This window comes from Cottoperca gobio, chromosome 16, assembly GCF_900634415.1.
Source record: "Cottoperca gobio chromosome 16, fCotGob3.1, whole genome shotgun sequence".
Taxonomy (NCBI): domain Eukaryota; kingdom Metazoa; phylum Chordata; class Actinopteri; order Perciformes; family Bovichtidae; genus Cottoperca; species Cottoperca gobio.
The window spans coordinates 4078112-4191308 of NC_041370.1; the positions used below are offsets into that span (position 1 = coordinate 4078112).

At 42.5% G+C, this 113197-nt stretch overlaps 7 protein-coding genes across 10 annotated transcripts; 4 read left to right on the forward strand and 3 right to left on the reverse strand.

Moving 5' to 3' along the window:
* Nucleotides 1–4359: 4359 nt before the first annotated feature.
* Nucleotides 4360–7962, reverse strand: LOC115020985 (meprin A subunit beta-like). Its single transcript, XM_029451096.1, has 7 exons — nt 7838–7962; nt 7288–7523; nt 6601–6819; nt 5902–6069; nt 5434–5652; nt 4884–5333; nt 4360–4469 (listed from the first exon to the last, which is right to left on the reverse strand). The coding sequence occupies exons 1-7, from the start codon at nt 7960–7962 to the stop codon at nt 4360–4362; spliced, it is 1527 nt and encodes a 508-aa protein (XP_029306956.1).
* Nucleotides 7963–16605: 8643 nt separating this feature from the next.
* Nucleotides 16606–17916, reverse strand: LOC115021499 (apolipoprotein A-IV-like). The gene is made up of 4 exons (XM_029451993.1): nt 17895–17916; nt 17761–17812; nt 17492–17642; nt 16606–17367 (listed from the first exon to the last, which is right to left on the reverse strand). Exons 2-4 carry the CDS (start codon nt 17798–17800, stop codon nt 16791–16793), a joined length of 768 nt encoding a protein of 255 aa, XP_029307853.1. The 5' UTR covers nt 17801–17812; nt 17895–17916; the 3' UTR covers nt 16606–16790.
* Nucleotides 17917–20291: 2375 nt separating this feature from the next.
* Nucleotides 20292–21563, forward strand: LOC115021497 (apolipoprotein A-I-like). Its single transcript, XM_029451992.1, has 3 exons — nt 20292–20331; nt 20744–20879; nt 20990–21563. Exons 1-3 carry the CDS (start codon nt 20292–20294, stop codon nt 21561–21563), a joined length of 750 nt encoding a protein of 249 aa, XP_029307852.1.
* Nucleotides 21564–26006: 4443 nt separating this feature from the next.
* On the forward strand, nt 26007–28218 carry apoeb (apolipoprotein Eb). Its single transcript, XM_029452447.1, has 5 exons — nt 26007–26098; nt 26339–26404; nt 26497–26650; nt 26826–27113; nt 27201–28218. Exons 2-5 carry the CDS (start codon nt 26362–26364, stop codon nt 27544–27546), a joined length of 831 nt encoding a protein of 276 aa, XP_029308307.1. The 5' UTR covers nt 26007–26098; nt 26339–26361; the 3' UTR covers nt 27547–28218.
* Nucleotides 28219–42826: 14608 nt separating this feature from the next.
* On the forward strand, nt 42827–44158 carry apoc2 (apolipoprotein C-II). Of its 2 annotated transcripts, none has more exons than XM_029452032.1 (4): nt 42827–42902; nt 43181–43243; nt 43339–43498; nt 43579–44158. In XM_029452032.1, exons 2-4 carry the CDS (start codon nt 43195–43197, stop codon nt 43664–43666), a joined length of 297 nt encoding a protein of 98 aa, XP_029307892.1. In that variant the 5' UTR covers nt 42827–42902; nt 43181–43194; the 3' UTR covers nt 43667–44158. The 2 variants fall into 2 exon arrangements, with proteins under 2 accessions (XP_029307892.1, XP_029307893.1); XM_029452033.1 differs by lacking the exon at nt 42827–42902 and adding an exon at nt 42993–43011.
* Nucleotides 44159–45353: 1195 nt separating this feature from the next.
* LOC115021611 (trypsinogen-like protein 3) lies at nt 45354–49417 on the forward strand. Its single transcript, XM_029452145.1, has 6 exons — nt 45354–45398; nt 46676–46781; nt 46862–47003; nt 47195–47448; nt 48656–48792; nt 48941–49417. The coding sequence occupies exons 2-6, from the start codon at nt 46745–46747 to the stop codon at nt 49130–49132; spliced, it is 762 nt and encodes a 253-aa protein (XP_029308005.1). The 5' UTR covers nt 45354–45398; nt 46676–46744; the 3' UTR covers nt 49133–49417.
* Nucleotides 49418–62563: 13146 nt separating this feature from the next.
* bcam (basal cell adhesion molecule (Lutheran blood group)) lies at nt 62564–108582 on the reverse strand. Of its 3 annotated transcripts, XM_029451924.1 has the most exons (17): nt 108316–108582; nt 78336–78463; nt 77988–78201; nt 76119–76192; nt 75905–76001; nt 75623–75805; nt 74533–74654; nt 74246–74387; nt 73620–73735; nt 70442–70583; nt 69427–69551; nt 68599–68740; nt 68130–68153; nt 67502–67534; nt 65828–65969; nt 65546–65642; nt 62564–64514 (listed from the first exon to the last, which is right to left on the reverse strand). In XM_029451924.1, exons 1-17 carry the CDS (start codon nt 108377–108379, stop codon nt 64512–64514), a joined length of 1848 nt encoding a protein of 615 aa, XP_029307784.1. In that variant the 5' UTR covers nt 108380–108582; the 3' UTR covers nt 62564–64511. The 3 variants fall into 3 exon arrangements, with proteins under 3 accessions (XP_029307784.1, XP_029307785.1, XP_029307786.1); XM_029451925.1 differs by lacking the exon at nt 67502–67534; XM_029451926.1 differs by lacking the exons at nt 67502–67534; nt 68130–68153.
* Nucleotides 108583–113197: the final 4615 nt, after the last annotated feature.

Consider the following 113197-nt stretch of genomic DNA (forward strand, 5'->3'; position numbering starts at 1 on the left):
GTTTTGGGTGACACAACAAATTCATACATACGTACATAGTTATCATTTAATTATTTACCACAAAAATGCAAAACCCACCTCCAGGATATCATCGTTACCTAGGATAAAGCATGAAAAGGCGTTTTTGATTTTGTCAGTAGGAAATCAATAACTAATATTTAACTACTCTATAAAGTTGCAACACATTTGCTTAGACAAAACAATTTAATGATATGAAGATGTTGAACTTTACCCTTGTTTGCCTCTACAATGTCCTTGCTTTCACCGATTTCTACAAAAGTAGATGAGATGCTGCTTTATAAAGTTGATTAACATTGATTAATTATATAATTACGTAAATTAGTTTTATGAAATAAAATGTAAAATATGAAATACTTACCGATTAGGTTTAGTTCGACCTGTAAACCATCAAATTGGATAATATTAACATGTGTAGTGATGTAATTCTTAGATTTACAACATGATGTCCTGATCTTGGTTTTTGTGTTTCCTGTTTTATTTTAAAGCTCTCTTTTTGTTAACCCTCGTAAGGCTATCTGCATTTGGGTCCTCCCCTTACTCCACCGTGACACATGATTGTATTCTATCTACGTAAAATGTGCTGAAGTCCAAATTGCGATTAAAATCATTCATTTATTGAACTTTAAGTAATTACAGACTTTAGAAATCTGCAGCATGAAATACATCAGAATTTGAGAGAAAGTACAACAATGAATGAATTCTTACTGATTGTTGGGATAATACTGATGAAAGCCCGAAGGTCACGACGAGCAAAATGTAGCTTTTCATCCTTGAGTCTTGGACCAAGCTTCAAATATAACAGATTATATGAATAAGCATAACAAATTCAAAGATATACGACCTACAATAAAGTTACAATACATTCAATTCTTCCTTCAACTTAATCTGAAATGTTTAATGTGTATTTAGAGAGAATATAAAACGCTCACCTGGTGTTAATCTTCTGCCTGCCTGTTCCTTAATTGCGCATGAAATGCTGAAGTGTAAGGACTGTCTCAGGAAACAACACAGAACAGGTTTAAAACTCTTAATACAACTGTAGTTTAGCAACATTCCTGGCACGTACTTGAACAATTAACATTGATGTTGCATTACTGTCAAGATATAAAAAGTGCAAACAAAGGACGTTGTTAATTGCCCTGCCCTGCCCTGCCCTTCCATCTCACCATCTGTCTAGTGTGGAGTATCGTATTTATTTATACTCTGTTTCCAGAGTCTGATGTTCTGCGCCTGGGTCTCCCCTGGACATATACTAGCTATCCAGCTAAACACAATTGTAAAATTAGAAATTATTTACTTTGTCTATAATAGCTAGTTTCTGCTGTCCTCAAGTGGCCAAAAGAGAAATCTGTTAACCCTGGTTTAATCAGCACGTGACTAAATGACTCAGAACTGTGATTTCTGGGAATGAGTGAGAAAGATCATGCCCCATCTATTATTTTACATGGTTTGTATTACTTTTTGTATTATCTTGAAATAAGTCATGTTTTTTAATATTCTGTGAGTTTGTTTTCTCCACATACTTCCTGTACAATCCACAATCCACAAACAAAACCATGTTGTTGCATGCATTTAATTTATTTCTCAAGTATGCTATTGTTGTGAATCAAGAACCACTGTACACAAACATAAGGGCTCACCTTACCTTTTTATTGGCCAGTTATAAAAGCAGTCAAACATTGTTATTTGTTTTTATTTCTTCGAAGGAGTGCATCACTATAAGAAATCAATTTCCAGATTTACCCTCAAAAGACAATCCAAATACAGTGGAAATCGCTTTTATGGATCAAAAAGCTTGGAACACAATCATTACTATACAATCGCTGTTTATATAATTAGCTGGGTCTTTTCATACATTACAACATATGCAAAAAAATATTTATTTTCATGTTAGTCACTGATATCCTACAGTTTATTTTCAGAACTAGTTAATTCTTTTGAGTTTCACTGAAACCAATGCTAGCAGGTAGTTTATTAGCACGACTGAAGATGCTGTATTTGTAAACAGCACAATACTGTTTTTAGGCTTTAGCCTAATTCTAGTTTGAACGACAGTAAACTATGTTTTATAAACTACAGCTACTGTACTGTATTATAGTGTATTTATACACTGCACAGTGTTTGAAACATTATTACTGTATTTTGAAACGATCAATACAATTCAGTAAATAGCGAAGCTGTTCTTTTCATTGCTTTATATGTAATAAATGTCAATTAGATGGTAATCTGCATGAGAAATGAAGCAATAGAAAAAACAAAACCTAACAGACATGATCACTGTTAGAGATACTAACAAATATGTGGTCACGTCCAAACATCATCCCTAACAACTACCACCAATATACAGTATCTAATAATAGTTATTTACCCTGTTTATGTTTAAAAAGAGAAATCAACAGAAGAAATGTAATAAAAATTACTCTGCCAGTGGCACATGTCCTGGTCCCGTCATGTGCAGAGGTGAGATGTGAATGGGAGACGCTCATCAAGGTATCAAAAGCATCAATGCCAGCAGGAGGGTGAGGACAGGTGAACACACCAAAGCAGCAGAGAAGCCAAAAATGCTGAAGCCCGAAGAAAATAATGGATTAATTAAAAATAATTATTCATGACACATGCCTCATAGTGCTTAATGTCAACATTTTGCTTGATGTTAACATCCGTATAGTCGCCTCAACAGCCTCAAATTAAGCTTTTTGAGCTCGATGTTTTCACAGCTTAGTGTGAGTAAATCTGAATACCTGTCATCCGTTGATCTGGGAGTTTGACGGGTGGTGGGGAAGGTGGTGGGAGAGGGAGAGGTGGTGGGGGAGGGAGAGGTGGTGGGGAAGGTGGTGGGAGAGGGAGAGGTGGTGGGGGAGGGAGAGGTGGTGGGGAAGGTGGTGGAAGAGGTGGTGGGGGAGGTGGTGGGTAGGGTAGTGGGAGAGGTGGTGGTGAGGGTGGTGGGAGAGGTGGTGGGGAAGGTGATAGGTGGTGGGAGAGGTGGTGGGTAGGGTGGTGGGAGAGGTGGTGGTGAGGGTGGTAGGAGAGGTGGTGGGGAAGGTGATAGGAGAGGGAGAGGTGGTGGTAAGGGTGGTGGGAGAGGTGGTGAGGAAGGTGATAGGAGAGGGAGAGGTGGTGATGAGGGTGGTGGGAGAGGTTGGTGAGGAAGGTGATAGGAGAGGGAGAGGTGGTGATGAGGGTGGTGGGAGAGGTGGTGGGGAAGGTGATAGGAGAGGGAGAGGTGGTGGTAAGGGGTGGTGGGAGAGGTGGTGGGAGAGGGAGAGGTGGTAGTAAGGGTGGTGGGAGAGGTGGTGGGGAAGGTGATAGGAGAAGGAGAGGTGGGTGGTGAGGGTGGTGGGAGAGGTGGTGGGGAAGGTGATAGGAGAGGAAAGGTGGTGGTGAGGGAGGTGGGGAAGGTGATAGGAGAGGGAAAGGTGGTGGTGAGGGAGGTGGGGAAGGTGATTGGAGAGGGAGAGGTGGTGGTGAGGGTGGTGGGAGAGGTGGTGGGGAAGGATGTGGTGGGAGAGGTCGAGGGGAAGGTGGTGGTGAGAGTGGTGGGAGAGGTGGTGGTGAGAGTGGTGGGAGGAGAGGTGGTGTAAAGTACATACACAAAGTCTACATATGTACCGATATATATGTATATATGTAGCATCAAATTAAGTTTTTTAAAGCCGTTTAAAAGTGTAAATCTGAATACCTGTCATCTGTTGTTCTGGGAGTTTCACGGGTGGTGAGGACGGTGGTGGGAGAGGTGGTGAGGAAGGTGGTGGGAGATGGGGTGGGAGACGTGGTGGGGAAGGTGGTGGGAGACATGGTGGGAGACGTGGTGGGGGAGGTGGTGGGGAAGGTGGTGGGAGACATGGTGGGAGACGTGGTGGGGAAGGTGGTGGGAGACGTGGTGGGAGACGTGGTGGGAGACGTGGTGGGAGACGTGGTGGGGGAGGTGGTGGGAGATGTGGTGGGGGAGTTGGTGGGAGACGTGGTGGGGAAGGTGGTGGGAGACGTGGTAGGAGACGTGGTGGGAGACGTGGTGGGAGACGTGGTGGGGTAGGTGGTGGGAGAGGTGGTGGGAGACGTGGTGGGGGAGGTGGTGGGAGACGTGGTGGGGGAGGTGGTGGGGGAGGTGGTGGGAGACGTGGTGGGGGAGGTGGTGGGAGACGTGGTGGGGGAGGTGGTGGGAGACGTGGTGGGGGAGTTGGTGGGAGACGTGGTGGGGGACGTGGTGGGGGAGGTGTTGGGAGACGTGGTGGGGAAGGTGCTGTAAAATAAATAGTGTCATTTTAAAGACATATTGTATAAGTTTTGTTTTTAATTGAAAAGTTGTTGAAAATGTACTTAATTTGATAACTGAATGTCTTACCGTGATGAGCAGGGGCTTTCCTTCAGATCTCTAGGAGGATGTTTAATCTCCACTGGTCCCTTTTGAGGACATGGTAGAACACTTCCGTTAACGAGAGGCGTGAGATCTAGAAAATAATAAAGTTTCACTAATTATGGACAAGAAAGAACTTCAACTTAGATGCAATGTTTCAAAAAAGCTTGTGTTAGAATCCCAATCAGACAGTGAAGTAAAGCAGTAAAAACTTATTTCCGCCTGCCTTGGAAGCTGAAGACTAAAATTGCACTCCCTCCCTTCAGGAAGTCTCTGGTTTTCAATTGTTCCAAATCAGAAAAATAATTTCTTCCAATCAGAGGTCCGGCGAAGACGGTCTCATTATTCTCATCTACGTATGAAGTTCCAACCTTCGCAGGATCATCCCACACATAGCTACCTATTTATAGATAACATATAAATAATTAAAAGAAAATACTGTAAGTGTGCAGAAGTAGTGACTTTTCATTCAAGAGTTAATGATTTTTAAAAATAATTTTAAACTTACCATTGCTGTTTTTGGATAGGTCAGTGGTGATAGTCCTTAGCTTAGACATCTGCAACTGGATGTTGGAGTTCTGATCCAGCATTTTGAAGGTCACCTGCCTCTGTAGGCAAGGCCACTGCAGCTGGTCGTCAGATTTACCAGACAAGAGCTGCACAAACGCTCCGAAATATGTCTTGTACATTATAACCGCAACCGCGTAAGCATAGCCCCCTGTGGAGTATTGCCTAGGGCTGTATATAGTGGTTCCAAAACTACTCTTGCTCAAACGGTCTTTAAATTCATCAAGCTGTAAGGTTACATGTGGACATTCCAGCTCGGACAGATTGATGTCATCGATTGAGAAGCCGCCTGAAGAGTTTCCTGCTCCTTTACGAACCTCAAACTCCACCTGGAAGTGCTTGGTGGCATTCAGGGTAACATGATGGAGCTGCCAGAAAGATGTTGGTGCACCTGGAGGAAGAGTTTTGTGATTTCTTGAATATTAAAAGACACACTATGAGTCTTAAACAGCATTTAGAGCAGATGATACCAGATACTCAGAGAACATTACCAGTGATCTGTCCCATGAGGCGAAGGTTTCCCTTGAGGTCCTGTTCATTTTGAAACTCTCTGATCCAGATGTTGAGGTGGTCTAACGGGTTCCCACTGTGGTAATAGTAGAACTGGAGACACTGGATATGATGCTCCCTGTTGGTACTCATCATGTGGGTCTCCAGCCAGGCTGAGTCTCCCTCCTTACCTGATGCTGTGCTAGCGTGCATGAAGTAACCTACATCTTCACCTAGAATGTTCCAAAAGGAGTATGTTATGGAAGACCTTCAAATATAATATCTACATATAAGTTATATATAAGTTTAAGGTGATTAATGACCATCTTTTGTGTCATTCTTTTTTGTTATTTCTTATTCTTTGTGGGGGTTTATGCCTTTTATAAGATATCCAAACAGTTCAAAGATAACAAGACATACGTTGTGGTTCATGGTCAGCGCCATGTGGCTGCAAAACTTAAACTTCAAACTCTTACCATGTTCACCACTGCCATTGGGTAGACTGGTGTGGTCAGACTCAGGACCCCCTTGAACAGTTGTTTCCATTTCCCAGCCACGACCACTCTGTGAACAGCGAGTCATTTGACACATAGATCCATTAGAGAAGCTGCAGTGCATCTTGAATGCAATGGTTGAATCTGTATAGAATAAATAGCACAGGATTGAGAACTATTCATGACTTTAGGATATTAAATCAAAATGTGGCAGATTCTAAGTGTTTATTAAAGTCTATAGAATCATTTGGTGGTGAGTTATAGGTGCAATTCAACCAAAGGTTGTTTTTGTGTTGTAATTTATTTTAATCTTTAGATTAGTTAGCAGAGCTTGTATTGTAGAGAAACCATAGAGTTGCAAGATCGGATAATAGTCATATGAACGATCATTCATAGCTAATTGACTACTGTACTGACAAACAATCTCCATCTGTTGATCTAGAGCCAGATCAGAAAACGTACATATTGGTCACTGATAAACTTAGACTCTGAATGCTCTGAAGTAAAGTTCCTAAAAATGTTCCTGAAAAGGTTTGTGGGCTGGAAATAACATAATTACATCTCCAAGGAAACCTGGAAAAAGATGACTGTGATAATGCAAAAGAATATTTTTATAAAGGCATATTATGTTCACATGGTCCCGAAGGCTGGTCCCTTTAAGCCCCAAACACTTACTGCATTTGTAGAGGCTGTTCAGCTCCAGAACATCAATGTGACTCATTTCCAGTCTTTGACCAATAACATCCTGGTACTTTGGGTCTATGGTTACAATTGTTGACCCGTTGCCGTTGCTGAAAGCATTTCCGCTGTAGTGCATCACGGACATGTAGTCGTACCGGAATCCCTGAGTGGTGGTGGTTTTATTGTTACCTTTTACAAAATTTTTCTCCAAACCTAGACGACACATATAAAAGCCAAACATCAATCACTGCATAATGTATATATTAAAAAAAAATGGTCCAAGCGTAATTCACAAATCACTGATTAGACAATAAAATATTACTTAACTGATCAATTAATAGAGTCACACATGTCACATGGCCACATTGATCTCTTAAATGCCAAATAATGAAAGTTGACAATTGAAAAAGTAAATTGGGAAGCAACAAAAACACATAACATATTGTGAAACGTGTTGACAATTTAAACTAATTATTAAGAAATTAATAAGATTTTTTAGAATAATGTTATGTATTAATAAATTGTTTCATTAAAGCATTATTACGTATGTTTTTCCATCAATTTATTGACTCATTTATAAATACTTTTGATGATTCTGCCTGTAATTTTACAATTACAAAATGAATATGTTTATTTACTTATTGTCGGATTAATTTGCAACTCTCTCTAGGTCCTTCATACACCTTGGTATAACACATATAAAGAACAGGCGTGTTATAATGAAAGTCTTTTGCGAACCTGTTCGGATGTTCTCTGGAAAAATGGTCACATAACCATCTCTGTCGTATCTGGTGTGTTCATGGTAGAAGCCCAAAGCGTGGAGGAACTCATGTTCCACGGTTGAAATGCTATCACAGTTTTTCCCAATGGAGAGGTCCTGCCCGTTGGCAATTACTCGCCCAATAAATGAAAAACATCTAAAACGGGACAAAGCACTCATCAGTAACAGCTTGTCACATGTGTACCTTTATGTAACTGAACACATGCTTCATTTATCAAAGCAGACATATAGCAAGTTACAAATAAGTGCACAGCAACTGTGTGCTCGAGCAAGAAAATGTAAATGAATCAAACAACAATAAATCCTACAAGCTCATTTCAAACAGAAGCTGAATATGGTCAACCACATATCTGTGAAAGTCTGTTAAGTTACTTATTGTAGACAAAAGTAGCAAACGAGGAAGATGTGAGGAAAAGAAACATAAAGAAACAAGAAAAATACAAAACCTACCCGCTTAACTTTTGCACAGAAATGTAATATTTCTCAGAGTCCCTTGGTTTGAAGTCTATACATGACTTCAACCTGAACTGGTCGAAGGCTGTCAAGATGAGTCCTTTAGCGTTCATCTCTTCCATTGTTCATGGGGGTTGTGTAACAAGAAGGAACAAAGAAATGACAACGTAAAAGCAATGTATGCAACTTATAGATGAGGTATTCTTGCTTGTATACAATATTGGAATGCACAGCTCTCACATATTCCTTCTACATGCTCAGGTGGAGTGGGGTGAACTACTGCCTGGCCAATCATGTAACATATTTCACCAACTCCCTAACGTCTCCCATAGACAAATAATATTTATTATCATTATTATGGATGAAAGATTATATTTACCAAGGTCTTTGTCCAAAACATATGGGACTGGGGATGTCCACAGTCTGTTTACTTTAGTAGTGGCACTCCTTTGCGTGTTCGGTGTCTGAGTAGATTTACAAGAAATATTGTGGGTGACACCACGAATTCATACATACATCTTAATTTTTTTAATAAAAACTACAAAACTGCGAAACCCACCTCCAGGATATCGTCGTGTAATAAATCTAGGATAAAGCATGAAAAGGCGTTTTTGATTTTGTCAGTAGATAATCAATAACAATGATAATAATAATATTTAACGACTCTATGAAGCCGCAACAAAGATGCTTGGTTAAATATGAACAAAACAATCTTACCACAAAGTTCATTTAATGATATGAAGATGTTTAACTTTACCCTTGTTTGCCTCTGTAATGTCCTTGATGTCACTGATTACTACAAGAAAACAAAAAACAGATGAGATGCTGCTTTATAAAGTTGATTAACATTGTTATATATAGTTCTGTAAATTAGTTTTATGAGATAAAATATGAAATACTTACGTATTATGTTTTCTCCGACCTATAAACCATCAAATTGGATAATATCAACATGTGTAGTGATGTAATTCTCAGATTTACAACATGATTGTATTCTAGTAAAATATGAGTCCAAATTTCCATCGATATCATTAATTAATAAAAATGTTTTAATTCTTACTGATTTTCGGGGTAATGCTGATGAAAGCCCGAAGGTCACGACGAGCAAAATGTAGCTTTTCATCCTTGAGTCTTGGACCAAGCTTCAAATATGCAACAGAGATTAATAAAGTTACAATACATAAAAATGTTCCTTCAACTCAATCTGAAAATTCAGTTTGTTTGATGTGTATTTAAAGAGAATATAAAATGTTAACCTTGTGCCAGCCTGTCTGTTCCTTAACTGCACATGAGAAGCTCTGACTGAAACAGAAGAATTTTCAACATTTTAAGCGAGAGAAAAGTCTCAGGAAAAAACACAGAACAGGTTTAAAACTATTCATACAATTGTAGTCTTGCAACATTGCTTACATTCCTTCTGTGAAGTAAATTACTCCTGATTGTATTAATCCACACTGGAAAGACTATCATATGTATTTGTCTACCTCTATGAATGTATTTCTGCACTATTATGCATTTTCTGCACTGTATGTATTACAAACACAATACTGTATGTATTACAAACATATTGACTGTAAACACAATAGGAACACTTCCCCTTTAAGAGAACAGGTCAACAACCATCACTTCCTGACTCTGCTGACGGAGGAGCGTGATGGCGCCAACGGGGACCAATGAGGAGAAGGTCAACGCCTCCTCCATGTGTTAGATGCGATGCTTTACAACTCTTTGTACACACTTGAGCGGAGCCGTGAGACAGCAAGATGGGGGTCATTGAGCCATGCAGTCTGTGGAAACGGCGATGCGAATTGTGTCCTCAGCTGAGAGTATTTTCTATGTTTGACTTATCACGTTAATAAATATATCGATTAATCCTAACCTTAACCCCTAATCCTAACCCTAATTTTAACCCCTAACCCTAACCCTAACCTTAACCCCTAATCCTAGCACTCCAAATTGCCATGGGGTGGGCTGGCAAAAGATATGGCCCCAGGTTGACCGCAGAAACTGCAAACATAGTACATAACATGCTCAATATCACTGCACCCTCTATCACCCCCACTGTCGCCCCACCACCTCAGAGGCACGCCCCCCTTCCCACCATCACCGAGGAGGATTTTCCTCACCTCCCCGAACAGGCCCCTACCAGACTCTCCCTCTTCCAAGGTCCCCGTACTTCACTGTTAACTACCCCTGTCCCGACCCCTGACCCTAACCACAACCCTGGCCTTACCCCTAAGCCTAACCGGCTGTCCCTGGCCCGGGCCTCTCAACAAACATTGAGTAGGCCCGACCCTCCTTCCCCCTCCCACATCACACTCACCAGGGAATCTCTGCAGACCCAGAATTCTCTCTCCTGCCTCACAGCCCAGCTGCCCCTTACACCCACCCCCCCACCCCATAGGCCCAACTACTCCCCAAGTCCCCGGCCCTGTTCACCTGTCATTACACTTGACCTGAGGTCACCGTCTCCTCTCCTCCTCCCCTTCCTCCCCCTACCTCTCCTCTCCCTCCATTTCCACTTTTTTCCATCCCACCACAACCCACTCCCTCTCTTCCGGTCAAGTTCAAACCAACTTGTCACACTGCCAGACCACACCGGAAAGCACAGGACTGGACCAAGCCAGTCCTGATACTGGGGGATTCTAACATAGCCAGAATCCCACCTCACACTGACCCTAACATCCAATTGGACAGTTTTCCAGGGGCCAAAGTCTATCATCTCCTGGAACTCATCAAAAGAACAAAACCTACTGGCAGAACCGAGATTCTCATTTTCTCCGTAGGGATCAACAATATGGATCAGGACCCCAGGCAGATGACCACAAAACAACTCCGGGCACTCTTCAAGCAGGCTGCCATCACTTTTCCCCATGCCTCCATTTACTTCCCCCTTTTGAACTTTTCCCCTCAGCTCACACAAACACAGCAGCACAACCTCCGGTACATTAACCACATCATGGACCACCACTACACCACACTCCCCTTAATTCCGCACGACACATTTATTACTGAAACAAACAATATCCATTGGACCCCTAACACTGCACAACACATTTTTAGATCCTGGTTAGCAGAGTTAGGCTTAAATACACTCACATCCTACCTGCTACACCACTCAGACACATCCTTGTCGCCTGCCTGAGGCCCTGATCCCCCCCTGGAACCAATATTACCCAAGAACACATAGCATACATATACAACACCCATCCACAGATCTGTTGGCCAGTGCAAACAAATCACAACCCCGACCCCTCAACACTAACCCCAACCCGACCCTAACCCTAACCTTAACCCCTAATCCTACTACCTAACCTATCTAACCCTAACCTTAACCCCTAATTCTAACCCTAACCCTAACCATAACCTTAACCCCTAATCCTAACCTTAACCCCTAATCCTAACCCTAATTTTAACCCCTAACCCTAACCTTAACCCCTAATCCTAACCTTAATGCCTAATCCTAACCCCTGAACCTAACCCTATCCAACTAAACAAAATTGTGAAATGCAAAATTTGTATTGTCCAGTGAAGCGTCCCACGAACAACACTTTTGGTTCTGTATTTTCTAATTTCACATACAGACAAAACTGACAGAAGGTCTGCTACTTCAGCACCACGGACAGCACCAAGCATGCATTTTGGTCAACAGACATTGTACTTCTACAATGTTTAGTTATATATTTATAATTATATCTCAAATTTAAAATCATCAAATTTGGAGATACTGTACACGGTCTTTCCTGGACAGGAGGGGTATGGAAAAAGGGGTCTGAAAAGTAACTAAAGCTGTCAGACACATGTAGTGGACTAGAAAGTACTAGAGTAGCGGAGAAGTGTATAATTGCAAAAAATGGAAACACCCAAGAAAAGTAGAAGTATCTTAAATGTGTTCTCCTGAACTGGACAAAATGTCCTATTTGTATTTCAGACTATTACGTTTCCTGTTTTACACGCTGTCAGGAGACATAGGGGCTGTTTTGTAATACAGGCTTTTCCACATTATTTTGCAAGTGTCCTGTGATTGTGTACATTTTAATCTTTCAACATATTCTTTTCACTGCATTCTCTTCCTAGCAATGTTTGTGTTGTTGATGACAGCTTCATCTTTTACAGTTGGTTTAGGCATGTTCCCTTATCGTGTGTCTGCATCAGAGTCAGACAACATGTGATGAGGCAGCTCTGTTGTTTAGTGGATGACTTGACAAACCTATAATTCAAAAAGGTAATAAGTGTTTAATTTGAAAGTTATATTGCTACGTTTTTAGCTTGAGCTGGTATTTTGCAAAGATCATAACATTGTCAAGTTGCACGGAAATATGCAAAAAGTAAAGATATTTTTATATTTGATGTAATGCAGCTTCAAAACATCAGCATTATTTAGGTTAAGTGAAGAAGCAGATACATAAAATATCCAGTGGATGTAGTAAACTGTATTTCAAAGTTGCCTAAGAGACGATTTAAGGAGAAGCAATGCCCCCACAGCAGTATTTACACCAGGGGAGTCAAACATGAGGCCCGGGGGGCAGATACCTGTGACAACATGTGTTGTGCCTTTGTAGATACACTGTGATCTGTAAGTTGTAACTGATAAACTGAGGAATAATATTGTTGAAATTGCACCTTTCTTTCTTAAGAAATGTCAGGTTGTTCATAATGTTTTGTAAAAAGATTAAGTTTGAACATTTTCAGAATGTACGTGTACTTTTTTGCACTAAAATGAATTTGGAGTTGTGGTTATTTATAGGTTATTATGCTGTGATTTTACTGGTCCGGCCCACTCAAATTGTGCTGAATGTGGCCCCTGAACTAAAATGAGTTTGACACCCCTGGTTTACACCACCCCATTTCTATCGGCTTTATGTTCCAGACACCTGCACCTAAACGTGATTCTGTACCTGCTGTACCTCTCTCTGTTTAAGACCAACTTAAAACCTGTATGAACCCACCCCTTCACAAATATAACCTTAAAACAACATCACTCACACACACCTAATTGAGAGCAGTACCAGGGACGGTTGAATACTCATTATAATAATATAGTTTATTGCTCTTATACTGCTATTGGTACCGAGCACTTTTAGAGCCAATCACGTGAATATGGTGCATGGAAAGTGTTGAATCATACTTCTGGAGGTTCTCACGTAAGGCAATTAGGAAAGGTCCTCAGTCTTCCTTGTTTTGCTGTCACTCACATTTCAACACCCCTTTCAGTTGAAGCCACGCAGATCAGAGCCAACAGTCTGAAAGAGACAAAAGATCTGACAGGTGGTGGTGGTTTGCTGTTTTCCACGCTGTCACAAGATATACTTTAGAGTAGTAATACAAGCTTCCCCACATTCTTTAGTGAGTCTTCCACAGTCTTAGTCTGTCTGCATCACACCCAAGTCACCAAGTCAAGACTTAAAAAATCTATAAATAAAAATAGAAAAGAGTGTACATTCAATTAATGAATTAAACTTCACTGCCTCAGCTAATTCACCTTTATTTCTTTTTCAAAGCTACTGAGATGTGAAAGGAATGAAAGGAACGTCATGATATGTCATGATAAGTAAACCTGATTGTGTATCTGGGTTCATCATTCTTCTGCCTCATTTAATCTGTTTAAAGAGCAAATGTCAAGCTTTTGCTGTTTATTTCATTTGAAAGGCATCTATCAGCATCTTTGAATGCTAGTTAGACTTCAATGAGTTTAACGTACGTGTTCTAAGACTCATTTTGTACATTTATTACTGAAATCTGACCGTTTGACCACTTGATCAACATTATATAAAAAAAACATTCCTATATCTTTAGAATACTGTCGTGACATTGTTTCAGAAACTTCAAATTAAAAATGTCATTCATGCCTTGAAAATGGGAAACATTTTTCAATCAATAGTTTTTTTTAGAGCTATAAAGACCTGTAGTCGCATACTTCCACTTAAAGACCATAAAAACTTAGTACACGAACAACAATCACAGTAAAATAAAATACATCCGGATTCTGTAGGTAATATTTATTGAGAATTTTACAGTCAAAACTCAATTTATCTCCTTCATCAGGACTGTGCGGGAGTAGTTTGAAGTGTAAGCACATCTTGTGTTCATGCTGGACCATATAACTCATAGCAAGATGCGGTTGGATGATTTTAGTGTTCAAACGATGTCCTGCAGTATATTATTGTACCTTGTTGTTGGCCAGAGGTCACTCTTTGCCTGCTGGTCCTGTTCCTGCAGTTAAACTGTGTGACAAGATAGAAACAGCCATAAAATCATAAGAGTCTTTAAAAATTCATTTGAATGTTTCTCTCAGTCAAGAGCAGTGCGATAAGGGAGCTGAATGAATGATTAACATTACTATTAAATCATTGCCGTAAGCTTTATATCTATATCACAAGAGTTTAAGGCTCATATAATCATTTTCTTTGCTATCGAGATGAAACTAAATCCCAGTAAATAAAAAATGATCTTATAGCGATGTACAGCAAAAAAGTCTTAAAATGTTTGTTATAATATTAACACAATTAAGAAAATAATAACACAATAATATTCATATTCATAATAAAATAAAACATATTAATATTAATAATAATAATAATAATACCGTAATAATAATAATGCATATTTATCATTTTTCCTGGTTTCATATATATATATATATATATATATATATATATATATATATATGTTTTTTAGACAAAGCTGATCATCAATAAAGTACCATACAGCATATTTTCAACAAGGTGGTTGAAGTGAGCCTCGATGGGCACAAAACAGAACATTTCATTGCACATGCATTCAAGTCACGTGACTTGTTGAGAAATGCAGAAAGAACCAGCGGGTCACGTGCGCTGATTCTTTCTGCATTTCTCTTAATGACACGAAGCGCTTACACTGCTCTGTCACAGTTTCTCCACTGGGTGGCAGTGTATACTATTGTATTTTCGCAGGGAATACTTACCTCCCAGTGTTGCATGATGCATTACTGAGTATTCAAGTACTTAAGTAAAAGTAGTGACACCACACTATAGGAAACAGGCCCCTCAATTACAAGTACAAGTCCTGCATTCGAAATTTCGAAAAGCGAACTCAAAGTAAAAGTATTAATTTGTCAGAATTGGCCGGTGACCATACTGATCATATGTTTTGATCTGAAAAGTAACTATAGAAAATACATGAAGCAGAGTACAAGGTACAATATTTAGAAGTATGAAGTAACATAAAATGAAAATAATAACAAGGCTTCTGTCTCTAGGCTGCTCTGAAGTAGTTTGCAGTCAAATACAATTGCTCTCCAACAAATACTAACATCAAATATGTATTTGGCCCGACTCAGGCTGTTGATTGAAGGTGGAACATTTTGAGGGCAGTGTAAAGAAAACAAAGTTTAAACAGTTACATTTATTGCTTTTTTGTGAAGCAACTGTTCTGAAACACGACCAGCTGATAGTGGACAACAAAGCCTGACCTGAGGGCATTTACAATGACCCATCAGCAGCCATCTTTTCATCTCCACGGGCACCGATCTGCTTATCAAACCAGCAGCATCAGTCTAACAACAAACTCTTATCTGCACCAAAACATCTCTAAACCTCTGTGTGCCACCATGGTGATTAAGGCAAGATGTGTCTTGTTCAAATAAATGTGTGTGCGTCAAACAATACCTTCCTCCTCTCAATGGCCTGTGCCAGGAACAGACAGACATCAGTCTCGCTCCCTGCATTAGAAAGTGTCCGTTGGGACCCTAACGATGTCCTTTTGGCTGTTTTGACTGATAATGCCTGTGTTAATACTACTTCTGGGTGCCCACACAAATGCTAAGCAGATGTAAAACAGGCCGGAGCATGAACATGTGAGATCAGATTTGCATTTGTAAAGTCTCACAGAGCTTTGCGGTAGTTTGAATAGTTTATGTCTTCCTGAATGTGGCACTTTAACATTCTGCAATTACAATTAGGGCTGAGAGATTTTGTTAGGGTTCAAACTTTGACTTTTCCTATAAGTGGATTAATTATTACTCAAAACAAAAGTTATTCTCTGTCAAAACAAAGGTCTTCTCTCTTCAACCCCTGTTCCACAAGGGCGTTAAGCTTGTAATTTGTGATTTTACTTGCGATACCTCAAGATTGCTTTTTTTCCCAGTGTGTTTTGATGTAACCAGGAAACAAATATGCATGGTGTGTGTATGTGTTGTGTGTGCATGTGATTGTAAATGTAGTATTGTCACTGGACTCTGACCCTCCACGTTGGATGCTGGCACTGTCAATAGAGGGAGGAAAGTTTTGTGTTAATACATCAACAATGCAGAATGTGATTTTTAGAACAAACAACTAGATTAGATGAAATCAAATGGGATAAATCATTAAAGGACTTGTCTGGGTCTCTCTCACATCATGTTGGTCATCCACGTTTCTCACAGCCATTTCTCCGTTTAAGTCTTGACACCAGGAAGGTGCAGTTTCATGGCAAGCGCGGACAAGTACCCGAATAAGAACAACAGTCTGCCTCTGGATAAAGACGGAGTCAACACTGTGTCAGGAGCCGGGACGTGTTAAGACATGAGAGAAATACAAGTTGCCTTCTGGGAAATAACAGAACATGTCCCACTGTGGCTTGTGACCACGTTAGTCCCTCTATATGTTTATGTAGTATTCAGTCTTTGTCAGTGCTGTGTACCTTCAAGATGGCTTGTCAATACACAAAGTCAGCAAATACAAATGTATAGTTTCCAGATGCATGTATTTATTTTTGAATAACTTAGAGAGATTACAAAAAAGCTACGGTTTCAAACTTCAAGACACAAAATAAAAACATAGTATTTACATTTTCCACAAGTGCAGAGGTTTGCTTTGCAACTAGCAATAAATATTAGTTTAATTTGGTTTACAGTATATCTCATGCTTCAAACAGAGGTAGACCCAACAAGGCCAGCATCTTGATGAACGCTGGAGCAGGGGTGGACGCTGACTTAGTTGTCGTTGATAAAGGATTGGTAGAGGGACATGAGCTGGGCCTGGAGGTCCTGTGCGTAGGGGTCCAACGTTTCCCTCAGGTCCTCAGCGTAGGGAGCCACCATCTGTTTCACTATATTGGCTCTCTGACTCAGCTCAACCTGGACCTTCTCGGTCATGGGGGCCACGCTATCCTGGAAGTCCTGCAGGTGCTGGTCCACCTTCATTTTCAGGTCATCGGTGTAGGGCCCGAGCTGAGCCTGCAGATCCTTCACACTCTGCTCCAGGTTGATCTTCAGTTCCTCGCTCTTCTGCATCAGGGTGGCCCTCAGGCCCTCAGAGTCAAGGGATTCTGCGTAGGGTGCCAGCTCCTGTTTGAGCTGCTCCACTCTCTGCTGGATCTGGACCTTCATGTCCTCGGTGTAGGGCTCCAGCTTCCCCCTGACAGTGCTCAGCTCCAAGGTCAGCACAGTTCTCAGCTGGTCAGCCTCTGCGGTGATCTTGGTCATCAGGTCCTTGGCTGCAGGGGGGAGCTGCTCCTGCAGGGTCACTGCATACTTGCTGGCTATGTCAGTGCTGTCTGCCAGGCGGGCACTGGAAGACACACAAAGTAATGGTTCGACAATCAGGAGGTTTGTGTAATACCATACCAGTCTTAATCGCCATGCTCCACATGCACACTAATGGTCACCATGGTCCTGTGTGTCACACAACTTACTTGACTTCCTGTCCAAACTGTGATTTCCGGATCATCTGAAGAGTGTCATCAGCTGTTTCGGTGGCCTTGCCAATGTAGTCCCAGAAAGCATCAGTCAGCTCTTCTAGCCTTGGCTTTGGTGCATCGGCATAGAAGAGGTTGGCATGACAGCCTGTTGGATGGACACAAGAACAGCTTCAGAAAAGTGGCGATCTTCAGCCATTCAGTTCATTTGTATTGCTCTTAGTTGTTAAGTTGACTAAAAGGAAAACAAAAAGATTGCAACTTACCAGACAGCACTGCAACGGCTAGTACAACGAATACCTTCATGATTGGGTCTTGCTGAAAAACAGTTATGATCTGGTTAACTTTCAAGATGTTGCATTATGTCATGTCATGTTTGGAAAAGTAGTTTAATTCTCACCTGCTTTTGGCTTTTGTGTCTCTCAGAGTTGAGCGTGTTTGTGAATGAGGCAGGTGCTTCCTTGTATATATACTGAAGCCACATGACAGTTGTAGTGAAGAGCCCAAAGTCCAGAAGTCCCTTCCATGTTGTCACGATGGCTCTCTTCCTGATTCCACGGCTTCTCCAGGCTACTATCACATGAGCTGCTGAGGACACGCTGACACAATCCTTACAGTAAACAGAGGTTATGTGGCTTTTGGGACAATAAAACTATCTTACTTGACAAGAAATATTGCACTAGTTCTCCTCTGACCCCTCTCTAGAAAACATTTAGGAAATAGTAATTAACTATCCACGTCGTCCAGTGTTTACAGCATGCAGATAACTCTAGATAACCATGGTATGCTTCACTAGTGGACTTTGTATTAGGGTCAAGCAACGTGAATGAAATGTGCATTGTGAGGACAGAGGGGCAGCCAAAATATTCAAAGTCATTGTAATACCAATATTCATTAGTAATGCGGTTGAGGTGTTTTATGGTAGCATTAGATCAAAGTAAATCAGTCTTTTGAAAAATTGCTTTAACCTACACAATTTATCACTGAGAGGAATAATTGGAATAAGTAGTAAATTTACCAAAGTGCTCAAAACGCAATCTAAGTGCAAAGCAAATCTCTGTCTGTCCTCGAGAACCGTTCATCGGATCTACTTCACACTTTGTGGGTGAACGGCTGCGGTCCCAAGGACGTACAGTGTCAAAGTGGGGAAATTTGGACACACAACATATTCAATATGATTAAAGGTACTTTGGTTAAACAAGCAGACAGTGCTCTGTTGGCGTCAGGGCTCTGCGGACTGAGTCGAGCATGTCGTACATCCGCCGTGTATTTCATCGGTGTTTCTCAATGACTTGAGTGTGTGATGGAACTATGTCACGGCAGGTGTATTGCTGAGGACCCAAAGAAAGCGCAGTGTTAAGTGTGACCAGGGGGGGGGGGAACCTTTTTCCTATCAAGGGCCATTTCAATTTTTACAACATCCTTCGAGGACCATACTAATTACTGAACTCATAACTGCTAAATGTTTAAGACACAGCCCATTCATTTCACCTTTCTTTCATGCTGTACAAAAAAATTAATTATTTCATCCATGTATCTTTCTGTTTTATCTTTCCTTGTTTTTATGTTACGCTCTGGAGAGAGATGCTTGTTGGGCCAAACTCCGCCAAAGAGCGTTAACTTTATCCAAACGCACTCGTCCTTTCAACCTTGTAATGACGCTCAAGAGCCTTTTTCATCACCGCAAGCGCGTCCGTACAAACTAGGCACACTGGCCTTTTACTTCCATAAAGAAACAATCGTTCGTCCATAGCTGTTCACTGATGTCATGTCAATTTTTTTTGACATGACGTGTTGTGTTCAAGGACCATGACCTTGGCCAGGAAAAACAGTCAGTCGCCAGTTTATTCTCTTGCTGACTAGATTTGGATTCTTTTTTTGGAGTTGATTTTTTGCGTATATTTATGAATTACCTCGAGGGCCAGATCAAAAGCCGGAGGTTCCCCACCCATTGCCATAGACCAAGCATTTGGCCTGTTACGAATGTTTTTGTACGCTCACCGCACTACTTTTTAAACACCAAAAGTGCAACTAAGGTGTGAAACTGCAGCTACTTTGTCCTCCAGAAGCTGACGTTGTTTGAGTCTGCTAACCTTTGGACAAACTGACTCATAGCATGACACAGAAACAAGAACCATGAGATGCTGTGACGTTAGCTGGCAACATGTCAATCTAATAGTGACAATAAACCAATCACTGTTTATCTCATCAAAGCTGGACATCAGAGAAATTAGGAACAGGGGTTTCTCCTGTCTTGGCAGAGTGTTATCTGTGGCTACGCAAAGCTAACATCAAAGTGATTACAGACAGGCATGTGAGGACAAGGTCCATTTAAGGTTAAACTTAAGGACTTTGTCACTCTAACACACGACACACACATTTAGGTCATATAAATGTAAAAAGATTCTGTCTGGCAGATGATCACTGATATATTAAACTGTATAAAATTGAATATGTACTGTAGTGTGTATGTGCATTGGTGTAACAGTATGGATTTGTACATGTGTGCTGTGTGGATTCTCTGGCACAAGGTGTCAATGAGGATAGTAGGGTGAGGCAAGGTGACAGCAAGGCACTCGCTTCCTGGACTTTGGATCATTACAGTTTGGTTCGCTTTATAAGCCGTAGAACTTCACCAGTTGAACACAAGCGCTCCCGAGTGGATTTAAAGATACATCGTCCGCAAACTCAGGTAAGACGACAAAGAATTGTCTCAGAGTAGCAGCTGAGTTCTTCATTTCAGAAATACTTCTTGGTTAACAGGCTGTGCTAACCAGCTTTGTATCTCATTCCAGCCATGAAGTTCCTTGTTGTGCTCGTCCTAGCCGCGTTCACCGGTGAGTATGATGGCAAAATGTCACTGTTGTTTTATAGAGCGTGATATTTACCGGTATGCTCAAGATACAGAATAGCAAGGGTAAATATGCACTTGCATCTATTTTGCGCCGCTCTAGTCTTACGACTTTTACACTACAACCAACATTTTACTACATGTGAAATTTACCGATTCACACACACATTCATTGATCATTTAATATAATGCTCATTCACACACACTCACACATGCCTTCAGGATTTGAAGGTTCAGTATCGTACCCAAGGACACTTAGACATAAGGAACCAGGAATAGAAGCACCAATTTTCCAATTAGTGGACGACCCACTCTGCCTCCTGAGTCACAGCTGCGCACTAGTTTAAATGAAAACATTTCTAACTGTTCTTCAAACTCTTTTTGTGTCTATCCAACAGGCTGTAATGCTGATGCACCCAAGCCACAGCTGGATGTACTGACTGATTCCTTCTGGGATTATGTTGGCAAGGCCACCCAGACAGCTGATGACACCATCCAGATGATCAGGATGTCTCAGTTTGGACAGGATGTCAGGTAAGTCAGAACAGACCATTGTGACCATTGTAAATATATTTGATATGCTTATACTCCTTACTAGAATCAGAGATAAAGATAACACTTTATCTCAATTTCTCATTTTCTAGCGCCCGTCTGACAGAAAGTACCGATGTGGCCAACAAGTATGCCCTCAGCCTGCATGAGCAGCTTCCCCCTGGAGCCCAGGATCTGATCACCAAAGTCACCGCAGAAACCGAAGTGCTGAGAGAGCGTCTGAACCTGGAGCTGAGCACCGTCAGGGAAAAGCTGCAGCCCTATACCGATGACATGAAGGTCCAGATCCAGGAGAAAGTGGAGCAGCTCAAACAGGAGCTGGCTACCTACGAGTCCATGGAACCTGAAGCCCTGAGGGCCACCCTGATGCAGAAGACCGAGGACCTGAGGGCCAACTTGGACAAGAGTGTGAAGGATCTGCAGGCTCAGCTCGGGCCCTACACCGACGACCTGAAGGTGAAGTTGGACCAGCACCTGCAGGACTTCAAGGAGCGCGTGAAACCCGTCACCGAGCAGGTCCAGGGTGAGCTGTCTCAGAGAGCCCAGCAGGTGAAAGAATTGGCCACCCCCTACGTTGATGAGCTGAGGGAAAAGCTGGACCCCTACGCACAGGACCTCCAGGCCCGCCTCACCTCCCTCTACGAGTCCTTCACCAAAACCAACTAAGTCAACCTCCACCTCACGTGAAACAAACTGCATTGCTGATCCCAGGAGCACGCTGTTAACAAAATGACAACACAAGCTCTGCAGTTTTGAAAGTTGAAGATATCTGTAGAAAGTATATGATTGAGCTTAATAACAAATATTGAGTGTCACACTGTGTTCTCTTCTAATATCATGGGAATAAAGACAACGTTACATATACACATAAACTTGTGAGTCTGTTATCTTATTTACAGTCCTGGATGTCACTCGACATCAGTATATCTACTTCATATTCAAATTTAAACATGAATGAACACTGTGGTTAAATGTGGTGATAGAACATTAGAAGCCCTGTACATAATGATATGCTTTGATCATCTAAATCAGCTTCATACAAAACAATTACTACTTGACTGGATGAAACAGAATTAGTGCCACCTGGTGAACACATCGAGTCACTTCATCGTGTATATTCATGTGCTTAACTTTAACTTTTACACTGCAATGATTTCACTTTTGACAGTTATGAGGAAACAAGAAGCTTTTCTATATTAGCTCCACGTAAAAGTGGGGAATAAATCATTCCGTGTTTGTTCAGTGTCTGGTTGCATAATCCCCCCCCTTACTGTCACTCCCCCCTAAGATTCAGTTGTGGGTCTCGGAGAGGGCATGTTCAGGTTTGTCTCTGCAAGCTTGTTTTTTAGTTTTCCTTTTGTGCCTCCATCCCTCTGCCAGGTCGCTCCCACGCTGCCTTACCCCGTGGCAAACAACATTCCTCTGTTCTGCCCCCAGCTGTCACAGAGCACACTCAACATTAACCCTCCAAGCACACACACACACACACACACACACACACACACACACACACACACACACACACACACACACACACACACACACACACACACAGCTGCACTATAAATATATTTTAATCACTTGTGATGGGAAGACATTATGTTCGATGACTAAAGCGTACTAAAGTTGTGAAATAGGAAACTCATGGCCGTGCTTATAACAAAGTAACGTACTGTTGAATCAGTGTCACATTTCATTCTGATAAATATAATAATGTATGTAAGGAAGATTATTCGTTAAAACATGCAGTTTTTCATGTCACCGTATGAGAAAAGTGTGCATGGTCTTTCTTGCCAAGAGAGTTTGATAAGGATCGATAGCGCTCCTATCTGTGCAGTATACAGAAACATGTAGCCTGGCTCTAACGTAAAACCTTTTTACAGAAGGTTATATCTGGGACTATTTAATTAGCGTGTTTTAGAGGTGATGGTCGGCTGTAGCTTCATTTCAACACACAGGTGTGATGAGAGTGGGATCTTAATATCCACCAACAAACCTATTTCTTAAAAGTGTCAAGCTACTTCTTTAATTAGATGTCATTTACGCTGATTTGAAATAATACTGGGCCACATGTGTGCACATTAAGGAACATGTTTTTACAACCAAGCATCTCCTTCATGAGGATTTTGCCGTGTGTACCATACCCTGTTTCCCTGAGCACTGTAAGGGGATGTGACTCAAGATGCACAGATCAAACCTGCGGCTCTCCCATCAGCTGATAGCTCCCTGACTCAGAACTAGTGGAGGTCACACTGCAGCAAAAACACTCAATTGCGAACTTGAATGTCCAGTTCACCCATTTTTCAACCGCAGACAGTAACTGCAGTAACCTCGCTGACTCGTGTGAACATATGTTCAGAGGGGTGAGATCATCCAGCCTCAACCAAAAATCATGTGAGGTTAGTTTCGTTCATCTAAAGACGCCCTCTCACACACACATTGTCCTGGTTGTTGTGGAGCAAAAGGAGAAGAGCTAGATGTTTTACTGTATTACCTCATGGTTGTTCTTGAATCTCTCTGTTTCACTTCCCCATCTATCCCCTGGAGGTTCAGCAAAGGGAGGCACAGACTGCGGCCTTTGTTGGTACATATGTGTAGTTTGTCCACTGTGCTCCATCTTCGTCTGCATAACACACACACTAAAGATACAGTTCATGTCTGTTATCTCCGTACTGGAACTGCATCTTAGCAGCTCATGGAGGTGGATGTTTCACACAAGATTAAACATGTAAGCAAAACAAAACTGTGTGACAATGTTTTACGCACAACGGTGGGATTATATTACTGATCTTGATTTGTTTGTGTGTTTGAACTGGACTGGACTTGTTATCTAGCAGAACATTCCGTATCTTTCTGTGTGCGACACACCTCCGGCGGTGACACACACACACACACACTGCTCACTATTGTCGTTGAATATTAAGGTCAAAGGTTTGTTTTTTAAAAAGAAAAGTGACACCTCAACATTAACTGGAAATCTCATCACACTGTTTCATCTCATTGTTGATTGTTTACAATTGAATCAGAGAAAAGCTCATTTCCATCCATTACAAGAATGCTGAACTAATCATTTAGGTACAGTCTCCCCCCCCACTTAACACATAGTGGACGCCTTTATGTTATCACACACTAATGTTATCATGTTCTCACACTAATTACCTGACCAAGCCAACGAATTCAAACTTTGTTCCAGTGTAAAGTTGGGATTCTGTGAAAAATGACAACCAAGAGGCCAAGTCCTAAAGGGCAAAGGTCATTACACATGGGCAGTGATGAGGCAGAGCGACTAATGGCAGCAACAAATGTTATGTCATAGCCTAACTACTTAGTGTTTAATTTAAAATAAGCCCGTTTCCAGTTATCTTACTACACATTAATGAACATTTCTGTAAACGTGCAGCTGGACAGTTTCCACCTGCAGTCCCTCGGTGAGATGTTTCTTAAATCAGTGACGTAATTGTTCAAATACGCAGACACCATTAGAGACAGCGACTGCAACAAATGAAGTGTTCTCAGGACAGAAGCAGCAAAACATGAGCAAAGTAATACATCAACAATGTCCACTATTCAGTACGTGTAGCAAGCAACACAGATTACAGACAGTAAGAGCAACAATAAGCAAGAGGACATCATTTGCTTTCTACACCACATAATATCCACAAACGTAATCAACACAGGCTGAAAGTAAATCACGTAAATGTTTAGTCTACTGCTTAATATGCAGTTCATATAATCAGTATATAATAACTTTTACTCAGGGTTTGGCATTGACTTTACACGGTTGTGGGTTTGACCGTGTGATTAGGGAAGTCTGTGTTTGATTCCCTGTAAATGCAACAACACTCTTTGTCATAACAGGAAATTACAGGTTTGTCTGATGGACAAAAACATGCTCCAGGGCTCTTCACGGTTTCTGCTACTAAACACATTTGTTCTCAATAAGCTGAGGTAAACATTTTCTTTCTGCATCAGACATCCCCCTTTCCGCGTGCCAATTTCAAAACCCTGGAAATGTCTTGCCCTCTGTGGAAACCTACAACATTAAAACAGATATGATTTCAGTATGTTTCCAATATGATTCCTGTATTTACTTCCTTTGTTCAGTGTCCAGTTTGCAGGTAATAGTTGATTTCCTGTGTATTTTATTTCCTCTAATCCTTCTTTTGTAAAGTGGGCTTGCTGTACCGGAGTGTCCACCGAGCCCAAACATGCGCACATTGTAGCGCTGACACCTTATGTGCACTTCAGGCACGTCCTGGTAATGTGTAGCTCTACATAGAGCAGCAGTACAGTGCATAGAAAATGCAATTTGTTGCATCTACATACAAAAAAAGTCACTTGAAATGTTGGGATTGACATGCAAAGGTTACATATATGTTGGGGGCTGTGTGTCGGTAGGGGGAGGGGTAGCTGGGGTGTCAATGGTCAGCACTGACAGACCATTGAGATTGCAATGCATGTGTGAAAGCCTTATTTACATCCTGGCACTTGGAGGATTTATATTCAGATGAGACCACTTAGTGAGAATGTGGTCACTTAACACCGACACTCATAAAAATGTGTAACTTCAGTAAAAGTAGCCGTACAACAATATACACAGTCAAACTTAAGTAAGTAGTAAAAAATGAAATTAGCACCAATGTAAAAAAAAGAAATCAGTTTTCAATGATGGAATGTAACTTATTACATTTACTCAAGTTTCTATTTAAGTAGAATTAAATGTTGTGCTCTACACTCCAGTTACTAGTTACTTTACAGATTCATGTTTTACACAACATGTAATTGGCTTTAATTGTAATAGAGTATTTTACATTGTAGTGTGGCTGGATCTGACCTATGTCCACCTGAGTAAAGGAATACGTAATAAAGTATTATATAAAGTGATATATACAGAGAGATATGTTTTTATGGCATTGAACGTGAAGCTTTCAGCCCGTTGTTCTCGTGACAGACAGATTGCTCAATCAGCCCCTCAAACAATGCAAACCTTTGAGAACTTCGGACGCGGTGTTGGTGGCACGTTGCGTGGAGGTAACTAGGGATCTGTGCAGACAAATCATCATCACCACGTGAATGCGCGTGCGAGCAAATCCCCACCCCCACCGCGCGCAACACGCCCAGCAGCAGCAGCAGTGTCCTGCCACTGTATAAAAGCCCTCAGTCACCGTTCAGGGAGTACGGAGGAATCTCAACCCCCTCAGGTGAGTGAGAGGACGCTGCGATACATTTCATGTATTTCTGATCTTTTTAATGCTGTTAGCCCAAATTATGTGACTTTATTTATTTTAGTTTAAACTTTGTGACCTTTTTTTATTTTTTTAAAACAACAACATTTCCAGCTTGAATCCTAACGGAGGAGAATACACCTCATGGCACTGCTTCAACTGTAGTTATTATAATTATATTGTTGATTACTCAAGTGTTGCCCCTTTCATTCGTAGGTGTATCTGTCTATCCAACAACCATGAAGTCTGTAGCTCTGATCCTCGCTCTGGCAGTCATCACTGGTAAGTAGGATTAACCAACATCTGTTTTATTTTTTATTATTTGCTTAGATATTTGTATATTTATCTAAATGTTCCTTATGTGTCCCAAATAGTCTGCAATGCCCGTGTTGTGCTCCAGGCTGATGCCACCCCACAAAACTGGGAGCAAACTGTGGATCGTTTCTGGCAGTACGTCGCTGACCTGAACCAGAAAGCTGATGGAGTCGTGCAGGACATCAAGGTCTCCCAGCTCAGCAGGGAGCTAGAGTAAGTTTACAACAAGTCCACTTATACTTAGTTTCAGTAGCTCCAGTATTTCCTAGTTCATAGATTTCTCTGAGTCTCATTTCCAAACCTTACATCTCTCTAACCTCTCATCTTTGCATTATGCTCACAATCCTAATTTTTCCCTCATCTGACCATCCTGTTCTTCTGCTTCCAGCACTCTGATCAGCGACAGCATGGCAGAGCTGCAAACATACAGAGATGACATCCAGACCAAACTGTCTCCTTACACCGAAAGCTCCACCGGTCAGATGACTGAGGACCTGCAGCTCCTGGCCAACAGACTCCAGAAGGACATGCTGGATGCCAAGGAGCGCAGCACTGAGTATCTGGGTGAGCTGAAGACCATGGTGGAGCTGAACACCGATGACGTACGCACCCGCATCAGCAGCTACACCCACAAGCTGAAGAAGCGCCTGAACAAGGACGCTGAGGAGATCCGCAAGTAAGTGAGGTGGAGGGTTTCACATAAGTCTTTCTTGTCTTTGTAAATATGAAACCTAAATGTTTCCCTCTTCTTTCCCCACTCAAGCACTGTGTCCAACTACATGGGTGAGATCCAGTCCCGCACCTCCCAGAACCTGGAGACAGTGAAGGAGAATGTTGAGCCCTACGTCCAGCAGGCCAGTGACACCGCTAGCAAGAAGCTGACTGACATCTCCACCATTCTGAAGAGCCAGGCTGACATCTTGACCATGCAGATGGAGAGCCAGGCTGAGGGTATCAAGACCCAGCTGGAGGCCACCGCCAAGGAACTGCGCAGCTCCCTGGACAGCAAGATGGACGAGCTGAGCGAGATAATCTCCCCCTACGCCACCCAGATCCGTGAGCAGATTGAGAACATCATGGAAAAGGTCAAGGAGACTGCCTCTTCTTAATACCCTGACAAAGAGGGAGGAAAGCAGGGAGTTGAGAGTTACAGTTGATATCTTCACTTGGGTGCTCCATTGTTCAGGATGAGGGGGGTTGATGAGATGAAGGAAGGAGGATGAGGTCTTTGCAGAACAGTCAGCAGATAAACGTCTGTTTGTGCTCTTCTGCGGTCCCCCTTTCTTCTCTCATCAACTCCCCTGATCACTGAACATAAGCAATAACAACCTTTAATACACAAGCAGGAGACAATTATTTGCAATATGCTTCACTTTTCTACTCCTAACTGTTCTGTTCAAGGTTTTAAACATTTCGTTGTGCTTGGATTCCAGCCTGTATTATCCCATAATACACCAAAGTGTCTTTCATTTCAATAACTGCACTGAATTATGATGATCAAAAGATGGGGGGGGGGGGCACATACAGTTCAGATGTGTCTGCTCGTGTTTTCTAGATGTGAAGCACTAAAGATCCCGTCTGTATCGTCTGCATTCTTCTTGTGCTTCACAGAGGAGGTGAATGTAAAATGTCACAATGCATTTCTTACAATCAGTGAGTGCAATGCTGCCTGTGTGTTCTTTAGTCTGACTGTCCCTTGTGTGTCACATGCCCACCATGCTGCTCACTGTAAGTGCACCGTGTGCTGAACAGTGCTGAGTGAATAAAGAACCTAGAAAATATGCTTTGTCTCCATTGTTTGATTCTCTGATACAACATGAGAGAGGAAGCCATTATTTAACACAAGGTTCAGTAACTGAAGTGGATACATCACAATGCTCCTCCTGATCCACTACTGTGTATAGTCACAGCCTCCAGAGCAGTTTGATTGTAATGTTGAACATTGTAGATAAAGAATGAAAGACTCAGGAACAGTATGTGCTGAGATTATCACGCTGAGCAATTTGAATTTAACTATATTTACACATAAAATGTAGACATTAATAAGAAGCTGTTGGACCATCTGAGCACTTGCAACCACCTCCTGACACACACACACACATACACACACACACACACACACACATGCACACACATATTTTGCTGAATGTGAATCTAAAGTTCAAACTGAAGTAATGAATCTTAAAGATAAAAAATGTTTTATTATTTACTCTCTTCTTGTGTACTCCACCCCATTCCTCTCCCTTTCTCCAACTCCTCTGCTCATAGAGTCACCCCCCCCCCTACACACACACACACACATACCCCACTTAGTCCAGACTTGTTAAGATCTGATCCCAGATTGCTTTCTTTTGATCCAAGCAGGCACTTTAGAAACACGCTGTGATTGAATGCTCTTTACGGTAACTCTGTCATTTCTAGGTTTATCTTGGCTCTGATAAATAAAATACAAAGATTTATAGCTACGCATCAGTGCTTTTGTATACACAAATTTGCTCAGACATGCAATAAGAGATATGCACGCATACGAGTGATTAAGATGCATATCATTAAACTGCAATGTTTGTTGCACGTTGAGAATTAAGAAACATATAAAACAGAAACTGTACCAACTATAGTGGTTGCAAAGGTTGTAAATCTAATCAGCTTGATACACATCTGGACCCGAAAGAAGTTCACGATTGTCCTTAACTCAGATCATTCACCCTCTTCCAATAGAACAAAGAAAAAAGTTTATGCTCATGAAACTCAGCAGGATTTTTCCCTTTGAAGTGCAGAGCAGAGGCCACCAGAGGACACCATTTGTCCCTTGTTCAGCTCCTCTCCTCTGACCCCTCCTGCTTGAATCCATGCTGCACGAAGATGCAGCTGTGTTATCTTTATTTGAAAGATAAAGTAAACTACATTTGCCTCATGAAGAAACACAAACTCTGTGAGTCTCAAGAGCAGAACACACATGTTTCTGAGCTTCATTTGAGTAAGAGAGCTGCTTGTTGTTTGAGAATCTCTTGGAGGTGTTGCAATAAAGACAAAACAAATAGGAATTCATGAAGATTAAATAAATTGGCAACTTGAACATTTATGTAACACAACTGATGCTTGCAATGTGTCATAATAGTGATATTAAATGTGTACCACATGATATTCATGGATCTCATTCTCTGTTTAACTCTTTACTGTATCAGAAATAAAGGCAAAAACAATCTTTAAAAATAGTGGTTTGGAGTTGTATGTATATGTAATGTAATGTCTTTGAAACATTAGCTATTTCTTTTTTAATTCAAGCCTAATTTCTGTACAAAAGAACATCTTTGTGTTACAAGAAAACATGTTTACCATCTCTATCTGTGTGAAAGGTCATTGCATGTCAAGTGGCAGAATGACTAACATCATGACTAAGTGTTTGTCTCATATGATATCACTCCTTTCAGGAACCTGTGTTTGTTTAGAAGACACACAAGTGAAACTCCTTCATTAAACTGTCCATTGTTGAGAGGATAAGTCATGGATGGTAAAAACAGGAAAACCACAAACACCCTGCCAGTTCAGCACTTCTGCTCCGTCTGCTCCTATAGGGTGTCTGCACTTTGAGTACTGCCCTGCAACTTAAAAAAAAAAAAGTCCCAGCAAACTAGCAGGTGTTATCTCGCCTGTGACTGCAAGTAACCCTCAGAAAACACCACATGCAGAGATTCTACCTCCTATTACAACCCCCTCTTCTTCTTTCCATCATCTCCCTCCCCTTCAGAGCTGGCACACAGAATCAGTCACCACAGGAGCTCTTGGCCAAACACAAAAACAGTCTTTTTGTAAGCTTGTTATTGCAAATTGGGAGCACGCAAGACGTGCACTTTCACGCCCTATGCCTCCTACGATTATTCAAGAGAAGCTTATATGCACGCAAGCACAAGCTCATACATAAACCCACTGGCCACTTAATGACAAAAGATGGAGAATTAGTCTTTCAGAGGTAATGTGTGGGTGTGGAGGCATGTGAAGGCTCATTTAACCCAATTGTAGTCTATTCATCATAGTGAGAGCACCTTGTAGGCCAAGTCATCAGCAACAAATGGGCATTTGACCCTTTGCAGCAGACCACTTGATGTGAAAACAGATGTGTTAAGCTGTGATGGAGCCTTCACTCCATCAGACACAGACTTCCTGGCTCTAGCTCAGGTCACAGTAATGAGGGGTTACTGCAGTTCAACAGACTGTACTGTTTTCCTGTTGCATGCTAACTTACAAGAGGGAGCACAAAAGACTTTGTCTGAATCACTTCCCTTTCTGAGAAACGGAAGTTCTGGATAAAAGAGACATCAAACGTGACGTCTGCCCCATAACCTAATGCATTTAGAAATGGTCTTATGACATTCAATCAGCAGAGAAGGACAAAATAATATGGAGTGAATACACATTATAAACTAAGGGACAGTGCTGGAAAGTATTTCCATTCTATGCTAATTTACGCTTCTATTCCTATTATATCTCACGGGAAATATTGATCTTGTTATGCCACTACATTTATTTTACAGCAGTCACAAGTTGCTTTTATTATTAATATTTGACAAACCAAAAATAAGTTTGTCTCCTATGTAGGGGTTAGGAATCTTATTGTGTTATATTTGTACTAATACTTATGTTTTTGCTGTGAAGCACTTTGGGCTGCAATTAGTGTATAAAGCTTATTATTGTTATATTATTATTATATTTATGTCTTTTATTTAATTTTTTGTATTCATTAATCCGTTTTTGTACTCAAAATTGTATTTATATAATATATATTATTTTTTGTTATTAATGTTACTCTCAATACTACTACATTTGTTTTACTTCTATTTTTATTCTCTGTAATTTTGCAAAATCTATCGAGATGCATTGTATCCTACCCCCCCCCCAAAAAATGTTTAATGCAGGACTTTATTATTTTATTCTAAAGTAAAGGATCTGAAAATGTGGATTCATCCAAACTTTCTCTTTTTCAACACAACATCATTTCTGTCAAATGTTGTATTTGTACTATGTTGTTTATCCTGTACACACGACATCTATTACACGTCTGTCCGTCCTGGGAGAGGGATCCCTCCTCAGTCTCTCCCTGAGGTTTCTTACATTTCCTCTAATTATGGGGTTTCTTTTAGGAAGTTTTTCCTTGTGCGATGCGAGGGTCTAAGGACAGAGGGTGTAAGGACAGAGGGTCTAAGGACAGAGGGTGTAAGGACAGAGGGTGTAAGGACAGAGGGTCTAAGGACAGAGGGTCTGAGGACAGAGGGTCTAAGGACAGAGGGTCTGAGGACAGAGGGTCTAAGGACAGAGGGTGTAAGGACAGAGGGTCTAAGGACAGAGGGTGTAAGGACAGAGGGTCTGAGGACAGAGGGTCTAAGGACAGAGGGTCTGAGGACAGAGGGTCTAAGGACAGAGGGTCTAAGGACAGAGGGTGTCGTAACCTGTACAGTCTGTTTGCATCATTCTACACAGTCAAACCTGATCCTGAAGCTCTCCATTAGCTTGATATTAAAAGACCTTGATCAGCCATGACTGCCAATGTCAGTCTTTTCGACATGAGACCATGATTGGTACACAGTTCAGGTCCAAAGGAGCTTCCAAACAGCTCATGTCTACTCCTAATAATGCTATCAGTGCTGAACTATGTTGCTCCTGCATAATGCCTCACCTTATCTACTGACTCCATGCACTCTGATCACATCATCATTTCATTTTACACTAAATGTGCAATAGGGACACATATTTGAAATGAACATGAGCCATCTTCTGCTCGTCTTAATTCATTATAGAATCCATATATAGATCTTGACAGTGCACACCCCCTTCTTTGTAAATTATGTTGAGATATATGCACATGTGCTGAATATAACACAATCTTATGCAGTCAGGCAAATACCTTCGTAATAATCAGCCGATCTTTTATTGCAATTACATCGGTGCTGGTCAATAAACGGGGCAGTGATAGCGCAAGGTCTCCACGTGTACATGTTGACTGAAGTCTGGTGTTCTGCGTCACCCTCCAAAAACCGAGCGGGCTTATAAAGAGGAGACACATAGACGCTCAAACACATTTCATTTTTTCCCTCCTCTGAGACGAGCAACAGGTATGTTTGATATTTAAACTGCATCACTCTTAGAAATGAACGAATAGTGTTTATTAGCGTCTAAACTACTGGACACGCTAAAACAAAAATACTCAAGTATTGTATTTACCCAAAACTTATCAGGACTTATTTCTTAGTGTGTAAATGGCGACGCATGTGTGTTAGAAAGAGAAAATATGATAAAAACACAATTGAGAAAATTAAACTTCTTTTTAGTTTTAAATCATAAAAGTGTGACGAACGGACTTGGACGTAACGGGAGCTGTCCGGGAGCTGTGGTGCTGATGTGGCGCGCTACTTTTAAAGACACACTGGTTCCTTTCTGATCCTTGTGTCATGAACACGTCTTAACAGAACCTGTCTCTGTCCGTCCTTCCTCAGAAAGTCCCTGCCAAGATGAGACTGTATCTCGCAGTTGCCGTGCTGATGCTGGCTTTTGTCGCATACACAGGTGTGTCTCGTGTTAATTAAAATAAAAACGTCCCGTATTTTTAGTTCTTGTTCTCAACATGTTGTGTAACTTTGTCTGTGTCTGTCCGTCGCCCACATCTGCAGAGGCTCAGGCAGATACCATTGAGGAGAAGTTCGCTGTGTTCACCAGTCAGATGAAAGAGATGAGCAAGGGACTGGTAGAGAAGGCCAAGGCGACCTTCGAAGAAGTGCAAAACAGCGAATTCGTTGCCACTTCACAGTAAGTGCGCGCGCACCACCCACACACACACACACACACACACACACACACACACACACACACGCACACACACACACACACACACAGATATTTCGATGCACATTTGACTCTGTGTAAACGTTTTCTTTCTTCTATTCCCCCCAGGAACTGGTTCCAGGAGCACCTTGACAAATTGAAGGCCAATTTCAGTTAAATCAGCTGGTAAAATGGTCCCTGTATCCAGCATACACCCCCCTCCTCCACCTCCGCCACCACCTCTGACCACTGACTTCTTCACAGCAAAGAAATGTTTTTCATAATTTGAATTTGAATGTAATCTTTAGATATCAAAAAGTGCAATAAAGACATTCAAAAATAAAAATGTTTTTTTATATTTGCTAATTGTTCGCATCAGTATTTCTCAATGGAGTGAACTAATAAATGACTCGTTCAGGTCTATAACAGTATGGCCTCCATGTACTATAAAGCTCTGCAACTTATTCCCTTTTAACTCCTTTCAAATATATTACTTATTTGTCGAATATAAAAAACTTATATATGAGTTTAAATTATTTTCAAATGACCTTACTTAATTAATTTTAGAAAAAAAGTGTCAGTTTTCTTATAAAAGATTCACATTTTTTTTAAATGTTCAAATGGGGAAACTTTATGGAAGACAGTGTGATGAACACAGACAACTGACAGAATTATTTATTTATTTTAAATATAACAGGCAGAAGATTTCATTTAAATGAAGGCTAAAGTTATCATTTCTTTGCATTTTCTTTTTTTACATTGAACTCCTATTTTTAATAGATACATATTTACAAGATACATATGCTATCAAGAATTTTTTATTATTGAATTGGGGGGGGGGGGGGGGATTAAATCTAAATCGTTGGAATATTAACAGATTAAAAGAGGCCTTTTCTCGACTCAGACATAAACAGTTTCCACGTTTACAGTCCATCATTCAAACATGTCCCCTCCTGCAATCAGAGGACAATCAGTGTTATATGTGTGTGTGTGTGTGTGTGTGTGTGTGTGTGTGTGTGTGTGTGTGTGTGTGTGTGTGTGTGTGTGTGTGTGTTTCATTGCATTAAACAACAGATGATAATAAAGTCCCATTTGAATGAGATTTCTTTCTTACTACCTGAGCGCAGACCTGTCAGACATCACAGTCTTGTTAAAAACGAAGCGATGCTGTGAATGGATGTGGAAAATGTTCGTGGCTTTGCTTATTAGCTGTAACTAATTTCTTTGTAACATTCAATAAAATACTATCGATTCCTGAGCCAAAAAACAAGTTGACCTTTTATCGGTTTATTAAACTTCTTTCTGATCACAATGGGATTAAAAGAGCTTTGACCACTTCATTTAAAATAATGAATAATGAATTATTAATCTACACTAGGGTCAGTATCATATGAATGAGCATTCAAGCCGATCACCGAAGAGTTACCAGCAGCATCCGGTAGATAATACTTTATTTGTGTCAACAGTCGGTACCAAAGGGCAAGTGCCAACATGACTGCTTTTCTGGCATTTCACAACTCCTGGGCTAAAGTCACTGTTTATGCTGAGTTAATAATCCACCAGCTGTCCCAGTTCATTGAAATGAGTTACCGTGAAGAGAACAGAGTGACAGAGGTCAGCAGCTGGTGTGCAGAGGTCACATATTATGATCATATTGCATCAGCTGAGTGGGCAGAAATTTACTTTAAGTCACTTTCACTTCAATTAGTTTGAGATGTCAGGCAAACTGCTACTTCCTGGTTAGCCATTGTGCAGAGAATAAACTGTACGTGTTTAGAACAGTTATGATTCACTTCCTGATGTGACCAAACTAAAAGCAACTGGAGTTAAGATTAAAGATGTTAAACTGTGTCTGCGACCACTCCCTCTTAAAACCATCAAGATTTAAACAGTATTCAAACGTACTTCACACACTCTATATTTTGACCTTTAACACACTAAACAAAACACAATATCTATATTCTCGAATGTCTTTAAAATACGTTTTTAAATTGTGTATATTTTAATATAATATAATTGTTCTGATGCATAATGCTAGGTTGCAGTCATGTCACACACACACACGCACACACACACACACACACACACACACACACACACACACACACACGCACACACACACACACACACACACACACACACACACACACACACACACACACACACACACACGCGCACACACACACACACACACACACACACACACACACACACACACTACTATAGCACTATTGCAGATGTTTAAAACCTAACAATTAGATTGTTGAGACAGCTGTGGGATCAGTTTTTCAGTGTGACGTATTTATGAATCTCAACACAAGTGTTGGTTTTATTCTTATTCAGAACATGCAGCAAACACAGAGTCTGAGTGTTGAAAAGATGACATTGATTTGTGGTGGACTTTGCCCACAGAATTGTTTCGTCTGGCTGAAAATGTTTATCAGACACGGAGACTTTGACTGTCCTGTATACATATCAGTCCCCCGCCACTATCTGATCCAAAGGGCACTCGGACAGTTAGTGAACTCGGCTAATGTTGATCTTGAAAATATATCAAGAGTTCAGTATTGCACATCTAACATTAACAATGTAATACAAATAACATTTAACAGTGAAAAGAGAAACTTTGAACCAATGACAAGTAGCTCAACATCTAATCTACATCAAAAAGTTGTGTGAAAAGCTAAATGTAATCTCTCACAACAGTTTAAGAAACACTAGGATAGAAAGGAGTTAGTTGGGACGTGTTGCTTTGCTGCCTCTCATATATTCGTCAATAATCTGATGACAAAAACAGCACTATGAATGGTCATCCAATCTGGACAAGCTGCCACGGTCACGTAATACAAATAAAATGGTTCGATAACACTTCATGGATTCAACTTCTGTTGACCAGAGCGGGAGGAAAAGGTAAAGATACCCTTCGTCACTCATTTGCACATGTGTGTTGTGACTTTTATGGACAAATTTAGTTTTGAAATCAGGGATTTTATTTGATATTGTGATGATTTACATCAGGTTGTAGGTGTGACATTCAACTTTTAGCATCATAAAAATAACATCATGACAAATAATGACGGTTCTGTTTCTCACGGCAGATGCATGTGAAAGCGCTTGTTTACGGTCTCATCTTACTGATGCAAAGTATGACTTAAAAAAATTATTATTATAATTATTATAATGAACAAGTATTCCTTTCTGAGCTTGTCTTTCCTCACTGACCAACATCCTCCTCTGCAGCATGTGGACCACTTTTGGCCCAGACACCGGACCCAATACAACCGGACTCTCCAGGAATTCTGCAGAGGCTGGCGGAGAAGACAAGGTATCAGTATCATCATCATTAATGCGAGCACGCTGGCACGCTGTAACGTATCGCCAGTTTTCATAAGTGTTGAAATATTTCATTAGTGTGCACACCGATGAATGTGTGTGTCCACTTATCTGTGTACTTGTGCATCTCACAGGGAAGCCAAAACTAAAGTCCAGGATTTGGGGAGACCAGTACTGGGCTTTATTGGATCTTACTATGAAGACCACATCCAACCAGTGACTGACAGTTACATTGAATGGGCCTTCAACATAAGAAGCTCAGCGTGGGACAAGATCCAGACAACCATTGCCAACTACAACCCACTGAGCAACTAATCCAACTGATAAACCGCTTCAAAACTGAAGAAAAGTTGACAATAAATGAATTTTCTTACCACATGACATGTCTGCAATTCTTCCCACTCGATGCTGAACTGATGATTGATGATGTCGCTGATTATGTGAAATACAAAAAGAACCTATAATAAACCTCTGTAGTGCTTGTCCTGCAAGAATGGCAAAGAAAGACACGTGAATATTTAAAGAAAGCAATGCATTATGTCATCAGAAGGTACATTTTCCAACATACTATAAATGAGTTGATGATGATATACGATATGAAAAAGCATTATATTATATTAAATCATTATAAAGGGTAAAGGGTATATAGAGTTAGGGTTATGAGTGTGTCTCAGGGAATGAGGGTGAAAGTTGAACGCTCTGTGTGTTTAGACATGTCCTGGTTAATTGACCTGCTGACCATTTGACTCTGATCCACCTGTCAGCAGATGTCATAGAGTGATTCTGACTTGCTGTCAAAGAAATGTTGATTAGCACGAGTTAATCTACTCAAAAAAATATATTTTATCGCAGCAGAGTTGCTTTAAAAGTGTTTTGCCGTGCAGGTTGTGACGATTTGTACACCCATGCACCATGACATTTTGCAAACTCACCATTTATGCAGTATTATCAGCAGGGCTCCAAGTGCATCGCCACATGAACACAGATAAACTTACATTTGAGCAAAGTTGCATAACCGATATTTAAAGTGAATATCATGTACAATGGACTTTGCTTAGGTGAACATGTATCTGTGTGACTGTGCATGAGTGTGTGTGTGTGTGGGTGTGTGCGTGTGTGTGTGTGTGTGTGCGTGTGTGTGTGTGTGTGTGTGTGTGACGTTTGTTTGCAGTCTCCCCCTATATCATCCTGTCCAGATGTGAGCTACGAGTTACAGACAACTGGCTTTCAGAGAACACAGTCACTTCTGGGATCTGTACATCCAACACAACAGCAGGTAATGTCTCTCTTACTGCAGCAGATACTTCTGAATTTGTTTCACTAAAACGTTTATTTTGTGCAACATTTAGGTGATTTATTTTTGCATCCAGTGTTTGAAGTTTTACCAATGTGTTTATCGTGTCGTGAGGGTGATATGGAACATGTGGAGAGTTCAATTTGAAGTTTTTGTCTTCTTTTCTTTTGTTTCAGACATGAATGCAAAATACTCCTTGGCACTGATCCTTGCTCTGCAGGGTAAGACACAAACACCGATGCAAACTGAACAATTGCAGTGCATGGATTAGATTTGTAGCCAAAGCTTACCTACTGTGTGATTGTATATAAAGTAGTAGTATATCATACAAAACAAGAGCCATTTGAAGCAATTTACTTTAAATGTAAAGTGCTTCTCACTTTCTGCATGCCTTATTGTCAAAATGTTCAAATTGAACATGTTATTATTGCATTAACTGTCATTTAAAGGACCCGTTTGCATGTCTTGCTGCTACTCTGATATATCTGTCGTAGGAATGTGAAATAAAGACTGATTTTTAAATAACACATTGAATGGATACAATTACCAAAAGGGAGAAACCAATATATGCAAAGCTTTTCTCTGGTTCTTTGGTGATTCTTCCAAAGCAACAATGTACATGATGCTCTTTTGACTTATTCTCATCTAGTTGTTATTTTTCCAACACTGGTTCCATCATAACAATCCTACCATTCTGATTTCATTCCAGTCTCCATCAGCCTGTGTGAAGTTCAACCACCATCGGAGGATCTTGTTCGCAAGTATGAGGCTATGAAATCTGTGTTCATCCAGAGGCTGAAGAATGTTGCCCAAAAGATTCAGGACAGTGCCAGTTCCATGTTGGATTCTGTCGGTAACGATGACTATAGTCAGGTTGTGAAAGGCTACAGTGATGACTTTCTGGCCAAACCTGAGTACCAAGCCTTCGTCAAAGTTGCCAAGTGAGTGTTCACCTACAAATATGCTTCCTGTGAAGACCCTGTATGATTGACCTTAAAACTGACTTTAAAACTGTTCTCAACTGCTAATGTTAAGAACACGTCAAAGTGAAATGACACATAAAGCATAAGTTTATGCAGGTACTGAGCTCGTGGATGAATCTTCTTATTATGTAGATTTCTTTAAATAATCTGTCTTCCCTGATTTGTGCAGAGGCCTGTTAGTAGATGTGAATCCCGTGGTGGACAAAGCACGCTCTTCCGTGCTGGGAGTGTACGAACATTACCTGCGCCCCTACATCGGTACTCATCTGGACTCAAGCATCAACAGTGCAAAGGTCGTGCTGGACAAATACATGCCCGCCGAGTAAAGAAGACCAAGCCACCTGTCAGCAGCCTGTACAAGATGATAGATCATAGAAACAAACACACATTTAGGCTAAGAAGAGCAATGCACAATGCAAATACCATCTTTTGCCTCTTTTCAAATCAATATCTTTGCCGAATCATGCAGAGTTTAAAGCAGGGAGAACACCACCTATGCAAATTGTGCATGTACAGAATGTTGTGTTACGCTAACCAAAGTGTGTGATCGTGTATGTATATGTGTGAGTGTGTTCATTAAAATGAACTGGAAACTATTTGAAATGTGTTTCTTCATCAATAGATCCAAGGTTTACTTACACAGTTGATATCATAAAGCTTTATTTTGAATTGAATTTATTTGTATTCGATAGGGAGAATGCAATTTAACATAGTTCCAATACTGAGCATGAAACTGAGAGTTTATAGCTATTAGTCATTTTCAATTCTTGTCCCTAGTTTGTGGAATAAGTTATCATATCATATTCTTTTATGAGCAGAACATTTGTACTCTATAATCATAGCTGTGCATTTTATTTAAGTAAATAATAAAACAACATAGATGAAGATCATTTAATCAAACATTATGGAGCTGTTTGGTTTATAAGATCAGCTGCCACTTGAATACAATAACTGTAATGGTAAATTAATGTTTTGCATTGGTAAACACAGACACTACTGATAAAACATTAAGTGCATGTATAAATAAATCTTTACTCTAACCAGAGCTTTTGGAGCTCAGGCTCAGTTTGGGTTCAATAAGTCAAACTCTGTTCCCATAATGGTGAATGTCAGCAACCTGTATACTCCAATGATACAATTATTATTGTGTCTCACTGATCAAAGTACAAAACCACACAAGACTCCAAGAATGTTATTGACTTCAAATGAAAGGCGTAGAAGACAACTTTTCGGTGTTGCTACAATGAACTCAATGACTCATTTTTGAAAGATGGCCTCTCGTGCAGGATGAGCTAATTCTTAATTTCTGCCTCATTCTCAGGCATTCTGGAAATATCTTTAATTAAATATACAAAAATCCCAACTTTGATATTACAGAGTTCAAGACATGACACGACAGAACTGACAGAATATCAGTGTCGTTGTCTCTGCAAGCGTCGACAGTGTAAATCTGCAGCTTAATGTCGTCTGGGGTGTTGATGGCCGAGTGGTCTAGTGGTGTGGCTGCCACCATTGTGCCCCTGAGCAAGGCACTTGTAGCTCCTGTAGTAAATGACCTGTAATGTCTGTAGCAGAGGCATCACAGCTTTGAATGAGCTAGATTTAATTAGATCACAAACTGTTTGACTGTTTGAATCCCACTGCCGCCCACAGCTGTCCTCAAAGTGACAGAGTCGTCAGGTCAAAGGCGACATGACACGTGAGGCTGGATCACAGGTTTACTCAGGACAAGGTCACAGAGAAAATGAGTCACGACACCTAAAAACTTGAGTCTTTGTAATCATACACAATGAAGAAACCCATGTGGGAAGTTAATAAACTGATTGTTTAATCAGTATTACATAACAATTAGAGAACATTGTACTATACGTTGCTCCTGCATAAAAGACGGTCCATTGTACCAGTGCGCATGCGCAATCGGAACCAGATGTAATTGTAAACAAGCCCGATGTTCTTAATTCATAGAAAAGGAAATATAAACCTCCTGTAAACTATTGTGAAAGCCTGTGTTCTGTAGGGTTGAATAAATGTGGTGTTCATCCACAGTCCTGCGTCTGTAAACGGGAAAACAGTCCGAGCCACACAATACTATTCCAGCCAATCAGCAACAGGGGGCGTTCGTGTGCATTCCCAGAACAGAGTAAAGGCCAAAGACGTATAAAGAGAAATGCGTTGGGAACCTCTATTTATTTGTATTTGTTTAGGTGTTCCAATATCAACAATCTTTCTCCATAATCACTGACTCATGACTACAAATATTTACAAACCTCAAGGCTAAAAACACAAAGCAATAACGAAATAAATTGATGAAAAAAATAATGAATCTAAAATATATCCGTTTGGTTATAGCGTCAAACACAAATAATAACAATAATAACAATAATAACAATAATAACAATAATCTTTATTTGTATAGCACCTTTCATACAAGAATTGCAGCCCAAAGTGCTTCACATCAAAAACATAGAAATTAGTACAAGATTAGACAGAATAAGAGTATACAGTACAATAATCACAGTGTTGACGTAAATGAATGTGAAGTAGCCTTACAAATAGTATGAAATAGCAGAATTAAAATAGTTAAAATAGCAAAATTAAAATAATATAAAATAGCAGAATTAAAATAGTTAAAATAGCAGAATTAAAATAATATAAAATAGCAGAATTAAAATAGTTAAAATAGCAGAATTAAAATAGCATAAAATAGCAGAATTAAAATAGCATAAAATAGCAGAATTAAAATAGCATAAAATAGCAGATTTAAAATAGTTAAAATAACAGAATTAAAATAGTTAAAATAGCATAATTAAAATAATATAAAATAGCAGAATTAAAATAGTATAAAATAGCTAAATTAAAATAATATAAAATAGCAGAATTAAAATAGTTAAAATAGCAGAATTAAAATAATATAAAATAGCAGAATTAAAATAGTATAAAATAGCAGAATTAAAATAGTTAAAATAGCAGAATTAAAATAATATAAAATAGCAGAATTAAAATAATATAAAATAGCAGAATTAAAATAGTTAAAATAGCAGAATTAAAATAATATAAAATAGCAGAATTAAAATAATATAAAATAGCAGAATTAAAATAGTTAAAATAGCAGAATTAAAATAATATAAAATAGCAGAATTAAAATAGTTAAAATAGCAGAATTAAAACAGTATAAAAATAGTTAATTAGAGCTGTATGACCACAACACAAACAACACAAAACAAACAAAATCAAATGCACTTTGTACCCAGTTTAATTTGAAATCAAATCACATAAAAAACAAACATTTTATGAACAAATCCTTAGTAAAACAGTTTCTTCATTTCTGATTAATAACCCGCTGATGAGTAGAAGACGTTCAGGGATCTTTACACGGACAAGTCGAAGAGAAAACTATAATAACCCCAAACAAACTTTCATTAAAAAGAGAAATGTGTCTTTTAACATGGCATCCAAATAAAGTTCATCTAGCTGGCCTAAATATTTCACAACCTGAATTATCCACATCACGTGTTCAACACACTCTAGACTTAGGGTCATCTTAATAGGACTTAGGACTGTTGTAATGTGACATGAACGCATCACCACCATTATGCAAGTAACAAGTGGAGGTTGTGGACGGGGCAAGGTGTACGAATGTGCTGCATTAATGAACTACTAACCTGATCAATGCAAAAGAATGTATCTGAGTGTATTTAAAGTCAGCGTCACGCACAGTGAGTTAGAAATGTGCCAACATGATGCCCACGCTTTAGCCCCCGTGCTTATAAGACCCTATCAGCGTCTCTTGTCGATGTTTAAAGCCTCTTTTAATGCTTTATTCACATCCACAGATACATATATACACAGATATCCATAGTGTGTGTTTAATCAAGACGCGATGTCACACATGCACCCACAAACACACACTGGACAACAGTGCAGGTTTATCTTCCACAGAGTGCACTTTGGCTCTGGGAGAGACAAGTCAACACATTCACGCTCCTATATAAACAGGTTGGGCCACTGGTGCCTCTTACTCAGTTTTCTGGAGAGGAATACAGTGAGTACTGACTTTTACTTTAAGTTACTGACTGACATGCATGTTGTGTGTTAGACAGGAGAACATTTGAAGGAAAAGGAATATTTTGAGACATAAGTTGTTTGTTTGAGTAAGAAAAACGTTTAGTTTCAATGCTAGAAAAGTAAAAAAGACTCTTCGTGCATAGACAGTTAATATGAACATCTGCTACTCAGTGGAGAAATGTATGACAATGTCTCACCCTGGTGGATGAAGCGAGGTGAGCTTTACACGTCTCTTTCTATTCTCTCTCCTCACAGATACGAGTGACACCATGAACAAGCTGCTTGTCATTACTGTGCTGGTCGCCCTCCTCGCTCTCAGTAAGAGACTTCTCAGACCATCAGAGGATCATGAATAATATGTATTGTTGTTCTCTTGTGGCACCCTTTTGACACCTCCGTCCTGTTTGGTGCAGGCGCTGAAAGCTTCCGTGTGTCGAGGCAGGCTGATCAGGAGGAGCAGGGGACCCTGAGCAAGTTGACAGACACCGTCAGGTCCTACTATGACGGTGCAGTCAACACTGCGAGTGGATATCTAGAGAGCGTCAAGGGCCTGAAGCTGGAGGAGAAGGCAAAGTAAGAGATTTTAAATGCAGATTCATTGAAGCAGTGTGGATTCATATTTAAACTCTTCTCTTTCTGTGCGTCGCCTGCAGGAATATTTACAGTGACACCACCACAGTCGTGAGCACCTACGCTGGAATTCTGCAGGATCAGATTTACCACCTCGTGTACCAGAACTAAACAAAAACTGATTCCAGCTGCCTTTTTTTTTCGGACAGCGTGAGAACTTTCAAGCTCCACTTGAGAGGCCCAAAACGTCATTTGACATTTTGAACTTGCTCATATCTCACCTCACCCAAGCCTCAAAACCTACAAAGAGCAACTTAAAAAAAATGGACCTCCTGCATCTGTACTGGTGCTGCATGATGATAACCACCACACGGGGGGGGGGGGACTGTAATCCTTTGAAAAAACAACATACAGCTTGCAAAGAGGGACAAGACAGAAGTTGGCGGGCACAAGCAAAAGAGCACACAGCACCTTATCATGTACCGACAACATTTCCCCCTGGGTCTCAGAGTTAATAAACAACCAGCCATGCAAATAATTTAGTGACATATCGCCACCTACGGGTGTGTTCAGACATTCCACCTCTGAATACATTTAAATATGTGTGTCATATCTTGAAATAAAATATTTATACAAAAAACAACAACAACTGGTGTCTCTGGTGGATAAATGAGAGTTTAGTTTCATGTTTGATATCGTAAATTGTGCATTAATTCTCCTCCTGTCCCACTGTGTAAGAGCTGCGTTTCCTTTCATGTCACTGATGCAGAGGATCACGTGTTTGTGTCTGAACGAATGTGCAATGAGACGCCATGCTTTTATCAACGGAGGCAGCACCAGAACAGAGGCTTCTGTTGCAATTAATAATGGATGAAAAGAAACACCATGTAAAAGTGCGAGCGCTGGGAAACCGACAGAGAGGAATAAACAACAAAGACTGCGAGGTTTGTTTTGAAGGATTCTGACAAGTAGCGATGCAAGAATCTTGTGATTTTTTAATTAGTGCATAAATCTGCAACATGTGGCCTCTTCTGAAGCTACAACCAAACCCAGCAAGAGAAACACTTTCAAGAATCATCTTGTTCAGTTGTTACAGATGATGTATAGGGTACCAGAGGGACGCAGGGCACACTACAGTGTTATCTGCTGTTCCTATACACTACTATAGTTATTAGGGCTGTCAAGGGATTAAAAAAAACTTGCTTTGTGATTAATTCATCGCATATATCAATATTTGCTGTGTGAAGCATTTAAAAATATTTAAATGGATTTGGAAGATGAGTCAATGAGTAGCATTATACACTGTCAACATGTCTTTTATTTCAATACTCTTTCACCAATATCTTGTGTGTCACAATTATATTAAACAACACAGACCAACAGTTTGACATAAAGTGCCATTTCAAATCTGGCATAACCTCTTTCATTGCACAATAAACAATATGTTTAAAAGTTGTGTCATGTGACGCCACGTGTAAAGCCTCCGTTAACCCCCTAAGAGCGCGTTATTTGTTTCTGTGATTCATTAATCGAAATGAACGCACTAATAATTATATCATTTAGATATACTGTAGTGCTGCATGCAGATCTGTGTGTTTGCAGCCTCGTTGGTATTTGTATCCACTCGATGGAGCTGCTGCACAACAGAGACACTTCTCTACACTTACACAGCAAGAGAAGAAGACTGTTCTGGAAATCAGAACTGATTTTTATTTTTTAAATGTGAGCTTTTGGATTCCAATCTCAGCTTTGTTGTGGGCGCATTTGCGTCTTTAATCAGAGCTGCTCCTTTAAACGCCGTCCCTGTTAAACAAGAGATTACTTAAAGTGAGTGTGTACGTCCAGTGGGGTCAGGAAGGAATGATTCGGATTCACCATGTGCTCTGTGGCGCGTCTGGACCCTGTGAATGAGCTGATATTGAAAATGACTTTGACCACTATCATATTGCTAAACAATTGAGAAATTAAAATCTAGTTTGACTTATCTTTGGCATGTTTTCTTCAAGGACACAAGGATCATTTATTGTCATTATGCAACACAGGGTTGCACAATGACATGCAGTTGTTAGGTTATTATGCGCCACAAGAAACATGTGACGGAACAAACAGCGTTCTCTGACCGACATCTTTTACATTAACAATCATTGTCCATCAACTTTGACGTTTGAGCACCAATGATGGAAACACTTATTTCTTATGGATTCTGATAATTATGAATTACAATGTTTTGTTACGATTGATTGATCACTTCCTGTGGATATTTCTCCCACGAGATAATATGTATATCAGACATAACAGATATGTGTCTTTTCTTTTGTCATATATTAATTTGCTCCTCGTTTAAGTGAAACAATGAAAATAAAGATTTTTAGAACAGATTCAAGAGCTCCTTATGAGGAATCAACGATTATCAATTGAAAACCAATAAAATAAACTGAATAAATCGATTGTGCTCTTTGTAAAACAACAACTGATAAAGGAAATAATATGCAACTCATTTCTGAATTCTTGTGACGCATTTGAGGTCAAACTGATCTTTTAGTCATGTAGTAAACTGAGCTCATAAGAGAAACTGAAGTAATAATTCAAAAAGACATTATTTATCAAACAAAAACGATTTTCAAACTCGAGGGGGAAGAGAATAATATTATCCAATATCTTTTTGCAATCTGTGAAGACAAGCCTTTTAAAATTGCATCATAATAAAATATTAACTTTTTAAACAGCAGTGGGTCTAATATCCCCTCTCTTATCTCCTTCAGTATTACTTCTTGTGGTGCAACGACTGCTTTGTTCATTTATCTGTGACACCATTATTCCTAATCGAGAGTATTTACTTCGTCTGGAGCACAGACTGCCCATAAAACATGGCTTTACTATATCCCAATAAGCCAAAAAAGATTCTGTGCACAGCAGATTTGTGCTATAAAAAAAAGACATCAACTTCAGCAAAACACAAACACCGCAACTGGAATCTAATATGTCTGAAAAGTACCTTCTATATACCATAAATGAGGGTCTTCCTGGTTGCTTGTAAACAAGGCGTGTCTCTGTAACTGAAGATATTGTTGAGCGGAGGTGTTCGGAAAATGTCTCTGATAAGGTTATTGTAAAGGTTGGACTGGAAATGATGCTGGATAGTAATAAAGCAGTGTGTTCCTCCCCCTGTCCTCTATAAAGCTCCACACCTGACTGATCCAACATCACACACTTTCAGAGATACACAAGAACACAACAAAAACAACCAAGATGATTCTTCTTCTGGTGGTGGCTTTGGGGCTCGCAGGTAGATATGTACCATGTTGTGTGTAAAATAAAATGAACATGAGATGAGACATGTAGCTTCTCTTTGTTGGCGTGTTACAGGAGCATCTCCCCTGCAGGACGGCAACGTGTGCCAGCCTCACTCCAGACCCTGGCAGGTCTATCTGCATGGTGGAGGAGTGTCCTGCAGTGGAGCGCTCATCGACACATGGTGGATAGTAACCTCCTTTGAATGTGCACCCAAGTAGGTACTAGTAACTGTAGAGCCAGATGAAAACATACTGCAGATGTTGATTCTCTCATTATTCAAGACCTTCAGTCTTCAGCTTTTCCAACATCTGGCGCAATTTTCCTGCAGAAATAAAAAGCTGTTCCTCAGTCACGGGTCTGGAAGCTCTGCCTGAACTTAGAGCCTCTCCTCCCCTGTGCCTGCAGATCCTACAGCACCATTGCATCTCTCGGGGAACATGACGTGACCGTGGATGAGGGCACCGAGCAGCACGTTCACGTCGCTGACGTAATCATTCACAGTCCCCACCGCTCCCCGTTGAACAGCCTCACGATGGTCCGCCTGGCCGAACCCGCCCGCTTCACCCGGCATGTCCAGCCCATACCTCTGCCCAGCCGCTGCCCGCAGCCTGGAGAGTCTTGCCATGTAAGTGGCTGGGGATCGACTTTCCCAAATCAACGTGAGTGGATTTAAAGGAGATATTAACACCTCGTTAACTTGTCACCACGTTAGAATTTAGTACAATTGAAGCAAAGCCAGCGTTCCCTAATCCAGTCTAAAAGTATTCCCTGTACTGCACATTGTTTTACTCTGATATAAATATCGGATGGAACTCCTGCAGAGCTTTTCTTGTAATAGTTGTACATTTGGTGTTTCTCATGAAAAAGCTTGAAAAAACATGTTGAATGCATTTGTAAAATCTTTTTTGGGGGATGTTTTGAAACCTGCTTTGCATCTCAGAGATGAAATGTTACACCTCAGTGTGGACAGTTTCATACGGACACTTTCTGCAGTAGAAGATATTCCAATCAGCTCCGTTGTTATAGTTAAATCTGGAAATGCTTTTTCTTAAATTCTTAATCTGTCTGGATAGATACCACAAGAGGGTATTGAGAAATTAGTCATTTAAATATTAATTTGGGTGAATTGACTCGCATGGGAGGAGAGATTATATTTGAGGGGGAAAAAGTTAATTGTTGTGACGTATGAAGTTCCACAACACAACAAATATGACTGAAAGTCCCGTCCATGATGGTTTGTATAACTACATTAACGAACGACTGAAGTGCATTAATGCAGCGTTATAGATAAGTGCTCCTGCAGCTTGCATGTTGAAATGCTTGCTGTTTTTATTGGTTGCAATTATTTATAGTACGCTCTTTCAGATAAATGCACGTGGAGCGACACCTAAGTGGCACTTACGTCACAGCAGGAAACATTTATGACAAATTCAGCCTTGATTAAGATACAGAAATACTAAACATGCATACAGTTTTACATTTTCCCTGTGAGTCAGGGAAATGTTGGATTGTGACGAGCAGGTGGGCATGTTTTTTTGCTAAGAAGCTCATCAATATTCAGGTCATTGCAACGCTAACAAGGCATGAACGTTCTGTTTTTAATAACAGCTAAAAATGACTTTCTTTAATCAGAGCAGTTTCTAATTGCCTGTCAAAATACTCAGTCAGGACTAATTAGAGAGGCAGACCTTGAAAGTAGTATTTACTCAAGGTTTGGACCTTAATGCTCCGGTGCAAGAAGTGATAATGCATACAAATGGGAAGTGATCCAGAGACCCGAAGAGAGGAAGGAAGGTAGGTTTGGCGAGTGACGGTACGCAGTCGTAGTATCGGAGTAATAACACACCTCATTGCTTTTGGAAACAGATGAGACTTCTCAACGCCTGAAGTGCATATCTGTGCCGGTTGTGGACGACCAGACTTGCATGAACACGTTCCCTGACTTCCTGTTCTGGAGCCATGGCATGGTCTGCGCCGGACGAGCAAACACAGATAACTGCATGGTGAGCGTAGCAACAAGCCATGTATTTCTCTGCCTCCCACTGTATCGCACCATTTTCATTTCAGCTTAACTCAACCCCACTTGACTCGCATACATTTTCCTATAAACAAGCACAACAGAGTCTCCTATGCTCTCCCGTCTCTTTCCAGAATGATGCTGGCAGCGTGATGGTGTGTGATGGCCAGCTGCAGGGTGTGCAGTGGTTGAGGCACGGCTGCAGAGACCCAGCTGACCCCAGCGTCTACACCAAGCTGTGCATGTACAATAAGTGGATCAGAGATGTGATGGGCCGCTACGCACCCACTCTGCCAGCTCACACCGCTCCATTGATGATGCCCTGAGGCAGCAGACAGACACGTATTAACAGATTAAATGTAAAACACTATAAAACACTTTTATAAACATGAAAACAAGACTTGACCCCAAAGTTTAGGGGTTGACCTTTCAGCCAATTAAGCAACATCACTATTGCATTTGGTAAAAGTGATACTATATCTTCAATTCACGGACATAAATATCCAAAAGTATTCATGAACATTACGCAGCGGGCTCAAATGCAAATCCTACACTCGGCTACCAAAAAAGAATTAAGCAAAAAATCTGTATGCAAACTCAAAACTGTAGATATAAACAACAGAAAAATAAAATGGACTCTTTATGTTTTATTCATGCATTTGAGTGCATCCTCCGTTATTTCCTTTTTTCCTCATTTGCCTGAGCGAAAAAAGTTTCCACAGCTGGCTAATAGCTGCTGCTAATTAGCTCAGAATTTTATTTCATAGTAGATCATAATTTCACACATGCTGTATGTGACCGTGAATTAAACAACGAGCAGATTCTTTTAATTTGTGAGACAAGTTGATGCTGTTCTAAAAACAATAAATGAGATTAATGTCAATAAGTGTACTTATGGCTGCTCTTATTAATAATAGGTCAAATGACCACATGTAATAAGAAAGAGGTCGCTCAGAGTAAGGAACCCTCAGAGAGCTGAAGTGTCCCTCAGCTAAATGTGCCATTTTAGTTGTTATTATTTTGGTTTTACAGCCCGCAACTTTAATGTTTGATTCAGTCTACCATTAATGTTGTTTTCACCCTCAGCAAGCAGCTGTTTTCAGTAGAAAGCTCCATATACCCAGCACTGAACAGCAGACAGGCACATCGAACGACCTGCTACTACTGAACATCGTGGAGCACTTAGCAGCTAAAGAGACAGATATTAAGAGAAACATGATATTAATTATATTGTTGCTCCATTTCACACTGACCTTTACGTTTTACAAGAGTGCAGTTGCAAAAATAATAATAATGTTATTTTGGAATAAAATGTTCTAATTAATTTCTATTTATTACGTATTGTTATTCAATTTAAAACAATCAGATCAAATCAAGTTAAATAAATGCCTGGGAATTCTGTATCCTGCAAATGATACATTTGACAAAAGGTGACCAGCATTACTCAAAAGCACCACTAGATGGGAGTAAAGCCAATGGGAGGGAGGGAGGGAGAGAGAGAGAGAGAGAGAGAGAAGAGAGAGAGAGAGAGAGAGAGAGAGAGAGAGAGAGAGAGAGAGAGAGAGATGGAGAGAGAGAGAGAGAGAGATGAGAGAGAGAGTTTCATAGATAGATGGAGAAGATAACCTATATGGATCTAGAGATCGAGAGCAGAGATAGCTTTCGAGTAAAGATGAGAGAGAGATATGGAGAGATGAGAGACTATGTCTATATATGGAGATAGCGGCGACGTAGGAGGAGATAAAAGAGAGAGAGATAGAGAGATGGTAAGATCAGAAGAGAAGAACATAGATCTGCTATTGAGATAGATAGCTATACATATATGTAGATGTAGATAGAGAGCTAGTAGATGATAGGGTATATAAATAAAAGATATATAGATATTACCATAGATAGATATTTATAAATATAGATACATATAGATCTATAGATATACATATATAGAGATATATATAGATATATATATATAGATAGATATACAATATATTAGATAAGACATATATAATAATATAGAATATATATATTCCATATATAATATATTAGACATATAGAGAGAGAGATATAGAGAATAGAGATAGAGATAGTAATAGAAGAGACATAGCTCACAGATAGTAGATATAGAAATAGAGACATAGATCGATAGTAGAGATAGAGATCATGCGTCGTGCCGCTCCTAGTCGTCAGCGCTCGCCGCCTCTCTCTCGCCAGCTCGCGCTCTGCTCTCCATACTCTCTTATGATCGCGAGCGCGAAGCGCTCCTCATCTCTATAGAGCTCGACATAGAGACAGAGAGAGAGGAGAGAGAGAGAGAGAGAGAGAGAGAGAGACTGCTCATGACAGTGTGGACAGGTGACATGAATCTAAACTCTGACACCAAAATGTTCGCAAAAATAGCCATAAACACAAGAATCGAATGTGACTTTACGAGACACAGTGAGCACAAAGGACCTGCAGAACATTTGGGGGAGTTGGAGGCACAGACACTGCATACACAAAAACAAATACACACATGTGCGCACACACACACTTACATGCAAAGTGACTGACAGCTGTGTCTATAATCACCCAGGCAGCTGAACGTAGGGGCCACTCCACCATCTGTTCCCAGCATTTCTCTCCCGCTTCTCCTCACCCCCTGTTCCCCGCTTCTCCCACCTCTGCGGGAGACAGAGGACACACAGGGGGCCTTACTTTAGTAACTGTGATAGAGAGCAGCTATATTAAGCTGCTGTTTGTATCTTCTTTCAATTTGGATATTGTTGTTTATATTTCGGAGGGATTTAATTTACACCAGTTTAAGTCCTAACCTTCTAATTCCTAGCTTTTGTAATAGATAGAATAGAAACTTCATTCCCTCAGGAAGGATACCCAACACAACAATCCTGAAATCATGTGGGATTTCCCCACAAATACTTCCATGTTCTCATTGCAAACTGAATCCCGAATGATCTGCAGAGGGTTATAGCTTGTAGTAGGGCGTGGTTTCTAGTTTACCAGGCCGCCTTGGAGCGATAAAGCATCTCCCTAACACTCTCTGCTAATTGAAATGGGCTACTTCATGTGCTTCTGCACACACCACAGCACATTTTCTTCCTGTACGCTGGAATTCGACCTTTCATTTCCTCTGCAAATAAAGTGAGTCATCGCCATTCACTAAGGTTAAACAGTAACGTCGGAGGGAGATGCTCCAGGTAGCGGGACTTGTAAGAGTCTACAGTTAGCAACTCTGTGCTAATGTCAGCATGCTAACATGCTCACAATGACAGATGATGGCGCGAGAAGAAAAGCGAAGGAGATCACAGAAAGTTCAAATTCGTCATGAGAGGAACATGATTGTGTGCACCACATTTTGTAGCATTCCCTGCAGCTGTTGAGACATTTCACTCACATGTCAACTTCGTGGGGATGCTAGAGGAAAAGTCTTTCAGATTTATCCTCTGGGGTTCAAATTTCATGGCAATCCATCTTATAGTTGTTGAAATATTTCAGTCTGGACCAACTGAGTGACCGGCCGTCCCCAGGGCCTGGCTGCTATCATGGCTAACAACTATCATGTGTGTCATGAATGCTTTTTAAAAAGTAGGCACACTGAGATACTGGAATTAGACATTGTTTTTTTGACCTGTAGAGGTCAGATGCATCTTCCTAAACTCCCATGCAACGGACCAACACAGTCACAAGTTGTCTCCTTTGTGATCAGAGGGATTTGTATGCCCTGCAATAAATTCTGAAATCCCACTGAGCCACTATTCCTGTCTGCATTACTGTCTCAACCCTTCAGACATATATGCACACTGTTAAATCCTCTCCCTCCGCCCAGTTAGGCATAATATGTCTACATTTATTAATGGTTAACTATTGCTCCTTCCCTTCCTACCTCATTCCCTGCATCCAACTTACTGTAAATTATTTCTCAATTTGTAAACGTCCTCCCTTCAACCTTCTCTCTGTGCCTGCTTTCATTACTCAAGCATGCATGCATGGCCCACATTGAAAACAAATATCATCCCCAATCGCCCAAACACCAGGGCATAAACTGATTAATGAGGGAATTAAAATGAACTATGATCCATAGGGGGAAGTATTCTTCCTGGGGTGTGACAGTGCTTATCAGTGGTTGGTACAATATCTGTAGAGTAAACGCGAGGCATCTCCCTCCCTTCTTCCACCGCCCTCCATCGCTCTGTTTCTCTGGCAAACTGTCGCCATCACTCATCGCCGGCTTACATTCCCAGCATTCCCCTGTGGCACCTGGCTCATGAGAGAGGAAAAGTGACGAACACGCACTCAAACCTTCGCAAGCAGAGAGAGTGTGCACGCCGCGCACACACTTGCCCCCCCCCCCGTAACACAGTTCCCCAATAACCGACAGGTCTTTTCAGAAAGATGTAAATGAATATGGGGAGCTGACTTACATTAGCACAGGTATCTGCATGTGTGTGTGTGTGTGGGGTGGGGGGGGGGGCGTATATATACTGTATGTGTTTCTGCTCAGTAGGCTAATGGCTCATTGAAAAGAGCAGAGGCGAAGTCAATCATGCCGGATCTCTCTCCGTCATCCCATTGAGACCTGTGGCTCATCAGGGGAGATAATTAGACTGAAGAGCTGCAATGATACTCGCCTAATAGCTACAAGAGCTCAGTGTGTGTGTGTGTGTGTGTGTGTGTGTGTGTGTGTGTGTGTGTGTGTGTGTGTGTGTGTGTGCATGTATGTATGTGGGATGCGGTGAGTGTGAAGGTGCAGGATGTGTCTCTGAAAGGCAGTAAGTGAGTGAATAGGTGATTAAAATGTTGTTTTGTTGACACGTGTTTATGAGGGCGTGTGTGTGTGTGTGTGTGGCAATAATATGGAAGCTTAATATGGATAATGTATATTGTGGCTATCAAACACACACACAGACACACACAGATACACACACACACACACACACACACACACACACACACACAACCTGATCAACTGTAGTGCTAACAATGATGGAGGGAGTGGGTGAAAAGCAGTCTAAAACTGTGTGTGTGTGTATGTGTGTGACTGTGTGTGTGTGTATGTGTGTGAGTGTGTTTGTGTATGTGTGTGTGTGTGTGTATGTGTGTGTGTGGTTGTGTGTGTGAGCGTGTTTGTGTATGTGTGTGTGTGAGTGAGTGAGTGAGAGAGAGACAGAAAGAGATGGGGGGGGAGTCATTATGCATTCATATCTGAAATTGCAGTGAATTTAAATGAGCATGTGCACTTTGGTGAACACAAGCTGTTTAGTAAATGCAGCACCAAAGTGTGTTGCAGTGCCACGAGTACTTCCATACAGGAGGGTGGGCACAATGGGGGGACATTATACACACTATAGCTTCACTCTCAATATATCAATCTACCGATGGAAACATTATATTATTAAGAATAATATTTATTGAGTTAGAGCTGATTGTACTCTGTTGATCTTCTTATGTGAATGTTTTATTTAATCATACTTTTGTATTAAATATATGATAAGTTTATTTCTAAATTAATCAAATGTATCCTGCAGGAGACACCTGACTCTTCCAAGATGGAGGGCGCCTGACAAAATCATTTAGCCAACGCTGTACTGAAGGTGTTTCAGATGTTACTTATGCTGGAGATGTTCTTTTAGCTGTTTTATGTCACAAAGCGTGTAACATTCAAAAAATGTCTTTCATACCTTCCAGTTTACTTTTTGCACACTTTGATTTTTTGCAATCCAAATGGGAATCAAGCTTTGGAAGTGAAGGTGCTTTTGTGCCACAAAAACTCCCTCCCAAAGGGATTGAGAGAACACACACACACACACACACACACACACACACACACACACACACACACACACACACACACACACACACACACACACACACGTGCATTTTCAGTAATGGTTTTTTTTTTTCTCCAAAAAGGGGCCACAGCTACAAAGAAGTAAACCCCACAGGGAATCCATTTGCCTTCCATTGCAATCATCATACACTTCTCTAAAAACACCATGGAACGGCGCCGTTGCCATGGATACACAGCGCTTCATACCTCGCTCTTACGTTGTCATTTTGTCCTCTCCAATGTACCTTTCTTGCTCTGGAAGACCTGTAATCCCTGTGGGTTGGTTAACACTGCAGCAACATACCAGAACAAGTTGTTTCCTGCACGTAATACACTCGTCTTAAAGTGTTTGTGTGTGAGGAATGTAGAGAGAAAGCATCACCTGGGGGGGGGGCACGCTTTACTTCAGGGAGGCTGGAAAACAACACCCAATGATCCTTACACAAATAGATACAAGTGTGTAATTCTGTTAACAGTTGCTCACTGCAGTGAACAGGCGATATGGGAATGTATACTGTTTTTGGACACACTCACACACACACACACACACAACTCCGCGTAGAGAGAGATGTCCTATCGCTAACACCAGGTAAGCCTGACAAACTCCCCAGAGCTAAGCCGGGACTCATTGATAGGTCTGTCACACAGGGGGGAGAGAAGTCAACTCATATATCACAGCAGACCTGGAAACTCCCCGCCTGCAGGAAATGTCATCCACAGAATAGTGAAAATGTCACAGACAGAGTTACTTTTCTGAGAGTTTACAAAAGGTGTGCTGGGTGAACGGCTGGCTGATCATACTTTATTACACCTCAGTGGTCCTGTTGAAGCGCTGAAGTTTTACCGCTTCACTCTAAACATAAATAATAAATCACCTGGCAAGATTCTGCTTTTAATGTCAGAAGGGACTTTTTATTCCTGAGATTTGTAATTAAATGTGAAGAAAACAGACGCAAGTAATGGAGTGGAGAGTCTGGAGGTTTGGGGAGGAAATGATTTACAATAACATAGTAGTATAGCTGTGCAGGAGCAGTGAAGTAGAGTAGGTTATCCCCTTTTAAAACTAGGGAGTAGGCTTTGTTAACTTCATTCCTCTTAAAAGATATTGGGTCCGTATTGTAGAGATGTAGGAGACGCAAACTCAAAACAAGTTTGATTAACAAACATCTTGAGCAGGATTATGTGGATTTGGCTGCTTTTTTCTTTTTTTTTAACCTTTATTCTACTGCATCATGGGGGATTTTCAGACTGAACATGTTTGTCTGCCACATGAACTAGATGTTTAAACATGTGAGTCATAAATATAATCAGCAGTAAATTCACACTGATGGCTTCTTCTGTGATTTTCTTCTGTGCAGCCGCCGCCGCCGACGTCTTCTTCTTCTATTTTAAACCAACTGCTGCTGTCACACAGATTAATGCATCATTTCCTGTGCAGCAAAGGATTTCTACATAAAAAAGATTCGCTCCCCTGAGGGCTAAAACAGGCAAATGTAAAATCTTTTATGAACTGGGAATGGATTGAATCAATGTTGCGCTACATCGTTTGCCAATAGAGCAAATGTAGCAAAACTAACAGTGATTCATAAGAGAGCCTGTCACAGATTATTATTCTGAAATATATATTCTTACATTTTAAAACGCAGAAAGCACCTTCGAGCTGAATCACAGTTTGACAAATGTCCCCCGATGTGACCCCCCCAACCTCGTTCTTATTGTATCGTACTAGCTGACCTTTGAAACATAAAACCTAACCTCGGCTCTGATCCAAAGGGCCAAAGGTCAAGTTGTATGTCTTGGCGGCAATTTCCCAAACTATTCTGCACCGCGAAGCACAAACACAGGCAAAACACACACACACACACACACATACTGAGGAAAGGGAGGGATGGAGAACACATACAATTAGTAAGGAATGTTAGTCCCTCTTGCCCCACCCATGCTGCCCCTGACCCTGCAGCATGTGGCTCAGAAAAGAAGCACGCCCACTCGCAGCTTTTCATACAGTACAGGTCAGGACCAGAGGACAAGAACTCTTTCTTGCGATTCTCTGAAAGTATTTAAGTTAAGGCTGCTTCGTGCCGTTGTACACAGGTCAAGGAGAATATATGTGTATATATATACTGCACATTTATATAGAGTGTGTATGGACAGGGCAGGGTGGTCAGAGACAGACACGGCCAGGCAGTGCAAGGCAGAGGGAGGAGAAGTAAATCATTTACACTTACACACACTTACAGAAGTTGAGCATCTGCAAAACACTTACTCTCGCCATGTGTGTGTGAGGTTATGCAGAGCTATGTCCTCTGATCCAGCATCAAATAAAGTGGACGAGTCTGATAAGCTGATAAGGACGCAGCTGAGAGAAACACCAGAGCTCCTCACAAAGAGGCGAAGCAGGAGAAGGGAAACCTTGACACAGGTAGACACACGGGCACAGCGGCTGTCAGCGGCTAAACGCTGGTTAGTCTTCTCTATTACTGCGCAGCGCAGCTTGATAAGACCCCTCTGGCTCTGTAATAAGCAGGGCTCTCTCATCACTAGATAGCTGGGAGTTTTTGTTTTCCATTAAGGTAAAAGAAGCAGAGAGGGTCACAAGAGCGATTGAGTTGTTTAAAACAGAAGACGAGGTCGGAAGGGGAGATTGAAAATGGAAAAGAGGACATAAATTAGGGGGAGAAAGAAGAGTTATCTAGGTTGTTCCAAACACTCTCGCCTCTTGTTGAACACAACAAAACAATGAGATTCTGTTTATTCCGACAGCAGGAGAGACGAGGGTGAATACGAGAGCGAAAAAAAGAAAGAAGAGGAGGACAGGGTGGGATATAAAAGCAAAGCTCCATTAGTAAGTCAGTGGAGCACATGATAGTAATTATCAGGTGCACTCTTGGGAGGCCTTAAGTCGCTCTCGCTGTCACTGTTATAACTGTAACAACACACAAGGGAGACAAATACTTTGTGTATGTGTGTGTGTGTGTGTGTGTGTGTGTGTGTGTGTGTGTGTGTGTGTGTGTGTGTGTGTGTGTATACACATGTGTGATGAAATCAAAAGAAGCGATGTAGCTGGATGGATGATGTAAATGCAACCACTGTTTTTCTTGGCTCTGTGTGGCCTCAGGCAGGTGTGTGTGTGTGTGTGTGTGTGTGTGTGTGTGTGTGTGTGTGTGTGTGTGTTTTTTCTTTTAAGGTGTATTGAGAGTTTGGCAACAAGGTCAAGTGCAAAGAATGTGCTACTCTTTCATTAAGCTGCACAACTCAACATGCTTCCAGATATTTACGCCATCTCAGAAGCCTCGGTGTAACACACACACACACACACACACAGTACACGTTCAAGGTATGTGTTTGCGTACATTTCATTTCTGTGTGTCGGCGTGGGGATACCACATTTCTGAGTGTGAATCATCACCAAAAGCACAAGTGTGCAAGTGTGTGTGTGTGTTTTATTCTCCAGACAGCTGCTGTGCTGTAATGTTAGCCAATGGGAGGAGCCTGTAGCATGTACAGAAGTTCTCCAAGGAGCAGCTCTCAACAGCTGCTCTTCAGCTCCTGCGGGCCCTTCTCTCTCTTTCCTCTTCTGTTAACGCTGACTTTCTTCTCTGATCTCTCTCTCTCTCCCTCCCTCTCTCTCTCTATCTCTCTCGCTCTTCTTTACTGGGCCCCGGGGGAAATGATTTGTTTTACCTGTGAGTTTCATAGTGTGTGACGACTACGTGCAAACACAAATGTATCTACAGTACTCTATCAGTATGCAGAGGATCGAGTCCTTGTTGCAGTTCATCAGAAGATCTTACAGTAAAGCTCATCTGATTGGTGGTCTACCTCTCAAGTATGTCTGGGTTCTTTCCCCTTTAAAACAACCCACCACCGTACTGCAGGTGCAGGTCCATCCAGACTACTGCTGTTACTTCCAGACGGGTTTAAAGGTAGGGAGACACCATGCATGGTGTGCACCTGTACCTGGACATGTGTGTGACATGATACGTGTTCTTTTCATGGTCTAAAATACAGAATATTCATGCAACTTTTCAAAAGTCTTGAATCTACATGTGGCGGCATCCTGCAGGTCGAGTGTTCGACGAATCAAAACTAATATTTCTGATCCAAAATGCAATCTGTAATTTGCAAAATATCACAATTAGATGACGGATTATTTGTTTATGTTGCTCCTGTCAATCAAACATGATCACACCAGCACTGTCCTGATGCAGCAGAATAAGCTTTAAGAACTGTTATTAAATTATAACTATGGATGTTTTTGCTTCCTAACTTTGAGCTTGATTGGTTTTCAGCTACTTCAATGAGCTCTTAAAGAAGGTGTCACTTTGTATAGAGCGAGTAGTTTTTCATTCATATACAACTAAATGGTAAACCAACAAAACAAAAAAACAGATCTGAGCGTCTTAATGTTATTTATGATGTTAGTTTTCCTTTATTTACACAACCTTCCACTACTACAAAGTGAAACTTGGGATTTTGATACTAAAACCTTTTGCCTGATGCGTTCGAATAAGAGAAGAATAAATAGTAATGAAACATTATTGATCCGTAAGGACATCCTGCAGTTGATCTCAGCCTCTCTTGGAACATTTAAGTGACTTTTGACTCGAAATGAACTCCCTCCATGCCACCATGACGAACTTAAAGGAAGTGAAGCACATAAAAGCAGCTCTCAATCTCCCGTCACATTCTTGCTTCGACACATCAATTCTTTATTTATAGGCCCAGTTGTTTTGACACTCTTTAGCATATAAACCCTGCTGTCTGTCGTATGTGCCTCTCATTTCTTCAGGCACAACACAAAGTAGCCGAACCAATTAAAATGAAAGCAAGCCCAGCTGTGCCGTAATAACCAAACATCCCACAGGTGGCCTGGCACTTCTGAGTGACACACACTCACACACTCGCCGAAGCTCGGGCGGCGGGAGATCGGACGCCACTCGGTTTAATAGCACACTCTCAGATACGATCAATGAAACAAATCTTCCGTGCCGCGAGATCGATATCAGAAATACAGAAAAACAAATGCAGGCTCACACAGGCGGGTGTAGCACACACACAGACACACACTTACTGAGTACACAGGCACCATCTCTGTGTAATGTCTCTCATAATCGCACCCAAACAGTCAACACATTCAAGCCACACAGGATATTAAACGTTAGGAGTGAGGGAGATAAACACATTTATTACACAAGCGCTCTTTCATTCTTTATCTATGTCTACCTCTCTGCTGTACACCTTCACTCTTTACCTCCCATCCTCCTCCTTCCTCTTCCTCCTCCCTCCCGTTTTATTTTTTCAAAGTCCAATGTAGATTTATGACCTCTTAACAAAGCCTCTTCTGTTTTCTCCTTCGTCACCAATCACTACTTTCATTTCCTCTCATCCTGACCCCTCATACACTACACCATTACCTCCTTACTTCCCCTCCCGCTGCCTCCTTTAAATCCATTTTCACTCCCATCTAGATTTTTCCCTTTTTTCTCCTCTGCCTTTTTAAGTCTCTATCAATTATCTTCTTCCTTCCCTTCCTCCCTTGACACAACCGGTCCACCAATAATCTCTACATCTACGCTGAACTTCTGCTTGCCTCATTGCTCTTCGGGTTGTGTGTTCAAACTGTATGTGTGTGCTGATTATGTAGAATGATGGAGCACATATGTCAGCGAGGCAGCCACCAGAGCCTTGTTCAACCTGTTCATCTCAACAGCGCTGCATACATAGTGTGTCTATTTCTGTGTGTGTGTGTGTGTGTGTATACTGTGGCTGATTTGGAGCCAAGTGCTACTGAGTAGCCATCAGATCCGGGTGGAGCAGGCGGAGGGGACGGACAGTGGTTGTCATCCCTCAATAGACTAAATGGCTAAATCAGTTTAAAGCTACTGTAACTAAACCCAGCAGGACAACTCACAGTCGGTCGAGGGAGGAGAAAGGGAAGGACACTGAAATGAATGACAGTAATCCCCCTCATTGTTAGCAAGACTGAAAGCACACACACACACACACACACACACACACACACACACACACACACATACCAAAAAAAACATATCACACACCTGGTTTTACATTTAAAAGAGGAATAACACAATATTCCACTTTCAAAATAAAAGCTTAATTCCTAAGTACGCTCCTTGTCCTGGTATGACCAGTAGCTTACGTTGGCTAATGTTAGCAAACTTAAGTTAGCTGTATATAGCATTACTGAGTTCACTTACTTAATGGTTCTTCTCTACTGTTCTAGTTAATTACATTTCACTAGCCTCAAGCAAAATATAAGTAAAGCAAAATACAGCACCGCTATCAGTTATCTTTGTTATGTATTATTAGCTAGCATGCTAGCTTTAGGCCTACATTCAGGAATCACATTTTGTTCAGCATTGTGTGCAAACCCTGCAGCTGTAGCTGTGAGGACTGTGTGCAGTGCTACGTGCTAAGCTAAGTGATGGTCAGTGGCCTAAATACATCCAAAATGGCTGCTTGTAAAACTCATTACTGTTTCAGAGGAGCCTGATTGGTTTCTTTACTCAAGTAACTTGTTCATAGTACACTTTACTGGTTTTATAACAAAAGTGAAGTAAACAAAACGTACCTTGTTTGCTGTTTTCTACTTGTGGCAGCTCATCAGGTCATCAGGTGGTCGAATGTCTTTAAGCCACATTTATATCACATCATCACAACATTTGATATCTTTTCGCATTTATTGACTATAAATATTGTATTTACTGTGTTTGGATGATATGTATATGCATGTATATATATATATCTTCATCTATATTTATATATATCTATTATAATATTAATGCTATAGACATTTTAAATGTTCATTGTATCTGAGATACTGTTTTCCTTGGTGGAAAAGCATCTGGAAAAACAAAGGTTTGAAGGTTTCGTTGCAGGTTTTGTAGTCTGTAACCACACGTCCATCACATCAGCGGGGGATGACACTGACACTCTTTATTTACAATTTCCATAAATTCCTTCGTTCAACCAATACGCTCATACAGCGCGCGTCTCTCTTTGCTGCTTAGTATTCAGGGCACAGATTCCTCGGGGTTGATGGGAGACTTTTAATTTCCTAATGGAAGAGCTAGCAGAGCAGGGGGGGGGGTGTGTTAGGACAATAACGCTGATAGGCCCGTAACCAGACAGCCTGCTATGCATAGTGGTACAAGGTTACACTGTTATGTAAGCGTACTATTAGAGGGAGGGGAGGAAAACAGCCTAGTTTAGATTTAGGAGAAATCCTTTCATCCCTTCATTAATGTTTGGTTTTGATATGTGAGTTCTCAAATTGTCAATTATGATTGTAGATGCTATTGATAAGAGTAATCCAACTAACTGTTACCAATCAATGTATAAAGCGGCACGGCAATTTGCTGATGATTGATGGCTTCATTTCAAGTCTTTTTTTTTTTTAAACATGAAAGCGACGAGAGAGAGCGCCGCATCATGAAGCCGGCAGACGGCGAGCCCGTCCCGTAAGCAGTTATCAATGTAAAAACATGAGCTTCCACAAGTGTTCTGTTTCTGTCACAACAAATCATGGGATCAATCAATGTGAGTGGGATTTACATAATGCCGGTTATATCGAAGAGATTAGACTTTGGTTGCCAGCTAGGAATCAATTTTAGATGTCGTCTTCTAGGAAGTGTAATAAAAAAAGCATACACGGATGATGACATCAAAAGCTGTTTGATTTCTGATTTGCTTTTTGGGTCCGATGTGTGAAGACTTCACAGACGATGTTCAATGGTGTGTAAGGGTTTCAGTTGCCTTATCATATGGCCAGACACACTTTGTGTATCTAAAAAATTAAACAAATGTGGTCCCAGTTTGTGATAACGTTAAAACATATCGAGAGATATATCACTAAACAGCTTTTCTTTTTTGCAAATCGCCTGTTGCAGAGATGGGAATAAAACACAGAGAATATGGAGCTGTGATTGGTTTTCTTGAGTTTTGTTTCATTATAAATTCTACACAGCTGGAACAAAATCTAAAGATACATCAACACACCACAGAGGTCACAACAGCGTACCACAAAATATACAGTATACAGTACAGAGAGAAGTAAAGCACTGAGAATATCTCCTAAAGGAAAGAATCCTAAATAAACAAACAACAACAATTCTCTCTTCTCTCAGAGTGAGTGGAAAAGCATGGAAAAAATGAAAACTCAGTAGTTCCAAAATTAAGAATCCCCCTTTCTAAAAACAACAACTTTTTTTTAAACCACAATATTTTATATAAAACATTAAAAAAAAAGGAAAGAAAAGACCCACGTTTACTTTATTTATCTTTGCCTGCCATCACAGGTTTACTAACAGTCAATATGGCAAAATCAGTAGACAGACATTAGCCTTGTGGGCAAAGATAGTGGCTTGAGGTGACATTCTTAAAAAAACAAAAACAAGGCCATTTGTTCCAGTGTACAACAAAGTAAAAGGGCACGTCGGCTCTCTGGCCTGTCGGCAGTGTAGGGGGAAAACAATGCCAGTATTGCGTACCTGAACACAGAAACACTCAACAACCCCCGATACCTCCCATCCCTTCCCTGCTTGTGTCAAACTAGAGTGAACCAGTTATTCTTCCAAACAGGTCAATCTGTGACTACTGCGTCGCAGCCCCTGAAAGTCCCATTTTGTTGTCACAACAACACAGCAGGCCCCAGTTTTAGATTGTCGACCATTTCGCCAAATTCCAACAACTTTACAGTGAAAGCCGATAATAATTGGTCTGTCTGAGCAGAAGCGTTGCGCTCGTGAGCTTTCATCCCGGAGTAGAGAACTGAAAGACTCGGTCAGGAACGGCAGCAATTACGGTCCTAAAGCATCAGTTTAGTAACCACAGACACTTTGAACTCCACCTCACGCGCAGCACACCTCCCGCTTGATAGGGTAATAGTAGTATTTGAATTTACAGAGAAAACAGAGAGAGCAAAGCCAACAATTGATGTGCTAACAAAATATACAAGTATGCAGGCAAGAACGAATTTGTACAACCTAATAGCTTGCTTGTTTGGTGGCTTTTTAGCTGGATTTAAAAAGGCAAGCAATTTAAAAAAAGAGATTGGTGTTATTAAATGCCTGGGCTTTTTCTGCAGAAAACTAATTAGGGATATTGGGGGAAAAAAACAAAAACATTCACAGGTGGCAAAAAAATGCAATTAAACAAACGGCACAAAAGCAAAAACAGAGCTTTTTTAAGCGGAAATGTTACAGCCGTGTGCGCCAAACAATGGGCTGAGAGATTAAATGTTTGGAGCGTAAATCATCACTTGGTGAAAGAAATAACAGAATGGCACCGTGTGATAATTTCCTCCCAAATATACTCAGCAGAGAGCACAGAATTTAAGTGCAGACTCCAAGGCAGAATAGACACTTGCATGGAGACACACTCCAGAATAAACACAGTGGCTTAATGGCATTTTGTGTTTAATTTGGGGCAGATAAGGACGATTCTGCCACTGTGTTTGGATTGTGTCAGCCAGGCCTCGCCGTGCAGCTCTATTCTGTAGAAGAGTCGACCAAAGAAGTGATTGGTGAGGAAGAACCAAATGATGGTAATAAAGTCATCCAGTGATTTTGCACATGGTTTTAAACCTGCAGTGGCATAAATGGATGGAGTTCAATCTTTACGGGCAACCCTATCTCTAATAAAGAAGGAGAAACTCCATGCAGAAAGCTCTACGGGTTATAAAACAGGCATAACCGATGCCATGACGTGCTTTCCACGAGGTCCCAAAACAAACCAATGTCCATGTTCCACCTCTTGCTGTCCAGTCTTGTGTAGTGAATAAAAAATAGCCCTGTTGTCTTCATAACGGCTCTCCTCCTTCCCTTCATCCCTCGGTCGGTTACTTTCATTGTCTTGTTTCATCACTGTCAGAAAGAAAGAGAAATACGATAAGAAACACTCTATTTATTCCATTATCTTCCTTTAACTTGGATTTAAATGAGTACATTTGATATTAATTGTTCAAAAGTCCTCTAATGAGTAACTGATGCTTGTAAACACATAGACAATCTGTGAAACAATCTTTTACATTTTATATTTGGAAGGTATTTCGGGGGCATTGCATGCATTGTGTAATGCATTGTGCATGCTTTTATTAGAGTGCTGACTCTGTATCACCGTCATGTGTTCTGCAGCTGGCGTTACAAGCTGTAAGCATTATAAGCGTACGTGTATTTGTGTACTTGGTAAGACATGTGAATAAATCTGTTGGAAAAGATTTCGGAGTGAAATAAATCTGTCTGAGGTTGCAGCCTTTCAGAAGACAGTTGGGGTAATAATTGTTTGATGACATCTCAGGAAAGAAACATCACTGCATAGCATTTGGAGAGACCGACTTCTACATCTCATTTTGTCGATTTGAAAAAGAAAATGTGCGTGCAATCTCCCCGCAGTTCTGAAATGTCAGCAGCTTCAGAAATCACATAAAAACAACACTTGCTTAAACTGCCTTTTGCATTGCTGTCAAATATGCCACCGCCATACATTTCATGATGAAATGTTTTACATTTGTGATGACATTTTCAGAAGACTCTGTACAGCCGTCACGCTCCATCAGCTGCTTTCTCAAAAACCTGCTCTGTTTGAACTGAAACTGACTTCACGCTCGTGACTGACCATCGCAAAAATAGGATTTCTGACTATAATACTTCTTTTAAGTTATTATTTCTTGCTTCTACACCTCCAGATAATTGTGATTCTACTTTGTTAAACTACATTTTCACCCAAAACATGACTACAGGCTTTAGAGAGTTTTCCTGAAGCCCATTCCAATAGCTTTGTTTTCATCCACTGCGCTGTCCCCACTAGCGAAAGAGTCCCATTTATGAACGCAGACGTAAGTAAAGCCAGGTCCGTGAACCTTTAACCCCTTGGTGTCTGTGTCCATTGGCCTGACCTGTTGTGTGGACGGTCTCTTGAGGAGACCGGCCTCCTCGTTGGCCTTGTCCGTCTTCATCTCCACCACAATGTCGTTGTTCACCTCTCCGCTGGCCCTGCAGAGAGAGAGAGAGAGAGAGAGAGAGAGAGAGCGTCAAAGAAAGAAAGTATGATGGATCCACCATCGTGCAGTTTACCTTTAGTGGTGATTGAGTCACAAGAGGTAATCACTACTAGCATTAATCCCTTCTGTCCACCTGCCCCCTCCCTCCCTCCCTCCCTCCCCCTCTCGTATACTCACACTTCCTTCTTGTCCTTCTTGCTGCAGGGCAGTTTGCTCTTCTTGTTCAGGAAGTAGATGAGAGCCACCAGCAGCAGGAGCAGCAGAACACACACCACCACGGCTATCACCACCCCGCTGGAGCCTCCCTGCTGCTTGTCAGCTACAGCGCCGCAATGGAGTGACACATGGAGGGAGGGGTGGATAGTGGGATGGTGGAGGGAGGACAGAGGAGGGAGGAAGGTGTGTGGGGGAGGGGGGGGGGTGAAGGATTCATCACAGGAGGAGGTGGGAGGGAGTTTATTTGATTTTGAAGGGGGCAGTGGTAGGGAGAGAGGAATCATGAGGGGTGTAGGGGAGGTGGTGGTGTTTGATTCGTGGGAGAGAAGAGGGGGAGGCAAGGGGAGGGAAATCATTTCATTTGGTGTACCACAGGAGGGAGAGACGAGGTGACAGGATGGGGGAGAGGGGAGGGGGAGAGGGTGGGTGTCCAGATGAAGACAACGGATGGATGGACGGGTGGAGAGGAGAAGGAGCGGGAGTGGGGATGTGGGGTTAGTCTAACTTTTGAATGCAGTGACTGAAAAGTTAAGAGACCCGAAGACGGGGCCTGAATACTCACAGATAATACTCGACATGTGACCAGAGCCAGAAAACAACACTGAACATACTCACCCATACACCTACACTTGTATTACTATCCCTGTGAGGACATGACGCTCCAATAACTTTAGAAGATTTGCTACATAAACTATAACTATAAAGTGTTTTAAAGGCCAGCGTCGACACCATGTGAATATTATATATATATATATATATATATATATATATATATATGGCCATTAGGAACATTAGGAATAGTTCAACTTTCAGGAAATATACTTTATATGATTTATATGAGAAGCTGGATACCACTGTTTCACCCGTTATATGCTGAGCGGGAGCCGGGAGACGGTGAGCTTAGCTTAGCATACAGACTTGAAACAATGGGAAACATCGAGCTATGTCGAAAGTCTGCCGACTAGCACCTCTAACGTTTACTAATTAACATGTAACATCTCATGTGTATTTGGTGGAGCAGTGACTTCCTGTCAAACTCTTCCTTTAAAGTGGGTTAAATAACGGATGCAAATTTAAAGATAACCTTTCTCTCTTTTTCGGTTGTTATAAGTAGCCGTGGTGTAAACATGCCGGTTCTGAGGTGATAAACTAAATAAAGGGCAAAGTGGAGGAAAGGTTATTTGCTTTCATATTGTCCATTATTTTCTTTTATCAGTACACATTACATTTCCACTAAAACAATGTGGTACTAAATTGATAATTTGATGTTTTTTTGGGCAAAACAAGACTTGTTAGGCTTTAGAAGTTTGTCCTTTTCCCCTGTTTTCTAACATTTCAGAGACCAAACGACTCATTAAAAAAGGAAAATAATTGTTAAACTTCAAGTTGTGAAGGATGAAGGCATCACAACGTACTTTTCCTTTTCCGCCCTCAAATAAACTCCTGATTTAAAGTCTGTCCTCTCAACTAAAGTAATACAAGCATGGATACACAAACACAGTAGCTCTTGTAAACACGAATACATTAATACTGTGTGCACACGTACATAAACACACACACGCACACGCACACACACAGTGACTTACAGTTCTAGACGAACGCCATACACATGTCAATAGGGTTAGCAATACAGACCTGACTTAAGCACGGGGTTTCCAGAGAGCAGCACTTTGAGAGAAAGAGAGTTTCTCAGTCCCATAGCATAGCAAAGCAACAACCACACACACACCACTAAGAGCAGACACACACAACAGCTAAGGTTACTAGATCCCACACACGGCACCCCGGTGAGTGGAAAGGGAAGAAGCGAGAAATAAGAAGGCAGTCGGAAAGAAGAGCAGACCAAAAAGGAGACACAGTGAAGAAACAAAGAGAGGAAAGGAAGGAATAGAATAGAATAGATTCCTTTATTGTCCCCTAGGGGCCACAAGAAAGTTGTAGTAGCATCCACAAAATATAGGACAGACATCATACAAAGGTGACAAGAGAAGAAGAATAACAATATACATATCCACAGTGTTTGGTAGCAAGAGCGCAAATATACAAGATTACAGTACAACGGAGGGAGTTGTGTGCGCGCGCGTGTGTGTGTGCGTGTGTGTGTGTGTGTGTGGGTGTATATATATATATATTTGTGTGTGATGGAGGGGCAGGGGCTATAAGAGATGGATGAAGGGGGGATTTCTAAATTACAGGGTCTGTACAACAAAGAGTCCTGAGAGAAGAAGGGAGGAGAGGAGGAGGAGAAGGGAGAAGGCTCTACCTCTGTCGGCCGAGTTGTCAATTGCTGAAAGAGAGGAGAATAAAAAGACGAAAGGGGAGTTTAGTTTGCAGGTTATGGTGCTGGTAAGAGAGCAAAAGAAACCTGGATTTGGTTGCACCAGTTTATTAAAGATTGTTCGTGAAATTGTTAGCAAGTATTAGCAAATTAGTGATTTACTAAATCAGATTATTAAAACTTCTAATGTACGAACGACTTCAAATACGCAGGAAGCCCGTGTAGAATCACAAGCCTGAGCATAACTTTCAATAGCGACAGTTTTAGGAGGCAAACATATTGCACATTATTTTTACTCTTCACTGACATGTTAGCTAATAGCAAATGTAGCAAAAATCTATCGTATCATCTCATCTAAGTATCATTAATGTCTAAAGCTTGCAGTGAGGGAAAGTGAAGGACAGGTGAAGGAGATAATGTAGCATTGTTGTTGCCGTCCTCTCCTGACACTGACCTCTTTTGAGAGACACCAGGAGGATCGTGCTACTTGTGCCGTGCTCGTTGGAGACCTCGCAGGTCACGCCGTCCTTTATGATCTCGGCCGTGGCTTCCAGGGTCACGCTGCTCACCACCTTATTACCTTCCACTGATACTGACTGGCAGGAGCGACGCACGGAGGGAAAGAGAAGACATCTTTACATATTCCATCCTCATTTATTGCCTATATTTGTGGCAGATTTTCTTTCTTTCTTTCCTTTCATTTGGCACACTGCTTTATTCCATACTACTTCCCCTGATTCTCATTTAAACATCAAGATATGATCTTAAAAACAGTCAGTTGTGAAAGCTGAAATATCTCCCCTCTTTGATCTTACAAACATCACTATTTGCTTCTGAAACTATCAGATTTTTCAGAAGGATCATAAAAGTTTGATCTCACTTTATCACTTTATTTGATGTAGTGTTTTAATCATGAAGCTGTGTACCCACTGTACGTTTCAAGCTGCTTCGTATGGGATTTTCTTCTTAACTATCACATCAATATGAAATATTTGAATAAAATATTACTTTCCATAGCCCCACGAGCAGTTTTGCTCTCTTCTTTATATATTGCTTTTGAAGTCTAACAACCAGCCTATCAAGATGATCTTCAGATGTTGTGAAAAATCCTGCCAAACTTCACATATTGACCCAAATAAAAACGCTGGTAGTGAAAGCTCTGTTTGTTTGCAATACAACTTTGCCACTCTTTTAAAACACTTATGCAACCCTACCAGGAAAATAGCAATTACATCTGCTTATTATTATTTAATTTCTTTTGAATGTGTTTTTACATTCGTACCTCTTTTCCTGAGGGCTTCCAGGTGAACTGCGGAGCAGGATAGCCCCAAGCCGTGCACATCAGAACCACCATGTCTCCTTCCTTATCCACTGTTCCAATAGCGGGAGTCTCGATCATCGGCGATCCTGGAAAGGGTTTGAGAAAGCCAGTGAACACGGGGGAACGTTTGGTATATAAACAACAAAGCAAAAGCTCAAACACGCACACTGTCAAAAGGGTTAGGCTGGTTAAAATGATCCCATATATTCCCTTGCTCTCTTAAAAATATGAGTTAACTGAACTTAAGTCTTAAAAGTAATCTTGAGTTGTAAAAATAAAACACAAGCAGCAAGTTTCCATCATGTCTGTTTTCTGCAAACTACAGAAAAAGATCTCTGGAGAGTTGTATTTATGCATCCTGGGGGATCTGCCAATATGCTGATGATGTTTCGCTATAACTTCATTTTATAAGTTGGGTGAACTTTCAGCAGCACATTCATTTCCAGACAAAAGCCTTCAAGGCAGAAGAATACTTTTTACAAGTAAAGTGGTCTTAAAATAAAAAGTTGAACTTGAAAAAAATTATTAATTTACATGTTTACGTTCATGGCAAAAGATGAGTTGATTCCATCTGAACTCTTTACACACACTAATTATCTCATACTAAAACTAAATGATCAACAGTGCAGGAAGCCACACATTCTCCCCTCACATCCTGTGTGTGTGTGTGTGTGTGTGTGTGTGTGTGTGTGTGTGTGTGTGTGTGTGTGTGGCATAGGGTGGGTTCTTTAGAAAAAGTGTGTGTTAACATTTATTTTGCAGCTCCTGAGCAGTAGACCTCATACTTCTAAAGGTTACTGGCAGAGGACAAAGTTTTGTAAATTTAGCTGTGTGTGTGTGTGTGTGTGTGTGTGTGTGTGTGTGTGTGTGTGTGTGTGTGTGTGTGTATAACCATACAGATGTTGATGTGATTGAAAGAAGGCTTTCCTGAAGAAGGCTGTGCATGTCTGTGTGTATGTCTGTGAGCGTCTGGTACCTTTGACAGTGAGGTTTACACTAGTCTGGGCTGTCAGTCCTGGCACAGATGGCACGGCTCCAACACACATGTACTCTCCAGCTTTATCATAGGAAACATCTTGTATCGACAGCATGCCGTCCTGTGAGAGCACCTCAGAGCCCTGGAGGAAAACACACACAGAAACTAGAATTCAACAGTCAATTTCCCGTTTACAAACTAGTCCATGTCTGTCCAAAATGTTATCATCTCATCATTTTATCCTTTTAGACATTTGTTTGAAATTGTCATAATTAGCGTATGAATTTGTGAGTTATGACCAAGTGAGGTCACAGTGACCTTGACCTTTGACCTTCAAATTCCAATCAGTTTATCCTTTTAAGAAATTCGGATCCTGAGATATCGCATTCACGATAATTGGACGTATGTGAGGTCAAAGTGACCTTTGACCACCACATTTTTATTAGTTCATCCTTGAGTCTAAGTCGATGTTTGTGCAAAATTTGAAGAGATTCCCTTCTGGCGTTTGGCCTTGAGATACCAGGTTTACGAGAATGAGGCAAGGCAGACAGACGGACGGACAACCCGAAAACATCAAAGCTCCGGGAGGCAAAATAAAACCAATTCGAGACACGCCATCAGCCTTCAATTCTATCTTTCTATTCTCCGCGCGTGAATATGAGTCTAGACCAGCATTGTGAATATCTAGTCTGAAGGAGCGCAGCTATGCTGGGAAAGCAGAAGAAGAACCTTCACACACACTGTTCCAATGCGTAGTAGTGATAACAGATCAAAGTCCGTCCTCCATAATGAACCTGTCTCTTGCAATTCCTCTAAATTTCTTCTCAGAGGAATCCTTCTTACTACGAATAAACACATTCTCTACCCAGAAAACCAGAAGTCGGTGAGTTTCTATCACACCCAGGAGACACAACAATAGATACAACAACAGGCTTGACACAGGAGGAACATTCTGCACATAACAAGTGGAGGAGAGGAAGTGAATACCAAAATACCAAAAACACCACTGCTGCAATGCTGATTTGTGGTTATCCAGTTGAACAAATCATCTTTTCTTTGGCATGTTTACTGCACATATTTTGCTTTCCATAGAAAAGAGACACTAGAAGGAGTTCTTTTTGTAGCCATTACCTTTAGCCTGCTGCACACCGAGTACGCAAACTCCAAATTGTTTTAATGATCTAGATCAGGGGTTCTCAACGGGGGTGCAGCGCCCCCACCCCCCCCCCCCCCCCCCCCCCCCAGGGGGCGTACAGAGGACGTCGAGGGGCGCTGGAAGCAATATTTTAGAAAGGAGGGCGTTCACGTGTCTTTGGGGGGCGTTTGTGTGTACGGCCCGCGAGGTAATTCATAAACACACGCAAAAAATCTACTCCAAAAAAATGTATCCAATTCTAGTCAGATATAGAATATAACCGGCGACTGATTGTTTTTCCTGGCCAAGGTCAGGGTCCTTGAACACAACACGAGCGGAACATGTCAGTTCTAACCCAGAACATGTCACATCACGTGGTCACGTCATGTCAAAACCTTCAATATTAAACAAAACGATCATTGACATCAGCGACCGCAGCATGGCGAGAGTAACAAGGAGAAAGCTGGATGCGGAATGTTCCAGGAGAAATGGACGAAAGATTATTTCTTTGTGGAAGTAAAAGGCCAGTGTTTGTGTGGACGCGCTATCGGTCATGGAAAAGGCTTTCGAGCTGCATTATAGCACGAAACATGCCAAACTGTACGAGCTGAAAGGACGAGTAGAGTGTGTTTGAATAAAGTTAACATTGTGTGTTTTTAGACTCTTATTGTTATTTTGCTGAGCAATAAAGTGTTGCTTGAAAAACAAAAACAAGCGCCGCCCCCCCGCAGCCACCACTGCTCGAAAGCATTAATGTTATTCCAAAGATACACCATGAATAAAACTAATCTGAATTAATGTTAAAACACTAACACTCTGGTCGGGACTTGGACCAGCAGCAGACGAGCTGCACTCTGGCTGCTTGTAGCAGCAGAGCTAACAATCAGCAGAGCAATCAGCAGAGCTAACACCAGCAGAGCTAACAATCAGCATAGCTAACAATCAGCAGAGCTAACGTTATAGCAGAGCTAACACCAGCAGAGCTAACGTTATAGCAGAGCTAACACCAGCAGAGCTAACATCAGCAGAGCTAACACCGGCAGAGCTAACACCAGCAGAGCACATTTGGCACTATATATTTATATAAAATAAAACACAGGGTTCCGCTGGGGTGGGCAGCGCCTCAGACTTTGTGCTTTATCGTTGGATCACTTAAGAGTGCAAATTGTTTCACATTTCTGAGGCTGCTGTGTTTAACACCGGTTACAGTTTGAATGTCTGACCCGTCTCTGATTGGCTGCAGTCTCTGATTGGCTGCAGTCTATGACACCGATTAAAGTTTGAATCTTCTTACCGTTGCATTTGTTTAACACTCCTTAATAAAATGTCTTTGTTTTCTCCCTGGGTACATGGTGTATCAGGGCAATTGAAGGTAAAAACAACAAAACATTTGTTTAATAATATAATATTTATTATTATTTTGAAATGTTATTATGTAACTTCAATCTCAGAGAATTTGAGTTTTTATAATAACATAATATAGTAATAACTAATAATAAGAAAAATATTATAAGAATTTAAATACTAAATTAATATAATCAATATGTAATATAAATTATAAATAAACATTAGAATTCAGGGGAGACAAACAGGAAGCCTACATTTTATTTGTAAGGGACCTCGATAATGGGTAGGGGGGCGCTGGCCCAAAAAAGGTATTTGTCGGCGCTCACACCAAATGGAACGGACACCAGTGTGCGCTCACCAGCTGCTGCATCTGGACACATCACAATGCAGCTTGTGTAGCGGGGCCACAACTGTCTTTAAAGGAAGCAATGTGTCCAATGGATCCAGAGCTGTACGGCAGCTGCAACACTAAGTAAGTTACTGTACGTGTCACAGTAGTTTTATCCAATGAGTTCAATGTCATGAGCAGAATCACACAATGTCTGAATATGGAGCCCCAGGAAGTGTTAATATGTAAGAATGACACAGAAACAGTTATCTAGGAATGCTTAGACATACATTGGACAGATGAGGAACTTCTCCACTTCTCCTTGAAAGTAGACGTAAAGGGAAGGTAGAGAAAGACATTAAGCGCACCTTTTTCCACTGAACAGTGTGCGCAGCGGAGGCCTTGGTCTTGCACTGCCACTCCACCTTGTCTCCAAGCATGATGACTTGAGGTTGGGTGGGGGTCACGTTCACAGGGTCGATGTCTGACGAAGAGAAAATGGAAAGCGATTGAGAGAGGGAGGAAGACACGGGAAACCCGAGGCCTTCTAAGTGCCACTTGAAATCAAAAAGGCGTCTCATTCCTTAAACAACCATGTAATAAGGCTGTTCAAATGACCTTACTAAGCAGAATATCTAAGTTTTTGTAAGTGCAAAGCGCTCATCTGAAGTTAAGCCTGTTCCCTGCTATTTCTAGGCTATCTCCGCTTAATTAATGTGTGATACGATCAAATTAGGGAGTCTAGTTGGGATAAAATTAAAGTAACAGATGAACTGCGGAAAATTGAATTGGGTATCGGCGTCCTGAAAGGATTCCATTAAAGCTCTTTCCATTTGAACCCTTTTAATTCTATGATTTAAAAAAAGGAAAAGGAAGGCTTCCCGCAAAAACCGAATCTGCACAAACAGGAGGTAAATTATTTCTTTATGTGTGTTTTGTTTATTCTACAGTTGTGTGTGTGTGTGTGTGTGTGTGTGTGTTTTGGCTCACTCACAGTTGACAGTGAGGGCGATAGATCCACTCAGGTCAGCATCCAGGTTGTCGAAATCTGTGGCTGTGCACATGTACACAGCAGTGTCTGTGCGCTTGACAGATTTCAGCACCAGGAGACCTCCCTGACCAGAGATCTCGTTCGTCTGAAGGTGGAAGAACAGGGATGGGCAGAGAGAGATACATGGGTAAAGACTGAGTGAGAGAGCAACACAAATGATTTAAAAAAGTTGGAGTACATGGAGAAAAAAGATCTTTCTCGGTCAAACAAACTAAAAACTGCAGACGTACATCTTTAGTGAAGTCAAACTCAGGCTGAGGGTTTCCATCAGTCTCACACTTCATGTTGACAGTGTCGCCCTCCTTCACTGGGTCAGTGTTGAGTAGGGAAAAGGTCGCTTTCTCAGAGGGATCTAGAAGGACAAGAACAGACGTGGAACAGGTGAAAATTCCTCCTTTGGATAGATTTACACTGTTGTACAGTGTGTCATCAATCAGAGATGTGCAAGGCATTCCAGAGGGGATGTTTTACTTTCCCAGCACCTCATCAGTCTTCATGAGATGAATATTAAGTTCCAGTGCAGTGTTTAGAAGGAGGAAAGATATGCAACCGATGAAGATAACACTAATGGATGTTTGTTGACCATGTTTCAGAGCATTTTATTTTCCCCTAAAATGAAAAAGCGAGGATGGAGGCTTACAGATAAATATCTCAATCACTATTGGATGGATTGCCATGAAATTCTGTACAGACATCCATCGTCCCAAGAGGGTAAATCCTCATAACTTTGCTGATCCGCTGACTTTTCCTCCAGCGCCGGCAGCATGTTGATATTTTTGGCTTTTAGTAAAGTGTCTTAAAAAAAACAATTGGATGGATTTGCCATGAAAGCTGGTACAGATATTCATGTTCCCTTCAGGATCAATTGCACTTACTTTGTGATCCCCTGACTTTTTATATTTATTTTGAATTCTCTTGGCTGCTTTAACTGTTTTTATAACTTTATTTACTGTTTTGCATTGAGAGAAGCCTGAACCATTTCATTGTACGCGAGTATAATGACAATAAAGATATTCTGATTCTGATACAGCTGCATAACGAGGTCATTATATACAAGTATTGAATGTGTTTGTGCAGCGAGGACAGCAAACTGGTCTGGTAAGAAACTGTTGATAACTAAGCAGCGAACTCACAGTGCTAAAAAGGTCTAGAGGTGCTGTCTGATCACTGATCCAGCCAGCAGCAGGGTAGCTTAGCATAAAGACTTGAAACGGGGGGGGGGGGGGGGGAAACAGCTAGCCTGGTTCGTCTAAAGGTGACAACATCAACCCGGCAGCGCCTGTAAAGCTCACTAATTGAAATGATTGTCCCTCCACTCACAGTTGAGGTTGATGGTGATGGTGTTGGACTTCTTCTGTTTGATCTCGCCTCCTGGCAGGCTGAACTCCACGACGCAGTAGAAAACGGAGTCCTTGTCGGCCCTGCTGGGCTGCATGTACAGGGTGTTCTTGGCGGTTTCGAGACCGGAGGCCTCCTTCACCACCGAGGGAACCATATGGGTCTCTGACGGAGAGGAAGCACACAGATTATCCTCCGCTTTGCACAGCCTGTGACTGTACTGTACTGAATACTTGTTCTAACAAACAGCCAGAGGACACTTACTCTCACTCCTGTCCTTGATCTCAGGCAGCGGCTGGTCATCTTTGAACCAGATAATTCTCGGCTGGGGGTGTCCGTTCATCGCCTCGCAGGTTCCAATCTGATACAGGCGGACAAAAGAAAGTCGATTGAAAATGTGAGCCTTCGTGAAACTCACGCTACAGGACGTACATACAGTTAAAGAAATACACACACACACACATACACACACACACACCTCAGAGCTGGACGTCTGTCCCACAGAAATGGCCTGAGTTGATGGCTTTGTGAGTACTGGCTTCTCAGGAGCAACTGAAACAAAAAAAGGCAAAGGAGTGGGAGGGAAGAGGGAAGGGGGGGGGTCATTATGATTCACTGCAAGGAAACCCTTTAACGTAGACACAAACACACACTCCACTTCCTCCACACAAGCAGTCCAACCCACATGACTGCTGACCTTGTTAATTAGGTTGAGCAGTAAATATCCTGCTTCACATTATTCCAGTGTGACCTGGTTCACATGAGCTGATAAGGGTCAAATAACCAAACCCCCCCCCCCCCCCCCCCTCTCCTCTCTCTCTGGCTCACACACACAGAAACACACACACGGACACAAAACCGCAGGTGTGAGTGTGTTCCCGCTCGCTTCTCTGCTTTATCCCCCAGCTCACTCGTTCACATGCAAGGTCATCTTATCAATGCCTGCAGCTGTTGACTGCTTATGAAAGTAAACAGTAGATGGGTATTCCTCACTCCATTCTTCGTGTTTAGACCCTTTTTGTTACGCTGCTGGAAAAAACAACACGTATGTGATTTTACGTCTCATATCACGATATTAATATAACATGGATATATCGTACAGACACACTGTGGAATGCGGCTCTTCTGCAGCCTCCTACATTCAGCCGAATATAGCTTTATAGCAGACGATAAGTCATTTAAATAAAGACGTACAGGCAGGGAGGTTTTTATTCTGCATTAGTGTGTTTTTGCTCGGCACACGGACTGTTTACTCTCCGGCCGTGAGAGAGAAACCAGGCTCTCACTGCTATCCCTCAGGAGACCTCATAACTCAGTCCTATTAAGTTAAGACGGGACAGACACAGTATAGTTCATCCCTCAATGAGTCAAGTGGTCAACTGCACACAAAGAATAATTGATGGTTTGTGAGGCAGGCAGTTTCTTACAACTGTGGGTATTAAGTACATCTAACAGGGAGTTGTCCAACAGCACCACTTTGAGGTATATACTACCACGGACTGGCCCATTCACAATTAATAGCTTATTTTATGAGATTGCTCTAAACCTCAGAGCGTCTGAGTGCATAAATGTTAATGGTTAACTTGTGTGCTCTTTTCCAAGTTGACGCTTCACCAAAGAAAGGGTTGTTTCGCTGTTCTCCCGACACACATTCTCCCTCTGTACAGTGATTGAGCAGCCCAATCCAAAATGCAAATGGCGCATGATGATGATTCATTTTGGTTAGGCCACTAAATGCTAAAAGTATGATTGATGTCTGCTCAGGGGTTGCTGTGGGAAGGGAAAGGACACAGCAAAGGGTCTGCCCTCAGCGCCTCGGGGATAAATCTGTGGCGTTATTAAGGTGAGATATATGAGACATGACAGGTGTGATTGAACTATTCATCAATTGTGTCAAGAGTGATTAGATTGTGGTTAATTGACCTCTGGGGAACTTATCAAAAGAAATTGGTAACCCCAAGAACTATAAAAGGTTCCAAAGTCTTACACATTCGCTCTACTCTTGACACATATAGACGATTGTGCTACAGAATCATACATTATGATACTATATATAGGTTCTATTAAAGAGGTTTTGCATGGAGTTACATATAGTATGTGCGTAATTCAAATCAGAGAAATGCATTACATGCATTAGGTACAATTAAGCCACTTCCTAAATGACAGTATGCATGGACACACACGGAGATCTGAGCCATGAACATTAAGTGGCAGTGACACTAACAACCGAGTCATAAATTCCACACATCAACAACTGATGGGAAAGTGAGGGGGGTGGGGGGATCCTCTTTGGAAAAAGGTCATGTGGAGGTCATGTAAAAAGGACAAAGGGCATTGGACGACTCACAGAAAACGTTAAGCGTAGTGGCGGCTTCTCCAACTCCACCGGGGCCAGCGGTGACCTGGCAGTAGAAGATGAGCTCGTCAGAGGGTTGAACCGCGGAGATGGTCAAGGTGAAGTCCTCCTCGATAGTGACCCGGCCAGCCAGATGGGTGTCGGTATCGCTTTTTCTCTCGCCACCCCGGGAGAAAGCCACGCGCTTCCTGGTACCCTGCTCCTCCTGGATGTAGGGACAGAAGGAAGGAGAATCTACAAAGCACTCCTTTATGGACATACCAAACCTTCACTGCTAAAATACTTTTTTTCCTTTGGATCATTTGGATAAAGAACAATAATATTTTGGAAATGACTTACAATGAACCACTCAACAACAGTGTTGCTTATAGGTGGAACGACAGTATACGTGCAGGGCAGTTTGGCAGACTCTTCTTTCAACACCTCCACTTTAGAAGCCGTCTTCACGGTCACAGCTCCACTACAGGCTGCAGAGAAGAAGCACACACAGTGGAAAAAGACGACTGTTAGCGAAACTAGGTGTGTTTGGAACATAGTGAAGAAGAGGATTGTGTTTCAGGGGAAGTTTTTATCTATGTTTTTCGGCATGACTGTGAGTCTACAATGGAATCTATTGTAACTGCTGTAAATCCAGACAAAAGCAGGGTTGCAAGCTACAGTATCAGTATTCCCTTAAAGGTGCTTGAACAGCAGTAAAAAACAGTTAAGGGGCCCAGAGGGAAGCTAGAAGGCCCTCGTCACCGTCGCTGTTCTCCATTCAACGGAGACATTAGGATGCACAAAGTGTCCCAGATATCAATGGGGGAGAGTGGCAGCCAGGTCACACGATGGACCCGGGCTGGCGGGGATCGGGATACACTGTAACTCTCTAACTCTATGGAGAAACAACGTGACAAGGAGATTGCATTACAGAGAGGAGAGGCGGGGGAGAAGAGGGAGGGGGAGGAGCTCCATGAAGCCACTGCAGCACATAGAGTGTCATGAATCCTGAAGTACAGTAACACATGAAGGCAGAGGAGTCCACTGTGAGCGTGAGGTCAAGGTCAACATATGGAAGATATGCAATTTGATATACATACGTCAGCCGGCTTTTACGAAACAGTGCTTAAAACAGGCATGCAGTACTTTCACATGAATAATGGATGCATCAGGGACATCAACAGTAAACAACAACTCCTTCTACGCTGCCAGCGTTAGCTTTAAAAGCCAGAGGTCTGCACTCAAATTAATATTCATATTGTGTTGCTAATGAACCGCACAGCCCCGTACTCTGTATGATAACATAAATTAATCATGTCATCAGATTCTGGACTACAAAATCTACACTTCAATAATTTATTTGTTGTGAGAGAACTTGGCGTTGGGAGGATGGACTTCATAGGAGTTTGACGGGCTAGTTTTAATATCAGGGCAGAGAAATGCGGACGGGAAGATGAAATGGTGTTTGCTCAGAACTGTCTAAAGAGATGAGAGGAGCGGAGGCTCGGCCAGCCTGTTATCACGCCAACGTGAGGAAGAAAGAGAGCGGGAGATGGGGGAAAATAAGTCAAAGGGTACAAATAGAGGAAGTAACTGGGAGAGCTGTCAGAAATACACATTCCACCAGGGTCACATGCTGTAATTCACCATGACCCACAAACCACGCAGAGGTCAAAGGTCAGCCGAGCGTTGACGTTTGATGAAAATATCTCATGTCTCTCCACTTTATTCTCTCACTTCTTCATTTCCCTTCCGATGCCTCTCGCTTTGTAGTCGTCCCTCTCCAGTATCCCTCCCTCTGTCAACATGGGGTTCTATTAGCTCAGTAGCTCTCGAGTGAAACAACGTTAGTTTTACAAACCGAGTCTCATGTTCACAGTCTGTCAGAGGGATGTAAGCCCAACAGGGAAAATCCTTTTTGCGTGTGTGTCTTCGCCAACACAAACAAGCGAGAGCCAGACAAGCAAGCGTACAAGAATGTGCGAGACGACCAAGAGCTGCGCTTTTAGGGCAGGGACTCAGGATTTAAGAGTCCCGTTAAGTGGTGCGCGGGAAAAATACACACTTGTACACATACCACATTAAATCAAGTGATTTACTGGCACATGCACAAAAAGCCAGAACTCAGTTACTGAAGTCATTTTGTTTAAAAAAAAAAGACAAATCTCCAGTTTAAGGACAAAGTTTGTAAGAAATCTAATTGTTTTTAATGAGTTTAATACATTTAATTGACGTGTGAAGCCATGATGGTATTTCCAGGAGAGCAGTAATGTATTCATCTGCTGAGAACTTTTTTGTTCCACAATACTGATCACATTCACTTCCTGTGAAAACACGGCTGTGTGTTATTTTTGGGTCGCCTGACATCACGGAATATAATTAAACCGGCTGAATCCTCACTTTCAGAGCGGCTGCAAGCCCTTACTTTCTTTTAACTGGGTTGTACTGAGTAGCTGGGCTACTATACGCCTGTAAACAGAGCGCCGCTGGCAGTCGAAGCAATAATAGGAGCAGAAAATGTAAATCAACAGTGTCCATCTGCACCACGTCTTTCTTTCTCTGCCAACCTGTCCCCCATCCATCTCTCTTTTTCTTGCATTGTCTGTCTCACTCTTCCCTCATTTGGTGTCATTCACAATATGTTTTGGTCCAGAGTGATCAGTCGGGCCGCCGCTCTGTTTTACACACGAGGCAGCTGGACGGACAGAGACGCACAATTAAAGCATAATTAGGGGAGTCCTCTGTCCAATCTGAGCCTGCAGCAGTGTGTGAGTGTGTGAGTGTATTTAGAGACACATGCTGTTGGCTGTCACTGTGTGTGTGTGTGTGTGTGTGTGCGTGTGTGTGTGTGTGTGTGTGTGTGTGTGAGAGAGAGAGAGAGAGAGAGAGAGAGAGTGGCAGGGGCTGTGGGGGGGGGGGGGGGGACTCGCTACATGGGGGTCTCATTAGCTGACGCAGGCCAGATAATCGGATTTAGCCAAAGAGAGGGAAAGTGTGTGTGAGGTGGTGTGTGATGGGGTAGAAAGACAGATGGGAACGAGACGGTCAGACTGTGACCTGTACACACACACACACACACACACACACACACACACACTCGTACAGTATACAGTATCTATAATGCATGTGTTATGTATGAGCAACCGAACCAACCCAAAAAGCTACAGTTAAGTACAGTGAAGTCTGCAGTGTGCAGCGTGGCAGAGTGGAGGAGACCCTGTCAGTCCCACATCTACTGAAAAGTTAATGTGAAACCGTCTTTAATACTCTCTCTGTGTTTGCCTCTTTCTGCCTCACACACACGGACACACACACACACACACACACACACACACACACACACACACACGGACACACACACGGCAGGGCGCCCCTCATTATGGAAAGAACCAGCTGGATCCTCGTCTCCTGTCCTCTTCTCCTCTGTTGTTCTCCCCTCACCTACTGTCGTATTCTGGACATCAAACCTTTCACTCTCCGACTCTCCTCTTTTCATCCCTCATTCTCAAAGAGCATTCTTTAATACCCAGAGCACAAACTTCACTCACAGAGAGGAGAGAGAAAAAGAGAATGCAAGATAGCGAAAGAAAGGCACAAAGAAAAACAGAAAAGGGGGAGAAAGGGAGAGAGAGGGAGAGAGGGAGAGAATAAAAACCATGTCTGTGGAAACTCAGCCTCACCTACACGAACCTCCTTTCACTGATTGTACCTGCTTGTCTGCCTGCTAACCCAAACACCTCTCCACTGAAGAGTAATGGATGTTTTGGGTTGCTCGGCTTTATATAAGTCTACTGTATACACCGAGATGATGGTTCCAGGAGTGCAAGAGAAGTGTGTTGGATTACAGTCAGCATTGGTCACAGAGATGGAGCGCAAAGATCCGCACCGGTGCGACGAGGAGTGTACACAAAAGACTCGGGGGTGAAAAGAACAGTGCAACGTGATACCTGACAGGCGAGGAATGTCCGAAGGTGTGTGTGTGTGTGTGTGTGTGTGTGTGTGTGTGTGTGGTCCACAACATCCTTGGCCTCTAACAGGATTACTGTGTTTGACTGTTGGCAAAGCAAACAGGGAGCAGACAGAGCCTCACTGTCACAAGAGATGAGTCACCTTCAGCACGCGGTCTTTAAAATAAAAAGTCTGAACCTACTTCCAATGTGTTCATTGTGATTTCTCAATCTCTTTATAGTCACATCCTCTGTCCTATTTTAACATTGCTGACATCTCAAGCAGCTCTGCAGCCAGACTTGGGCTGTAACTGCTCAGATCACTTCTCAGTTATTCAAGTGCTTGTAAGTTTATAACTTGTCAGTTCAATTGTAAAAAGAATTGTGTCATATAAGACACATTTTTTCATTTCGTTGCAGCCCTCCTCGTGTTCTCCTACGCGTCTCAGGTGCCAGAGGAGACTGTTGATAGTGAGCACAACATCTTCCCATTATCAGTAACAGCAGACATGTTTTGTGATCTCATGAAGCGATCTCCACTGCAAACTTCAGCAGGAGTCTTACTCTCTGTCACACATGAAATGAAATAACTTACTTTGGTGAACACAAAAGCCTGATACATCCGTATAGTGTTGCTGTGGTGGTACCAAGATATAAAAGCACAGCCACAAGTATAAGCTGCTTCCCTCCAACCGCATGTTGTGATGGTTACTATCACCACAGGCAGGAGTCACGAGCCAGAGGCTGTGTGTGTGTGTGTGTGTGTGTGTGTGTGTGTGTGTGTGTGTGTGTGTGTGTGTGTGTGTGTGTGTGTGTGTGTGATAGTTGTGGCAGCGGGGCGTGGCAGGTTGCCCTCAGCTCTCACACTGATAATGGCCTGTTAATATTGCAAATCTCGTATTTTCGGGTCTTTCATGTTCGCTCGGCGCTCACATTAGCCCGCCCGCCCACCCGCCCTGCTGGATGGGAACGGTCCAGGAAATTCAGAGGACAAACTCGATCCATCTCAGAAATGTACCCAAGAGGGCCAGCTGTACGGTGGGAAGGTAAACAGCGAGAGGCTCTTAAGTGAGGCTCACTTAGAAGGTTGTGTTTGCTCATGTGGTTAAAGCTACAGTATGTAATACAGTTGTGGACACTGAAGAGATATATACACAAAGAAACAGGGGCAAAACTATGTTTGAATAGTGTGCGTGTGTGTGTGTGTGTGTGTGTGTGTGTGTGTGTGTGTGTGTGTGTGTGTGTGTGTGTGTGTGGCAGGGGGCAGGCTGGGTCAGACTGCCAGTGTCGGGGTGGGTCCATGTAAGGCCTGGAGTCCGTCAACGCCTGACTGATGAGACAAGAACAGGTGCAGCGCAGGAACAGCAGCTGCAGCAAAACACACAACTCCCCCCCCCCCCCACACACACTCACACTCACACACACACTCACACTCACACACACACTCATACACACTCACCAACAATGAATGCCACATGTAGAGAGAGGGCAAGGGAGAGAGTGAGACAGGCACAGTGAGACACCACAGAGATGATAGACAGGGAGAGAGAGAGAGAGAGGAAGAAGACACACAGTTTGTAGAAGTGGGACTTTTAGCAACCAAGGAGACAAACAATACACACACACACACACACACACACACACACACACACACACACACACACACACACACACACACACACAGTGGAAACCAGACAGTTATATATATACTCCGACTCTCTCTTTGGATACTTCTATAGCAGACGAGGTGCTGCGAGGATCTGCTGGTGTCCTGCTAAGTGTTGACCTTTGAGAGGGAAGATATGTATCTAATGCTAATTAGAATCCCACTCTCATTGACTGCATTCAGAAGATAGGAAAACAGAGAGAAGGAACACAACATAAGGAGTAGACAGGAAAGGGTAGATGCAGATAGACGAGAACAGTCAATACTGCACAACTGCAAAATACTGCACCACCTCAGCCCCAATCCCAGCGCAGTGTTTGTCGCTGCAGACATTGCTTGCAGTCCGTCGGATGTAATATCCTGTCGCACTGAAAGTCTGATCCTGTGCAGAACACGTTGTTCTTGTGAACAGATAAATTACATCAACTGTTAAAAATGTCAATTAAATATCCCGAACAAAGCAAATCATGATGTACTGATTCATGTGATTAAGTAACGAGTTTATTCTTTACAAAGCGGCACAAATAATCTTAATGGATTGGCGGCTGACCTTTTTACAGACGTGGCTGGCTGTGCAGTGCACGGGGGCTGAATCTCGCGTGTTTGCTACTGTGTCTTAAGATGTTCCACGAGAAAGGACATTTCCTCATGTGAGGCCGACAAAATGAGTGCTTGATAAGCTGCTCCCAACACCAAACACCCTGCTTAATTTGTTTTATTAGCTAATAAAGTGACTGTAATTCTGATTCAGCGTGTGAAAATAAAGTTTCCAACAACTCCCACTGAGCAAACAGAGTTTTACTTTCATGTACTTCACAAGAAACTTTTATGGATAATTCTCTCGCTTAATAACACATGGATGGCAGAACTCTGAAGCACCAATTACAGCAATCCGAGCATCATCTTCCGTCTTATAAATCTCCTCCGACCGCTCAGGAGCCGGTCAAAAGCTTCTGCAGTCGTGACTCCAGGAAGTCCATTGTGCTTGAAAGATGATATCTGGGCTTCTAATTGGAGTCAAACACAACAACATCTTTGATGCTCCAATTTTATTGCTTGGTGAAACAGGGCGCCATCGTTTGTTTTATGTGTGGGTTATGTGTTTGATATCTGTGTGTGTTGGGGAAAGGCGGAGGGGGGGTGTCTTGATTAAAGGGGAGATAGAATGATCAGCGGATGTTCGGATGTTAAGCCCTTGCACCGCAATCACAGGATATAAAGGAGGCTGTCTGCCGTCCTGCCCGGGCTTGTACTCATGTACTACGTGGGAAGAAGTACAAATTCACACCTGGGACCTTGCGGCATCACACACACACACACTCTCACACTCAGGTTGCAGCTGGTTGTGGAGGTCATAAGAGTCAAGCGGAGGCGGCCGTTTTATCACTTTGTGTATTTATTGGTACTAAAAACCACCGTATGTGCGTCTGCTACAGATGGAAGAGATGAGACGGGGCGAAGACTGATAGGGGAAATAGATTTTGTTGTTAGATAAGAATTGGACAACATTTATTATTCTGCTTTCAGTCTCTTGTGTCAGGTTCTTGTATCAACCTCCTCGCCTGAGATCCGTTTCCTCTTTCGTATCTGACGTGTAAATGAGTGAAGTCGGTGCGATTAGCACTGAGCACACGTTTAACAAGTGGAGCTTCCTTTCAAACGGAGCAAGGAGAGACAGAGGGCGGCGTCAGAACAACAAGGGCACGAGTTTAGAAGATGTTCCCGGGGACTTGGCGTCGACGTAACGCAGCAGAGTCAAACATGAGGCTAGTAGCGATTAGCCTGGGTACATATCAGCATCAGCATCCTACTCAATGCAATCAAAGGCGGAGCCCCAAGTCACGGCAAAGTTCAATGATTCGGCAAATGATGTCTGCCAGCCGAGCAGCGGGTGTGCGGATGTCTTTGTGTATGAACGTGTCTGTTGCATCAGAGCGGAGGGCACAGAGGTAACATCACAGTATGCGCCGCCGCGACAGATAAATCACAGCTTTAGTGGTGTGTGTGTGTTGTGTCATCTCACGGCCGTTTAGGGGCTGAAGACAAACAGTGTGAAGTGGGCTACAAGGTCGGCCCCTCACACACTCTTTTGTCTACCGGGAGATTCCCCCTCGCTGGTCCTGTCGTCCTGGCAACGGGGTGAGAAGTCAAGCCCATTCAAACAGGAGAGTTTAGAGCTGTGTGGTCAATGAGTGTGTGTGTGTGTGTGTGTGTGTGTGTGTGTGTGTGTGTGTGTGTGTGTGTGGGTGCTGGAATGGGAGTGGGTGTGTTTGCCCTCCTGGAACATGAGCTAGTGAGTCGGGAGAAGAAAATGAGGACGAGGATAGATGGCAGGAAAGCAGGAAAACAAGAAAGCGGGAGACGGCGTGCATGAGGAGAATATGAATTTGTCGAGCTGACATTGCAGTCCTGCGACCCGTTCTGCAGAAAGCCACGGTTGGACAAAAATAAATAAAACAAAGCCGTAGACGTCTTGTAAAGAGATTATAAATAGAGCTATGAATACATGAGTCTTGTGAGTTTTAGTGCTGTGTAAGTGCTTCTGCGAACGTAGCTTTGATATATCGTCTCACTGATAAACCCAAGTATTCTCTGAGTGTCCTTCCCCCATTAGAGTTAGCTGAGTAAAATTGAAACCATCCCTCACACAGAACATCTGGGTCATTTTTTAAGCTAATATCTTTTAAGCTGACACAATCTGGTGCCATTACGTGTGACTCCATTAACAGTGAGTTAGCGCGACACAAGCCAGTGTCTTGCTCCTATTAGAGCTCACGTTTGGGTCTTAATGCAGCGGAGGTAACAAAGAAGAAACAGAATCCAGGCCAGAGCGGTTGGACGACATGCAAGATCAAATAGAAATATCAAGAGGAATTTCATTACTTTTCAAATCAAAGTGCACAAAACACAGAGGGTCCGCCAATTACCGCCCCTGTGTCTCCTCCTGGGTGCCTTTCATTTTCAGAGGGAACTCAATTTGGTGAAAGAGAGAAAAAAGAAAGCGCGTGTGTGTCTGTGCATGTGTGTGTCTGTGCATGTGTGTGTGTCCTGATCGACTGAGAGAGAACCCAATCAGTAGATGTCACTTAAGGGGCAGAGATGAGAAAAGGTGTTAATATTTAATATTTCAGGGCCCCTGAATCTGGTCCTCCTTTCCCTTTTCCTTCCACCCCTCCCGCCTCAGGCACACCAATTAACACACCATGTCCTCCCCCCTCCCCTCTCTCTCTCCTAGTCTATCTCACTATTCCATCCTTCCTTGAAACACAGCCCCTGGCGAAAAACAAAAATTTAGAAACAGAGTTAAGGCCGTTATAGAGGCATAGGCAGAGAAAGAAAAAAAAAGAAATGACAAGGAGAGTTGGACTGGGATAGAGTGAAGCAGTGAGATGCAAAGTTTGCAGGAGTTGAGAAGGCTAGAGGGTCTCACAGAGGAGATGGAGCAGACACAAGAGGATACTGATGAAAACGCAGGCATGAGCATCAAACCAGAAAAAAAGAAAACTTGTGCACAGGAGCTCTCGTAAAATGCAGGAGTTAAAATTGGAGCAAGGAGAAAGATGAAGTGAGGGAAGGAGAGGGTCCCCTGGGTGCCTTTGCAATCCCCCTCTGCCTGTACCTATTTATCAAGGTAAATGACTTGCTTTGATGGGCCAGAAAAATATGCAGTGTTTGGCGGAGGCAATCTGCTTGCATATGTTTGCCGCTAATGTCGCTGCCGTCCATAATGGGGGATTCTAATAAGGTGCCTTCAGTGATGAGAGAGGCAGTAAAGATTATAAATTCCTCTCAGGACCCCCATAACGGTAGGGGCAGCCCTGGAAAGATGATGGATGGATGACAACAGATTGAGAACAGAGGGAGGCAAACTGGGAAGAGTTGAACCTTGTATCACTGCTGCACTGCAACACTTATTTGTCAAACTCTCTGCACTCAGGCTTTCTGTATTTGTCGTCTCCTGCACCAGGCCGAGATGACCCTGATGACATCATTGGGTGCCACCTTTTGATTGTAATTGATTACTTTTGCACTGGACATTAATACATGTCATAACAAAACCCTGTGAGGAAACAGCTCTCAGTAATACAGTTGTGAAGATGTGTCACGTGTGCATCATGCAGTGGCTTCTCAACACGCTGTGGAATCTTAACTGTCTTCAAGGAGGACATTCCAAATGTGGCGAGCATGTGAGGTTATGTACTTCAGTGTGTATTACTCCGCTTTATAGAGCAGTGGCTCAAGGATTCGTTGTTCATCACTATTTAGTGTGTAAAGGCGTACAAATAGAAGATAGGAGAAAAAAGAAACATGTTTTTTTCAAGGGAGGACATCCTCATGATTCTCTGTCCTTCCCTCTTTATGTTTTATCAAACTCACGTGGCTCCAGATTAGCGGCAACAAAGCGGGACACACGTCAGGGTCACCGCTGTCGCAGGACGGTCCGCACTTCTCGTGTTTTGCAACCGTTTGTTGCTGTAATGGTTTCACACTTTTCAAAATGAAAACTTATTGACACCGCTGTCTTTTAAAGTCAGGATGGATTGTCAGAGAGAGGGCGAGGAGAAAGGCTGACTCAAGAGTATAAATAAAGGGAGAGACATTAAGACTACAGCTAATCTCACTAAAAGGGTTAGGACAAAGTGCTGCCGCCTCTGCAGTCTCTCTCTCTCTCCCTCTCTCCCTCTATCTTTAATCAATTCGTTCTGCAAGTCATTTCCTAGAATACAGTGCAGATAAATGCTCAGCGCAAAAGTAGCTCTTATGCCCAATTTACTGTAATGAACAGCCCACTGGAAGATATCCATTACAGTGTTTGCATATGTTTGTGTGTGTCTTTAAGAATCCAATAGCTCAAGGCGTGTTTAAGATAAAAACAAAGAACTTTTGAAATAAGATTTGAGATAAGTTGTAAGATGAGGAAAAGGTGAAAGAAGGCCAAACATGTCTCTGTGCGTCTCAAATGTACTGCTCTGGAACCCTACTACCAACAACACCCCCCCCCCCCCCACACACACACACAGTAAATGCCAACCCATGTGTATTTTAATACTGACGAGTCTAAGGATGGATGTCTCGAGTTCTATTTACAGTACGATTACTGTTGCGTTCACAACGGAGCTCACGCACAACACACCTGCCTGTCCTTCGTATCTCAACAGATCAATTTCTCAAACTCACTGCCGTCCATTTATTTTATTTTTCAGCAGTCATGTCATGCTGAATTGTCGCACCTAGGTGTTTTGTTGGACTGACAAAAGGCCGGTTCCTGGGTGGACGGGTTATACACACAATGCACAAGCTGAAGTAAACAAAGAGAGGACACAGAGGGACTCTGGGTAAATAACACAGAGATGCTACTGTAGCTTGCCCCCTGATCTTACTTTTAGACACTTGAGAACACTTGACTATATGAATAGATTGCCGGCGAACTATGAAAACACATCTGTTTTAGATTTCCGTCCACAGGAAGCGGCTGCTCTGAACTGGAGTGGTTTATAGTGCAATGCAGCTAATGACGTTGATAAGGGTTTAGCTGTATTTGTTTTTACTAGCGGGGAGTCAGACCGACTACTCTCGTCTTTCCCAGGTGACAGTTTCGTTGCTGTGATGAAGCAGTTTTAGTGTGGTGACGGGGATCTTTATAAAAGACCAGAAAATGTTTGTGTGGCCATAGTCTGCCTTCTCCACCTTTGTTTAAACCTGATGTATTTATTAAAATGGTGAAAGTATTCTTTGCTTGTATATACTTTCATCCCTCTTATTTTGTTCCACTTGAGCAAAATCACTGTCTGCATCCTGTCTCTCTAATGTGTCCTCTTACACCGTCCTTCTCCTGCTCTCTCTCTGTAGGAGTGCAGAGTAGCACTCTGCCCATCTCATTTAGAAACAGCCCTCCCTTCACTTCTAATGAGCCTTCATTTTGGCAGAAGAGGGAGAAAAGCCAGAGAGAGGAACACCATTTCCACTACTTCAGCTGACAGCAGTTTCCACTTGAAGCCCTCTTCTAATACCCACATGGGACTATACAAGAGGGCTGCAATAGGTAGAAAATGGTGGAACAAATGGATATCCACTCTCCCTATTAGCCTCCATTATCCGGAAGCATCATTTCATAACTAGCGACTAACAAGGCTTCTGTGTATGTGGCCGTGCCCTTGTATGTTCAAATGTGTGCCTTGGCTGAGCTAGGATATACAAATCTGGTGTGGACAGCTCAGAAACCAGAGAGAATTGCCCTTCTTTGTGCCCAAGCTGAAATACGAGAGCGCTTGCTGAATAAAGGGGGTCTTATAAGGGGGCGAAGGCGCTCCTTAGGGGGCCAGTCAGTCGTGCGTGACAAGCCGGTACCGCTGTAATGAGATAACAGGCCACTGGAGTACGCGTTGATTTGTTCCTCCATTCTTTCCTTTCTCTACATCCCTTATCCTTTCTGCTGTTTTCTTATCCATCCATTGCTCCATTAAAAAACTAAAAAAACAACAGGCCATGGTGCTCAGCAGGCTGGTAAAGCCTGCATGTGAGGGACAGATAGAGGGATAGAGAGGAAGGGCTAATCACACTGGCAGGGAGATAGGGCAAAAGGAAAATGAAGGGGCACAGGAGTGTGGAAATGAAAGCTCGACATGGAGCGTGTCTCTTAGCGTGCACGATCCTGAAAACATATTCAAGTGAATCTTGACACAGGACCTTGGAATTCCTCAATTTTAGCGATGCCAGAGGAAAAACAAAAAACAACGGCACAATCCAGAGATAGAGAGACTGTGTATGTACAGTATGGGTCACTGCCTCGACACAGGCTGGATGAAACCTACCTCCAAACCTCCGGCGTCACAAAGCTGCACCTGCCCTGCAGCCCCACTCCTCCCCCTTCTCTCCCTCCCACCAAACCTCCTCGTATCTTGGACAAACAGTCTTATACAGTGTTGACAGTGGCAACACTCGGTGGGAGGTTGAGAGATACGGGAAACTCCAGCTACAAGGTGAACTCATTCATTGTGTGCTGGGAATTCATGACTTTTAGCCCACAACAAAAGCCTCGCCACACATTTTCTTGTGTCCAACTTTATCTCCCCCACCTCTTCATACTCCACCAATGATTCATTGGTTTAAAAGAAAAGCAAAAAAGGTTTGCGCCCCGTGTTCCTCTTAAATCAGTGTTTTCTTATCGTGTTTGGGTAGATTTATAGTTGCGATGGTGAGGAAGTCAAAGCCATGATTTCATCTGAACGACATGATCCGTCTGCCTGCCCGGGCTATCAACACTCTCTGTCCCAAAACAGCGTATAAGCCGGAGATTTAGAACGGTCTGTCTAGCCCTAAATCTGCAGTCTCCTGCCTGGCATACCTCACACACAGCAGACTGTTACACACATAGAAACACACTCTGACTACCTTTTGATACCCCCCCCCCCCCCACACCTCTGTTCCTTCTCCCACTACTTACCACTCTCCCCCACTTTCTGTCTTTTTGCCTATTATGGCGGATTAACTTATAATGCTTGGGTGAACTTCAGTAAGTGGGGGGTATAAAGTCACACATCAATACACACAAAATCGCTGGCTGGCTGACAGATACGGTCACAAGCCCACTGGCACAGACACATGGAGCCTTCTGGAGTACACCGAGACACATGCGGTACACACACACACACTCACAAACACACGTTTACATAGAGGAACCAGACTCCCATGGTGGAACAGAGTGAAGGGTGCAGAATCCAAACCAAAGCCCCTATTAATCCCCCTGATCCCTCAAAGATAGAATAATTCAGAGTTAATTACTATTCTCCTGTATTCCTTTCTTCTTCTTCTTCTTCTTCTTGATTTCTAAATCCACTAAACTCCCTATTTTCCCTCAATCAGGCAAACATTGGAATATACTGTCTACTGTAGATGCTTCTTTGTGTTTGCTCCACTTGTGCCTTGGCAGACTCTTCTCCACTATGTCTTGACAGAGTAAAATGAGAGGTAAATATGGTTGTGGGCCCGTCAATTCTTCCCTCTTTGATACACACAGACACCAGCGTACAGGTCTTGGCAGCAGCTGACACAGTCTGGCACTGAGGTCGTGTCATTCTGGTTGGAGTTTGGAACCACAGTGAGTTTAATTAGAGTGGAGAGAGACCACATGGCTCGCTGGCTGGCTGGTGCAAGACTGGCTGAGGGGCTGGGTACCAGAGAGACCCACTAACAACAACAACACTGTGAGATGCTAGCTGCAGAGAAAAATATATACACACCAGCGTGCACACACTGCTAATATATTTATAGATATAGATACAGTAGCTACACACTCATTCGTATGCAGACGGCTTCCTCGACTATCTTTCGGTTTCTAACTGATGCCAACAGTTCTCTCATGCAGATCAGGTTTTGTAGAAAGATAAAACTCTTGTGCATCCTACGTCATGACCCATGTCACACTGCATTATCTTTCGTGTCTCATGGTATTGTGTTGCATGTGAGATGCATATTTTACACAGGAAGGGGGGAAAAATGGAATGCATTCCCACAAAGTAGTTTCTATTTTCTGCAGCAACACTTGAAGACAGGCCGGCAGATTAGCTGGAGACGAGGAGATAACGTGGGGCCCGACTCTCGGCCCATACATGGGTAGGGCAAGGAGACGGAAGAAAGCTATGCATGCACACGCGCACATATTTACACACCCAGTAAGCATATTTCAAATATCATTCAGGCATATGGAAAGAGCAAACTCACATATCATAAGTGGCATGCAGATCTGGCATTATGCACACATATTTGAACGTAAACCCGAGGGAACGTGAGCTCGCAAATATGCATTGGAGTTAGCCAGCACCAGTGTGTTAACCTTCCAGCAGTCCTCGTTAATCTGCGCCTTAATGGCACACCTGTCTTCTCCCATTCTCTATTACCTCCGCAGAAATACAGCGGTGGTTTGAAGGAGGCGCACTAAACATATTCATGAACAAACAGCTGATCCAGCCACTCTTTTAATTCTCGTTCTTTATGCGTCCCTCGATCTTCGACCCTCCCTCTCTTGATCCGTTTCCATAGGGAACGGCCTATTTTTCTTCTTTTTTTTTTTAACAAAAGGAGTAGTAGTTTGTCTATGCTTTAGGGGGGAGGGGTGAATGTTACCACAGTAACAGACATAGAGGTTATTGTCATAGCTAGACAGCCATGATTGGGAGAAGTATGGCCAGGAGAAGGTTTTTCCAGGGGCAGGGGCAGGTCAGAGATTGAAACAGTGCGGGCCAGGGGGGGGGGATAACTAAAGCAGTGGGCAGGCGGGGTATAGGTAGGTCACATTATTATTGATTGCCTGACATTATGTGGGCAGCAGGGGAGTCCGCAGAGAAAGACAAATAAATTGTGGCTTGACATCAAAGTCAGGCTGCTGACATTGAGCCTGCAGGGGACAGAAGCAGCCCGAGGTTGGATTAGAAGTGGATAGATACACGTAGGCTCGCACAAACGCAGACACAGAAATAAACAGACAATGAGAACACTGTCCTCGAGTTACCTGACAGAAGGAAGGTTGTAAAGAGAGAGCTTGAAAATGACAGAATGAAGCGAGAGGAAATGTCATCCATGAATAATTTCAATTCCAAGCTCTGATTTCTGTTTCGTGGAGCCACTTCACATAAATTGGACATTTTTCAGAATAAGACACCAAACATGTCCAACTCATTTACACATCAAGGCTCGCCAGAGACTTTCCGAAGGTGCGCTATTCCAATCCTCGTAAAATTCCAATCTGCTACCCGGTACGTTTTCCGCATCCATTAATGCCTCATTAAGTTATTATTCATAGCTCGCGTGGTGATGTGATTAGAAAGGAAATGGGAGAAAACAGATGAAACAATGAGGGAAATTAAGCTGAGATTTAAATATTCAACATTCTGATTCCCTTGACACTCATCTGGTGACTCTGCAAAGCAAATTAGAAAATATAACTGACGAGAGGACAAAGTACTCTGAGAAGATGACCATGTGACCGTCCAACATGACACGTGTTATCCTTTTAAAGCCACGCCTGACACGGAGGGCACACCATCAGTCATTGTCTGCTAAGTGATTGACTTCTCCTGTGTAGATGGCTATCAGCTAGGCTAACCGGAGCCAGGTGATAATATCAGTAAGAATGTGTGAAACCTGAGAGAGACAAAACAACACGCGTCTCAACCTGCACAGACCTGCAACTCCGGGAGACGAAAGATAAGAGCCACTGTGGGCTGATGGAGATGTGTGTGAGGAGGGGGGGGGGGGCAGGTAAGGGCAGGAGGGTTTGCTGGAAGAGACAGCAAAGTCAAAAACAAACAGACAAAAACAGTGGGACGTCGTCATGGGTGTGGAGAGATACAAAGACGAGGGAGGGAGAGAGGGGGGAAAAGGTTAGACATAGTAATAGACTGAAAAATGCCTCAGCCACATTCTACTCTGAACCTCCACACACTCTCTCTCGAACCCAGAGGACCCAACAGCAGACCTATTAGGTGCCACAACTTCCTCTGCTCAGTGCCCGTGTCCTGCTTTTCAGGAAAAAATACAGGACACAAATAGCATCAACTCCTCTTCTCCTTTGAAGCGTACAAAGCCCAAGGTCAGACGCGGACGTGTGACGCTGCTGCGGGCCTCCCATGAGCTCTCACAGCAGATGGGCATGTGACCCTTTAGGTTATGCTTCCTATTGAATCCACACACACTCACCAGCACAATCATTCCCCCTCATTTAAATAAAGAAAATGTACACTTCTAGCTCTTTTACTGGTGCCTGAAACCCAAGGGCACGCCCACTTAGCAAGGCGAAAGTGTGGCATTAGGAACATGACAGTTCCAGGAAAGACCATTTTGAGAATCGATTCATCAAGAGTGAAAATAATGAACAGTTGCAGGCCTATATATGTTTGTGTCCATTATAGCTGTCCACAAACATATCAAGCAGAGGATCTTCTCACCTCTATGACTCCATTCTTATGCAAACAAGATACCATATCAAGAAAAACATTCAGAATAGATCAGAGAAGAAAATAAGTGATGACAAGAAGATGGAATCTGACAGGGCAGAGATTAGAGATGTTGATAGAAAGAGAGAGGGGGAGGGGAAAAACAAATGTGGCAAAACTGGCATGAAGACGCAATGCTGATCGCCAGCATACCAAGATCAAAGGAAAGATGAAGCACACAAAAAGAGTGTGTCAGGCTGTCCTCGGATCACTTTCATCATGGCTCCTGCATACCAGAGGCAGACAGTATGGAGGGAGGTTTGTTCCCCTCTTAATTAGTAGAGTGTATCCTGGAGAAGCAGGGACATTCTCTGCATGTCTATGCGTTTACAACAGCCTCAAAACATAAGATTATATCCCTGACTTCAAGTCAAGCGCTGTTCACCAAGCTTTAGCCTGAAGGAAATCTGGTTCCTGTCGTAGTAGATGAGGCTTGTTGCAGGTGTTTACAGGTGCAGATGTGCTGGTTGTTTAGGATAATGGAGGAAATAAAACATCATATGGTGGTAAACCAAGAAGGATGATTGCGTGTGTGTGAGTGTGTGTGTGTATATTTGTGCTTGTGTGTAAGGAGGAGGCTTCCGGAAGGGGCGTAGGGGCGTTGAAGCTTAGCTTTCAGCACCTCCTCCACTACCCTGGCACCATCTCATCCACCTCTACCATCTCCAAGCATCTGGTAATAATGTGCGCATAGGAAGTTAGAGGGAGGGAGAGTAAGGGTAGAGAGCATGGATGGTTGGTTAGAGAAGAAAAAGGGAGGAAGAGGAGGAGGGGAATGGTATGGAGGTGAGGAGAGAAGGGTGGGGTTAGATAGAGGACAGTGGGCAGGAGACCATTCTGAGCGAGATAAAGATAAAACTGCCAAGCAGCGTTCTTCACATTCTTTTTGCCATTTTTGAAAGTGACACAAGAAAAGGAGGTCATTAAAAATATTTCACTTTATTTAACGAAATTGGCGGGAGAGAAAAAGAAAAATGGAACGGGGCAAAATGAAAAGAGAAGGGTGAAATGAAACGCATCCCATATATTACTGTGATGATTATATGACTATATTCATAGCTGTCAGCCTGTGCTTTTCATTATAAGAGTGGGGGATGAGAAAGGAAACAAGATGGAGATAAAAGCAGACATGATACTATTGAACTTGTTTCAATTAGATGAACTCAAAGGCGGCGGCGGCGGCGGCGGCGGCTCTGTGTAGCTGCACCTCCCATCAGCATCTTTTATTCATCATTCATAACACTGTGTCCAAAATCACAAGACGTTTTTTCTTCTTCTTTTTTTTTTACCAAAGGCACAGATTATTTAGAGCAGGGGTGTCAAACATGCGGGCCGCCAGAGGGTCCAGTCCGGCCCGCGCGATGACTTTGCAAAGTGTAAAAATGTGTTGTTTTGATCATAAAGTAAAATACTGTTCCAGATACCTGCGACAAAATGTTTTGTGCCTTTGTAGACACACTGTGATCTGTAAATGCACATGTGTAAATGATAAACTAATACTATTGTTGAAATCGCATCTTTCTTTTCTTAAGAAATTTCAGGTTGTTCATAATGTTTAGTAAAAAGATACATTTGAACATTTTCAGAATGTATTTGTATTTTCTTGCACTAAAACGAAGGGAAACATTTGGAGTTGTTGTTATTTACAGGTTATTATGCTGTGATGTTACTGCTCCGGCCCACTTGAGATCATATTGTGCTGCATGTGGCCCCTGAACTACAATGAGTTTGACCCCCCTGATTTAGAGCATTAGTAAGCTTTTCAAATGAACTTTTCCAGAATTGTTTTCGTTGCCATGATGTGAGTCACCAATAAGCTTTTCTGAAATACTGTCTGCCCAGTCTGTATGTTACTAAATGTCATTTGAGAGCAGCCTGCTTTTGTAAAGCCTGGGTTACAATTACACACATTCTGCAGGCGGGTTGGGGGCCCTTGGGCAGATTTTGACATTTATGGTGGAGATAGGTGTTTTTGCAGAGACAGGCAAAAGCGTGTCCTTGCAGGTATATGGCAGGAAGGGGTAGAGTGTGGGAAGAGGGGTAAAAGACAGGAAGGAGGAGGAGGGAGAGGGTGGGGGGGTCTGTCAAATACAGGAGGAGGTGAGAAGAACTAAAGAACTGTGAGTTCAGGAATGTGGAAGAGAAGTAAGCCAAGTTGATGGGAAGCTGTCTCTCATCGACAGAGCTCCAGAATTTTCCATGACTTCAACTCTCCATCTCCAAGCAAACAGGGGGGGGGGGGGGGGGGGGGGGGGGGGGGGGGTTGAAACCAACCCTGTGTCTCCATATCTCTATAATGAGCTGTGAAACACAGGCGGCAGGCGAAGCAGAGAGACACATTGAGGTAACACTTGGAGGTAACACTCCACCTGAAGTTTCAGCCATGCACAAGCACAAGCAGATGGCATCGGAAAACCCGTCGGTTGGGGAAAATGCGTTCCACAGATTGAGGAGGCATTATTGTCGCAGTCTGCTCCAGTACTTCTTACCTCAGCCCTGCTACCTAGTGGTTGGTCCTCGTGGATTATTATCATCCCGCTGTGGATCAGTGTACTCGGCTATAACCTGCTAACTATAACTACTAATAAAGGTCATTACCAATTATCCTTGGTTTCCCGACTTGTTGTGACAATTATATACGTTTAGTATACTAGGCTCACTACCCTCTGTCACACCAAGTGGTTGCTTCATCCATAACATTTTGCCAATAAGTGGCCACATATGGAAGTTGTACCACAACATGTGCACTAAGCAAGATTGTATAAATAAAAATACAACCCTCTTATGTTTTTTTCTGTGCAAACACAGGAAGTGAGGACTCAAAATTAAGTAAAAACTAAAATTACTGAACTCATGCCTCGCCAGCTACCAAAAAAATAATAATTCTGATTCCTGCAATTCAAACTCCTCTTCCCACCCACATGCATAATAACCTTATGTGAAAACAACCGATAGCAGCTTCTGTATTTATCTGATAAATTGTCCCATTTTGGATTGTACTACACCCAAAGCAGCTGCTGCAAACAAACAGGAGCACTGCAGTGTGTCAGTGTTACTGGCTAATATGGTTTATGGGCAGACCTGTGGACCGAGCCTGGCTCAAGCTGATATGGAGGCTTGTGTCCACGGTCCAGAGCCAACCAGCCAATCATTTGGATATTGTCTCGTGTTTGCACTGGAAGCTTTGGCTGCCCTCTGTGAGTCAACTGACTGATAATCCACTGCAGGGGCTCTGACCACATAGTCGAGTGGGAACAGACTGACACAGGCAAGAAAAAAGAAAACAGCAGAGAGAGAGAGAGACAGGCAGTGGGATGCGGTATAAGAAATCCTATGGGCGTAGGACAGAAATCGGAGTGGCGGTAGTAATAGCAGTAGTGAGAATAGAAAGACAACACAAGAGGAACTGGAAGAAGGTGAAAGTGTCAAAAGACAGGGAAGGGTGAGCACACAGTGAAAAGGAAGAAATGAGGCCACCGAGAGAAAGAGGTGCAGACGGTGTTGTAAGGGAACACATGCAACACGATCTCGTGTCCATGAGCTGTCGCTCCTCTTTCACAGCGACTGCCGCTATTTCCTTTGTCCTGCTAAAAACGTCAAACCTCCCCAATGGGAGAAGGCAGTGAAAAAGAGTAAGAAGAACAGTGTGGGTGGGAGGGGAAGGAGAAAGTGTTTGTTGAAAGAGAGAAGGTGCTGTTTTGATACTTGGACACAGCCGAAGCGAGGGAGGAGAGAACAGGTGGGTAGCCACGGGAAGACAAGTATGCCATTGTTTGGCTGGAACCAATGTAACCATAAGGTCCACGTGTCCTCAAACTGCACCTAGCATGTAGCATTTCTCCCTCATCCATCTATAAAGTTAGCATTAGCGAGGGGTCACTGTTGCATCCTGATCTTTGACTTAGTTCGTCCGGTCATGCCGATGGTGGACGCGGCTTTGACGCTCTCCTGAACCGTTGCACCAACTGCCCTCAAATCAGTGCCAAACGGATACACACACACACACACATACACACAAACAGATGGGGCAAGGTGGGGACCGTGTGTGGGTGAGGGGCAACAGAAAAGGGTGTAGTGGCAGTGAATGGTAGACTTTTCTTGGCTGGCTTTACCTTGCCAACTACTTTGCCAAGGAGAGCAGGCTCCAATTCTGACAGCCTGGATCATATACCACCAGCTGGTGGACCAGGGGCCACAACCACGGCGGCACAATATGACAAACAGGGAAAGAAACTACCATCAATTTAGGACAGAGAGTAGGAGAAGGAGAGAAATTTGAAAACTAAAGGAGAAAGTGGAAGTATTGTTACATGAAAATACAGAAAACAAAAGATTGACTTCCACATTTTGTTTAAAAATATAAATGTGTATCATTTTAACATAAAGACTAGAGCTGTGTATTAGCAAGAATCTGGCGATACGGTACGTGTCATGTGATGTATTGCGATTTAAATTTTACAACACCATATGCATAAAATCTAATCTAGTTAAAAACCTTTGCTTTTGCGCCCTTATGCTACTTCCTGTCTCAGTTTAGATTTCTAAACTCATATCTAACGGTTTTACAACAACCACTCTCTGGCACGAATCTTTGCATGTAAACTATTAATCAAAAATATATCTTTTTGAGAATCGTTATAGTATCACATAACATAACACTGCGATACTCAAGCGTATCGATATTCTCTTACCCTCTAATAAAGATTCTGATAATGCCCCTTTAACGAGAGGTGGTTCTAGGCATGTGAATGAGGCCCCCCAAGTGTAAGTGGTGGACTCTCCTACAACTCCACCACTGTCCCATCCCCAGCTGGTACTGCCATCAATGTGGGATTGGACACACACAGACACACACACACACCTATTTATAACCTTTGTTAAATCCGGATTCCAGTTCATGTTGGGGCTGCAGTAATGTTCACATGCTTCTAACAGCCCTGACTGCTCCGTTTGACGGGTGGCCACACACACAGCCAGGGCCTGTCCCACACTCGCTAGCTAACTCTGATGTGTCACATGCACACACACACACACACACACACACACACACACACACACACACACACATACTGCAGTGTTAGTTCGGTTAATGGGGTAGGCATTCCAGACACACATTCAAATACCCAACCACCCCTTCCTCACAAGCATGTACAGTAGATGGACACACACGTTGACATACTTAAGCGCCGACATACACGCATGTATTCATCCATGCGTGCACAACCGCACACGGTTTCGACATCGACGAGTAGCAACATTCGTCAGGCTCTCCCTTTCACTGCCCTCCTCCATTCCTTTCCATCTACACCTTCTCTCCCTTCCTTCTCCTTCCTTCTCTGCAGCGTGGGTAATCAGCCCAGTATTAATACCTGCATTCCGACAGCCTGCAGGAATGTCCTAACAACGTAGCCTTGTTCAGGTGCAGAGAGAAAGACCTCACTGAAAAATACATTTAAAAAGTGGTGCAGTGAGGAGTCCCAGGGCTACAGCATGTATGAAGTGAGGCACTTTATGATCTGAGATGAACACAATTGAGTGGTGTACACTTGGCTCTCATGCTGCGTCTAACCCTTTGAGGCCAGTCTGTGAAGAAAAGCCATACTCATAAATTCATACATAGAGTATATCAGTGAAGTATACCACTTAGACATGCTACTTTACCAGAGAGTCATACTTCAATGGTATCATATTGGGGTGATACATAATGCCATGTTGTTTTACAAAGTGCTCCAGGTGCAACGATAAGAAAATCCATGATGAAAATAATTGCAATCCTAGTCCAAAATATGCACGCTGAAGAAAACTAAAAAATACTTATTTTATATGTGACTGGCCACAATGATATATATATATATATTTCTATGTGGTAAAATATTCCTATTAATATAATGATATAATTCCAGCCATAAGTAAAAGCGAGACATAATGAAAAGCAGTGACACACTGAGTGCTCCATCATCCTCCCCTCCGCCTGCCCCCCCTTGTCAGACCTTATTATTGAACATGTGTCCTCTCTGCCCCTGCCATTAACCAACCCCTCCCTCACACACTGCTTTCAATGGACATGCACACACACACACACATTGTGCAGCGCACACTCCCAAATTGCTAATTGACATGTGGAGTCGGTGCATCTTTCATCATTCTCCATGGAGACAAATCTTGAAGTGTGTGTGTGCGTGCGTGCGTGCGTGTGTGTGTGTGTGTGTGTGTGTGTGTGTGCGTGTGATGCGAGTGGGGAATGGGATCAAAGGGGGTCCTCAGAGCTGCCTGTCTAAGACCTCTCAGCCTCCCTCAACGCTCGGCGAGGCAGCCAGGGAAGGCCGAGTCTGTACCGTAGTCACCCATCACAAGTACAGCATGTTCTGCGGACTGCTTCATAATCATTTGGTACGAATAATTGTTAACTAAATTTAGTCTTGCTGCTGCAATATACCCGCCACGGCAGAAAGCAAGATGCTCTTGAGGCAAAACATTGGGGTTATAATTACTTTACCCCCTAATAACAAGAGGCTAAATCAGTTAGTCACGCTGTAAGTCTAACATTATCCCCACAATAACTATCCATCACGTTTGTTGTTCTGCAGATTGCACAGACATGTAATTGTGAATCATTTAGCCTGATGGAGTCATAACCCAATTGAAAGTCATTGATTTTGGATTAAATATTCATATGGACGGGGAGCAGTCTTTTTTCCTACCAGACTGAATCAAAATGACGCTATGAAACTCGACTCTTCTCATCTTTCCGGAATATGGACAGGACACAACACAGGAGATTTCGATTTCCCACAAACACAAATCTTAAAAATGCACTTGTCTTAATGGATCTGCGAAAGGAAACTTGCCTTCCACTGCACCGTAGCAATGCAACTTTATAAACATTGTTACACCAGCGGGAAATGACTAAGTCTGGCTTTATTATTGTTATTAACTGAGCTGTCACTCAAAAAAATAAATAAGATTACCTTCCCCTTCTGCTAAGAACCACCAGGGATTTGAGACACCCTGCTTCTAGTGTTCAATGTGATGATTAGAGAGCACATGGTCCCGAGGATGCTTGTATTTTGCGTCGGTCCCTTGCAGGGATGACAGACAGATGATGGGTGGAGGGTGAGACAGAGTGAGCGAGATGATAAAAGTGATGATTTACAGAGCTGGGCATGAAGTACGGTGTGGTAAAGAGACCGACAAGAAAATTCCAGGGAGACATGACTAACAGAGCAAAAGAGACTCAAACTAAAGTTAAGAACAGGATGTGACTTGTGGAGAACATTAGCAGTCAGAGCGGGGTAACTTCACTCCTCTACTTTTCTCTTTCAAAGTCAAGTTCACACAGGCAGAGAGGAGCAAAAGGGAACTTTAGTGCTGCGGTCGTTGTTTCAGAGGGGCTCAGGTAAGCGAAACCTCAATAAAGCAAAGACGAGTTATGTCCTGAGGCGAGTTAGAAACTTTGAAAACTGACACTGCATCTGTTCAGTGATGACACGCTGGCCTCACTCTCAGGTAACGTGGGGAGCCCCCTTTTTCTCACACTAACAGACACAAAGTCATGGCGAACATCCAACGCACAGAACAGTGACATAAGATGAGAAGTATGTCACGGTGCTGTAATGCAAACACCAGCTCACACACAAACACAAACCCTTCCCCTCCTCCACCTTCTGCTCCTCCTCTTCCCTTCCCTGCGTGAAGGATTAATGTTCCCACTCCTGTCTCCCAGGTCCCCCCGGCCCAGTTAAAGCAATAAGATCTCATTGTCAAACAGTGCCCAGTCTCACTGGAGAGGTTAACCACCGCTGCTTAACCATTAACTAGATTAAAGTCAGGGGGGGGGGACGCTGGAATGTGCGCTGACAGATTGAAACGGGAGATTGGACATGAAAAGTGGTTTAAAAGAGAAGAGTAATAGCAGACCTACCTTTGTTAGCGGTGGTTTGAGCAAATTTGCTTACACACATGTACCCATAATGTAAAACATTCTGAACTCCAGTCACCCTCATCTGCTGGTTATCATTATGCGACACTGATAACAGAGTAAAAGAATCCCCTTGAGGCGCCACTGATATATTTCTGAAACCACTGCTCAGGAAGCCAGAAGTACTGGCTGTGAGGTACTTTCAAATATATGTTCTCAGGCTAGAGGTTGTGCCGCAGTAACATTAAAGTTCCTGTCATTTTTAATGAAGCATGTCAAATACTCAAAAAGGAAGGGGCCATCAAGTTAGATTTGAGGTGGGTTCACACATAGCAAACATACAGTTTTACTCTCTCCTTACCCCCACAGCAGGCCAAGCCAGTGGTGCAGAAAGACATGAGGTGGAAATGGAACCCGTGTGTGTGTGTGTGTAGGAAGGGGGGGGGGGGGGGGGGGTGACAGAGCTTCTTTGGTGCATTCAACAACTGCTGCTGAGGCAACTGTTGATGTCTAAAAAGCAACAGCTTGCAGAGCTCCCAGAGGACGCTTTGCCAGCCAACAGTCAGATGGAGGGTTTAGGGTTGGAGGGGCGCAGGGGTTAGGGTTTCTTCTCCACTGCCAGGAAAATGATCTCCTTGGCCGCAGATCCAGGCTTTTCCATGACATTCCCCATTCCTAATTGGTATCCCTCAATCCTGACGTACTCCGCCTGTCTGATCCTCACTGCTGCTATCTCCGCCTGCATCGCTTTTGTTCGTTTTATCCCCCCCCCCGCCGCCTTGCACGCTACTTGATTGATCAAAACAGCCGGACACAAGAGGAGTATAATAAATGCCATTTTCTGAGGCAGACACAAAGCATGTAGGCCGTCGTATTTCCTTCCTGCTTTATGACAGATCTGAACGACGTGCTGCTAAAAAGAAGCTCAAGCCGATCCTGCTGCTTTGTATATTCCTACGCATTGACAAATAGAGGCTCTTCTCCGCGTCTTGCTACAGCACTCTACTGCTAAATGGATTGGCAGCACTTAACCTCATCTCCCGAAAAGAGCTTTGTGAATTTTCAATTTTGCTCCAACCCTGAATTGTCTCCCCCACCATCCCATACACAAGACGTAGAGACAAGGACACACGCACAGAGACATGTAGCCTCTTTTCAAGGCTGAATTTGAAATTACCCATCACCATCATCTCCCTCCCTTGAGACGAGAACAACAAGACTGCACAGTGGCTCCACGACAGTCTGTAGTAATCATCTCTCATCCCATCCCTTGAGCTCTTTGTCCGTCCCTTCCTCTCTGCTTCCTTCCTTCCCTCCCTACAACTCACAATAATGACAAGAGAGCATCCTTAAAGCAACAGAAGAAACCAAAACAACTTCTCGCTAGTTTCTTTTTCACCTATTTGTGTATTTAACGTTTTTTCACAACAATGAAACTTTAAATTGAGATTGAAACTCAGGCCGTGACACCTTACTGGAGTGTGTTCTCTGCAAAGTGCGAAACAGGGAACATGCCAAGTGGTGGAGTTCGGTAACTCTAATTTTAAAATCATCAATAGTGGCTATAAATCCTCTGAGGCATGTCTCTAGGGATGGGCGTAAAACTCAAAGTGAAACACAGCAGGCAATCTTCCTGATGATATGCAGGGTTCTTAACTGTGAACCACGCACAAAAGCACAGCGGTCAACACAGGCAACGACAACACGGTAAATCAAAGCAAGCGAGCACACGCACAAACACCACTGCTTCTGGAAAAAGGACAAAAAAGAAGACGGTGGAGTAAAAGAGAGACAGACCGGAGCGACGGGCAGACAGTCAAAGATTTGGGAAATAGACAAGGCTAATCTGGAGAAATAAAACCTTTTGTTTATGCAGGAGAACCTGTGGAAGTGTGTGTGTGTGTGTGTGTGTGTGTGTGTGTGTGTGTGTGTGTGTGTAATCACAGCTTTGGCTGCAGGTTCTTTTGAAGCTCTTGTGGGGATATGAGGATGAAAAAGCGAAGGGATCAGCTATTCCTTCTCCGCTGTGAACCACATCATTCTTGCTAACTGATTTCCAACCAGGATTAACCACGTGCATGCAACCTACCATCTGCTGATGCCCAGTTCATGATTGCCAGCTCACCAGCCAACATCAGTGCTATCACACTGCTGTAATTGACTTTAATGTGTCATTCACTGCAAATAATAAACATTAGTCGGTTTATGAAAGGCTGGCGAGCTTAAAAAAAACCTTCTCAGAGATCAATGATTACTAAATGGAGTTCCTAAACACAAGCCAACCACAACATGGCCTTTATTTTAACTGACTAATGTTTAACTGGTGCCCCCCCTGGTTGTTCAGCAGAGTGAAGACCAGTCAAACCACAAGAATGCACCCAGGCTGTAAATGGACTCCAGCTTTGCACCTATAACACTGCCTCTTGACGGTGAGATGGATGCCGCATTGTGGCCACTTGTTTGTACGTGGCTTACTGCCTGAGTCTCGTGGTGAGAGGGGGTTTTAAAGCAAGAAAGGAAGCCCTCGTCCATACAATGTGAAGCGATGACAAACAGACACACACATTACAGAGCGAGCTCAAACGTGTCCGGAGGAATGCCACTCACTCTGCCACTACATCACCGTCAAACACATATTCACAAGCGCATGGAGGGGAATGAATCACCCCAATAATTACAGCCCCACCATTCCAAGGCCCACTCCCCCAGAGGCCTAAATGACAGGGGTGCAAACAAGGACTTGTTCTCCCAAAGCAGCCACTCACACCTGACACTCACCGCCTTATGAGCCAAGGTCTCTAGGGTTGTGTAACATAAGATTCCTGCAGACGGGGGGGGCTCTACATGTGTGTGCTTTAAGGTAACAGTGCATCTCATGTGTGCATTTGTGGTTGTGCAAGTGCACCCTTCCTGATTTGTGAATGTATATTATGCCGGTTAATATGTTTTACATTCATGCATTGAAGAATTACACAAGACTCAAACCAAGGTGCCCCAGGACAGTTGTAAAAGAGGTGCCCTGGCTTTTATCTCCTCTTGGCTAAATGGCTCTTTTTCTGGCCTAATACCATAATAATTACACATGTCTGCAGGGGGTGCACTTTTGATGGTGCGCTGGTAGGGGGACAGAAATTAAAAGTGAGGAAATGACTGTGGGCATTAAGGCGGCGATAGACAAAGAGGCTGACTCTGCGTGTTAGACTTAAACACCTTGAACTCAGCTGATGCTTGTCACTACGATTCTCTCCACCGGTTCCTGAACACTTTGGAGTCTCTACAGTTTAGCTCAAACTCATCTGACATTTGACTTCCCTTTTGTCTCTTTACCTTAATGTCGCCTTGTTCTTTTTATCCCCCAAAAGCGCAAAAAGTACAGATTAAGGGAGAAAGTCAAGCAGTGCTAGAGTTAGTGTGGCGTTACTGCTTTGATAAAACACTTGTTGTATTTTATCTACCTCATGTAACCTTGTAACTACCTTATCGGTGTTGTAATGTATTTTCGTCGACCTCCGCACAAACTTAAGACACCTAAAATGACGTTACATATCTGCGTGTTTCCGCTGTAGATGCCTGTGCAGGGATGGAAAAGGCAATGGCATCTCCGGAGCGTAGAAGAGGAGCCTTTTAACCAGCATGTCTGGGTGAACGGGTCAAAGTGTCAGCGGCGATCCCGGGCACAGGCATGCCGAGCACATTGGGGAACCCCCCGGCTGTCATGCAGCACATGTCCACATGTCACCACCACACATAAATACGGGCATACATGCTTATAAATGTGTCGTCACACAGGAGACGACACACATCTGTGCTTCTTTTTATTGCTCTTCTATGCTGAGAAGTGACATACTTGGAGGTTTTCAGTGTGTGACCAGTAATTGTAAGAATGTGGGTCTGTGTGACAGAATCCCTGTGAGACCCAACAAGAGCTGCTATTATTAGACACAACTATGCTACAGAGAACGAGGGAGAGGAAGAGGGTAAACTCTCTCTGAAGAAATCATCTCCATTTAAGTGCAATAATGACTTTCCATCCCGCAGACTTTAAAGCAGCATGCGGGGAATGAGGGGAACTCAGGTGAGCCTTTCAATCAATGCACCACAGCGTTACAGAGCGGCATGTGTGATCTACACTGCGTCCATCAATTAAAGGGCACTTTCTTTAGTATTAAAAGGCTCCATGAAGGAGAGGCCAACAGCAAAGCACAACAACTGTCTCCGCGGCCAGAGAGGAGGAAGTTGTAAATGGAGATGTGGGGAACGATGTGGTGGAAAGTGGAGAGGTGGATGCTGATATATAGAACACTATGTTTGTAATACATCAAAAGATATGGCTATACTTTGAAGGGCAAAATACATTAGATATAGCCTGTACGAAGATGCAGTGAGTACAGTGAGAGAGGGGGGGGGGGGCGAGAGAACTTGGAGATAGGGGAGTCGCCCTGCGCTCCAGCCCCGCCCTTCAGCTCATCCTGCTTCAAACCACCACAGGCTGCTGCACAGGGACAGGAATAAGTAACAACTTTCACAAAATGCCCACAAAGCATTCAAGCAAATTTGAATGACACACACACACCAAAAAAAAAAACCCACAGACATAGCCTAGACAAAAAAATAAGTAATCTATTATACATTGTATAAATAAATAAAAAATGTTGAATATTACGGTGACACTAAAAGAGGTTTTAAAACAGCATAAAGTAGAGTGGAACCAGTGCTGCACATCCTTATGACAGTTATAAATCTCCCTGGCAAATGGAAAACGAGGTCAGTAACAAACTTGTGGAGCACCAAAGCAACTCCCTAAATGGATATATATTTGGTTTTGGTCAGTAATCAAAAACTTTCCTTTGTCATATAAGGACAAAGTCAAGTTGAATTTAAAATTGGTTTCGTAACTCGGGCAGCACCCAGGGGTGCAGAGGGTGAGGCGCGCTGCCAGCAAAAGGAGAGTCAAATCCAGCAGATCAGACATCAAAGCGCTGGAAACTGCACCCAGCAGCCAGACATAGCAGCGTGCATGAGACCGAGACATGCTTTTCAAAACAAAAGCTTAATATCTCTCACTAGGGAAGGAAATACGTGTGATGTCCAAAAAAAAAAAAACATTTGGAATATATATATTTTTGTAGATTTAACATTAAATCTCTACTTTATCTAGGCCTACACATGAACATTGTGTTTTATTTTGACAGGTCAATGTGTTTTATTGCGGCTGCTCCGGAGAGGGAGTCTCCTGTTCGCTTATATTACAGACGGTGCTGCGCGGCTGAGCGCTAAGAAGTGCACTGAAGTGCGGAGCTGAGACTTACCGCACAACCACAAAGAGCCACTGTTAACCTTTAAAACACCGGACACACACACAAGCATACATTACATATACACATAACAAGCACGTCGGGGCTGCGCAACCTCACGGATACTGCCGAGTACACTGTTTCTTATGCAGTTGGCCAGTGTTGAAACAAATGCTCTTGAAAGAAATGTCGATTTCGGGATGAATCCGGTTTTCCAGCTGCGTGTTTTTGGCTTATCTGAGCAGCCGGTAACAGGTTGCTCAACATCAACCAGCATTATAAAGCAAAGCTAAACTACAAAGTGTTGAAGTAGAACTACTTGAGCCGCTTCTGTCTGCGGCACGTACACACACATTTGTCCTATAAGTAGCGAGTCTCCAAAGAGGAAAGTACAAATCTGCAGACTGGAGCCGTGAAAACTAACCAACAGCGTGTCCAAATTATTATAAAGTTACCTAGAAGGGTTATCTTTAAAAAAAAATATATATATATATAATGTAGCGGAAAGTATCAAAGAGACTTACCTTGAAATGCCCAGAGCAGCAAGGTGCACAAGAGCGACGTGCGTCCAAATGTTATCCCGTCCATGGCCGCTTTTCGAACTTTTTCAAGGTTCAAGTATTCACTTTGTTTTTAGGTTGTAGAGTGTGGAAATCTGGCAGCAGCGAGTCTTTCTTCTTCTTTCAATGCTCCACAGCTTTCTGGACTACTCTCTCTGCTCTCTCTCTCTCTCTCTCTCTCTCTCTCTCTCTCTCTGTCTCTGTCTCTCTCTCTTCTCTCTCTCTCTCTCTCTCTCTGCCCTGACTCGCTCTCTCTTCTCCCTCTCTCTTCCTTCTCTCTCTCTCTCTATTGTCTCTCTCTCTCCTCTAGCTCTCTCTCTCTCTCTCTTATATATCTACTCTCTCTCTCTCTCTCTCTCTGCAAAATGAGTGCCTCTCTCCCTACACACACACACACACACACAACACACAACACACACACACACACACACACACACACAACACACACACACACACACACATTAGACATCTGATGCTGGTGGCGTCTTCTTGGCTTGAATTATATTGCACAAAAGCGTGACCCCCCCTCCTCCTCCTCTCTCTCTCCCTCCCCCCCCCCCCCTCTCTCTCTCTCTCTCTCTCTCTACCTCTCTTGCAGTGAAAAGACCTGCTTGACTAATCGCGTAGGTCCACAGGGCCCCGCAGGATTTCTTTAAAGCAAGTTAAAAGTGATTTTATCATGAGGCTCTCTCATTGCAACATCAAAAACTTACCCATCAAACTAAATAACTAAAGGATAAAATTCACTGGAGAAAAACTAGAACAGAAATATAAGATCACGTTAAACTTAATTTAGTAGGCTACAATTTTTACCCCATTAATGCAGAATATTTCCTTATTTTTGACTTTCTTTTAGAGTACTATCAACATGAACTTAAGAGCTTTTAAATGTAATTTATTTTATTAGAAAAAAAAGCTAATTAACCTTAATACAATATGAAGATGTACATAATATGTAGAACAATGAACTGTTGATTCAGTGGGAAATTGGAAAATACACAATTTTGAAATTGTAGACATGGGAAATTATTTTCTTTATAGCTAAAGGCTAGTAAATGAATATGGTCGGTTACTAATCATCCTTCAGGGGTCTTGAGCTCACCCATAAACTAATTGGCTGTTCCTTACTTAGACAAATTTCCTGCCCTGGTTTGACTTTTAACATTTGTCTCAAATGATGATTTTCATTTTCAACAGCACTGGAGGCAAGTTCTTAGGTCTCGCTTTGACAGACATACCATTCATTCCTAGACATGTAATCCCTTTAGAATCTGTTTGGGTATTTACAGGGAATAGTATTTGTGTATGTATTTATACAGTTATCATGAGGGGCTAAGTGGCTTATTCACAATACTATAATACCAGGCTAAGTGCTTGGAGTGGCTATTCTTTGACCTGTGAAGTTAAATTAGGCCAAACCCCATAAAGTAGCAGTTGGAAAGCATAAACACATGTAAATCCCATATAAGTTGTCTTAATGGAACCACTGCCCGTCTAAGGGCACAACACAAACATGTCTTTCTACTGGAGACTGGTTGATTGTGAAGTAACACTCAACAATCAGCAGACCTGCAGGTAATAATAGTCCCTTGCAGAGCAGTTGCATTCAAAGACACACATTCCAAACATAGTTGGTTCAAAACAGCTGGTTAATATTTTCTCAGGCTCGTTGGAAGAGGAGAGGCGATACTTGCACCATACACGCAGAACAGTTGATAGTTGAGCTGCCTGGGATACACACACACACACACGTACACACACGGTTCTACAGAAGAAGTCTCTTGCGGAGGCGATTGAGAGTTTGATGGGCCGGAGGCAGCTAGTTAACCCTCACACCGTTTCTTTCTCTGAATCTCTCTGTCTGTTCCTGGCAAATTAAAGCAGGAAGGATAAAAAGCCTTGGCACTGACTAACTCGCATCAATAAAGCCACTCATCCCTGCTATCGACCCAGTCATAATAATTTCTCCACGCCAGGAGAGACATGAGATCCATTAACAAGTCTTCTGTCCTGTGGTGAAGGGTATAGCGCCTTACATCAGACCTGTATCATGCCGCATAGCTGTAGCTAATGCTGATTTAGCAGCGCGTGGGGCATTCTTACGTAAGGTCTTTTAGTCATACACACAGTACAGTAGCGGTGATTTACTGTTTTGGATCATTACCTAATGGAGCTGCAGGGGAGGAGAGGAGAAGAGAAGGACAGACAAGAAAAGACGGTAATAAAAGCAACATGAAAGGAGAATACAAGGGAATATATGAAGAGATGGAAGGACAGGGATTCATACAGAAGGGGAAGAGGGGCAGGAAGGGGTTACAAATAAAGAGGAAGACAGAAAGAATTTGCTGTTTGAGACATTTTCTGCTGAAATCTTGGTGACAAATGGTTCCTTATTGTCTCAGAGTTCAGCTTTAGTTACCACAGGTGGAGCAAAGGTGGAGCACAGGTGGGCTTGAACATCATCAGGAGTTATAGCTCTGTACCCGAGACAAGAGCCGTTTTAAAATGACAGGGTTGTCATGCTTCTTCAGACAATGTGCTTAGTGTCCTTTGACATAATCCACAGAGTGCAGATCACTGTTCAAATGCTATTATTTTACAACCCTGTGCTCCATACTTGGCATGAAAGATTATATATCTATAATTGTATGCTCACTTTGTATAAACAAAAGTAATCCTACCGTCCACTCACTGAGGACAACAACATTCTTCCAGCAGAGCACCATGGGCCTGGGAGGTGCGTCACTGTCACTGTCCGGTACAAAGCATTAGAACTGCATCATCGGCAAAGAAACAATGCTGATCACCAAACAGGACGCTGCCCACTCCTTGGCCGGAGAACAGAAATAGCGCTAAGACACAAACTTGGCAGATCCCGATGACTATAGAGAGTGCGCTTGACCGGAGCATAGACTCAACTCTTACTCTGGTTATGTAAGGAGTCGGACCACACAGCTTGCTTCCACGGCCCTGTCGCCTGACATTTCAAATTACCAGTCCCCAAACCTCCCCCTCCTACAAGAAACCCAGGGGGACTCAGTTATAAGCCGACACCATGAGTCCACAGAACACATGTAGAGACTGGATGGTTGACCTCCCACGGACCCTCAGTATTTTTTGCAAGAAAACAAAGCTGGTCCACTCTTCCATAACCGGGGTGGCATCTCTATTGTTCCTTCTCACTCTGAAGTCTGATCATCAGCTGGAGGCATGGTTCCAGCACCCTGGAATAAGGGTACCTGTTAGCCTGATACCCTGTTGGGCCTAATTGATGCCTGCGTTCTGGTTCCCAAATTCTAAAAATGTAGGCGCATTCCATGGGCTACCTCACCTGGTGATTTGGTAGAAGATGAGTCTCTAAGATCAACCAAACCAATGTGTCTGCTGCTTCAATAGTCAACTGAATAATGGGTTTCAGAGCGCAGTGGTGACGTTGTTGTATTGTTCTTTAAAGTTATATTTTTGGGCTTTTCACGCCTTTATGATAGTGAGAAGTGCAGATTGTGAAAGGGGGAGAGAGAGAAGGGGAACGACATACAGCAAATGGCCGCTGTGGCAAGGACTCAGCCTTTATATATGGGTCGCCTGTGCTACCGGGTGAGCTACCGGGACGTCCCACGTTGTTGTATTGTGTCTGAAAGCACCACGAGCTGTCGCCGTGTGGAGGCTCTGCTCTGAACCTTTAAAACTTCTTTCACATATGCAGTATTCCTCTAAGACGTGTAAACAGACATTGATTTGTAAAGACAGTGGATTTAAGGGATATGGGATCAATGGGTGCTGATAGCCTAGTGGTCTGCTCTGGTGGTATGCCTTCCAAACCGGAAGGTTGTGAGTTCAATACCAGGGATGCCTCCATTGTACCCCTGAGCAAGGTACTTAACCCTGCGTTGCTCCAGGGAGACTGTCCCTGTACTTAGTTCACTGTAAGTCCCTGGATAAGAGTGTCTGCTAAATGACCTGTAATGTAATTGCCAAAGTTATTACAATTCACCCCCAGGGTGGAATTTACTGTCTGTCTGTGAAGACACAAGATCTGACCAACAGATCTAGACACTAGAGCCACATTTGTTTCAAACAACTCCTAAACCTCCCAAACAGCTAATGTGCAGCACTGAGACTTGTCATCAGTTTTAGACTTCAAGAGAAATAAAATCATGCAGATATTTGACACTCGCTGAAGGTTCTTTTAGGCTAAATGTCACACCTTGCACAATATAAATCAGACAGCCCACTTTACAGTCCCTTGTTTTATGTGATTTACCACCCCCACCCCGTGTCAAAAAGTAGGCTACCTGACAGGGAGAATATTTGACACGTCAGCCTAAAGCAAAGGGATAAAGAGAAACAGAGACATGGAGGCACTACAAAGGGAACAGAGATGTGTAATGAAAGAATAATGAAGAGAACAGATTAGAAGTGGAGGAGGGGATAACTTTAATTCCAAAGTCAGGGGATGGGTAACAGATAGCCTCAGGGAATAATAGCAAAGTAAAGGCAGAGTTGGAGAGATAGAAAGTGAAGGTAGCTGTAATGTTGTATGAATTCTGATGTCTGGCCCCGACATCGCAGGGAAGAAAGATGTGCCGGAGCTCCATCCTTCACATCCCCCGCGCGATTCTTTGATCTATCCCTTTGTTTCACTCTTCTAGTCTCTATTCCGATATGTGCCCTCCATCTCTGTCCACTCTAATCTCTCCATATATCTCTATAACCCCCTCCTCTCTCTTCTACTCTCCTCCAGGCTGTGTTTTGTTCTCCTTCTCTTTCTCGGCCTCCTTCCTCTTGGCTCGAGCTACAGACGATCACGCAGCTGTTTTCCAGGCATTGATACATAGCGGAGAGT

What these genes read in the sequence shown, in the direction of transcription:
- LOC115020985 (XM_029451096.1), bottom strand. Translation starts at nt 7,962, where the DNA reads ATGGAAGAGATGAACGCTAAAGGACTCATCTTGACAGCCTTCGACCAG. An exon ending in TCTGTGCAAAAGTTAAGCGG is followed by an intron (nt 7,524 to 7,837) that starts GTAGGTTTTGTA and finishes GTCCCGTTTTAG; the next exon opens with ATGTTTTTCATTTATTGGGC. An exon ending in CCTATCCAAAAACAGCAATG is followed by an intron (nt 4,470 to 4,883) that starts GTAAGTTTAAAA and finishes ATTATTTTCTAG; the next exon opens with ATCTCACGCCTCTCGTTAAC.
- LOC115021499 (XM_029451993.1), bottom strand. Translation starts at nt 17,800, where the DNA reads ATGAAGGTATTCGTTGTACTAGCCGTTGCAGTGCTGTCTG. An exon ending in AGCCGTTGCAGTGCTGTCTG is followed by an intron (nt 17,643 to 17,760) that starts GTAAGTTGCAAT and finishes TCCATCCAACAG; the next exon opens with GCTGTCATGCCAACCTCTTC. An exon ending in CAGTTTGGACAGGAAGTCAA is followed by an intron (nt 17,368 to 17,491) that starts GTAAGTTGTGTG and finishes TGTGTCTTCCAG; the next exon opens with TGCCCGCCTGGCAGACAGCA.
- LOC115021497 (XM_029451992.1), top strand. Translation starts at nt 20,292, where the DNA reads ATGAAGTTCCTTGTTGTGCTCGTCCTAGCCGCGTTCACCG. An exon ending in CGTCCTAGCCGCGTTCACCG is followed by an intron (nt 20,332 to 20,743) that starts GTGAGTATGATG and finishes TCTATCCAACAG; the next exon opens with GCTGTAATGCTGATGCACCC. An exon ending in CAGTTTGGACAGGATGTCAG is followed by an intron (nt 20,880 to 20,989) that starts GTAAGTCAGAAC and finishes CTCATTTTCTAG; the next exon opens with CGCCCGTCTGACAGAAAGTA.
- apoeb (XM_029452447.1), top strand. Translation starts at nt 26,362, where the DNA reads ATGAAGTCTGTAGCTCTGATCCTCGCTCTGGCAGTCATCACTG. An exon ending in CGCTCTGGCAGTCATCACTG is followed by an intron (nt 26,405 to 26,496) that starts GTAAGTAGGATT and finishes TGTCCCAAATAG; the next exon opens with TCTGCAATGCCCGTGTTGTG. An exon ending in GACGCTGAGGAGATCCGCAA is followed by an intron (nt 27,114 to 27,200) that starts GTAAGTGAGGTG and finishes TCCCCACTCAAG; the next exon opens with CACTGTGTCCAACTACATGG.
- apoc2 (XM_029452032.1), top strand. Translation starts at nt 43,195, where the DNA reads ATGAACAAGCTGCTTGTCATTACTGTGCTGGTCGCCCTCCTCGCTCTC. An exon ending in GGTCGCCCTCCTCGCTCTCA is followed by an intron (nt 43,244 to 43,338) that starts GTAAGAGACTTC and finishes TGTTTGGTGCAG; the next exon opens with GCGCTGAAAGCTTCCGTGTG. An exon ending in AAGCTGGAGGAGAAGGCAAA is followed by an intron (nt 43,499 to 43,578) that starts GTAAGAGATTTT and finishes CGTCGCCTGCAG; the next exon opens with GAATATTTACAGTGACACCA.
- LOC115021611 (XM_029452145.1), top strand. Translation starts at nt 46,745, where the DNA reads ATGATTCTTCTTCTGGTGGTGGCTTTGGGGCTCGCAG. An exon ending in ATCGACTTTCCCAAATCAAC is followed by an intron (nt 47,449 to 48,655) that starts GTGAGTGGATTT and finishes TTTTGGAAACAG; the next exon opens with ATGAGACTTCTCAACGCCTG. An exon ending in CAAACACAGATAACTGCATG is followed by an intron (nt 48,793 to 48,940) that starts GTGAGCGTAGCA and finishes GTCTCTTTCCAG; the next exon opens with AATGATGCTGGCAGCGTGAT.
- bcam (XM_029451924.1), bottom strand. Translation starts at nt 108,379, where the DNA reads ATGGACGGGATAACATTTGGACGCACGTCGCTCTTGTGCACCTTGCTG. An exon ending in CACTACGCTTAACGTTTTCT is followed by an intron (nt 76,193 to 77,987) that starts GTGAGTCGTCCA and finishes TTTTTGTTTCAG; the next exon opens with TTGCTCCTGAGAAGCCAGTA. An exon ending in TGACAACTCGGCCGACAGAG is followed by an intron (nt 67,535 to 68,129) that starts GTAGAGCCTTCT and finishes TTTCTCTCAAAG; the next exon opens with TGCTGCTCTCTGGAAACCCC.